At 32.2% G+C, this 144179-nt stretch overlaps 12 protein-coding genes and 1 non-coding gene across 17 annotated transcripts; 10 read left to right on the top strand and 3 right to left on the bottom strand.

Annotated features, from left to right (window-relative positions):
- Positions 1 to 6301: 6301 nt before the first annotated feature.
- Positions 6302 to 14342, top strand: APG5 (autophagy protein Apg5 family). The gene is made up of 8 exons (XM_020378536.3): positions 6302 to 6466; positions 6551 to 6675; positions 6745 to 6811; positions 6982 to 7071; positions 9539 to 9626; positions 12518 to 12661; positions 13246 to 13377; positions 13844 to 14342. The coding sequence occupies exons 1-8, from the start codon at positions 6365 to 6367 to the stop codon at positions 14149 to 14151; spliced, it is 1056 nt and encodes a 351-aa protein (XP_020234125.1). The 5' UTR covers positions 6302 to 6364; the 3' UTR covers positions 14152 to 14342.
- Positions 14343 to 15906: 1564 nt separating this feature from the next.
- LOC109814156 (glutathione S-transferase U25) lies at positions 15907 to 27857 on the top strand. 2 transcript variants are annotated; one of them, XM_083064430.1, is made up of 3 exons: positions 15907 to 16293; positions 17200 to 18448; positions 27588 to 27857. In XM_083064430.1, the coding sequence occupies exons 1-2, from the start codon at positions 15973 to 15975 to the stop codon at positions 17542 to 17544; spliced, it is 666 nt and encodes a 221-aa protein (XP_082920556.1). In that variant the 5' UTR covers positions 15907 to 15972; the 3' UTR covers positions 17545 to 18448; positions 27588 to 27857. The 2 variants fall into 2 exon arrangements, with proteins under 2 accessions (XP_082920556.1, XP_020234107.1); XM_020378518.3 differs by having other exon boundaries at positions 27581 to 27857.
- An 816-nt stretch (positions 27858 to 28673) lies between these two features.
- LOC109814169 (Pmr5/Cas1p GDSL/SGNH-like acyl-esterase family protein) lies at positions 28674 to 30687 on the top strand. Its single transcript, XM_020378535.3, has one exon. The coding sequence runs from the start codon at positions 29136 to 29138 to the stop codon at positions 30261 to 30263; it is 1128 nt and encodes a 375-aa protein (XP_020234124.1). The 5' UTR covers positions 28674 to 29135; the 3' UTR covers positions 30264 to 30687.
- A 764-nt stretch (positions 30688 to 31451) lies between these two features.
- Positions 31452 to 33830, bottom strand: EXPA13 (expansin A13). The gene is made up of 2 exons (XM_020378533.3): positions 33257 to 33830; positions 31452 to 32085 (listed from the first exon to the last, which is right to left on the bottom strand). Exons 1-2 carry the CDS (start codon positions 33733 to 33735, stop codon positions 31776 to 31778), a joined length of 789 nt encoding a protein of 262 aa, XP_020234122.1. The 5' UTR covers positions 33736 to 33830; the 3' UTR covers positions 31452 to 31775.
- Positions 33831 to 34241: 411 nt separating this feature from the next.
- Positions 34242 to 34315, top strand: TRNAV-CAC (transfer RNA valine (anticodon CAC)). The gene has a single exon. It is a non-coding gene; the product is annotated as a tRNA-Val (tRNA).
- A 3807-nt stretch (positions 34316 to 38122) lies between these two features.
- Positions 38123 to 41638, bottom strand: LOC109814188 (protein REVEILLE 1). The gene is made up of 6 exons (XM_020378561.3): positions 41204 to 41638; positions 40467 to 40601; positions 40242 to 40353; positions 40051 to 40112; positions 39480 to 39872; positions 38123 to 39231 (listed from the first exon to the last, which is right to left on the bottom strand). The coding sequence occupies exons 1-6, from the start codon at positions 41213 to 41215 to the stop codon at positions 38590 to 38592; spliced, it is 1356 nt and encodes a 451-aa protein (XP_020234150.1). The 5' UTR covers positions 41216 to 41638; the 3' UTR covers positions 38123 to 38589.
- Positions 41639 to 66474: 24836 nt separating this feature from the next.
- LOC109814160 (UTP--glucose-1-phosphate uridylyltransferase) lies at positions 66475 to 73702 on the top strand. The gene is made up of 21 exons (XM_020378524.3): positions 66475 to 66735; positions 66817 to 66864; positions 66975 to 67066; positions 67155 to 67245; positions 67638 to 67698; positions 67786 to 67863; positions 67950 to 68000; positions 68104 to 68177; positions 69597 to 69669; positions 69770 to 69827; positions 69964 to 70010; positions 70100 to 70165; positions 70416 to 70448; positions 71196 to 71248; positions 71324 to 71399; positions 71525 to 71581; positions 71664 to 71747; positions 71835 to 71933; positions 72004 to 72108; positions 73224 to 73295; positions 73384 to 73702. Exons 1-21 carry the CDS (start codon positions 66671 to 66673, stop codon positions 73408 to 73410), a joined length of 1410 nt encoding a protein of 469 aa, XP_020234113.1. The 5' UTR covers positions 66475 to 66670; the 3' UTR covers positions 73411 to 73702.
- Positions 73703 to 75400: 1698 nt separating this feature from the next.
- Positions 75401 to 77909, top strand: LOC109814180 (ARM repeat superfamily protein). Of its 2 annotated transcripts, none has more exons than XM_020378551.3 (7): positions 75401 to 75641; positions 76200 to 76281; positions 76437 to 76473; positions 76542 to 76615; positions 76690 to 76783; positions 76867 to 76949; positions 77390 to 77909. In XM_020378551.3, exons 2-7 carry the CDS (start codon positions 76210 to 76212, stop codon positions 77561 to 77563), a joined length of 534 nt encoding a protein of 177 aa, XP_020234140.1. In that variant the 5' UTR covers positions 75401 to 75641; positions 76200 to 76209; the 3' UTR covers positions 77564 to 77909. The 2 variants fall into 2 exon arrangements, with proteins under 2 accessions (XP_020234140.1, XP_020234139.1); XM_020378550.3 differs by having other exon boundaries at positions 75406 to 75641; positions 76197 to 76281.
- Positions 77910 to 93117: 15208 nt separating this feature from the next.
- On the top strand, positions 93118 to 98130 carry CICDH (cytosolic NADP+-dependent isocitrate dehydrogenase). Its single transcript, XM_020378534.2, has 16 exons — positions 93118 to 93275; positions 94726 to 94769; positions 94874 to 94983; positions 95292 to 95329; positions 95516 to 95593; positions 95704 to 95757; positions 95831 to 95932; positions 96079 to 96170; positions 96268 to 96371; positions 96462 to 96530; positions 96611 to 96726; positions 96827 to 96861; positions 97031 to 97173; positions 97283 to 97405; positions 97505 to 97600; positions 97898 to 98130. Exons 1-15 carry the CDS (start codon positions 93227 to 93229, stop codon positions 97584 to 97586), a joined length of 1239 nt encoding a protein of 412 aa, XP_020234123.1. The 5' UTR covers positions 93118 to 93226; the 3' UTR covers positions 97587 to 97600; positions 97898 to 98130.
- A 790-nt stretch (positions 98131 to 98920) lies between these two features.
- On the top strand, positions 98921 to 109441 carry LOC109814182 (Protein kinase superfamily protein). Of its 3 annotated transcripts, none has more exons than XM_083063232.1 (17): positions 98921 to 99301; positions 99553 to 99842; positions 99929 to 100012; positions 100098 to 100238; positions 100315 to 100385; positions 100713 to 100806; positions 101807 to 101884; positions 101968 to 102034; positions 102371 to 102456; positions 102551 to 102601; positions 103584 to 103631; positions 103858 to 103978; positions 104092 to 104272; positions 106574 to 106705; positions 106795 to 106940; positions 109002 to 109051; positions 109130 to 109218. In XM_083063232.1, the coding sequence occupies exons 2-16, from the start codon at positions 99651 to 99653 to the stop codon at positions 109016 to 109018; spliced, it is 1509 nt and encodes a 502-aa protein (XP_082919358.1). In that variant the 5' UTR covers positions 98921 to 99301; positions 99553 to 99650; the 3' UTR covers positions 109019 to 109051; positions 109130 to 109218. The 3 variants fall into 3 exon arrangements, with proteins under 3 accessions (XP_082919358.1, XP_082919357.1, XP_020234142.1); XM_020378553.3 differs by having other exon boundaries at positions 98941 to 99301; positions 108974 to 109051; positions 109130 to 109441; XM_083063231.1 differs by lacking the exon at positions 100315 to 100385 and having other exon boundaries at positions 98933 to 99301; positions 100735 to 100806; positions 108974 to 109051; positions 109130 to 109441.
- A 571-nt stretch (positions 109442 to 110012) lies between these two features.
- LOC109814176 (glutamate decarboxylase 1) lies at positions 110013 to 116363 on the top strand. The gene is made up of 7 exons (XM_020378544.3): positions 110013 to 110513; positions 110622 to 110826; positions 114403 to 114603; positions 114754 to 114968; positions 115070 to 115323; positions 115462 to 115514; positions 115739 to 116363. Exons 1-7 carry the CDS (start codon positions 110428 to 110430, stop codon positions 116228 to 116230), a joined length of 1506 nt encoding a protein of 501 aa, XP_020234133.1. The 5' UTR covers positions 110013 to 110427; the 3' UTR covers positions 116231 to 116363.
- Positions 116364 to 116501: 138 nt separating this feature from the next.
- On the top strand, positions 116502 to 120360 carry LOC145951645 (uncharacterized). The gene is made up of 2 exons (XM_083063233.1): positions 116502 to 119701; positions 120174 to 120360. The coding sequence occupies exons 1-2, from the start codon at positions 118156 to 118158 to the stop codon at positions 120314 to 120316; spliced, it is 1689 nt and encodes a 562-aa protein (XP_082919359.1). The 5' UTR covers positions 116502 to 118155; the 3' UTR covers positions 120317 to 120360.
- Positions 120361 to 136218: 15858 nt separating this feature from the next.
- LOC109814190 (Concanavalin A-like lectin protein kinase family protein) lies at positions 136219 to 139188 on the bottom strand. Its single transcript, XM_020378563.3, has one exon. It carries the CDS (start codon positions 138889 to 138891, stop codon positions 136771 to 136773), a length of 2121 nt encoding a protein of 706 aa, XP_020234152.1. The 5' UTR covers positions 138892 to 139188; the 3' UTR covers positions 136219 to 136770.
- Positions 139189 to 144179: the final 4991 nt, after the last annotated feature.

Genomic DNA, 144179 nt, shown 5'->3' with positions numbered 1-144179 from the left:
CGTGAGGAATCTCTAACATACCAACTATGGCGGTTGTTCATAACTGAACAAACGGCCCTTAGTTTCACATTTGTTTCCAATCATTCTCTAAGCTTTATTTAATGGCTCATCATTTTTTTTTTGGGTTCATGTGGATGATTGGCTATTAGAGATCAACCTTGATTTGAAGGTTTCAAACATATGATTAGTGTTTACAGTAATATGATAATGTATTTCCGAAGAAAAGCTTACTCTTATTAACTTCAAGAACGCTCGATGTTGTTATACGTATGTAAACGTTCATAATTAATGGCTGTGTATCAGGGAATTAGATTTTGTGATCAGTTTTTTTTTTTTTTTAGACTATATATCAATTAGATAATATTATTTGAATTGAGTGAAGCTATTATACGTGTTCCAGATATTTAGTTACACAGTTAAGTGAGAAAAGCTCAGACTCAAATCTATTTATTTGAAAATAACAAATTTTGAATGATCATGTACAACAAATTACTCAAATCTTTTACTGTTGGGCGGATGGTGGATTAACCATGACAATTAATTTAGACGGTGAGTAGTAATCATCTATTATTATGCAAAGAAATTAATATTGGTGTAGTGTGTGGTAATATTTTGGATGCATGGAAGATTTTCCCTGTTTGCAGCTTTGTAAATGAGTTGAAGGTTAAGTATTTAATTATCATTAGTAATAAATTAAGCATCCAAGTATCACAACAGTAATTAGAATAGGATATAATAGTTGTGTCATATTATTTGAATTATGTTGATGTTGGTACTTTTTTGTTTCAACAACTTAATTAGGTCGATTCGTGAAATAAGCATATTTATATCTAAAATACAGAACTATCAAATGAACTAGTTTAATTTAATCTAATAGATCAAATATTAAAAATAGGTTAATTTGACCTAATTTGATTTTTAGATAAAATCATTTTTTTCATTATGTCTAATTAAATCAAGTCATTTTATTTTTTTAATATTTTACATTTAATTTTAAAAATAAAAAATATTTTACTAAATAAGCTTAATATCTTTTGAACTTATTTTGTATTAGTATGACTTAGGTCAATTGGTCCGTCTAACAAATAATAAATTGACTTAATTCAAGTCTAAAAATAAAGAGTTTAACTTAACTTGACATAATAGGTCAATAGACTTGTTGTCCAGCAAATTGAGTCGATTTTGATAATTCTATTAAAAAAACACATTTAACCATACTAAAAAAATAAAACATACTAAAATTAAGAGTTTGTTGCTTTAGACAAATTACAAGTTAATTAGGGCAACAACGGGTCTTAAATCTTATATCTAACTCTAACATAATGATTAAGAAACTAATAAAGAAAATATTTCCATAAGAAATCATAGCAATATGTTAAAAATTATGATAGGTTATATTAATTTTTTTAATTAATCACCCATATAAATCTTATGAAATTGTAAATTTTGATTAAATTATTCTTTAAAATTAATAAAAACGACTTCAATTTGTAAATCATCAATCAATTAGTCTATTTGGTAAGAAATGAATTTTTTATGCATAAAAATTATGATTTCAAAGAATTACAAATTTTGACAATGATGATTTATAGAAATAGTTAAAATATATTTGGTTACTCATAATTTTTTTTTTGAAAATATTCATAAAGATTCTTGAAAATGAAAGATTTTTATATTTTATTGCAATAATATATTTTTAGATGTATAAATATTTTTATAAAAATATTATTTATTAAAATAAACTCATTAACACATTTATTTACTCAAATTTTATGAAAAAATATAACAATAAATTATTTTTAAAAGTTAAAAATTTATTAAAATTATTTAAGTACATAATTCAATCAAAACAATAATAAAAGAAAATATTACATTATTAAGAGAAATAAAAATATATTATTTATTTTATTTAAAATAATAATAAAGATTAACAAATATTATATTAAAATATTAAAAAAATAGACTTTAATAATATTATTAAAATTAATAAAATTAAATATATAAAAATATATGAGTGGGAGAGAGAAAAAGAGGAAGAGAGTTAAGAAAAGGCAGAGAGTGACCAATGAGAATAAGAAAGAGCGAACAAGAGAAATAAAAAGTGGAAGAAAAAAAAAAGAAAAAAGGAAGTAAGAGTTTGAGAAGAAAGAAAAAAATATATTTTTAGAAAATGATATTGTAATTTTTATATAAAATAATTTCTAATTCAAAAAAAATAAATTTTCACTCATGAAAATAATTTTGTGAGAAAATAAAATAAGAAATAATTTTAAAAAATTATATTCGTGAAAATCACTTTCTTTGTTTTAAACTATCATGAGAACCAAAAAAAGAATTCCGTATACGAAACATGTTAAGACTTGAAGTTGCAGTTCCGTATACTGCTCCCCAGCCAATTGAGTCTAAAGTGGGACCCATGTGGGCCCAACTTTTGCCACGTCAACCAATTACGTTATCCACGTGGCATGGCAGGATCTCCTGCTTTTCTCCTTTGCTTTTTCTTCCTAGTCTCCTCGCATAGTTTTAAAAATCGGACCGGTCATTGAACCGGTTAAGGTACTGGGTCAGTGGGTTAAAGATTGAACCGGTGGGTCACTAGTTGAACCGCATGACTCGGTTTTTATTTATTTTTATTAAAAAAATATTCATATTAAATATATTTTATACTTATAAATTTTAATAAATTCATATCTTATTTTAAATTTCAATTTTTCTATCTTATTTAAAATTATTTTTATTTTATTTTGTAAAAAATATATAAAAAATTACATGTTAAACTGTATATTAATACAAATTAAAAATATAAATAATATGTACATATATAGTATGTTTGCAATTGATATCACAAAATAATATATGTAATATCTACATATATATTATATTATTAAATATATAATAAAATTAATAATATACTATAAAAGTTATTTAAGTTGTATATTATATAAACAAATACATTAGAACAAGTAGTCATTGTTATATTTAATAAGAATCTTTGTTCTTCCATTAAAAGATTCAATTTTCATTATTATTTTTGTGGTTTATGGTCCCTTAAAAAAATTTATAAAAAAAAAGAAAAAAGTGGTTGAACCGGTTTGACCCACTGGTTCACCGGTTGAACCGGAAAATTGACCGGTTCAATCCGGTTTGAAACGGGTCGACTACATAACCGATCCAACTTAAGGTTCGGACCGGCTGGACCACCGGTTCCCGGTCTAACCGGTCCGACCGTCCGGTTTTTTAAACACTGCTAATATGTACACCATCTTTCCCTTTAATTCATTTTCCCTTCATTGCATATAAAAAAAAAATATACATAAATGAAAATTTAAATTTATTTAAAGTATTGATAATGTTAAAGAGAACGGTTTTCTCTTGCATTAATTTTTAATTATTTTGTATTGGTTGGTGTCTTTTATTTATTGCAATATCTCTTCATTTAGGTATGTTTATATATATTTCTTTTACCTGTTTCCATCAAATTTAAACATCTCCTTTATTTCAGAATCTAAGTCGGAAAGGCACCGATCGATAACAAGCAATGTTAACAGCATTCTAAAGTAATGAGTTGCCTTGAATTGTGCAGAAGTGACGCCAGACGATATATATTGTGTGAGTTGTGTCATAGCAGGAATATTGTAACATCTAATTAAACAAGAGAGTGCAGGTTGCTCAGACATTTTCTTTCTTTCTTTTTTTCTTTCAAGAAACTGATTAAGACGAGAGAGTGCAACTGTGCAAGTACGAGTGCATGTAATGTAATTGAATTTTTTCCTTTTAATATATGATTTTCTTTTATAATATTTGATGATGAAATTTCTTATTATTAACTCTTAAAACTCTTGATCAAGTCATCTTACATTACATATATTAAGAGAGGCCAACTCAATTGATTGTTTAGTATGTGGGTTATTGTGTTTCCTTTATTCACACACTTTAAACAGATTAAAAAAAAAAAATGCGTTGTGTTGCCTTATATGCTTTAAAGGCAATTTTTTTTAATCTTTCAAAACATGTATATAAAATGATTATTGCTCGATAGGAGAGCTTTGTTTTATAACATATATAACAAATTATGTAACAAAATTGAATTTATATATGAACAATGAGGATTAACCTAATCTTGAACTTAAGATATAGTACACATAAAGTCTGTCTTAGATTCAAATTTTAGTGTGATTATTGTACACAAAAAAAATGAATTTATTTATGAATGTAACCAAAAGTATAAGTAAAAATAATTAGAATAATAATAATAGGTAAAAATAAATTCTAAAATTCAAATTCAACTAAATAATGAATGAATTAAAAATATAATAGATTATTTAACAAATTATATCAACATCTTATTCCTCAATTAAAAGAGAAAAATTAGTTATTTGTTTCAAATTTAATATGTAGACAGAATTCATTTATATTGTAATAATAGCAATCAACAAGTTTTTCTTATCTCAAATTGTTCTGAAATCATAAGAAAATGAATGAAAATCAAATGTTTTTGAGATCATCATACCACTTTCTCCACTTGAGATTCTCAACCTCTAAGTCTTGAATCTCCAATCTCTCAACTTTACTAAGATATTAAGAAGGAGATAAAGGTTCCAAGGAATTAAGAAGAAGAAAGAAATCTTCCTAATTCCATGTCTTCTCACTCTAATTTTTCTCCAAGTTTTCTTAAGATATGAACTTATAAAGTTCAAATCCTAAAAAAAAAAATTTAGATATCCTTTCTTAAACTTATTCAACTTAACCTTAGTTAAAACTACCTTAACAACAACTTATAACTTTTATGAATCCCTTGACTATTAATACTCTAAAATAACAATAAATACAACAATTAATCAATACATATCATAGAATGATTAAATAAAGCATATAAAACATACCATGTTAAATTTATCCTTATTTATATTTGAGCTCTATTTAGTGGTGATCAAAATGAAATAAATTGCACTAAATTTATAAAAATTGTACTAAACTTAAAAAATAGTTTGTTTCAATTAAATTGAATTACACATTGATTTAAATAAATAAATTTTTTTATTTCATTAAACTAAATTAAACTTTAAAATTTTGAACTAAAGTGTAATTTAAACTACATTAAATTGTTGTTATGTTAAGATATATCAAATTTGTCCACTTTATTATATTTTTTATTTTATTTAACTTTTTTAAACAAAATATATATATATATATATATATATATATATATATATATATAATATTGAGCCAAATATAGTTAGTAAATTTTAAGCCTAAAAGTTAATGGTGTAATTTAATCTAATTGATTCATCATGTCTAACCAAATTTAACCAAATTGACACAATTATTTGTCATTTTTTTTTAAGTTTGGGTTGTTGGACTATTAGGCTAACTTATCAAAGAGATCATTTTTGACATCTTTAATTTTTACTATTTTTTAAAAGTAGTTTAGTTTGTGTAGTTCAATTTAGTTTTCAAATAGTTTAGTTTAGTTATTATTTTTTTAAAATAATTTAGTCCAATTTTTTTTACAAATAATTCAATTTTTATTGTGTAGTTTAGTTTAATTTTTTTGTCCATCCTTAATTACACTTAAGCATGTATCAAATGCACACTTAGAGTATAAATAGTGTATTATAGTTGGTAAAAATGTTATGATTAATTGGAAAGTTGGTTATAATTACACATAAAAAATTAAATTTAAATTTGTGTTTATCCATTTGAGGTAACTTGATTTTGACGCCAAAACTTAACTTTTATTAGGTGATGTTTGAGTTTTAGGGTTTAGGAAATCTCAATCGTTTAAATTTATTATCATTGTTTCTCATAAAGTTATTCTTAAACTCCCATCTTCTTTAATAAGAACAAACATAAAGTATTATATCTTACATTAACTTTGTCTTGCTATCTAGTTTGAGAAACATATGATTGAGTTTATAAATATACTTCACCACATGGTACTCAAACAAAATTTCAAATTAATAAAAAAAAATTATATTCATATTCAATATTAAAGCCTTATTTTAAAAAAATACAATATTTAATTTTTCATTTTTCTTTTGAGAAAATAGGCACATTACCAAAATAAATAAATAAAGGCTATGTATACATTTTTATCTTATAAGTTATCTTAAAAATAATTTTTGATTAATCTTAACTTTTTAATGACAATAAATGATCATTAAACCCTTATTTAAATTATATAGAGTTTTACACTTGGCTATGTATGGATATACACTTAAAAGGATTTTTTAGTTAATAGAATTCCTTTGCAAATTTATAATAACTGGCTAGTTATATTCTTGTGAGAATATTAAAGTTATAAAAAGAGAAATGCGCAAGTAAGAGTGAATAGAGAGAGAGAGAGAGAGATCTGGAAGAAGAGATGAGTGAGGCGCAGAAGCAGGTGTGGGAAGGGGCCATTCCTCTGCAGATTCATCTCCACCAATCTGAAGTCACCACTCTCCCTCCTCCTCCACCTGCTCTCGTATTCCTCTTACGTTAGGGTTTTCATCTCACTTCAATCGCACGCTCTTTCTTCGCTTAACTCAACGCTTCTTTTCGCTTTCAGCTGTTGGCCCCCAGGATAGGCTACTTGCCTTTGTTGATTTCGCTTTTGAAGCCTCACTTCAGCACCGCGCTTCCCCCTGGAGTTGACACCATTTGGTTTGAATACAAGGGCCTTCCTCTTAAGTGGTGCGTCTACAATGCTTTTTTCACTCTCGCATCGCGTTGCACTCACCAATTTGTTCATGATTCGTGCAGGTATATACCCACTGGTGTTCTTTTTGATCTTCTATGCGTGGAGCCCGAGAGGCCGTGGAATTTGACGGTAAAGATTTTTATTTTGTTTTCATCTGCTGCTTATCAAATGAATATAGCTCCATGTGCTATGAGCTATTTTTTGATTTTGGGAGGGGAAGGGGAGCACCGCTTAAAATTAAATAGAAATTAGGAGGGATTTATGCTAGCTACAATCAATCTGTATCTTATGGTTTGTAGGTACACTTTAGAGGATATCCAAGTAATTTGTTGCTTCCCTGTGAAGGTGAAGACAGCGTGAAGTGGAGCTTTATAAACTCATTGAAAGAGGTCAGTTGTGTGATTTCTTCTGTGTGTGCATCGAGTTTCTGACGGTACTTGTTTGATTAATAACAAGATACTTTATGCCTGTTCCACCCTTCAAATAACATGCTTATGCACTAAAACATATGCGTTTAGTTATTTACTGAAATTTGCGTATACTAATGTTTAAGTAGATATCACTTGAGTCCTTTACATGGTTTATTGGTATAGAATATAGGATATTAAGGAAAGTACAATGTCAAGGGCTAGGGTTATGGTTTTGGATGGATAACAGTAGTGGAACTTGGTTGTTTAAAGGTTTATTGAGAATGTATTAAGGTAATGATGGTTTTCTGGAAAGAATGGAATGATGCTAATGGACCAAAATATCTGTGATGTTTGGCTGCTATAAAATGTGTTTTATTTATAAAGGTTAATGGATATATGGGTTTTGTGGAAGGACACAACTTAGATGTAGTTCCATAGGTACTTTTGGTTCTGTTGTCTAATAAGAATTGGACTTTTACCTTGATAATTTGCATGATAAAGGTTTCCATTATATGTCAACATGGATTACTCTGGTGAAATTTCAATTCTTATTAGAGAACAAAATCAATAGGACCTATGGAATTGCATCCAAGTTTTTTCCTTTGTGTACTACCCAAGGAAGAACCTATTACTGCTTTCAAATAAGGAGTTCTCTATGGAATCTATGATGATTTCTAGTCTCCAGATCTTGGAATAATTCTGAATTCTGATATTATTTACTACTAAATATGCATCTATGATAAAATTAATAATAATATGATGAGGGAAGACATCTTTGAACTCAGTAGTAGGTAAAATTAGTAATAGCATGGTAAGGTGAGGACGGAAACCAGAAAACAAAATATTGAATAAAATGAGTTTTATTGAATTGAAGAGAGCTTGAGCTATTATAGAACTGAAAGAAAGAAACCGGAGCTTAACCTCCCCAGAGAAAATACTCTCTGCCCAGCAAAAGGCCTAACAAACTGTGATTTCCAATAACAGATCCCCTATTCTCCAATCAGCTTATTAAATAATCCTTTTCCCACATGATCTCTCTTCCCTCTAGTTTCCACCTAAGATAATTAACTCTCCACTAGGCCCTTATTCCATCTAGAATAAACTCTCCATATTGTAGGCCTTTTCTGACCCTGGCCCAGTATTGGGACCTCTACTTCCTTATCAGCTTTTGTACTGCAGGTTCTATAATAAGGAATGACATCTTTGAAAATCAGTAGTAGGTATATTACCTTCATAAGCTTCCCAAAATGTTTTGTTCCACTTTTCTATATACTTTTTGTACATCTCTCTCGAATAATGATATTGCTTCCATGGTAATTAGTATGCCACTAGACCAAATGATTCTCCGAAAAACTTTCTTGCTTGTCTAAAATGATGACTCCCTGCCAAAGTCTGCATGTGTCTAACTACCTAATTCTTGGAAAATTTATAAACAAGCATATCCTAATCCCTATTAATACAAATTGTTATTGGATTCTTTGACATCTAAACAATTTTGAATGTAACTCTGCTTCTCATAAATTAGTATAGTACTCCCTCTAATCCTTTATTTAAGAAACAAATGACTAATTAATCAAGACCAATAAAAGTAGTTAAGGTATTACATGAATAATGTCATAAATTTAATTTTATTCTAAAAAAATCCTTTGAATTGAATGGTTTAAATAGTGGTTACATTTAATGACACTACTAATTCAAGAGATAACTTTTTTCTACCAATGACTGTAAATGGTATTGTTAATAGATTAATAAACACATCTACTTGCATTGCATGAGAGGCAAGTAGGTGTCTTATTAATAAATTTCACAGTAAATAAAGGGTATAAAAGGAAATTAGCAATGAAGGAAATTAACAATTAATACATCTTAAAGGGGGTCTCTATTTCTTATAATTAGGACCAAAAAATATCATAAGTAATGTTTCAGTGAAATAGCCATTATTTTGAAATTTTTAACCTAGTTTATAATGTATTGTATATTATATAAATATAAATGCTCAAAAATGATAATAAAAAAAAAAAAAAAAAAAAAAAAAAAAAAAACTCAACATCAATGACATTCATAATTAACCATAAAAGGTCATAGGTGTCTTGAACAAAAGATACTAGTAAATACCAACAAAAGTCAAATATAAATTTCTTAGATAGGAATCATCATTCATCAATCATCATCATCATCATCTTCTAAATCCAAGTCTTCTTAATCGTTTTCACTATGATTACATCTATAGATCCCATTTTTGGAAATTAACATCCCAAAAGTAGCCCACTAAAAAACCCTAATTTCTCTATTCAAAGAGACTTTGTTGGAATCAACATAGCGCCACTATGGCAGCCCCTGTAGTGGGCAGGGGCTGTTCTGCACCGATAGACTTCTATAGTGCACTATTTAAAGCCTTGATCTTAAGTTAACCATTCTTAACTGAATTTTGATTTTACTGCTGCAGGCTGCATATGTAATAAATGGTAATTGCAAGAATGTCATGAACATGTCGCATCCTGATCAGGTGGAGCTTTGGGGCTCTGTTTTAAATGGTACAGTTGCTAATTACTTGATATTAAATCTGATACTTTGTAATTCTTTTATTCTGTTTCTTTCCAGGATGCCTTTAAGTGATTTTGTATTATACCTGTTTGACATCCTTGTCCATGTGTTGGAGGAGGATAGGATTTTTACTTATTTCAATCAAATAGATTGTTAGCAAACCCTTAGTTACTAAAAATAACAATAAGAAGTGTAGGGATTATGGAGAGGAATTCCTGGGTATGGTCAGTTGTAGGGAGTGGGACCAAGATTCTCTAGAGACAGACTTCCTCTGTATTTCTCATTGAAACCTTGCAATAGAGACTCTAGAGAGAGAGTGAGACTTTGTAATTCTCGTTGAAGCCTTAAATATAGCTCTACTGCCTCTACAATCACTTTGATTCAGACCCAGGGTAATCCTGTTCCTATTTCTAGTTCTTTACATGTTTCTTTAGGTAGTGTTTGGTAGGAGAGAAGTTTTTTCATACTCAAGAATCATAATTTCTGAGAATTATAAATATTGAAAATCGTAATTCCTAGGAATAACTAAAATATTAATACATTATTCCTAGAGATTAAAGATTTTCATATTTTGTTAAAATAGTATATTCTTGGGTTTATAAATATTTTTTAGAAAAAAACCCTTTATTAAAATAAATTCATTATATATATTTATTTACTTAAATCTTATTACAAATATGATATTAAACTATTTTAAAAAGTTGAAAACTTATTAAAGTTATTTAATTACAGAATTCAACAAAAAAAATAATAAAGAAAAGTGCTACATTATAGTAAAGATTAAGAAGAATAAAAATATATTATTTTATTTCATTCAAATAAAAAACTAAATAAATAAGTGTTAACAAATATTATTAAAATGTAGAAACAAAATAGATTTTAATAATATTATTAAAATTGACAAGATCAAGAAATAATAAAATATAAGAAAGAGAGAGAAAGAGAAATAGAGATATGGGAGGGAGAGAGAGAGGGAGAGTGAGAGTGAGAGTGAGAGAGACAGAGAGGGAGAAAGAGAAATAGGAGAGAAATAATTTTTGTTTTAAAAGGGGATACTGTGGTCTTTTTATATACATAAAATTTCCCCCTAATTTGGGAAAGTTGGATTCCCATTCTCATTTGAGAATGTTTTTGTGGAAAAGTGAGATACAAATGATTCCTGTGAATCTTTTTTTTTTTTTTTTTAAATAGCTATTAAACATGGGAAACTAAGATTCCCACCTTAAGATTCCCATGAATGTAAAAATATTCTGTGTGCCAAACGCCTCCTTAACCTTTTAAGGTGCTCGAACCTTGAAGTCAATAACTCTCTTGTTTGCTTGCTGGTTGTGCTGATTAAAAGGTCTCGTACTTTATTATGGTGGGGAGTTGATATGATGCTAGCAAGGTTGTTGATAAATTTCTATTGTGAAGAAAGCTTCATATTCTTTCCATAAGTAGTTAATATGATTGAATATTGATTATTTTTTATAGCTTTACCCTATCAATGGATGGTTGCATGCATACTTGTTACCTTCATTTTCTTTGGGTGGCAAATGAGGCAGGGCAACCCAAGCTATGTAATCTTCAGGAATCAGGATAGGGTCATTAATTAACCTGGGTTATATTAGAATTGAACCCAACGTTACCATTTTGTCAAGCTTGAGATTGGTTTCTTTGAGGATAGCCAAGGGTTGTTCAGTCAAGCTTGACTTGTGAACGGCCAAACTCAAGTTTCTCATCTCAAACTTTATGGGCGTCCTTGATTCACATTGAGGGACAGCATAAATAAAACAACACAAAAGTAGCTGAGTTAAAGTATAAGTTTTCATTTGTTCTATTGTTTGGTGATTGATGTGCAGCACAGGGAATTGGTGCTATGTTGTTTGATACATATAAATAGTAGAAAGAACAATGTGAAATTTACTATGATGTCGTTTGTGCTATATAATGTTGATTTTGCATTATGAAAATGATAGATTCCAACTGATACGATAGAAAGATTGACCATTGGTCTCCTATCAATAAAGATGCAAGATAAGTTTTTAGTATTTTGATTATTTTAATAGTTATCATTTAATTATCTATGTTCTAATATTTTATTATATAATAATTTTTATTATATTATAAATAAAATATTACACATTATAATTTAATATATTATGGTTTGATATATTCTTAATATTATAATGAATGCTGATATAATTATAACATTATTCTGATAATAACCACACAAAAAATGAGTAAGGGAGTGTCATTAACTTTTTGAATGTTGATATATCATTTATGCAGTTGCACTTGTGTTATATTGATGTATCATTTAGTGTTGTACCATGAGAAAAAAATTGTCCCATGGTTTAGTTAGTGACAAAAATTTTACATTCTGTCCAGTACTTCATCCTTTCTTTTGCGCCATTCCTTGACTGTTTTCAAATCAAATACGGGACAAGTGATTTTGTGCTGTTCTGTCCTTCACATTTTAGCAAATTATACATACCCCATCCTTATTATCTGACACAGTCATAAAGATTGAAATGTAATTTTTTTTTTTTTTAATATTTTTTTTCATAGGTCTTGTGGAGAGACATACGGGATCTTTCCCATACTAGAAACTATTGTTTGCCTTTACCAAATAATTTATCCATCAGTATTTATTTAGGCAACAAAATGATTTAAAACATACAGTTGCACATACACATCCAAACATAAGTTGCATAATATATAACCAATCTCAAATTGGAATGAATACTATTCAACCCTAAGATTCCTAAAAGATAAGTGTAAAAATATAAAGCAACAATAAAATCCGGAAAGAAACAAGGTTACATCTGCCATGGGTACTTTATGGAGAATTTGTTTTGTTGTTTTCTTGGCCTTGTTTCAACGCTCAATTGAATTGCAGGGAACCTGGAATCTTATCAACGGGTGGCATCTAAGCTTAAGCTTGGAACTTTTGAAGACGAATATGCTGAAAATATCAGTTCAGGCTCGATCAAATCTCCACAAAGTACAGGGGATATGGATGCTGCGGGACAAGTGAAGACCGGTGAGCAATATGAACTAGTTTGAGTGCTAATCAAGGTTATCAATAATCGACAATGGCTATTGGCTATGAGCCGAAAATTTGCCATAAATGATGGTGGATGGTGTGGTGGCCAATGGTTTGAAAAAAAAGTACAAAACTAAAAAAATTGCAAAAATAAATTAGAAACATGTATATATTAAAAACAGCAGAATCATAGACTAAAATTTCAAAAAAAAAAAAGTGTCAATTCATCAAAGTCTCATAATCTCATCATGTAAAGTCATAAACATAACAACTCATTAAATGTTTGGTGCTTAACACAGTTCTAAAAGTGAAAAAGAATTGGGAATAAAACTTAAACTTAACCTGCCTAGTTGGTGGACTTTAAATGCTAGTCAGTTTTTTTTTTTCTTTGTTAACATTCACCAACAAAACCGGGAAATTTGTAAATTATTCAAATTTGGTTTTAATACTTTTAATGCATTGCTCACCATACAATCATTTCCCCCTCCCCCTTGCAAAGAACTTCAATTTGGTGTACTTTTGACATTGGTGACCATTCATACTAAGCTTATTTTTTGTGGTTAACAACTATCTTTTGTTAGGTAGGATTCCTGTTCGTTTATATCTGTGGACTGTGAATGAGGAGTTTGATGATTTTGAAGATGCTCCTCAAATTGATAATTGGGACAAAGTCTCGTATATCAATCGACCTGTTGAGATTCACAGGGAAGATGGTAAGTCACGGCTTGCAGAGAATCCTCAAATTTTAAATTAATTATCTTTAATGACTGTCTTTTTTCCTTCCTTTTTGGGAAGTTGCATGCCAAAAATCAGCCATAGTTTTATGAAGAATAGATTGGTGGGCAATGGGAAAAGAGTCGGTCATATTAGAGAAAAAAAAAAAACTAAATAAAGTTGCAAACTGTTTTATGTCTAGAGCCATACATACACATAATTAGTTTCTCTTTTTAATAAGTAATACCATTTTTAGTTTTCAATAAATTTTAAAAATTAGATTTTTAGTGGTGTCAAAAAAAGAGTAAATTTTTAAAAAGTCTTGTCAATTTTTTTTTTTAAAGTGTGTTTTTCCTCTATAAATTGCTTTGCAATTAATAGATATTATTGTGTTATTGTTAACATTATCTTTACTTTCCTATAATTTAACTGATATATTCTCTCTTTTATATATGTTGCGTGCAGGTAAATTCTTTAGCTTAAATGAGGCAGTTAAAAGAATATTGCCCGAGTTTTTTCCGGAAAATTCCTTCGTAAGTGAAGGAGATGCTAACATCAACCAAAGTGCAGGAGAAGAGGGAGAAAGTTCATCCGATCCGTGGTCATCTTGCCACCCACTTGAGCTTGCTGAAATCAAATTTATACGCATTCAAGGGATAGAACCAATTTTAGACATACCTTTTTCTTGGGTGGTTAACAACTTGATGAATCCCGAGTATTTTCTTCATATTTGTGTTTGCTTGAAAGTTTCGAAGGTCAATGCTATGCTATAGGGATAAATTTAATTATGTTGGGCATACATTTAATGGAAAAATCAGAAGGTGCAATTCTTTTGTACATAAATGTACAGACAGTTTCATATCATATTCTTTTCATAATTCGATTGCTATTTTCCACTGCAAGGTGTAATAAATGTTTACAGATTATTTTTTAAATCCAATTATGTGTACTGTTTCCCTGCAAATAGTGGCTACGTTTCAATCCTGAATTTTCTTTTCTAGAACGATGTTTGCACAAAATTTTTGGTTTTGTGCAATTGTTTTGTAATTAAGCATAAGATGTCTTGATTTCTGTAGTGCTGACCAATTACACCAAACCAAATACACCTAGTTTTGATACTATCATGTATCATTTTAAACTATAATTACAATTTTAGATATCTTTTTCTTTGGGAAAATTATACCCTTTAGCTTCTTTTTTTTTTTTTTTTTCTCTCATGTTAGTCCTTCATGTATTTATGTTGTTGCAAAGTTTTTTTTTCTTTCTTTTTTGTATTAGACGTTTTCTTATATCAATATATTTGATAGTTTTCTTATATCAATATATTTGATAGTAAAATTATAAATATTTAATATGTGAATCCATTTGCGACATCTTTGTAGATGGATTCTACCGTCGGAGACTTGTATCTTTTTTCTAAATCCTATGGTCTCAATGTCAAATGACACTTAAAACATTACACTGAACATTATAGTGAAAATTTTAACGAATGTTATTTTGAGTAACTATAATATTGTTATGGATTATCTATGGTTAGAAGTAGTACTAAACTTAGTTGAAAACTGCGAATGTATAAAAACACATATTTTCCTTTTAACATAATTTAATTTCTAAACAAACTGGTTAAGAGACACGAGACACAAGATGATGTTAAACATCATTGACAAAACTTGTATATTCGTATAACTATATGAAATAACTCTTATAATAATAATAATAATTATTATTATTATTATTAATAAATAAATTAAAAAAAAAGCTCTCGACCAACTAATTGAGGCACATAATTATCTTCTGCAGGAGATATTAACAATAATAAATTTATAATGATATCAGTAGTGATTTTTCTTTGTCCTATATCTCATTTACTTTTTTATTAACCTCATTATCTTAATGCTTCCACAAAATAATACTAAATAACTTTCCAGTTCTAAAAAGATTATATGAAATCTATATTTTTATGACACTTCTACATCATATGAGTGGATATATCTAGTTAAGATTAATGATAAACATTTTCTTATGTGAGTTGCCCTTCTATGCTTATAAAAATATTCGTCCTTTTCCATAAAATAATCACTCCTCATTTTTTCTGATTTGATCATTTGAATTTGCTGTGGCACGATTGAAGCGTTAATGTTGTTTGGTTTGACAGCACGGTTTGATTGTGGTTTAACAGAAAGGCTGGAATTTAATGGTGTAACAGCACAGGCACATCCATTGTTATTTTTGAAGCTACTGCACAAAAGCACTTAACCAGCTAATGGTACAAAATTTAACTAATTTCTATTTCCCTTAAAAATCTTAAAGAATGAAGAAAGTTGTAGGTTAAGAATAAACCAGTTTGGGTTCATCGTCAATAATAAAAAATAGATGACTACTTACCCTTAGGGCGGCCATATGATACCACAGAAATTGACACTTACAAGATGTAGCAACATCGTGTGGTACAAACCTAAGAACATTGTAGGCATAGTAAATTCCGAATTAGATTTCATCTAATTAAAATGTGCACTATAAATTTGAACTTGTCTCACATTTTGTAGTCACCCCAGAACCGATAAGAAGCAAAAGAAAGGAAAGACATAGATAACATGTCAAAGGGAGACAAGCTTGAGGTTTTGGACTTTTGGGCCAGCCCATATTGTGGGAGAGTGAAAATTGCTTTGGAGGAGAAAGGGGTGAAGTATGTGGCTAGTGAGGAGGATGTGTTTGGGTGCAAGAGTGATCTTCTGCTCAAGTCAAATCCAATTCATCAAAAAGTTCCCGTGCTCTTGCACAATGATAAACCTATCGTTGAGTCTGCTATCATTGTTACCTACATTGATGAAGTCTGGCCTTCCAACTCACTGCTTCCAACTAGTGCTTATGATCGTGCCCAAGCTCGATTCTGGGTTGATTACATTGATAAAAAGGTTAGTTGACTCTTTCTTAATGTCTAGAAGGTCGTGTGCCAAAATTCTTTTCTTGTATTTTAACATTGAGTGCTATTCTTTCAGATCTAACAAGTTCTGTGACCCCATGCATGTCTATACATTTTAAGTTTATGCTCAATATCTTTAATTTAAGATGTCTAAACATTTTAATACCAAAGTCATACTATGTAAGTGTAGATTAGTTTTTAATTATTAACTTTAAAATATTGTACAAATTATGTCTATAGATAACAAAAAATGATGTACTTTGTGAAAATCCAATATACTACTATACACCAAGAAAAAAAATAAAATAGAAAAGTGATAGATGTAACAAGTATATAACATGATAGAAGGAAAATTGGAGAAAAATGCGAGATGCCATTAGATTGTTTGAAATATTTGAGTGTACAAATATCACTACTTATTAAAAAGAAATCCGAATACCATGGTGAGTGTCACAAAATTGTACTCATAAGTTGTTTTGGTTTACAAGAGATTGAAACAGCACAAAAGCTAGCATGGAAACACCCTTACTTATATAAACCAAAAAAAAAACATCTAATATCAAAATCTCTACATTAGAGAGATTGTTAGATAGTTTCAAATTACTATGCGTTTATGATTCCATTTAATTTTTGTGTGATATATAGTCAAAAAATTTAATTTACAATAAATAATTAATAACATTTGATTACTTGGTTAGGTAGAGATAATTTCTTTTTAACCCATTATCAATAATTATTCTTTGTAAAATAATTTCTTTCAAATATTTAACAAATACTAAAAGTTGAGACAACGTGATCCAAAATCATATAATAATTTCCCCTAAGAAGCTAAAATTAATGATATATGTGTTTACATATATGATTATGGATTTTCTTTTTATTTATATATACTTGGAAGGTATTCGAGACCGGAAGGAGTGTATGGGGGAGCAATGGAGAAGAGCGAGAAGTGGGCACTAGGGACTTCATTGAAGTTATAAAGCATCTTGAGGAAGCTCTTGGGGAGAAGAACTATTTTGGTGGTGAAGCCTTTGGGTATGTGGACATCATAGCCATTTCTCATTCACCTTGGTTTTTGGCTTATGAGAAGCTTGGAGGCTTCAAAATTCAAGACCATACACCAAAACTCTCAGCTTGGATTAAAAGGTGTTTGAAGAGGGAGTCTGTTGCCAAAGTTCTTCCAGACCCAGAAAAGGTCTATCAATTTGTCCTTCATTTTAGGAAGATGTCAGGACTTGATTAATGAATGAAAGAGAAATGTTAAAAACACTAATTAACACACTTTTTTTAATATATTCTTTTTTATCGATCGAAATTTATTAAAAATCACAAAAATTAGTGGGTTTTATACCTTATCTAATGACTATCTTCATATTTTGTGAATTTTAATAAATTTTAATCAATAAAAAAGAATGTATTAAGATTAGTATGTTAAAAAATTGTGTTCAAATGAAATTAAGCATTCCCAATCAATATGCATGCCTCATGCAGGTGGATAATGCATGGTGCTTGTTGCTCTTTTTCTTTTTCCCTACTTTGTATTAAAATTTTCTGTTTTAATTGTCACATAATAATGGCTTGTATTAAATAAGGGAAATAATGAAGAAGTAATAATAACTTCTCGGTTTGGTTTGTATTACTTTCTATTTGTTTATAAATTATATTATTAACCCAAAATATTTATTAATTTTATTAATAATAAATTTTTATAAGAAAGATTTATTGATTATTTTTAATAAAAAATAAAAATTAACCACATTTTTTTCATTTACAATACTAACACTCGGACCATTAGGGTTAGCCTAGTGGTTAGGTAGGGAAGGATTGAGATAGTTAGAAACATGAGAATTTAGGTTCAATCCTCATTGGGATCATCTTTGTAATTTTTCCAATCTTTAAAAAAACAAATACTAACACTCGAGATCTTGTTTAAAAGGAAAATTTTGTATATTAAGCGATGTAGTATATCAAATTAAAAGCTTGCAACGACAAGTTGATTCCTTGCGTGTTCACTTCCCCTGAAAGCATACATCGTCCGACAATTTTTTGTTCTTATTTTCGGTGTCGGCATGGTGGTGATTTGCTTCTCTCCGGTTGCACAATTCTCTCCATTTGTTCTCTCCAGTTGCGTGCGCGATTCTATTCAGGTATTGCGTGTTCTCTTATCGGTGTTTGATTAAATTAATGTTGATTGTGTTCTAATTTGTTTGTCTTGTTTTGGTAAATTTTGTGATGAAAATTGGTTATATTTTCGTTTTTTTATGCACCAAAGGTGTTCGGGTAAATGGTTCTATAAGATTTGTGTAGTTAACTTTTGGTTATACCGTTGCCACTACCATATATAAGGCACAAGATAGGTACCACCACATGCACCAAGATAGATATCATAAGCCCCAAGATAGAAACTACCCTAAACACAAACATACACACATAGATATCATAATAATAAATATATGTGCAATTTTAATTTCTATTCAAGATTTCAATCTATATATATTAAATGAATTTATTTATTAAGTATAATTTTGAGGAAAAAAAATGTGAAATTCAACTATTATCTTTACAATTTTGATAATTTTTTAATCTTATTTTCATATGAAACATCTTGAAAACTAAAATTATTAACAATTTTGATGCTTATGTGCAGATCTTAATTTTGTTTAATTATAATTTGAGGATTAAAATTGCATAGTTATTTTGAAAAACAAAAAGGCATTTTAAACTTTTGATATAAATTTAGATACGATAAATAGAAATAAAAATTTAGATATTTTTGTTCATATATGTGACGTGAGAGCCATGTGTGCACTTATTAGTTGGCTATCTATTATTCATATTATATATCGATTCAATTTTTTAATGTTAAAATAGTAGATTAATTGATCGATGATCTACAAGTTGAAGTTTTCGTTTTATTAATTTTAAAGAATAATTTAATTGACATTTAATTTTATAAGAATTTAAATGGGTGATTCACGAGAAAATTTAATATAACCTATCATAATTTTTAATATATTACAATGATTTTATAAAAATATTTTCGTTATTAATTTCTTTTGGTAAGTTTGACTACAAACGCAAGTTTTTGGATCTTTCAATTAATATTTGATTCATATATTCAGTTACACCATTGTGCTTAAGTGTACCTGATACAACCCTTTCCATTTTGATACTGTCCTTGTAGCAAAAATTCTTAAAGATGACACCTTTATATTACCATCATTGTTGGTTTTAAGTTTTTGATCTTTAAACATGTCACATTTTCTACCATGTTTTTTCCAAATCTTGAAAGCCTCAAATACTTCAAACTTATGTTTTAAAAAGTATACATATACCTTCCTAGAGTGATCAACAATAAAAGTCACAAAGTATTACTTCCCACCAATGGATGGAACAATTGTTGGACCCCAAACATCGGAGTTAACAAGCTCAAGTCTCTCCTTCTTTGGGGTTTTTCCATTTGTCTAAAAGCTAACTTGTTTTTACTTTCCAAGTATATAGTCTTCACACATGCCAATTTCTACTAACTGAAGACTTAGTAGTTTATCATTTGAGGGCATGATCTTCATCTCCTCACTCATATGGCCTAACCTTTGGTGTCATAGATTGGGATTTTCATTTGTTGCAACTAAAATCAAACAACATGCTCCCACTTTCTTGTAAAGAGTACCATTTTTTACAACGAGCAATTATCGTTGCACCCTATGAAGTCTTTCAATGATCGCCATGTGCAATTGTTGTGTAGTCATCATTAGCCATCTAACCCACTAAGATTAAGTTCTTTGTCAGGTTAGGAATATGTCTAACATTTTTTAACTCCCATATAGACCCATTCAACTTAATCTTCACTACACCTTTTATCCACAATCTCACAAGGTTTCTCAATACCAAGGTAAACTTTATTGAGGTTTTAGGGGACATAATTCTCAATGAATTTTTTTTGTTAAGTGGCATGAAAGGATGTTCTAGAGTCTTACACCCAAGACTCTTCCTTGTTCTCTAAAAAACATATCAACGCATCATCTCCTCCTAAAGTAGAAATAACATTTGCCTCTACTTTCACCTCTTAATTCTTTGGTGCACTTTTGCATTGATTTTTGTAATGTCCACTCTTACCAAAATTCCAACACTCAAATTTCTTTGAGTTGTGGAAACTACGATGATTCTTGGACCTAAACCTCTTGTCATTGGATTTACCACATCCATTTCTTCTAGTTAAACTTCTTCATCTTGATTTTGTATGCAAAACTGAAGAGGTTGAAGATTCACTTGACTCTCTCTATTGAATCTCTTCACTGAGAACTAGATCATGAACATCATTGAATTTTAACTTATTTCTTCCCGAAGAGCTATTCATAGTTGTGACAATAGCATTCCAACTTTCTGGTAAAGAAGACAAAATTATCAACGCTCATATTTCTTCATTAAATTCAATTCCAACTGAACTCAATTGGGTTGTAGCTATATTGAGGTCATTAAGATGTTGCCCTGCCAAATACACCTGCTTTCATCCGCAAATTAAATAACCGTTTCATCAAATGAACTTTATTTGAGGTTGATGACTTTTCATACATATGAGAAAAAGCCACTATAATACTTGTTATGATCTTTTCTTTTGCAATGTTGAATGCAACGTTGTGGGATAACGTTAATCGGATAACTCCAAAGGCTTGTCTTTCGAGAATAGTCCAATATTCATCCCCCATGCCCTCTGGTTTGTTTCTTGAGAGAGGTTGAACAACTTTTTCTAATACAAATAATCTTTGATCTACATCTTCCAAAAGTCAATGTTTGCACCATCAAACTTCTTAATTTTCACTTTTCCTTCATCTGTAGCCACTTCTCCCACTCAAATTTGATTCCTTGTGAATCAATTAAATTCTTTTGAGAATTGATAGAAATTAATACCAAAGCTCTAGATACCCATTGTTGAGAAATTACACAAAATTTCTCATAATCAAATTTGCAAGAAACAAAATAAATGTAGAATAATAATACACAAAACATGATAACTGAGTTCAACTAATTGTTCATACGTCTTTGGGTTGTTGCAAATATATTATTGAATAGGGAGAAAATATAAATAGTGTTTTTTTTTTTTTTTGGTGCACTGGAAAATTAAAAGAAACTACAAACGAAGGAAGGAACGTCCTCTAGCATCATCACGTAGAGCTTCACATAACGAATGAGGAGGAGAGCCAAAGACAACAAAAGGCCTATCAAGAGACCCCCCCATCTTTGCCAAGATATCTGCACAAGCATTCCCCTGACGCAGAATATGAGAAAGTGCTACCCTCCAATCATGCCTTAGCAATTCACGTATCTGCTGAATAACCACCCCAAAGTTGTGAAATTTGGGAACATGTGCCATAGACACCAGCCTAAAGGCTTCCAAAGAATCTGTTTCACATTGCACCTCTCTAAAACCAGCATCCCACGCAAGCAACAATCCATGTTTCAATCCCAATAACTCGGCCAGCAGCACTGATGTGGTTTGATGCCGCCCAGAAAACCCCGTCTTCCAAGTCCCTTCGTGGTCCCGAATAACTCCTCCAAAGCCCACGCAGAGATCCCCACTCTTATAACTACCATCTACGTTGACTTTCACCATTGGGGGAGTTGGCTTACACCATGTGACTTCCTGCACCTCATGAGAATGCACTTGCTCGCCTGCGAAAGCATTGTTCCAATCACACAGTGTGGAGTTAATCTTATAACGGACCTGCTCCATATTCCACTCTTCTCCTCCTAACACGTCCATATTACGCCACCGCCATGTCCACCACATAACAGCCAAGAACTTGCTACATTGAGCGCTATTCACCCCCCTTTGAATCCAAGTTCTCACTTCATGATTGAAGAAGTTTATATTTGAGAAGCCAAACTGTAGCCAAAGCGCTTTACTGTACTTGCAGTCCCGCATGCAATGTAAAACCGATTCAGTATCCTCGCCACATCTAACACAAAGGGGGGATAGAGCCAAGCCACGGTTGAACCTGAACAAATTAGTAGGCACTGCCACATGAAGCATCAACCAAATTATGACTTTCACCTTCTCAGGGCACTTAATCTTCCAAATCCACAGCCACTCACCTTCAGCAGGCAAAGGACGGTTTTTGTTACACAACCACTTATAACCACTCGCTGCGGAGTATTCCCCATCCGTTCTAGCTGTCCAACTCCAAACATCTGGAACATTGCCAAAGCCCATTATATCAACCTGGTTTAGCATGTCCTTGATGTTATCTGGTACCAAGGTGTACAGGCTATTCCAATCCCACGACCCATCTTTCCACACGTCATTGATCTTCCTTTCAGTATCAGAAATATGCACATAAGGCACATGGTTACAAAGACGATCCATAGCGGACCATGAGTCAAACCAAAAGGACGAGTTACCATCTCCAAACCGAATCTTAAACCCATCCCTAATTTCATGTGTAGCCCGAACAATCCCTCTCATAATATTAGACATAGAGCCCGTGCTGGTTAAAGACAAAATACATCTCCCCCTTAGATACTTGTGCTCCAATATTTCCCGCCAAAGAGAAGGTTTACCAACAAGTAGCCCCCAAACAAGCTTCCCAAGTAGAGAGATATTGGCCATCCTGGTATCACGAATTCCAAGCCCCCCATACCTCCTTGGCGCTATTACTTTCTTCCAACTCACAAGGTTCAAGCTTCTAGTAGCACCCTCCTTCCCCCAAATGAAATTCCTGGACACCTTGTCAATGTCATTACAAATGGTTTGCGGTAACCACAAAGTTTGCATAGTATAAGTAGGCAAAGATGTCAGTACCGATTGAGCCAAACAGATTCTACCCGCCCTATTTAGCATATTCCTTTTCCACGATGCAAGTCTAGAATGAAGCTTTTCAACCATCGGCAGAAAATGACTTCGACCCATCCTTCCAGGTACAAGAGGGAACCCCAAATACTTCCCCAGGTCATTACAAAACTGCATATTAGTGGTAGCACTGAAGTCACGAATCACTGAAGCAGGGGTCTTGGCGGAGGCATAGGCTTTCGATTTCTCATAATTCACCTTCATGCCTGACGCGACACAGAACTCCTCTAGAACCTCAACAATCAGATGGCGTTGACTACTCTTAGCTTTACAGAAAAGCAAGACATCATCCGCAAAAAGAAGGTGAGATATGCGCGGTCCTCCCCGAGCGACACTGACTGGGCACCACCTCCCTTCTTCAACTCTAAGAGAAATAAGAGCTGACAATTTCTCCATGCAAAGGACAAATAAGTAAGGTGACATAGGGTCTCCCTGACGAAGGCCTCTAGATGGACTAAACCCCTCTAGCCTCTCCCCATTCCACAAAACCGACAGCTTGGAGGAGCAAACACACTGCATAACAAGGGAGATAAATATAGTAGGAAAACCAAAGTCATTCAAAGTGTTTCGAAGGAATTCCCATCCAACCCTATCATACGCCTTCTCCATGTCAATTTTAAGAGCCACTGTCCCAACTCTATCTCTAGACTTCTTCATATAACTCAAGATTTCCTGCGCTACAACTGCATTATCTACTGTGCCTCTCCCAGGGACAAAGCTGCTTTGAAGCGGTCCAATAAGCTTATGCATTAGCGGTCGCAAGCGATTGACAATGACCTTGGTAACTATTTTAAAAATCACATTGCACAAACCAATCGGCCGAAATTGTTTAAGATCAGTTGGGTCATTCACCTTTGGAATAAGCACCAGTAACGTCTCGCACAAACGGGAGTCAAGCGAGCCGGTTGTGAAAGCCTCAGCCACTAGTTTCCAAACATCCTGACCCACCACCCCCCAGTATTTCTTGAAAAATATTGCTTGAAATCCATCTGGACCCGGCGCTTTAAAGGATTTCATCGACATTACCGCATTCTTAACCTCCTCGACAGTAACATCTCTCATTAAAGCGTCCCTTTCCTCGTTGTTTAGACAAGGAAGTGGAACATGAGCAAGAGCTTCCGGGGTAGATCCAATTGGAGAAGTAAACAAGTTCCTGTAGAATCTATTGGCTTCTGCTTTCAAAGTAGCTTCATCCGTACACCATGAACCATCTTCTAAGAATAGACCTTGAATCTTATTACGTCTCCTCCGGATTATTGTTTGAGTATGGAAGAATTTCGTATTCTTATCACCATATTTCACCCACTTCTCTCTAGACTTCTGGTACCACAACATCTCCTCTTGAGCAAGGATCTTAGCATGTTCTCTTTGTAAACTTTTCTCTAAAATCAGCATATCACTAGAGCGACAAGATTCTAGCGCCCTCTGGACACCTGTCAATCTCGCTTCCACCCTCCTTTTATTTCTGAATATATTACCAAATTTCTCCTCATTAAACCGCAATGCCTCATCTTTCACTTGAGCAAGAGAGTCCAGAACAAGTCCCTGACCAACACCCCAAGCATCATTAACCACCGAATCAAATTCCTCATGGAGAGTCCACGCTGCTTGGAAACGAAACGGTCTCGTGTCACGAGATGGCACGAAGCCACTGCATCTCACAAGAAGAGGGGAATGATCCGAGTGAATACGGCAAAGATTCTCAACATACGCCTCCGGGAAAGCATGTCGCCATTCATAGTCAACCAAAACTCTGTCAAGTCTCTTCATAATTAACCGAGAGAACCTTTCCCTACGTAACCAAGTGAATCTCGAACCAGTGGCACCAACATCCATCAAACTACAGTAGTCAAGTACCCTTTGAAACTTATCTGCTCCATTTCTACTAAAACGACCCCCACTGACTTCTGACGGGAGAAGGATCTCATTAAAATCTCCAATCAACAGCCACGGTCGATCCATAGTTTGACGCAGAGTAATCAGATGAGACCAAAGATTTTCACGAATGGAAGGAATAGGACTTCCATACACTGCACTGCATAACCATGTAGAGTCCTGCCTAGTGATACTAACAGTAACACATTGATGGAAATGGTCTATCAGGTCCACAACAACACCCGCATGCACACTACACAAGACCCAAATACCACCTGAGTGCCCTTGAGCTTCCACCACCGCCCCTGGATAGTATCCCATGGAATTCCAAAAGCGACTCGCACTAGCAAACTGGATATGAGTCTCAACTACAATAAACATCGAAGGTTTGAACTGGCTCACCAAGTTCCTTACGTGGCGCTTACCCTCAGTATTGGCTGCCCCGCGAACATTCCACGAAATGATTTTAAAATCTCTGAATACCATCATAAACAACAGCATAAAGGTGAAGAAAGAAAACACTGTCTTCTACTGACCAGGATCCCAGTGCATTCCTACATCAGCTACTTTCGTACTCACGGTGCCTTCCCCCTTTGATAAATTCACTTGGGAAGATGCTTGTGGCCCACTATTTCCTTTCTTCAATTTTGACTCAAGAGCTTTCCCACCCTTGGAAGTCTGCTTCGGTCCTTGCGACATGGTGCCACGAAGAAGATCCGGAGATATCACTATCCCAGTTCCTAAGTCGAAGCCTGGCATCACATCCTTCTTGTTAGCCTTGTCATTTATGTTTTCATTTAACATAACAGTGTCACCTTTTATAGCGAGTTGACTCACTGAGTTCGCCATCACCGTGGATAACTCAGGACTGAGTCGCACGTCACTCTCCTTGGTCACATGCATGGGTGGTCTCTTTTCTTTAATAGTTACGTGCCTCTCCTTCTCTTTATTTTTTGTCACATGTAAATTCTCCCTGCGGGCCCGCTTCTTTCCTTTGACCATCCTTGTTCCATCTTGTGCACTACTAAAGGGGGAGTTAATGTTAGTAACAGCCAAAAATGGTTTAGTTCCCATATTGTCATGCTGCTGCAATATCTTATGTTGACTGGAATCTTTAATGTTAAATGATTGTGGAGATACCCCCTTATTTTTCTCCGCAATCCCGTCCTTAGTTCTCTCAGCAGCCACACCCTTAATTTTCTCCTTTCCCCCTTTATTCCTTCTTCGAACTACCAACCACTCTCCATGAAGAGCGTCCTCCGGATCTCCCGTTGTGATATCCGTCCCTTCCTTACTAATCTCAGAATCATTCCCTTGATTTCCGTCCTGATTAAGCCCCGTCACCGTAACTTCCTGAACTGGAGCGCCTCCCTCTACCACCGGAGACTGGACATTGGAAGGATTAGGCGGCAGTGTAGCACAGTCTCTACTCAGATGTCCATAACAGCCACATTTAGCACAAATCAAGTGTAATCCCTCATATTCCACCTTGTACCAATGGTCACGGAACCACACCTTTCCAACCACTGGCACAGTCAAATCAATTTCAACACAAACTCTAGCGAATTTCCCTCTGGCCACATTGACTGTAGGCATATCCACCCTACTCGGAACACCAACTGCTGATGCTAAACCGAGAAGAAAGCTTTTGTCAAAGAACATTAGATTTAAGCCAGGGAAGCGGATCCAAACAAGTGTTTTGTTAACTTGTGTGGATGGAGAGACAAAGTCTGGCTCCCATCGTTGCACCGAGAGATAATGATCAAAAATCATCCAAGGTCCCCCGGTCATAACCTTCTCTCGTGCTGACTCCTCTTCAAACTTGACCACAAAGAAGCCATTTCCCACGTCCATTAGATCAAAACCACTATGGAGTTTCCATACTTGTTTCAGCCTCTCCCTCATTGTCATAAACCCAATAGTCTTTCCAAGCAACTTTACTATGAGAGCGTCCTGCCAAGGGAGGCACAACTTCTCAAAGACCGCATCGTCGAGATATACCTTGGGTTTAAGTCTGTTGCCTTCTTCATACACTATCTTCATAAGATTTTGTCCCACAAGATCAACCTCCTCCATCATTGGTGGGGGGGATCTCCCTCCCATCATTTTGTCCCTGAAGGACACACCAGCTTGAATCATGTTACGGTTGACTCCCCCACCTCCATCAGGTGGTTCACCCATCTCCTGGTCAGAACGAGCAGTGGTCGCAGAGAACACAAAGTTTTCCTCCATTTTTACCCTAATTATTATATAGAGCTCCAGTGTTTCTAAACACTCAACTCATAACCGAAATACATCAAAAAAAATGAAATATTATTTTCTAAACTTATTTCTCTCTTTCTTTTTCTTTCTCGTAGTTGGAATGCATTTTGTAATTATAACATGGTGTTGTTTATACATGTATGCGGAGTTTATTTTCCTCTCATTTTGTTTTTCTATTTTCATACATTATTTTATTTGTATTGGTTTCCCTATTTTCCCTCATCAAATGAATACATTCTTCCATGAATTCTTCCTTTGCATGACCAAGTCCAACATTTTTTTTTTAAATTTTGAGATACAAGGAGGAAGAGCTAATGAAAAAGGAGCTAATATTGGGAACACTTACTCACAATAAGAGGGAGGTGCGCTCTTAGCAACTTCATGCTCGTTCAAAGTAAGTCATTTGGGAGCTCCAAGCAAGCTAACTCGGAAGATACCCTAAAGCACCATGAAGGACTCACTCATATTTCTTTTAGACTACATATATATTTACAACTAAACTTTCATATAGATGTGTATATATCTATACAATAATCCATATAACAGAAAATGTAGCTTCAGGTATCGGTTAAGCACATCTACTATCAACTAGCTACTCCAAGGTAGCTCAAAATATCAACATTATTAACATCAACATGGCCTCCTAAAATAACTCGAACAATAAATTATCTTTACTCTACTCTCATGCCAAATATAATTATTAAAATTCAATCACGTAAAAATATGTAAAAATAAACTAAAATTTAAATAATCAACATAATCAATATATGAATAAAACAATTATATAACTAATGCAAGCAACTGAGTCTATTACAATACAATACCATATTTTCAACTAATCCATCAAACCTTCAACACTACAATATCAACATAACAACACAATTTATCACCAATTCACATTTCATATAAACAACACAATATTAACAATTGAGATTTCAACTCAACAATAAAATATATACAAATCAACTACACACGTCATTACTTATTTCAAGTTATTATAAATTAGTTTTAAAAATCCAATTAAAAAGGTGTTCACAAAGATCCAATTAAAAAGCACCTAAAGTAGTCAGAAAAGCAATCTAAATAAAGATATATATATATATATATATATATATATATATATATATATATATATATATATATATATATATAAGTTAAGAACTCAAATATAAAAAAGTACGGAATTATTTTTTAAAATTGAAGATTATAACCAAATACTCTAGAAATATCAGGAAAAAAAGAATTTAAAATTTTAATTATATTGTTTAACATCCCGACATGATATAGTAAAAAACGTTAACATGAAAAAATATATAGTTAATACAAAACTTAAATGATTGAAAAATGGTTTTTATCCTTATTATGTAGTGGCGGTGGCAAGTGGCAAGGTACCTTCAATTCAAGACCTTCGTAACACAAAAACAAACCCACACACCGCAAAAACATCCACAAGGCAAGTTAACACTCGTGGACAAAATTTCCGGATGCAAGCAAAATGACACACAACACTCGCAATCATTGCCACCGGTTTCTGAATCCTTGGTGTTCTTCTCTGTAAGCAATTCCAATTCCCGCACCCTTGTTCCCATTTCACTCCTTTCGACCTGAATCTCGCTCCTCTTGTTACCACGTTCCCATCACACACAAAAAAAAAAAAAAAAAACCTCCTTCAAATTCTTCAATCCCAAGCCACCCACCAACTTTCACTCTGACCCTTTTCCCAGGTCGGAGAAAAGTTTCAATTTTTCCTCAGATCTCGGGTACCCTCTTTCGTTTCCCTTCACGGGTCGCGTCGAGAACCGAAACCCCACATGTGAGTTTCGGAGGGATCTGGGAAGAAGAAGTGGGCAATGTTGGGTGCGGTGCAGTTGGGGCTTTTGGCGGCGTGTGTGGTTCTGTTTGTGCCTATGGGCATGGCGGGGTGGCACCTGAGTCGCAACAAGGTTCTCTTCTTCAGTGGCGCGCTTTTCATCACTCTCGCTGTTGGTGTTCACCTCACACCCTATTTCCCCTCGGTTTCTGATTTCGTCACGTCGGTTTCTTCTTCTTCTGTTGACGTTGTCGTGGACGATCGCGATTCGTGTGTTTCGTTGCTTCACGAAATTGTCTGGGAGGTGAGGCCCGGAAGGGTGTTTGACTTTAGTGATAGTAATAATAATAACAACTCTGTGAATTACGACAAGTTTTGGTCTTGGAAGGAGTCGGGTTCTGTTGAATCGTGTGAGTTTCAGAAGCTGAAACGACACGACGTTTCGGTTTTGCTTAATGGGTCTTGGGTTGTGGTAGCGGGGGATTCGCAAGCTCGAATCTTTGTGCTGTCGTTGCTGGGTTTGGTTCTGGACTCGGAGGGGATGGAATCTGTTAGAGGGTCTTTGTTTAAACGGCACAGTGATTACCACACTGTGGTGGATGAGATTGGGATGAAGTTGGATTTCATTTGGGCACCTTATGTTAACAATTTGACAAATTTGGTTGTGGGGTTCAAGAGGAATCGTGTTTATCCTGATCTTTTGGTGATGGGTTCTGGTTTGTGGCACATGCTGCATTTCACCAATGCTTCGGATTATGGTGTGGATTTGGGGGTTTTGAGGAGTTCTGTGATGTCACTGTTGCCTGTGTCTTCAGAATTTGGCAATGATGAGGCTGTGGCTGTGGCGGTGGCTTCGGTGGCGGTTAGGTCATCGCCGCACTTGTTTTGGCTTGGGATGCCGAGTTTGGTAAACTCCATGTTGAATACGGCGGCAAAGAGGGAGAGGATGACTGATATAGTGTGGGGAGAGTATGAGAGGGAGGTTCAGGGAAGTGGCATGTTGAGGCAGTTTGGGGGGCCATTTCAACTGCTGGATATTGGGTCATTGAGTTGGAATTGTGGGATCAGGTGTACAGATGATGGGATGCATTATGATGGGGTTGTTTATGAGGCTGGGGTTCATGTTATGTTGAATGCATTGCTTATTGAATCTCATCAGAAGCTATGAAGTTTGTAGCATTGGTATGTTTCGTTCCCTCTTAGATCTGCTCCGCTTAAGCTCCATGTGTGGGGGATATACACGGTAGGACACTCCAACGATTTTGATTAATAGTTGAGTTCTTCCATCATAGCTTGCAAATTTTTGCCTGGATTTTTCCGAGGCATTAGATTCAATTAGTTTTAGAGTGATTATTGTTATAGTAAACCACATTTGAAATTCTTTTTTGTTTCTCTTTCTTTTTCCTGTTCCATTGTATGCTAACAGCTCATGTATTATTCACAAAAATTGGAAACTCAAATTTCTGTACAAACAGTTCACACGTGCTTTTAACCACAATTTAACTGGGATTCATTTCTGATTTCCTTTGGGCCAACAAGATTGTAGCAATGGCATGTTGATGGATAATAATAATATTCCGTTTGTTACTTTCTCTTTCTGCTCATTTTTGCGTGTGAGATGTTATTGTGGAGCAGAATTGTTGAGACAAACCATTTGTTTGCTTTCTTTCATGGATCAATACAACAACCAATAGGTGGCCGTTTATTGTTTTTCTTTTTGAGGAATAAAATTTTGTTGACATAAGTAGATCACCTCAGGTCTTAACAGATACATGTCTCATTTGGCTCTAGGTTGATGGTAATCACTAATCAACCATTATTCTAATAGTACGATGTCATTAGTTCGAAGTGCTTTACACCTTTTGCTGCCTGAGTGTATACTTATTAATGGACGATATTACTTGTTAAAACTCTAATGATCGTTCATTTGTTTATTAACTTAACCTATCTTGCAACAGAAGTTTTAATTATGCATTTTAAAGCTAGTCAATATGAATAGGACTTCTAGATGACCTAGGCCTATCAATAGAGCACAAAACAGTCCACTCGTTTTTTGTTGAGGGAAAGGAAAACTTGAGCATCTGTTGAGTTTGACGACCCCAGTTCTTGCATTCTTCTGTAGTGAGGCTAATAGGGGTAAAAAAGTGACACACTAGCGGCTAACTGGTAGTGAAAACCAGAAGCATTGAGAACGTGGAAAAAACAAATACAAAAAAAAAATCAAAACTTGAACAAAATATTTCACCAAAAATTAGCATTATGAGTACTGCTACAGTAAATCAATCTATTGTGATGGATTATCTAATAATCATTAACGGGGGTTGAATGACTAGTAATATTGAAGACAACTTGCAAGTGAAATCAGTAGGATGATACGTCTTATGAGAGCCTTAAAACATTTACATTGCAAGTTTTCTTTGTTGCTGGTTGACCAACAAGGTATATATATTTTTTTATCCAAAATTTTCTAATATAATAAATGGAAAGGTACATCGTTACATTGACAACCCTGCAAACCACCAAATCATTTGCTATCTACACAGTCTTCTACAAAACCAAAAGAATCAAAAAGTAGAAAGAAAACCACCGGCAAGTAGACCTTTTATCAGTATTGGGCTGAAATTCTTTTTGGGAAGGAGAACGGTCCCTTGAAATAAGACCACTTCAATTCATTAAGCTTTCAAGTCTCAAATTGCTTGCCTTCAAAGGTTTGTCCAAAGGTCCAATCCTTGGGAGCAACATTGTAAGACGTAACCGTTTTGCCATCACTAGCAGTAACCTCGAACGAAAGAGGTTGATTTTGCAGCAACGCATTTACATGCCAATTTTGCCCCCAATTGCGACCCATTGGAAGCCAACCAGTTCTTGAACCTTTAACCTTCACCGCCACTATGTCTCCGTGGCCAGCAACATTGCTAATCAGCACTGAAATGAAGATTCCAGAACCAGTAACCGTAAATCGAATCCCTCCTTCCTTCCTACACTTTATCCTGCTCCAAACACATCACACAACATTCAAAATAGAATTTAATTCAAATATAATTAAAGTGCAAAACATATTTATATTGCTATCAATTGGAAGTGACAAAACAGATCAGACTACCTTAGCCTGCTTGAATCAGTCCAATAGCATGTAAGTTTTAAAATTCAAAATTGTTAAGTCAAATTAAATTCGAGCATATTTATCTCAATCCGATCATGATCCAAAATGATCTTATATATATATATATATATATATATATATATATATATTAAATAAATAAATAAATAAATAAAGAACTATGAAAGCTTCATTTTAAAAGTCCTAATTGAATTTTGACTTGTTTAATCTGACCCGTTCGGTAGGGCATGGTCACCCTTGTCATCTACTCAAATTCTTAGGCTTTCTAATTAGTTGAGAAATGCTAGTCGCACTCTCTTCTCTCTTATTCACCGCATGTCTATTTTGATCAATCTCTCTACCTTTCATATAACTAAATTTCATAAAATTTTTGATTATGTCCCGTCAAGATTAATCAAGATAGACATGATAATCGTAGAACATCTAATAAATTCTCTTTTGAAATTTGAACAAACAATCAGTTGAGTCCTCTAGGCCTCTCTCCAGCTCTCCTAAATAGTCCGTAAACAATTAAACGGTATAGTAAAAAACTGTTCGGAAAGGGAGACCTAACGAATAGTGAAGAGTTAAACTCTCTAATGAAAATTAGTTATTAACGGCTAATGGATATTTCATATCAATAATATAATTAAAAAATAATCATTAAATTAACGAAATTACATAAGTAATCCCTAAAGAATAGAATATCCATCAATCTAGTCAACGAGTTGATATATTTTACTAATACTGAAGTAGTAATTTGAAGAAATTTTCAATATTTGAAGGGCTATGCAGCATGATCTCTAATCCTTTAGGACTAGTTATATAGTTATTGTAGTTGAATGACTATTTAGGAAAGTGAGCCATGAACCAAATTGATGGCTTATTCCTTAAAATTTAGTGGCCCCACATTTTATTTAAGAATCCAAATCGTGATTTCAAAGTTTTCAGTAACAAAATTCAACATAACATGGCATAACAAATAAAGATGAGCAGTGAGCAGTAATTGATCTGTGCAGTATATAGTAACTTGTGAAAGACGAGTGAGTAATTGAGGGAACCTGCGATACTGCACAGGCATGTTTCCGGCTTTCCAAATGGCGATCTTCTCGAAGGCCTCGATGGGGAGAACGAAGTGCTTATTGGGAGGGTTGCAGTGTCCGCCGCCGTCGTTGGTGAAGCCGTAGTTGGGGGCGCAGAAGTTGGTGGCGGTGACGATGATGGAGGTGCCGGGGATGCACCACCGCATGTCCTCCACGCAGCGGAGCTCGAAGCAGGCGCCGCAGATCTGGCCCCGCTCGAACAGCGTCTCGCTGAGGCCGACCGTGGCCATCCCGTAGCCGCCCTTGACGAGGTCGCCGTAGCCGCAGGCGCCGCCCACCTTGTCGCGGGGATCGGCGGCGGCGTAGTAGGTGGCGTGCGCGGATCGCCACTCGGAGAAGGAGGGCGCAGCAGAAGATTCTAGAGAGGGAGGAGAGGAGAAGTGTGAAGTGACTGAGGAAGAGAGTGTGAATAGTGTGAACAATGTGAGTGGCAACATTTCCGTGTGAAGCTCAGAGAGCAATGAAGTGAAAGGAAGGGTTATGATTATGGCTTTCTTTATTTGCAACCCACACTCTACTTTCCCTTTCCTTCTTCTTCTTTTTACTTATTTATGTTTTTTGATACACAAAATTAATAGAAAGAAATATACTTTTAATTATCTTCATATTATAATTTAATTATAAAAACTTTTACAATATGTGTATTTAATGGAAAAGATGCTTTTAGTTTTTGTTTTCTACGAGGGTCGTTCTTCAGACAGGAATATCATCTTAGTTATTACGTTATATTGCATAAATAAAAAAAAGTTACTACTTTATGAAAAATAGTCCTCTATCAATTATCAAATATATTTGGGTTGAGTAAACGAGGAGGGTAATGTAATGTTTTTCGTGTTTGATCAGTTCTGTTCATTAATGATTAGAGTTAGTGATTGGATTATAACGTGAAACACAAGCATCATTATTCATAAATAATATTCAAACTAGGAGAAGTATCGTAGCAGTCTGGGTGGTGTAGTTGGTTATCACGCTAGTCTCACACACTAGAGGTCCCCGGTTCGAACCCGGGCTCAGACAGACATTCTTTTTACTTACAAAAAGTAGAAAGTATGGCCATTTTGTTAAATATGAATGTGAAAGAAAAAATAAATTATTATAACACCTACATTGAAATATTTCGGTTTATTAATGACATCCACTTATAATTATAGTTAGTGCAGAAGAAGTCTTGAAATAAAAACAAAATAATTCTCTCAAAATATTTAGATTATTAAAATGAGTTTTATCCTATTTAATAAAGACTTTTTTGGAAAAAAAAATTTGTTAAATACATGAAAAGTAAATTTAACTTATAAAAAAGTTTTTTTTCTTAATGAGAATCAAACATGGATGCTAAAAAGATTTACAAGTTACAACACTCACACTTTACTCAATTAACTAAACTAAACTCATTAATATTATCAATTATAAAACTTGACATTATTTATGAACTTGTCATTATTTATGAAGATATATTAAAATCTTTAAACCAAATATAGGAAACAAGGTAGAGGATGAAAAAAAATCACATATACAAACATAAATATTTGATATTGATTCATCTTAAATTTAATACAACATTCAATCATTATATCTAATAAAAAAATTTATTAATAAATAATTTAGACTCAAATCGAGTATTATTTGACTTGATTTAAAATAAATATTTGAATATATTTTTATAGTAGACTTTTGAACGTGTGTAATTATAAATTATGAGAATGTTACTTTTATGTAAGAATAAAAATGTTCGATCTTAACATTTAAATTAAAATAAATGACTTACATTATAAAAAATGTACAAATAAAGTTATAACACAATTATCATCAAGTAAGTTTATTGGAGTAAGTGAACTCATCTTATATATATATAATTTGTTTGGATACAAGTTAAAAGTGTTTTTGAAAGCTTTTTTTTAATAAAAATAAATAGCATTTTCTAGCAGAGAAACTCTCAAAAGTATTTTTAAACTTGTATGCAAATAAACTCATAGACACACATAATTTGTTAACTTATACCCGCTTTTTTTTAGTTAAAATAAATTAACAATACATACTTCGACGCATTTAAAAAAAATTATAGTTATCACTTACACTCACATACTTTTTTAGTTAGAGTAAGACGTCAAAATATAATTATTAAGAAGTTTGCTTGTATAAAACTGTACCATGCATTTATTTCCTCAATATTAGTAAGATATAGTTTTATAAATAAATAAAAAATGCTCTTTTGGGTCTGAAAAGCTCCGTTATTTTACAAGTTTTAATAATTTCGTCATATTAATCATCTAAAAAGATCATCATATTAAGAAATATATTATAAACATGTTCATCTCTTTGGATCTAACTTTGCTCATTACTTTTATAATTTTTTTGGTGAATGAACTTGCATCATTACTTGTAAGTCTATAACCTGTGTAATTCACTTAAAAGGGTCAAGGCCCATACTAGTTTTAGTTTCAAATAATGAAAAGTAGGCCCCAAAAGTATAAACTTAAGGATAAAAGGCCCAACTATGGGGCCTATTAAAGAAAAAGCTACCAACAAAGAAGTTATCGTCTGTTCTTAAATAAGTTTATGTTAAGGTACACAAGTTTAATCATGACTCATTGTAAGTGTAAAAAAAAAATGAATTACATTATGTCATTATCACCCAACATGCATAAATATTTTGTTCAATATTTTTAGTCTTACTAAATAATAAGTCTATATATATTCATAACAAAATTTCAATAATAATAACAAAATTTAAATTTAAAATTTTGTGTATACTCTTTTGATCTTAATCATTAGACCTATCTTATTATATTAATAATATAATATCCTTTTATTGAATACGGGTGTAATCTTTTTAAATGAATTCCTATGATTTAAAATCAAATTGGATATGATTGTCCTTTGAGATAAATTTGGATGCAATCATTTCAATTTTCTCCTCTGAAGCCCTACATAATCTAGATCTCCGTTTGCTTCATGATTCATTGTGGTTGTGGTATGTGATAAGCAGTGACACGTATTTGACAAACATAGCTGAGTTGTAAGGCAGTAATAATGAAAAGGATGATTGTATGAATGATGTGAGTTGTAATAATGTTTGAGAATCTGATTTAACAATCCACTGAGTGAAGCAAATATCATCTGCGTTTTGAAGGCTACAATTCTTTGCCACCCAAAGATCATGTCCCCTTATGCTCCTATCTTCGCACTGTAATTGCGCTTTTCCATTCATTTCCAACTATGTAACATTACATTAGTACGAGGCTCTCATTAATGGACCAGCTTTTGAAAATGACATGAAAAGGAATAGGGATAATTTAAAAAAAAAAATGGAGGAACTGGGAATTAATAAGTCAAGATCTTCAAAACAAAACATTTTAAGAAGACTTGTTTTTATTTTTTTTTATCAGTAAAAAAACTTGATGAAAGAAAATTCACAAATAGAACATTTAGACACTAAATATGGTACATTGATATGTCAATTATTTATTGATGCTTATTTTTAAAAATGTTCTAACATTTTGTCAGACAGAAAACATAAACAAAGTGGGTAATGTCTAATTGTAATTACACCTATGCTTCGGATACCATAGACATAGAGGAGGAAATATGAGGTGGGCAAACGTTTCAAATGAAGAAATTAGAGTCATCAGAAGCAGTGCAAGAATTTTTTTCTCGTAGGATATGTTAGAAGGAAACATTGGGGATCTAATTTGTTGAATCAGAGCCACATACTGGTGAATATTTCTATGCTATTATATGTTCATATTCATTCATTTCTCATGGTGAATACTTTGAAGAAAATGTAAAACCACTAGTTATTTTTTTTTTGGTAACGTAAAAAAAATACTAGTTATTAATAAGCCCTTGATACATTAATATTCAATGATTTTGATTTAAATAGGTAAAAATACAAATAACTTTAATTGAATAAAAAACAGTAATTTAAAAATATAAAATAATGACTCAATTTTATATTATGAAAAATTAATGGTTGATAAATCATATTTCCAAAAAAAAAAAAGACACTAAATGCAAATATATATAATTTAATTATCATAATATTCTTATGAGTTGAACAAGAATTATCTTTTATATAAAACATATGATCTAACAAGATTTAACTCAAATCAATTTAATTTCATTGATAATAATATTACAATTACAATTTAAACAAATAACCAATCCTTTTTAGAATATCTTTAATTATCAAAAATCATTAACACAAATAATTTGACATATATATTCTTTAATCAAAGTCAAGAATCATATTTGATATCTATGTTAAATATAAAATCATAACTAAAATTACTATACTCCTATTGATAACAATATGATAAAAAATATAAAAAAAGTTATTTACATTGTGCATGTTTGTATTAATCTGTCACTTATTTAATAAGTTTCTTCAATTTTCAACAACTTTTATCTTTTTTTCTCTTGGTCAACAATATCTTGCCATCTGGTGAACCACACCAAACCCGTGGATCTCTGCTCTGCTCTCCGTGTTTCTGACAAAAAGAAAAGGTAACCTTTTCAACTTTTGATTGATTGGCCGTTCTTGCCCATAACATCCACAACATACGCCATATAGGAAATTTATTAGGCATTTTCAATGAATAATTCCTTTTTAAAAAAAAAGTTATTCCATTTTAAGGGAGATAAATTATACTCACATTTTAATGTTCAACAAAATTTTATTCGATATCCTTTCATTTTAGACCCTACACAAACTTTAATTTTTATGGCAACCTAACATCCTAAATCATGTTCATTAATACAGAGGTCCCATGATTTCTTATACAATTATATTGATAGCCCGAAATCAAAATAATGTCATAAATGGAATGAGCATTAAGTACATTTTTATTCAGCTTCAGGTGATGCAACTTGCATGTATAATTTACCCCCATTAAATATGATAAATATGAACAATTACACTAGTAACTGATACATATATGCAACTTACACTTGAAAGACAATTAGCATTAAAAAGGGGACACTGGATGGTTGAGAGTGGAAGGTGGGAGGAAAAAAATTGAAGAAATACAAAAGGCCTACTAACTGGCTTGAAGAAATATAAAAAAATAAAGAAAAAGTGGGATAATTCACTGGATAGTATAGTACTCCCCAAGTCTTGAAGTTGATATAGGCAAATACAAGCTTGTGGAGGATTAACAATGCAGTAGAAATATCAAAAATTTCAGCTCCCGTTTCTTTCTTCTCAATCTCATACGAGATCATCCAGCAACAGAAACAGTTACATTATACCTGTGAAAGGGAAACTGCTTTGAAGAAAAGCCAATTAGAGGGTACTACAAGGAAAGCTTGATACGTTTCTCTTCCCTCTCCTCATCACTTATTAGGGAGTACGGCTTTTCTCTCTCTGCCATGCACCTTTTGTATGGCACAAACCCTTTTCCATAGGTTTTAGGTCTCACCCTTAGCTCAGATATAGATGATGTTACACTAAGTGGAGTGTGACCAAGAAGGTCCAATTGTCCATCCCTTTTGCTAAAGCAATGCACAACACTTTTAGCTTGATCATCTGATTTTTCATTGTTGTCTCCGTCATTAAATGAACTACTAGTGTTGGAATCAGTCCAAGACCCTTCCTTTTGAACTTCTTTAAGTTCATACTCTCCAAGATTGGAATATAGATGCTTCCCTTTTGGCTCCTTGTGCAGTGACATGAATGGTGCATTGTGGGGAAGAGTCCACCTAGGAGGAACAATACTTGCAGGACCTTGTGCAATATTTGAACATCCATTCTGAAGTTGCACAAGATACATTGCAGCCGTAGGTATTGGTTTGCATGGCTCCGGTGTTAGAGAAGAAGGTTTACATGGATCTGTTACCAAAAGAGTGGTCCCAAAAAGTTTGAGAGTACGACCAGATGATTCTTCTGCTGCATCGTCTTTGGTAGAATCGCGTTCTTTGTGAAAAAGCTCCAATTTCTGAATATTAAAATCAAGAGTTTAATTTTTATACATTTTCGAGTAAAGGTTTTTGAACTATCAACTAGTTAGAAGTCTTGAAACATCGTCGATAGTAACTTTAGTATGTTTATGATTGAATGACAGTGTTCGGTGTATTTTTTTAAAAAAATTTAAGAATCAAACATAAGAACATAAATCAGTTATCTTTTCTTAAAACTATTCTCATGATGATATGAAAATGAAATAGATTGGGATTTAAGAAGTACCACAAGAGGTTGGTCATCATGAGCTGAACTTGGTGGAGACCCTTCTTCCTCAAATGATGTTTTGGGGTCAGCCAGTGGAAAATTGTTTAAGGGGTCACCACTAGTGGATGAGACTGGTGACAAACTTCTAGTAGGGGTATCTGAATCAGAGGAACCAAGGGTTTCTGAAACAATTGCAGATAACACTGACTTGGGAGAATTGTTTTCTTGACCAAAATCTGATGACTTGAGAGAATTAGACCTCAGAGGGTGTTCGGAGTTGGAAATTTCTTTCTTTGGAATCTCAACTAGTTTACGAGGATAAGGATGAATTGGCTTCCGCTTAGGTCGTGGAGGTGGAATTTCAATTGATTCCTCCAAGGCTGTGCTGTTCCCACTAGACTCTCGAACAACCTGCATTAAGTTAAAACAAAGGAATTAGATTGAATTTAAGATGAACCCTTCAACTTCACCCCAAGGAAATTTGCACTTTTGCATATCTTAAGTTCATCTCATCACAACTTTAACTTAAGGCATGGCTCATGATATATTTAAAATATGTTAGATGATGTGTATTGGAATAGCAATAAACCTTAGAAAAAAACTTCTGAGCATGACTTCGAATCTGAACAGCAGTCTTTGTGCCAACATGTTCTGTGGTGAAAATAAAAGGATCCAAAAACTTAGACCATACTTATTGATTCACTAGTTTATATATATTCTTCTGCTACAATCTCTATGGCATACTTTGCGAAAGATATGAAAATTCTAAATTAATTATACCTTCAATCCGTCGCCAGGCCCGGCCATATAGCTTTAAGGCTTCAAGGAACTTCTTATGTTCTTCATCTGTCCACCTCTCTCTCTGCTTTGTGATAGTATATGGTTTTCTTACCTGTTGATGCAGATATAAAATTGATTAAAAGTTTAAAACAAAGGTGACACTGTCACAGATGTGAAAATCAAATTTAAAATTCTACAAACACATAAGAATCTAGAGAGGAGAACCTTCAAGGCATAGTCATTTCCACAAGAAAATTGATCATGTAGTGAAATATCAGCAACAGAATGCACACCAGAATTCAAAGATATTCCATCTCCAACTGGAAGACCACCCCGTGATCTAGTAAATGCATTTTGGCCCTGCATCCAGTCCAAATAGCAAATAAATAAGAATCAAGAATAAAACAAAAATTTTCTTGCAATAGAAATTTCAAGTAGAATTAAATGAAAATCACAACCAAAGAGTATTCATCCACCAAAGAATCATTCATCTCTTGGTAAATATCAACCAACAATCAAGATTTCTTCATTAAATGACCCTGAAGTTTTTATTCTTTAGTGAACAGAAAAATTGCGCCATTGATGAAGATTATAAGATCTCACGTAGGCAAAGTGTTCTTACTTCTTAGCAAACTATTAACTAAACCAGAAACATTTTTCAACAGTTACTTTTCCAAAATTTATAAAAAATTATTACCCCGTTTATAAAACTAAAATCTGCATATTTGAAAAAGGTAAACAAATCATAACTCATAAAGTTTTTCATTATTGTATTTAGCTTTTTTTTTTTTTTTTTATCTTTAAAACAGAACCAAACATATACTACCAAAACGGATGACTTTTAGCTGGCAAATCCAGAACAAACCACAAAACATACAAGTACAATAAAAAAACCAGATTGCTCACAAAAATTCCTTATAGCATATATGAAAGAAAAAACAAAGAAACTCATGGTTACTTACTTGTATCGCCATGTGGTGAATACCAATATCTTCTCCTCCGAGGTTGTCTCAAAGAACACCAACACAGTAAAACTTATCTTTCTTTGTACACAACTTCCTCAACAGTACATAACAAAAACAACCAAATCACAAAACTCCACACTTGCCCTTCTCCCGCTACTATTAAATTCTGTACAGAAACACTGTCTCGTCTCTTGTCTTTTTCCAACACTACTCTTTGAGCTCAGACTTCAAAGAAACGCTTTTGAGATCCCGTGATCATTCAAACTGATCCACTGCATGAATTTGCAAGCTCTTGCCACGATGATCACCCCATAAGCGTTTCCAAATCTCAAGTTGTAGAGAGAGAGAGAGAGAGAGAGAGAAAAAAAAAAAAAGTTGAAGGCTTTTGAGTCGAGGTTATAGAACAAGGAGAAGAAGAAGAATGGGGTGAAGGAGTTGAGAAGATAGATATAAAAGCCAAGTGGGAAAGTGAGAAAAAATAAAAGGAGCAACGAGAGAGTGCCACGTCGGATGTTGAATTTTGTTTCGAAGTAGGAAAAGAAGTTTTCTTTTTCATTTTTATTTTTCGCCTCCTCGAAATCTCGAGAACTCGATGCAATCTTGTGGCTCACGTCGAAAGAGGTCCTCCACACGTGGCGTTCCGCTGTCGCGTCTGTTTCTCGCTTTTCTGTTTTTTCTTCTTTTTCTTTTTTACTTATTTATTTTTTTAATTTTGTTTCGCTTTCTAATTGGGTGGGCGAAAACTAATACAGAGCGCGTTGTGGATAATTTCAGACACAGTGATACTCGCGAGTGCCATTGCTACAGTGCTACTCGCACTCTCACTGGTTCCACGCCTCTTTATCATTATTAATGCGTGGCTATTATTTTTTTTTTTTTAGGTTCGTTCCTGGAGTATCCACCGCCGACAGCAGTGACTAATCTCCTCGCTACGTTGGAGGCACCTCAAAGGGTAGGATAGCTGGCCCCAAAATTTAACGCGGCTGCATACACAAGGCAGGATTCGAACCCTGACCTTGCTTAAGCGTGGATCAACCCCTACCGCTGACACGCTTGGGGTTTGCGTGGCTATTATTTTCCCACCTCCATACAGATAAATGATAATTCTGCCTTTCTATAAATATTATAATCAGTGCTTTTATTTTTTTGGTATATACTATTACTAACTAATAACTATATATATTCTATAGTTTTTTATACACTTATTTAATTGTAAATTAGCGTATGTGATAAATAAACACGGGTAGTATTTCCCCTCGGTAACAGCCCAACAGATTTTGACCTACCGTATAGTTATAGACTATAGTGCACCTTACATTGAATACACGAGTGTTGTATTTTAAACAACATTCTCTGTTTGACTAGATAAAAACGGTGCGTTTCTCATCTCAAATTAGCACTCAATGGGTCGTGTTTGAAACTTTATTTCTACATGTGCAGCATTTGACTAATTTACGCGGAATAAAGAGTTTTATGTGAAGTTAATGTACACAACCTGATTGGTCAATACATTGTTGTTTCATACGAAAATAAATGAGAGATGTCAAATTTAACCATAACATATTAATTTATTAAATTAATAAGTTAAATGAGGGGCGGTGTATTATTTTTAATTTGACTTGAAAAATTAAAATACACTACTGGTTTTAAAAAATATTTATCAACAAAAAAAAAAACCTGGCTCCAAGTCTCCAACCAACTAAAGTGAAGGATCTGAACAAATAAAGTGATAGGTGTCAGCCACAGTGAGCGAGTAGAAATGAGACCACGTAGCGTTACAACACGAGTATACAAGTGGGCAATATTCAAGTAAAATAAATAAATAACATGAAAATGATATTTGATTATTTATTAAAAAATTAAAAATTAAAACAAAATATTTTATATGGTGTACGTAGTATGCATTAAATTTATAGTAGAGGTTGTGTGTATTATTTTTTTTTCTTGTTATTTATGAACAAAAATAAATAATAATAATAATAATAATAATAATAATTAATGAATGAGTGTAGGAGTGTAGGTGTGGAATGAAAAGAAGAGGATATTTGTGAGAGAGAAAAAAGGGTTAAATATCTGAAAAATTAGGGAAGGTGAGAGAGAGAGGAGAGGAAAGGACGAAAGGTTGGGCAAGAGTTGTGGATGAAAAAGAGCGAGGATGAGGCATAGAGGCTGTCGCTTTCACCTTTGCGCTTTTCGCCACGTCAGCGCCACTTGCCGCCCCACTAAAAGAACCCCGCCACGTGTACACCCAAGAGAGAGATAGAGATCATTCCACACCACTCGTTTTTTCCCTCCATTATTGCATTTTTCTTTTTTGCAAATCCTCCGAATTTTCCAGCCACAACATTTTGTTCCCCTTCGCATCCATCACTTGACAGGCGCAAACCTGATGTTACCTTACATTAACAAAAATTACTACCTTTCTTTTTCTTTATTCACGTCAACAATTTCCCAATTAATTTTCAAACAAAAAATAAAATACAAGATATTTGTCAATTATTGTTTTGGTTGTTGCTATGCAGTATGTGGATGTTTAAAGAGGATTTAAAAATGTTGAGAAAGAGATAATGATGCAAAAGTGAAAAAGTTAATAGAGACATTGGATGAGTTTAATGGAGAATTGGACAGAGGCAGCAGGTGTGGGATTGTAGCAGAACGTGGAAGGTTGCAGTCTTGATTGAAAATGGATGTGTGGGGGACCAGTGTGTCTGGCCAGATATTCAGTTTCCGGGTCTAACCTTGGATGTTGGATCCACTGTTTGGTGGGGAGACAACACAAACTATATGTACCTGCATGCTTTAGCTACCTCTTCATTTCATGCCTGTCGCCTCCATTATTCAAACTACGTTTATCTTGGATTTTCTTTTCACAACCTTTGCATATGTTCCTGATTACTACACATATGTTGAGATAAGATATTATTTATTTTGGACATAAGTATTTAAATTTTGAATAATATTAAATTTATTTATATTCCAACAATATATAATTAATTAACATATACACATGTTATATTAGTAGATACACCTATTATGTTAGACAAGGACGTACCCCTTATTGGAAATTGGAAAAAAAAAAAAAAAAATTGAAACAATAGTCCACGAGAGTATCCTTTTTTTTATATATTTATTAATTTCTTTATCAAGACGTGAGTTTATATTTTACTATTAATTACATTGGTTACTTATATTTAGTTAGTCATATTTTAAGTGATTTAATTAAGTTTGATGGGTTCATAAAGGACGACGATGTGTTCAATGAAGACTTGAGAAGATTTATTTAGAAATCAAGAGGCTTTTTAGTTGAGAAAGTACCGGGAGAACAACTCTTTTCTTTGTGCTTTACAATAAGTGCATAATTGGACTTTAATTTAGAGAGTTCAATAGTATTTCTATTTTGGAAGTAATTATACATCTTCATTTGTTGATTAGAATTAACAACTATACATTAGAATTTGCCCCAACAAAAAAAAATACCGTTGCAACAATTATCCAAATAGTCAAATACAGTGAACAGCCCGATTATGGATGAAGTTATTAGTAATTTATTTTTTACTTAAAATATTTATGTAAAAAATTAAGTAGTTTATAATTTATGGAAAAAGTAGCCTTGGAAAAGTTAAAGAATTTAAACGGAGCCCTTTTAATAGTATCTTATCTCGAGTGTCATCGGTTATTGTTTGTATGCATTTTGTTGTATTTTATTTTATTTAGTTGTGGATTTCAAAACTTTTATTCTATATTCATTTTGTTGAAATTCTTGATCTCTATATGTAATAAAGATTTTTCAATAATTGGATTCTCAAGGCACCATAATGTCATATTCTCACAATAGGATATTCATCTTTTTAAAACAACACCTTTCTTCTAATTCTAAGTCAATTAACACAACACAACACGATAAAATGCTTCAAGCACTCACAACACAACTACTTTCAACATTATTCTTCATACAACTATATACAATTCAATTTTCATTCTTAATCAACTTATAACTTAAACATCATTATACATTATCCCAAATCATTGCATAATGAATTAGAGTCATATAACAACATAGATCATGTGAATAATTCAATCTACTAATCACATGTTTAACACTTAGTTAGATAAATAAGTTTTCATTCAACAACACATACTCAATATCATTTAGGTAGAGAGCTTTTGACTCACTCATGCCCGACTCTAATTTGCCTACGTTTGGCTTGGATGAGATAGAGAATCCCTATGTTAATCACGCTTAGCGTAACTAAACCTATGTCTGACCTCATTTAAACAAAGTCTCTACTTGACTTATATCCAACACCATTCAACATGCACCTGACGCTATCTAGGCAGAGAGCCACTACCTTAATCACGCCTTATGTCACTCAATCAAGGTCTGTATCACCAAGTCAGAGAAATCTTGAGGCAACCACGTTGGTGTCCATCAACCCATGTTGTCCAACGTGACTAAGTCAAAGAGTCATTCTCTAACTCACACCCAATGTTACCAATCTCGTGCACGACATTAGCAAGTCAGACAACCTCTAACCTGCATCATGCCTAGAGCTGTGAAGTTGTGTTTGACATGATAATGATTTATGCATTTGACAAAATCATGCTTTTGGCTCTTGTTACGTAAAATCCAATCCAAAACAACATGCAATACAAGAAAGCATAATTATACATCATAAGCAACTCATATATACCACAAATTTCAACATGCAACCAATATTTATTCATATACATCACATTCTTCTCATTTCACCAATCAATTTACAACATCACAACCACAATTAATGAAATAAGGTAGTACACAACTCATACATTCATCAAGAATCAAAGTTATAAGCTCTCCTTATCTCCGATCTCTTAAAATAAAGGAAGAAGGGGAAGAATGAGACTCTTTGAAAAATTTTGCACTACCACTCTATGGTCTCTGATTCTCAACTCCAGAGGCTTTGAATCTCTACATAGGTACTCAACTATCTCAAAGAAGGATCTTAGAACACTTTAGTCGACTAAGAAAAAGAAGGAAGAGATTCCAGTAACAAAGCTCCTTTCTTTAATTTTCTTAAGAAATGAACTTATAAAGTTTATGTATTAACGAAAATCTCATATACATTTTCCTCAATTTGGTCAACTTTGACCTTGACTAAAAACAACTCATAATTAACCATACTTGTAAGAATTCCTTAATTCTTAGAATTTTACAACTATTAAACAACTAATCACAATCATTTTAAATCAATAAAATTAGCATACACAAATAATATTCACAATGTTACATAAACTTTTTTTCAATTCTTTTTTATTAGCAAATATATTTTTTGAGAGAAAAAAATCATATACGTTATATATAATCACATTAAGTGTTTAAATATCTATAATATTTTTTAATGTAATTTAATATTATTGAATTTTACCTACATTAATTTTTTATTTTAAAATATTATTGAATAATATACAATGAATTCATAATTTAAATTTTTAATTGATACTATATATTGTTTACAAATCACCAATAAAATAACAATTTGATTAGTTAAGTAATTTTTTATATTTTAAAAATTAAAGTTTCAGTATTTTCTCTTCAATGTTTTTATTACTATTAAAATAATGTTACATAATATTTTATTTTATAAATATACTTTTTCATTGATAATTAATTTTATATAAATTTTATATTTTAAGAAAATACCAAATAACTTATAGCTCAAATAGAATTAATTAACAAACAACTTACACTTTAGTTTAAGTTCTTATTTATAGCTTTAATTTAAACGTTATTTTTAAGTGAAAAAAATTGGATCAAACATACCTTAATTAAGTTTTATGTATCGATAAAATAATTAATAATTATTTTTATACCGACAACTAATTACAAGCAATCAAAATCACTAGAATTAGCCTAGTAGTTGGGGGGAAGAAGTTTGGGTACTTAGAAACATGGGGCTTAGGTTCAATCATCATTGTGACCATATTTGTAATTTTTCCTATCTTTAAAAAAAAATTTAATTACATGCAATCTATTGTTAGTATGAAATTTTAAATATTGATTATAAAATTCAACAAAGTTACAAGGTATGAATTGTTCACAAACTTTAGGGTTAGTTTTTCTTAAGTTTTGATATTTTGCTTTTGACTCCAAAATAGTTAGAAGATCCTAAAAATGGATTACTTTTGGACTAATTCCTTTGATATTATCCATATTGTCTAAAAAATTTATACAAACATTTTTAAGCGCAAGTTTGGATCCTCCATATATAATCTAGAAAACTTGTTGGCCTGGACAACCTGTATTTCTAAGTGTAATTGTGGCTATCAATAAGGGGGTATCATAGTGCTCCCTAAACACCCATCTATTTTGGCATATGAAATAGTTTTGAAACCTCTTATTTTTATTGTTATCATCCGTATATCGATAGAGAAAGAAGCCAAAGGCATCGATTAATGAACAAAGGTAGAAAATATTGTTTTAAAACTTGTTTTTGTATTAATTAACATCATGAAGGTAGAAGGTAGAGGATGTCACATATTCATCTATAAAAAAAGCACCCTTTACTAGACTAATTTTACTTCTTCTGTTTCTAAATATTTAACCTAGCACAAAGACTATACAGTATTACACACCTAATATAATTCCTTTTATGAAATAAACCAACTTTCTAAGAGAATAAAACGTATTTTATTGAATAAAGTTATGATTTGAATATTGAAAATAATTTTATTGAAGAATATTATGAGTCTTAATGGTTCAGCCTTTGTAAAATAAAATGAAATAAGCTTACTCAACATTACTAATAATTTTCACAAAATCAGAAACTTTGTTGGTTCATTTCATGTCCGTACACATACTTCAAATTAATTTTATCTTAATGCAAAGAATATTAAAACAATTATCTTCCTGAAAAAATTATATAAAAAATGTAATCATATGGATAATAAACTTTAATATAGGTTCCAACTTCCAAGTTTTACAGAGTGAAAGGAGCCCAAGTTGGTATCACCAGTTGTCTTGCTATAAATAGCATATTAGATTAGGACGCCAAACGTCAGGTATGGTATCCGGCACATCAACTTTTTTCTTGGGCCTTTTAAGACCAACTCTTTAGTCTTTATTCATGTGTTCATCAATGCCTCAACCAACAAATCACGATTACGATGCTGCAACTATTATTAACAAATACTTATATGTGTATAACTAGATTTTGGATTCAAACTTGGGTGATGAAAAAAAAAAATTTGATTTCAAATATTTATACTCTACAATTTTACTTTTATAAGATACACTCATTTTAAGAAAATAAATATAAGTTTCAAATATTTATTAATTTATGCATCAAAATCTCTTTTACAGATACAATTATCATTCCAAAGATTAATTATCTAAGAAGAGGATAAGTACTTTTCTGACAAATATAATGAAGATATAAAAAGGTCTTTAATATTTTTATAAAATAAAAACAAAATACATCAAAGATACATATTTAGAAAAAACATACAAAAATATATACATTTATTATTAAATAGAGATGATCCCAATCAAATTTCTCAATAAAAATTAATTATCAAAAAATTAATGAATACTTAACAATAATAACATAGTTAAAAAATAACCGTGCATACCTACATCTTAAGAAAATTTAACATGAAAACATGATAAATTTCCTTATCCACGCAGACAACAGAATATATGCTACAAGTTATAACCAATTTTTTTATATATATTTATAATTATAATTTTACCTCAAAAAAGATTAAAATACTGGTATTATCCCACGTATAAATAAATTATTGCAGTTATTTGCTAATATGTTAATTAATATCACTACTAGAAAAGTGTCATTTTCCTGTGAGTTTTTCTGCAAAAAAATATTTGCAGAAATTTTTTGCGAATTTTCCTACAAAAAAATATTTACAGAAATTTTTTGCAAAAAATAATTTACAGATATTTCTTACAAATTTTGCTACAATTTTAATGATCATAGAAATTTTTTTCCATGGTAAAAATTTGCAGAAAATATTGTAAGAATTTTATTTTGTTTCTTACAGATTTTCTTACAAAAATAAATACGCAAGTAATGTTTACTAAATGGTAGAAAAATTTTGCAGGTAACTTTTCCTGCGGATTTTCCTACAAATTTTAATCCGCAGGAAAAATAAAAAAATAAATATTTAAATTTATAATTTTAATATTTTAAAAAAACTTCAAGTCCCACATCAATTGAAAATAAAACAATTAAAGAGTATATAAGTTGGGGCAACACTTACCTTACAAGTTGATTTGTATGGTTGAGTATTAGGCTTATAATCTACAATCTTAGAATTTAAAAGATTATGTATCACATGTTGAAGGCATGAAAACAAAATGCTTTAAATGAATTCATTGTGAGCAAGAATTATTGATAGAATTTATAGTAATTTCTTTAATTTTTTTCGTAAAAAATATTCCTGCAGAATTTCTTGCGAAAAAATTCGCAGGAAACTTTCCAGCGATTTTTTTTTGCAAGAAACTTTCCTGCAAATTTTTTCGCAAGAAATTTCGCAGGAAAATTTCCTGCAAATTTTAAAATTCGCAAAAATATATTATCCACGAAAATATTACCTGTAGATAAAATTTTGCATAAAAATTTATAGGAACAACATTTCCTGCGAATTTTTCATAAAAATTTGCAGAAAAAGTCGCATGTAATAAGAAAAATTCTAGTAGTGTATATATGTTACGAGTTAGTAGATTTTAACCATTGGACTAGAAAATGTATCATAGCATCTTGTTTATCAATTTATAATTAAACTAATATTTTAGTATTTCACATGCTAAATATTAATTATATATAATTAAAAATTATAATGAGTTATATATATAATGTTTAAAATAAAGTATATTTAAACTCTATATATTTATATATTTATATATTTTTAAACATATAAAGTATATTTTAGATTTATGATAAATATTTTATATTATGACACAATATTATTTTTAAATATAGATCATTTATTTTATAAATAAAAATAAAAACCACATTAAAAACACTTTTGTAACATTATAAGTTTTGTTAATTATTGTCTTTTAATAATAGTTGTATGTTTTGGTGTTTTGAGATGTGTCTTTCTAGACTCCTCAAAGGTGTAGACAATCCTTGTTGATTAGTCGAGTAAAGAGTTTTTGCGGTGAGAGTTTGAAGTTTTCCTTCTTCCTCTTCTTCTCAGATTTTGAGATTTTTAGAGGTAAAGGAAGCTATAACTCAAATATTTGTTAGATTAATGAGTATATGTGCTTTGAATTCGTTAAATACATGATTGTGTGGATGATCTTGAGGTGTGGATTCTTATTTGGTTGAACATTGGGATTTTGAGTTCATGGTAGTGAATTTTAAGTGAACGATCAAAATTGTTGTTGTGTGTTGGATTTATGATGCAAAATGAGTTATGGATGATGTATATAAGTTGTTTGGTGCTTTGCATGTTTAGGACTTTTTGATTTTAGTTGGCTTGAGTCAAATCCATGATCTACAAAATGCAAAACTCACAGTCGTGTCGGACATGATTTGAATGACATTGGGCATGAGGTGAAAGAATTGACTTCACTTAGATTAGCCTCGGGCATGAGGATAGAGAATCATTTTAGGTTAGAGTGAAGTTGAGCATGGGATTTTGCCATGTCAAGTGTGGGGATCCTAGGGTTTCTTACCTCAACTATGTCGAGTGTGAGTTGAGTGGTGCTAAGTATAAACGAGGCAAAGAGTTCCCTGTCTCAATGGTGTCAGGCGTAAGGTATGCAGTGCCAAACGCGAATTGCTTTTAATGTACTTATTATTTTTGTAATTAAATGGTGAACATGAATAGACTAGGTGAATCTATTTCATGTTTTATGTTGATTGGATATGTTGTTTTATGTATATCAATCTAGGATGATATATATAGATGATGGTATGATTGAAATGGTTGAGATGCTTTGGTATGCTATAATTTGATGTTGTTAAATCTCTACATTTATTGACCTAGGTTATACATATAGATGATGATTGTTGAGGTATTGATGTTGAGAATGATGAGGCATTAAAACGTGTTGATTAACTTAAGACTGGAGGATAAGGTGTTTTGAAAATTAAATGTCTCATAGGAGATATTGGTATTATGCTCTAGAAGGCCATTTGTTGATACCCTCCTTGAATAAGTGATAACTCTTGGAGTGAATTGTTGAGTCTCCTTTAGACCTTTAGTCAATGTTTGAGTAAGGTATGAAGTTACGGATTACAACCTTTAACTCATTGCTGGAGAGGTGCGTGGTATCGTAGTGATATAGTTAGCAGGTTAATCTTAGAAGTGACTTGATTAATACATGTTAAGATCGCGGTAAACTCACACCCAAATTATATTATACTTGATTGTAGTATTAGGCTTTTTTAGTTTAAGTAGCAATATCTGAGAAATAAAATGATACAAATTAATATCCAAATTTAGTTATCAAAATAGTGGGCACATAAGGTGTGAAAATGATCGAGTTAGTTTGGTAGGATCAAGCCACTTAAATTGTTTAGGTGTTGTACGAGATTTTCATAAATGCATGTGTGACGATGAGTTAGTTGAGGTATAGATATATGGTGTGGTATTGTTTGGTGTTGGATTAATAATGTTGTTGATTGGCATTAGGTGCTAATATATGGATGTTTATATGTGTGGATTTGCTTATTCATGCAAGGTGTTGATTGTCATGTTGCGGTGATTTTGTCGCATGGTGTACAGGTTGAGGTGGTGGATATTATAGATGTTTTAATTTCTATATTTATTAAATGTTGTTTTCTTAAAACCTAACTTATCCAATACATATTTTTTTGTGGTTGTACTGCGATAATCATGATTCTTTATGAGAGTAAGGCATGGTTAGCTGAAATGGAGGGTGGCCTTGGTGAGGCAATGCTGGTGGCTTTTTTTACTGCTTTTGTTTGAGTTACATTGATATAATTGATTATATAGACGTTACTTGATCAACAACTATAATCTTTATTTCACAGTTGTTAGATCACTTTACACACACACACACACACACACACACACACACATATATATATATATATATTGGTACATATATTCAAGTGATGTGATTACAATAATCCTAGGTAGTTGCGGTTATTTTAGCTGTTAGTCGTTAGTTCTATAAAATGTAGAGATCATGGTGAGTCATTACAACTATTGTGTAAAACATTCGTTTGTGTTTAATATATAGAGGTGAATTGAAATAAGTATAGTATTGGATAAGAAAAGATATAAACAACCTAAATATTTTTAATTCAAACTAGGTTTTAATTTTTACTTATGCCTAATTACAAGATCTTGAATTATAACTAAAAGATAACAGATAAATAATAGAAACATATAATTGACATTAATAACACTATTATTGGCCAACATTAGTTGATACAAGTGAAAATAATTTGTGTTTCTTAACTAAGTTATCCAAGATTTAACATTCGACTTTGGATATAAAATGGATCACATTAGAAGAAAAATACTTAACTTTTTATACGTTCATTATCTTTGACAAAAATTAATCACTATTTCTTATGATGAATACTTTATACAAATATCATAATCACACACAATTTTTTTTATTATCATGTTAACTAAAATCTACAAATTTAGTTAAAATTCAAACATTGTTTTCTAGTTAAAATTAAGTATCAATTAAAAATTGGCAGATAATCATTTTTTTAAAATATATAACTAGATTTTAAAAATATATGTATGGAATAACATTCATGTATTAAATAAATACGAAAAATCAAATTACAATAATAAACAAGTGAAGAAAATGAAAATAAAAATTAAGTAATAAGTTTTATCTTTAGAAGATATTGATTTTTATAATTATAATTTATATGATTATTTTATTTATTATGCAATTAGAAATCTTCAATGTTATAAAAGTACCCAAGATTGACATCAAATTCAGCCTGTAAAAAAACAGCGCCCTGGCCTTTTTATTTAATATTATCCTGATTTAAAATATTTTAATACAAAATAATTGTTCTTAAATAGAATAAATTTGCATCATGACTATAGTTTTAAAAAATTAATCCGATCTTTAAATTGGTTAGAATATTATTGAGTTAATGGGACACAGATTGAATTAATAGGTCATTAATGAAATTTTATGACTCAATTTTTATTAATTTTTTTAAAAAATATTTATATTGTATATATTTTATATAAATTATATTATTTAAAATTATCTTTATTTTTATTTAATATAAATAAATACATGAAAGTGTTATATCAAAAATTATAAATTAGTTAAAATTAAAAACATAAATAATAATATAATATACTTATAATTGATATCATAAAATAATATTTATACTAACTACATGCATATTATATTATTAAATATATAATTTAAAATTAATAATATATTATAAAATTTATTTAAGTTGTACATATTTATACTTCTATACTTATATAAAGGGAATATTTTTTTTTGTAATTATTTTAATATCCACATTTGGTAGACTATTATACTCTTTTATTATTAAAAAAATAAAAATTAATATTTTTATCAAATCCAAGACGTTGTACCAATTAAATCAACATATTTTTGTTACTTATTTTTTTTCTATTATTTTATTTTTAATAAAGACACAAAGTGTCACAATTATACTAGTTACAAATAAATACATTAGAACACGTGGTTATTGTCGTGCCTTCTCATATATTGTACTTTTCTTTGAAATTCTTTTTAAAAATAGTAAATAACATCTTCGTGGTTGAACTGGTTCGATCCATCAATTTATTAATTAAACTAAAAAGATTTATCAATTTGTTTTAGTTTACAATGAGTTGAATATATGAATGATTCAACTTATAATTTGGACCAGTTAAATTGTTGATTCTAACCGATGAATTTGACTCGATTTTTAAAACACCAATCATAATTGCATATTATAAAACATTTTCAATATTATGATGTACGGATAATATAATATTATATTAATATTTTGGCTAGAATTATAAACTGTGTCGAAAGTAAACCCTAGTAAATAAATATGAAAACTTCGTTAATCCGATCGACGACAAGTTATCTATACTCTTTAAGCCATGGATTTGTTATGAGAGTAAAAGATAATGTATTATGGTATAAAATAATTTTATATTATTATTTATGATAAATTGTTAGTTTTATAATAAATAAATATATCAAGAATAATAATCGATTGATTGATAAGCGTAAAATTATTTTATAGATAGTGTATTACCTTCAAACCCTTACCATAATCGTATATCCATCGCTCTGAAAGCATCACTCCCAACCCCATCGATGGAGACAACTTCTTTTGTCTTCATCCTATGATGAACCTCGTATTAGCATATGAACGCGTCAGAAAATGCTGTACCCCTTACTGAAAAAAAAAAAGAGAAAAAAGTGCAAGATTTATTTATCTACCCATTGAAAAAAAAAAGGTAAAAGATAATGTTAGCACAATGGAAAAGACAATTCATACATGAACTAAAAGAAGAAACATATCTAAATCACATCTTTTACGACCAATAACCATTTGCCAAACATTTGTATCCTTGATTTTGATTTTTGAATAACAACACAAGTTGCAAGCCATCCACTCTCTTTAATGTCCTTCGAGGACTTTATGCATTTCTAATTCCACGAAAGTGAACATACAATTTTAAATGTCCCCAAACAGTATAAAGAGCTAAAGAGATTAAAAGATGAAATTGACATGATAAGGATTCGTATTCAAGTTAGGTAACATGATTGTTTATTCTAAATCCATGAGCTAAAGTTCACTTACCGACCATTGTGTCATGGTGACTAAACATTATTGTTGTCTTTTTAATTTAATTAAAAGTGGCTCATTTGTTAAATACACGAATATAGTAATTAATAAGGATTGTATAGAAAAAGAAAAGTTAATCTTTGGGCCAAAATTTTAAATAATGCAAAATTATGCTACAAATACTTTCTCAACTTATTTCTCGTATTTTTTATCTTTGAGTGTTCATTCTTTTTACCGCTAAACAATTTTAGTAATTTTGTACCGCAATTTTTTATTTTTATTTATGAAACCATATATATCACTCCAAAAAGACAATTAAACCTGAGTTAAGTATGATAAAAAATGATAAATTTTTATTTAATTAAGTATTGTAATATGATTGTATATTTAAGATTCAGTTTACATCACTTTTTAAGAAATATAAAGTTTTTTATTTTAAATCTCAAGGACTAAAATATATGTACTTTTTAATTAAATTATTTAGAGTTTTGACTTGCTAATTGCTACGTAGCCAAGATTAAGATTCTGGAGTATATTAGGTGGTGTTTGATCCGTTTTATTTTGAATTTATTTAAAAATAAATAATTTTTTAATATAATTTCACATGTTTCAAAATTATTCAACTTGATTATATTTGCTTCTTTATTTTATAGTTTTTAAATATAAGAATACAATATTTAAGAATTTTTATCTTTAAAGTAATTATAAGATTATTGTAAATTGTCAAATATTAGTTTTAATTTTAATTTTTGAAACTCTTATTTTAATTTAAATTTAAAAAAATTAAGGTAAAAAACTAAGTCAATCACTACCTAAATACATTATATTTTTATGTAAAAAAAATCCATGTCTTTTATAGAAAATTATTTTGAATAATGTACGCCGCAATACTTTGTAATTTTTATGCTAATAGTTTAATAATTTTATACTATTAACATTATTATAAAATCTTATCATTAAATATAAGTATAATTAAGATTTCACGACCGAGCTTTTCTGCACCCTTAACGTACTTTCTCAAGTCCTGTTACTCTCTTAATTATAATTATATTAATAACAAGAATTTTAATGCTAATATTAATAACAATAAGGATTGTTCAAAACTTTATGATAATAGTTTAATATTTACCTACCTTGCATTCTTTAAAATTTGCAACCAAAACTTTATGATATTATTCTTCTCCTGTATTTCGCCTAGTCTTTTGTTTCCCTTCACACCAGACTCTTAACGTCATAAGAAAAAACTAAAGTATATGTCACAATGACATAAAACCTGAAAATTAACAAAAGCTAGTTCAAGTGAAGGAGATCAAATCCTTAACTTTTGATTGAATTTTTAAATTTGAGTATGAAAATATATTAGTTTTAATTAGTGTAATTGCTATGTATTATTGTTGGTATTTTTTACATGTTTATTAATTAAAAAATGTGATAGGTTCATAAGGATGATTTTTTATTTTAAATTTAACAATGTATCATTGTGCATTTTCATTAATTTTTGTTGATTTTATTAATTTATGTGTGTGTGGTGATATTATGGTTTTATTATTGAGAATTTAAGAATCCTTATGAGTTTTAGTTATTTAAGAGTTTTTTTAAGTATGCGTCAAGTTTGACTTGTAGAGGAATGTATATAAAGTTTTCTTTGAAATTTGAGTTTTTTAAGTTCATTTTTTTAAGAAAACATAGAGAGGTAGTCTGGAGAGAAGGGTTTTGGAGTTTGAGAGAATCTCTTCTTCCCTTAACTTTCTTTAGAGTAAGTGATCTTCCTCAAATATTTGTTATAAGAGTGGTGCTCGAATTCAAAGCTCAGAAGGCTGAGAATCAAAAAATGGTGGTTTCGTGTGGAGTTCCTAGAGCTTAGTTTCTCCTTCTTCTTCTTCTTCTTCTTCTTATGCACTTAGAGGTAAGGGGAGCTAGAACTCGAAGTCTTGTTGAATGTTGAAGTTGTATGATGATTGATTTCCTTAAATCAATAGTTGCGTTAATGGATTATATGATGATTTTCATATTAAGTGTTTTGATGGTTTCTTATGAATGTTGAAAGAAGATGAATGATCCTTGACATTATTGGATAACATAACAAATAGATTATGTTGCCCCATCTTATCATTGATTCAAATGTTTAAATTATTGTTATTATTATCTTTCTGTTTTCATTCAGTTGTACAAAACCTTTATATATAGGGTTGCTTCTCATTCAATAAAAGAATAATCAAAATTATTTATTCCAAACACTTATATGGTATCAGCAGCTTTTGCTTCACAGCAATCAAATCAATCCTCAATCATGTCTTCCTCCAACAACACCATTCCAATATCAGATTCCCAATCTGTTGTAGTTCTCAATAGCCATGCAACTATCAAGCTTAATGGCATGAATTATCCTGCATGGAAAGTACAACTCAATGCCCTTCTTGTAGGGTATGATCTTATTGGCTTCGTTGATGGCCAACTTACGTGCCCAACACCCAATCATCGTGATTTCACCTATTGGAGGCGCCAGGATCAATTGATTCTTCATGCAATCATCTCCTCAGTTGATCAGAATGTGATCACATTGATTGGAAACGTCAAGACATCCAAACAGGCATGGGATATCCTTAACAAGAGATATGCCAGCAAGACCTGTGCTCGAATCATGCACTTGAAGGAACGTTTAACTCGATACACGAAGGGCTCTCGGTCCATGACCAAGTATCTTATGGAATTAAATCCTTGGCTGATGAATTAGCCATCATCAACTCTCCTTTGGATGATGTTGATCTTGTCATCCATACCATCAATGGTTTGGGTGATGAATATAAAGAGATTTTTGCTGCCATTCGCACAAGGGAAAATCCTATTGGATTTGAGGAACTACATGATCTTCTCTCTGATGCTGAAATAAGGGGTTGCATGTTGATAATTTGGTTGGATTCAAGTTGTTTATGGTGCTTATGAACGTTTTAGTACATTGCATGCTTGGATTCTTTTGAGTTTCAAGTAGTTTGGGCCACTTTGTCCAATGCAGCTTCAAGGTGTCGAACGCAACTTTAAGGTGTTAGACATGATTTAGGTTAAAGGTTCTCTACCTCATTAATGTCGAGTGTGAGATTGGTAGCGTTGGACATGAATTATAAGAGAACTTTTTGACTTGATCATGTCGATCATGGGTTGAATGGCATCGAATGTGGATGTCTTTGGAACTCTCTAACTTGGTGACATTAGACCATAGTTGAATGGTTCCAGGCATGATTAAGATATAGGCTATATGCCTAGACAACAATGGATGTCAACGACGTGATGTCGAGCATGAGACATGCAAAGACTCTCTAATTGAAATGAGGTAAGGCGTGGTTTTAGCCACACCAGACGTGATTGTCACAAGGACTCTCTGTCTCGTTCACATCAAGCGTGGATAGATTAGCATTGAGTGTGAGTGAGCTAAAGGCTTTCTACCTTGATAATGTAAGATGCGGGGAAAATGGCATCAAGTGTGGGTTGCCTAATTAATATGTGTTGAATTGTTGACTAAGTGTTGAAGATGTATGTGTTGTTGAACCTTTACATGTTGTAAACGTTGGATGTTGTTATATGATACTATCTCTTTATACATTGATCTGGAATAATGTATATTGATGATTTAACTGTTAAAAAATAGTTAGTTGGGTTGTATGTTGAAATGTTGAGGCAATTATGCTGAGAATGCTTAAGGCATTAAATTGTGTTGTGTTGATTGACTAAAGATTAGGTGAGAGGTTATTTAAAAACCTTGAATATAAAGTTGTGAGAATATTGTGTTAAGGTGCTCTACGAGCCAGTTGTTGAAAACCCTTTTTGAGAAGTTAACTCTTGAAGTGGATTCTTGAGTCTCTTCTAGAATTTTGGTTAATGCGATATGGGAGTCAGATCGAGTCATATTGTCTATAAAGTGATCACAATATAAGGGTTAGGTGGAACTATACTAATTATAAAGTGACGAATGTTGATCCATATAGGGTAAAGTTGAGTCATACATGTACAAAGTGACAAAATAGAGTAAGGTACAAGGTTGAGGGCCAAAATCTATAATTGAGTAATGGAAGGGGCATAATATTTGGTGGGTAGTCGATGGGTTAATCCCATAAGAAACTTAATTATGTATGCTAAGATCGTGGTAGCCTCACACCTAAGCCACACTTAAGTTATCCTACCCTGATCGAAATATTAGATTTTTTTAGTTTAAGTGACGAAATTCAAGAAACCATGTTATTATGAATTTTTATCCAAATTATCTATTGATCTTGTTGGTGTAAAAATATCACATTGTTAGTTGGTTCGGTGGGATCAAGTCACTTAGACTGCTCATCTGTGTTATGTTATAAAAGATTTCTTAGTTGAATGTGTGACGACACATATAGCTGTTATGAAGTGTGTATGATGAGTGACACCCTCTACCCCACATACATAATACACAATAAACATAAAGTACATTCCTAAGTAAATAAAACGTTCTTAATCGAAACAAGGTTCCAAAACACATAGATAGAGAGTTCACATTCATATTTCGCAAATCGTAGTCCAATGCGGAAATGATGACAAAATAAAACATTAATCTTTCCAAAACACAATAACAGTAATGAAACTCCAATACTAATCTTAACTAAGCCCCAATGTCACATGTCCTATCAGAGCACACTCCACAATAAAACTTAAACCTCATCACCAATATCCTCATGTTAATGATCATATGCAACACAATAAAAATACACATAGAGCAACAAGGAAGTGAGAAATATCTCACTCTAATTCAGATGTAGAAATAAATGTTAGGTAACACACACACAATCATAACAAATACCACACAAGTTACACATAACTAAGCATAACTCTCAAGTTATAGATACATTAGAATACATATACATTCACTTATCATGCAATAATGTCATGGACTCGACTCATAAATGCATGTATGTGGCGCCATACGGAAGTTGCACATTTCTCATCACTGGTATGCTGCTACAACAATATACCTGGGGGCACGTTCATTCATGAATACATCATTGGTGATCAAAGGTACACCTAGAATAGCTCAATACATCTCTAGCATGCGACTTAAGCGACACACCTGAAATAGCTCAATACATCACTAGCATGCGGCTTAAGCGACACACCTGAAATAGCTCAATACATCACTAGTGACCCAAGGTACACCTGGAATAGCTCAATACATCACTGACATGTGTTGAGATTTTTCGTTGAAATACTTTTGTTATAATTGTAAAGCAGTTTAATTCTATCAACGGTCTCAAACACGACAAGTGTACCGGCCGTTCAAGTAGTAAAATTATCGTATCCACAGGGATTAGTAGGTAACATAAGCATTTATTGATTATTCGTGACTAAAGAATAATTCCAATTTTAGTCGTTTGTCATGCAAATGTGAATTTAAGATCATGACTACTGGAAGGTTAAATTATAAAAATAGTTGTTTGTGAGTGAAAAAAGGTAGAAATGGTATTATAATTTTTGTGAAATTGTGGGGTCAGATTTCACCGAACGTACACTAATGAATCCTTAATCTCTAGTTACATCCATTGCTTAGTCAACCCATAAGTTTACTCAAACTTAATCCCTTAGAGCAAGAGCCTAGGTGCGGATAATGAATATCAATCCCTTGAGTATTCAATACCTACACCCGCATTACGGGTTAGGGTTTAAGACTACTAATGGGCTAAGCTCCATTCCTATATATATTTCCCACTAGACATTTGTTTCAGAGCTAGTTTCAAAGGTTATTTTCCAATACCCAATGGAACCTATATCATGCAAGGAGAATCAATCCAAAGCAAGCATTAAGAATAGAAACATACACAAAAATGAATGAAACAACATATATATATATCATTAAAACGTAAGGATTACAATATAATACGTTGGTTACATCTAACCCCACAAAACAATGGGTAAAACCACTCAAAACAATGAAGGTAAACAAAAAATAGAGATGAAGAGAGAATGAAGAACCGAAGGAAAGACCCACACACGAACGGCCCCAAGCTCTAGGAATCCCTTCCTCAGCTCCTAAAACGCGTCCAATGTGTGAATAAGGAGAAAACCCTCAAAAGTTTCTTCAAATACGAGCTTGGGGAGTCAGATTAGGATTACACGCCCGAAGCATAAGTCTTTGCGCCCGGCGCAGGGCCTTCCAGGAAGGTAAAGTACTCTCTGCCTCAAAATACGCCCGGCGCAATTCCTTTTACGCCCGACGCAATGCCTTCCAGAAAGTTTGAGGTACTCTCTGTCTCGATCACGCTCGGCGAGGGTAGTCTCGCGCCCGGCACAACTATGACTTGCAGAGGTGAGACACTCTGTTTTGCTCAAGCCCGGTGCGGGTAATCTTGCGCCCGGCGCAGTCACTCTTGTTTGCTCCTTAGCTCCTTAGATTTCCAATCCTATGGATCTTCTATCCTCAATTCTCTAGCTCAATACCTGCACAAAAATGAGGTGTATTAGGGTATTGTTAGCTAAATTCTGGGTTAGCTATATCTGCACAAAAAATGAATCAAAAAGAGAACAATTATCTTGCAATGGTGCAAAGGATGAGTGGAATTGTTCAATAAGTCTTGTCCAAAAAGAAGTGTAATTGAGACTTAACAGCATGCGGCTCACCTAGAGTCATATATGCACATGATATATGTTACACATTCACTATTTCATTAACTCAACATTTCACTTCATAGGGTTTCCCACAAGAACCCACAAAACACTATAATTCATATCAAAATTTGTCTATTTTTGAAATTAAACACATATTCACACTCAACAAACATTAAGGAACACAATAAAAAACAGAAGCCAAAACAAAAAACATTCAAAATTTGTCTGTTTCTCATAGAGTGAATCCATAAGGCACTCTAATCCATATCAAAACATATCCAAACTCGAAATTAAACATACATTCGTGCTCAATAATCATCAGAGAACACAACATAAAACTTAGAAGCCAAAACAGAAAACATTCAAAATTTATTTGTTTCTCACAGAGTTTTCTGCAAGAACCCATAGAACACTCTAATCCATATCAAAACTTATCTATTATTGAAACTGAATACATATTCACTCTCAGTATCACACAAGGAACACAATAGAACAATCAAAAAGCAAAACATAAAAGTTTCATAAAGTGCTTGTTCCTATAGGCATACATCAGATAAGGGATTGTGGGCCAATCTTGCTATCCAACAGTTATTCCCACACATCCGAGTGAGGTTTTTCACTCCCCCCTTACCTTGATGAGTAGAAGACAAAGCGCGTACGATTCTCCAGTGACCTCCTTCTCATGCTTCTCTTGAGTCTTCAGAGCACACGCGTAGAAAAGAAGGATAAAGTGAGAAGCGTGAAAATAACTCCTGACAACCTTCTTTCTTAAATAATAATAATAATAATTTTTAGCAAAAGACCACTACGTCCCTCCTGACCATCTCATGAAATAATTAAAATAATTAAACATATTTCCTCCTTTTAAAAAAATAACATGAATATAATTCTTGATAAAAATATATTTTCATAAAAATAGTCTTAAAGCAAATAATCCAAATATTAATTAAAAGTCATGTCTTATATTAAAATAGAGGTCACATAAAATAAATAAATAATATAAAATATACTTCTCCTTTTTAGTAAAAATAACACATCTTTTATATAAAAAATAAAGTTCATATCAAATAGCTAAATAATATTGAAAATTCTTCTAATGAACACATTAAAACATTAAAATAAATACTACGTAATATTAATATAATTTTATAAAATTAGGGTGTTACAATGAGTTGATTGAGTTGTGTTGCATTATTGTGATGTAAGTTGATGTGTTGTTGTTGTGTTGCCAAAGTTGAAAACCATGATTAAATTGTGTTATGTGGTTTATATGTTAATGTTGGAAGTATAAATGTATTTTACTTCTATACATGATATGTTGGTTATCTTTTGAATATTAACTTACCCTTACATACTTTCTTGTGGTTAAACTATAATGATTATACTTAGTATGAGAGCATGATAGAGATATATGCTAGAGGAAGAGGTTGAGTTTAAAGTCATACTGGATGATGATGTAGTTTGGTACTACTTTTGATAATTATATCGTAGTGTTACTTGACCAATAACTTATGTTTACATTTCAATGCTAGATTATTATGAGTCTTTATATATATATATATATATATATACATATATATATATATATTGTATATATATTGTATAGTTATAGTTGTAGTCCTATGGATGAATTTCTTTTATTAATATAGTTATTGATGAGATTTTTACACACAAAAATATATTATCAGATGTATATTTAAATATTACTTGTATGTTAACCTTAAATAATGATATGCATGTTTTTTACTACAAGTAATTGAACTATAAATCATAATAAATTATCGGATCATTACAAACAAATTTATCATATATAATAATTTATTATCGTATATATATATATATATATATATATATATATATATATATATATATATATATATATATATATACTTTTACTTTTGCATCTAATTATCTTAAAATAAATTAATCTCTTAAATGCAATAGTAGAAGAGACAAAATTAGTTATCTCATTAGTTTAATTGTTAGGTATTGTAAGTATAAAAAAGATTTATACCATTAACTAATTATAAATTATTAAAAATATAAATTTTTAAAAGTCAACTAATTTAGATACATAATAGTTCATTGGTAGATTATAATATAAAAAACTTTTACACCGTTAATATATAGATTATTTTATCTTTCTTCGTTTACTTTTGCATCTAATTCTTTCTTTAATTATTTTCTAATCCATCTAATTATCTCAAGGAATTAATCTTTTGTTTATTATGGGAAAAGCCAGACAAAATTAATACAAACATAATAAAAATTTGAAATTTAAAATTTGAAAATTGAAAACACTTCCACACATAACATGATTAATTCGTTAGTCTATTTTATTAGTGTGACAATTAGTTTGAATCTCATTTCTAATGTGTCCTTTTGAAAATTCCACATACCTGATCACACACACACACAAGAATTGGAAGTTGTATTAAAGATGAAAATGTTAACTTCATCCGGATAGTGATTGAAGTAGAGTTAGATGAGCTTCCACATGCACTGAATTAAATTTAATATCTTCGTATGGTGGTACAATAATATTTTAGCATGGTCCAGATACCGTAAGAGCTAACTATTAAAACATTTTGATGCCAAGTTAGTAATGATTTATTACCGTGATGACATGTAATGAATACTTTTTTTTAATATAATGACTTTATATTTATAAGAATACTAGTAGAAAAGACACTCTATGTCTCTTTTAGTATTTTAATAAATAAATAAAATAAAGAAATAAATAATTATTCGAATAAGTGTGTCTCTCCTTTAATTTTTTTTTTTATAAAATAAATGAGTGAGATAGTCATTGAAATGTGCAGATTGTGAGTGAGATAATATTTTTATTTAAAAGAAGTTATTTATAAAGGAATAGTTTTAACCTTTTAGGCATAAAATTAAAACTAAAATGTATATAAAAATGTTTATTATCTTATAATTATAATTTGTAGGTGAAATAAGGTAATTAAATTATACACTTATATGAAATTCATGACCTATCATAAAATAATATTACTTTCTCTTGATACAATAACATGTTAATTTTATTTTGACTAAATATATAATTTGTTAGTAATTATAATACATATATTGAGCATCATGTATTTTTTTTAATATAGGCTGCATATTATCTCAAAATTAATAAATAATTGATTTATGTTAGCTAAACATAATTTTTATTTGCCAAATATTATATTAAAAATACGAAAATGGTTATAGAAAGATCAGATCAAACCTATGTCTCGAAGCAAGTCTTATGATACAAATACAATACTTAGGATGAGACAATACCTTATGTTGAGATAACTCATTGTACGAATTAGATCACAACCTCAATTTGAAACAGGAGAATTTTAAATTTCATGTCTATTATTACATAACAGGAGAATTAACTTCTATATTTAGAAATTTAAGAAGAGAGACCAGTGACATTTGAAACTAATTTTTAAAAATTGTTAATAAATCTCTAAAACTTAAGTATGATATTAATAAATGAAAATTATTAAATAATGTGATATATAAACTCGGATTATATTAATTATTTTTTTATAAAAACATTCTTAAGTAACATATTTTTTTTAATTCAATAATTAGTTAATAAAATAAGATTTTTATTAATATCAGAGGTACAGAGACACTAAGTGTCTCTATATATTTTGTTTATATATTATCTAAAAAATAAAAATGATGAAGTCTGTATAAAAAAAAACAGTGAAATAATCTTATATGTAAAAGAGAGTTGAGTATTTTTCTTTTGTCGCTTGTGGTGTGAAATTTATATGAAAGAATAAAAAATAATGATTTCTGAAAAAATAGGGAAGGGATAAAATTGGATATAAATTGCGTACATAAAAAAAATTATCTATTCTTTTTGTTATAAATTATAGATTATACATTAAGAATAGTTTAAAAAGTTAAGAAAAATATAACATTTTAATTATAAGTATCATAAGATAAATTATCGAGATTAAAAAAAATAATTAATATAATTATTTTCAATCAATTTTAGTATAAATTCAATATTTATTTCAAATATAACATTTATTTTAAGTGATTAAGAGATTATTATATTTAATATTAGTTATAAGTTAATGCATAAAAAATAAAGTTAATAATAAATGAAGAGTATAAAAAAAATTTAACTTTAAATAATTTTTAAAATAATGATTATTATTTTAATTAAAAAAAGGTTTAATTTATTACTTATAATTAAGACTATAGGTAATATTATAAAAAAAAAAGACTATAGGTAATATTATTAATTAAATTAGCTCATTTTCTCAATAACATAAAATTAAATAATTAAATATCACTTCTTCTGTCTTACGATAAGTGTAATTTTAATATTTAAAAAAATATTATAAAATATATTTTTTTACTTTTTAATGTAATAGTAATTAATTTTTTTAATTTACATTATCATAAATTATTTAATTATTATAATTAAAAATAATATATTTATTGAGACAACGTCTTATTTTTGTAAAATCCTATTAAAAAAAATCACATATTTATGGTTATTACGAAAAGAAGGTAGGATAAAAGTAAGAGAAATTAAATAATAAATAAAAGGGCATTGAAAGATATTTATTAGATGTTGATTAGACTAATAAATAATGGAATTACTAAACTAAACGAAAATGTGTTATCTAACACGAATAGAGGGCAGAGGGCATTAAAGAAAGTAAAATGTGTCGTCAACGGTGAGAACTGAGAAGTGGAGTAAAAATAGAAAGCAAGGGGCTGAAAGCAGGAATTTTCTTACCTTGAGGTTGCGTGAGAAACGCGCGAGTCTTTTTCTCGGATTGGACGAGAGGCATGAGCATGAGTGATGAGGTCCCCTGATATCTACATATTCGGGTGCAATGCAAGCATATTCTGTTCTGCATTGGCGTTTTGTTAGCGTGTCAATTTCTCAAAGCACCACCACACCCTCTCCTCTCTTCTATTCTTTTATCCCCACCACCTTCACACACTCTCTCTATCTTCCCTCTCTTCTCTCTTCTCTCTTCTCTCTTCTCTCCGCACACGTGTCACGTGACCCTCGCTTCCTCCTTCCTCCGCCATGGCCACCGCCGCCGACAAACTCCCCGCTCTCAAATCCGCCGTTGCCGGATTGAACGAAATCAGGTCCACATTCCCTTCGATCTTTTTTTTTTCGTTGCCACAGGATCTTGCGAATCGGAGTCTGATTCGTCTTATTCGTTGCAGTGAGAATGAGAAGAGCGGATTCATCAACCTCGTCTCTCGCTATCTCAGGTGAATCACTCTGACTCAACCTTACCTCTTCCGCATTATTGTTGATCTCGCCGAATCTTTATTATTATTATCGTTTTCTGATTTGCTTTGTCGGTTCGAATGTGTTGCAGTGGCGAAGCGCAGCATGTTGAATGGAGCAAGATCCAGACGCCTACTGATGAAGTGGTTGTGCCTTACGATACTTTGGCGCCAACTCCTGATGGTAATGAATCATCGCGTTCTGTTTGCTTTGGTCGATTTTATGCTTTGAATAGGGTTCGCTGTTGTTGACCGAAACGAGATCGGTGCAGGTTCTGCAGAGGTGAAGAATCTATTGGACAAGCTTGTGGTGTTGAAGCTAAATGGAGGCTTGGGAACAACTATGGGTTGCACTGGTCCAAAGTATGCCTATGCCTAATTGGACATATTATTCTTTGTTATAGATGGCACAAAATTTAAATCGAGATTTAGGATTGAGAATTGAGATCTTACGTATGATTTTTATTGATTGTTGATCTATAGTTTTTCTTACTTTATTATGATCGGAAAGATATATTTGGTCAATGCACGTAGATGTAGGTGTGTACTGTGAATGTCATTTTGTTTGAAAGCAAATATGTGTGCCACCTTTTAGAAAAGAAAAAAAAATGTAAACTACTTTTCAACTTATTGAAAAGTAATTTGACGGCCTGTGCTGGGATAAAAAATTTCCTGAAGGATTATTTTCTTAAATCATCATTTTTCACGAGCTGTATCTGTATTCAAGTCTTAATTGGCGTGTAAACGAAATGCAGATCTGTCATTGAAGTTCGTGATGGGTTGACATTTCTAGATCTAATTGTCATCCAAATTGAGGTTATTTTCTGGTCCTTCATTTGCTTGGTTTTTATATTTTTCCCCCATGTTCATATGGACTTTCCGCTGATAGCTTACATTTTGTAGAATCTCAATTCCAAATATGGAAGCAATGTTCCTTTGCTTTTGATGAATTCATTCAACACTCATGATGACACTCAAAAGGTACTTGTCTTTTATTTTTTATCCTCTCTGCTGAGTTGAATCATAATCTGAATTTGCGTGTAAACTAACATTTTCACTGCTTGTAGATTATTGAAAAGTACCAAAACTCGAATATTGAGATTCATACTTTTAACCAGGTTTGTAACTCTGATTTCTTGTTCTACTGTATATGGATTTTCTGGACTTCCATTCCATGTATTTTTTGTTTTGATATTTTGTTGTACTACTCTAATTATGCAGAGCCAGTATCCTCGATTGGTTGTTGAGGACTTTTTGCCACTGCCTTCCAAAGGGCACACTGGCAAGGACGGATGGTATGACTCATCTTTGTATTTTATATTCGACTATTTTATTGCACTGATTTCACAACTTCCATTAGATTTGTGTCTTCCTTCTATCTTTTTTGAACTAGCACTCCCACTGATAAAATAGTACACGCCTACATGGATAATTTAGTTGTAAATCTAAGTTATAAAAATATTCAAGCAAATAAGTTTTATCTGTAGAGTGCCTAACATCATTTAGATTAGTTGGACTACATGCATTAGAGTGCCATTTTTGACATGCAAATTACTTTGGTGCTGAATGTTTTTTCATATTTCTTGACCTATCACGTGTCCTATTTAATGGATTTGTACTTAATGTTTGCACAGTGCTCTGGTTGTCACTGCAACTATATTCTTTTTTCAAGTATGTGGCTTAACACAGGATTTTTCACTGTTCATATTTTGATGGGATTGCTTGCTTATGTTCTGTTCTCCCCACCCTTGTGATTTTTGTCTCCAAGTGTTAAAGGAGTTGATTTATTATGAAAACAGCAAACTATTGTAAAACCTCTCTTTCTGGAGAGGCATCACTGCTAGAAGGAACCTTGGGATAAATTCATATAACTCTGGTACAAACAAGAAGAAAAAGGCTTAATATTATTTATTGAAAATTATTATTCAAAGGTTTATGCCCATAAATCAAAGCTTTTTTAAGTAACTTAAATATCTCCTTTAAATTTTTATCTTGTTGGCTAAATTCTTAGGAGCAATTTAATCTTCATTCCAATCTCAACAATTAATGATAGGAACTGAGAGTTAGGGGCAGTTATATGTAGAAAATAAACTGCTTAGGAAATCAGTTATGTATTAGAAACTCCAAGATGACAGTTATGTGTAGAAAACTAACTTGTTAGATCCTCTTTATTTCTCTGCCTTTTAAATAATTAACACATTATTGCCGCTGACTGAACTCCTCTCATTAGCAATTATGCACCTTTTGAGGTTCATCCAACTGAGTTTATTGTTTCTGGTATGCATCACTTGTATCCAGCACATAAACCCCATATATCAGCCATCTGGAAGATAATTGGTCTGGATGTAATTGAATTTTCTTGCTTGGAGGAATATCGGTACTTTGTAAAGGCTTTATTTGGTATTCCTCTAACTTTTTGATGCCAGCATAATGCATATTCATGTTTGCCATGAAGCGAGGTATGCTAGGGTAACCCTGATTACATACAGTAGGATACAATTAGTCGTGTAGTTTAACAAATGTTGTATGTCATTTAAAAGTAATCATGTTAATATGCCTTAGACCTAATTAATATCATATTTGGTTGTATAGGAAGTGATACCTATGTGTTATGTTTTTTTTTTAAAATGGAAAATGTTCAAGATAGGAAGCTAACGTTGAGCTTATCTGCTAATAAAGTTGAGAGTTTGGCTTATAGTAATTCTTATGCATAGGTACCCTCCTGGCCATGGTGATGTCTTCCCATCATTATCAAACAGTGGCAAACTTGATGCACTATTGTCACAGGTTGATCCTAGAGCTCAACTTGTTTCTAGTTCGACTGTGTTTATTATTTTTCGTAATCATTGTCATCACTATATTTTTCATTTTCCTTTTGTTCTTACAGGGTAAAGAGTATGTATTTGTTGCCAATTCAGATAACTTGGGAGCTATAGTTGACTTGAGTATCCTTATTTAACTTTCATTGGTTCTTTATCTTCTTTTTTTTTTAATAATCATTTTTGGCTGCAATGCTCATTATTATATATACATTAAAAGTATGTCTTTAGTGCCATCTGTGTACTTGACTCATTGATGTAGAAATCTTAAATCATTTGATCGAGAACAAGAATGAATACTGTATGGAGGTAAGGAAAGATGGTCGTTATCATGTAACTTTTATTTTCAGACTTCACAAATCATTTCAATGTATTTTTTGTGTGTGTTTGCTATGCAGGTGACTCCCAAAACATTGGCTGATGTTAAGGGTGGCACTTTGATTTCTTACGAAGGAAGGGTTCAGGCATGTAATTTTGCCATTTTTATTTCTTTACAAACAAGGTCTTATCTGATTAATTCAGACTCTAGTTATACAAAAATTTTGCAGTCTCTCTCTAAACTTGCTTATGCAGTTCCGTGTAATATATTATTTCTGTGATTTTAATTTCCCTCTTTGGTTTCTGCCCCTTGAAAGAAATAAGAAAATTAAAAATGAATTGAAATCATAAGAATATTGCTATTGAGTGACGCTTATCTTTGATTCACTAATGCAGCTCCTGGAAATTGCCCAAGTCCCAGATGAACATGTAAGCCACTAAATCTGTCTCTTATTCTTGGACTGTAGCCCTCTCCCCGGCATAGGCAGTTGTTTTAAATAAATTATTTAGTTATTATATGTAAATATAATGCTATGAAGAATAAGGGTAGTGATTAAGCATCAATACATTCACTGAGATGGGATTGGCTTCTTTGATTTAATTATTTTGTGGTCTAATCAAGGATTACTAAGCTGAACTGATGCTAAATAAGAAAGTGAATATATATATATATATATATATATATTAATTTTTCTCAATCATGATTCTTTTTCTCATTTTCATTGAAGTCTCACAAGATTGCCTTTCTGGAAAGTGTTTGATGAAGGCTAAAAATGATACACCAGTTATTTTATGGAAATATACACTGGCAGCTGTTACTTTGGTAACTTGTGTTATGTAAAGTATGGTAAATTGATAGATATAAGGAGTTCATATATCAACGCAATTGCACATCCTTTTACTTTACAAGCACTTACTTTTGATTATCTGAAGTTGTGAACTGCAATTATGAACTGTTAAACAAACATTTTATCAAAATTTATCCCATATTCACATTGATGATATGATAATGTATATAAAGGTAAGTGACAAATACATGATTTTGCAATTCTTTTGACACAATTTATGGTAGCTGAAACATGTTGTAAATAATGATGTCAAGCTTATTTTTGTTGGTGACTAGAGAAGAGATTTGGCAAATATCCCCCATTCAATGTAATGCTGTTTTTAATGCAGGTCAATGAATTCAAGTCAATAGAGAAGTTCAAAATTTTCAACACAAACAATTTGTAAGTTTTTCTGGTTAGTGACCTTATTGTTTTAGATTATATATTCATGCAGAAGTGTTTGACAATAATCTACAGGTGGGTGAACTTAAAAGCAGTTAAAAGGCTTGTTGAAGCTGATGCCCTTAAGATGGAGATTATTCCCAATCCAAAGGTTCAAATTGGTTATTTTTCAATTGATAGCATAACTTTCCTTTTATAGGATGCTTTATTGTAGGCTAGTTGTTTGACAATTGATATTCGGTTGGAAAATTGCTGACAGAATTTTTGGATTTGTAGGAAGTTGATGGAGTAAAAGTTCTTCAGCTGGAAACTGCAGCTGGTGCAGCAATAAGGGTATTCAATGTCTATTGACATATTAATGTTCTTTCAATGCAACTTTATTTTTTTGCTAATATATTCACATGCTTTTTAACAGTTCTTTGACAATGCTATTGGGATTAATGTTCCTCGATCACGATTCCTTCCAGTGAAGGCAACTTCAGATTTACTTCTTGTCCAGGTTATAAACTTTTCGGAGACAAAACACTCAATCTTGCTTGAAAATTTGAGTCTTCTATTTGACATAATTTGTTGTCTTGTTTTTCAGTCTGATCTCTACACTTTGGAAGATGGATTTGTCATTCGAAACAAAGCTAGGGCAAATCCTGAAAACCCTTCTATTGAATTGGGGCCAGAATTTAAGAAGGTTAAGATCTATATTATTACATTGTGTTAAAGGGTAACCATAATACTAATTTTCTTAGTCTCCTTCACAGGTTAGCAACTTCTTGGGCCGCTTCAAGTCAATTCCTAGTATTGTTGAGCTTGACAGTCTAAAAGTGGCTGGCGATGTATGGTTTGGAGCTGGTGTTGTCCTCAAGGTATTGGATTTAATCCTTAGTTTCTTTTCTTTAACATTGTGTTTCATTCTAAGTGTGAGACTGACATTAATGATTCAAAATTCTAATATAAAACTTCTTTAGTCTTTTAGAACTGAACATTTCTAAAATCATTATCCTAAATTTCTTCCCCCAATATAATTTGGTTACTTTATGGATAGAATTGCTTACTGTTTCCACTATGATTCATGCAAGGAACCTCTGTAAAAGTTCCCCTGCCTATGATTAATGTTAAAGTATTTTATTAATACAAAACTTAGATGCAGTAATTTAGGCTCCTTTTTGATATTGTTCTTCAATCAAAAGAATTTTGTCTTGGGGAACCTATGTTGACTTTTAATGCTAACATTTGTTATGCAAATTAACAAAGTGAAATTTCAATATTGATCGGAAACTGCACCAAAAGCACTTAAAAGAACCACATCTAAATTTTGTCCATTTTTTTACAACTCAAGCTCAATTGTTTTCCTAATGTTCAATTGCATGAATTTAAAATCTTCGAACCGCAGAAAATTGAAATGTTATTAAAAGATTCTTTGATCTAATTCTAGAAATTTTCAAATTTTTTTAAGTAAAATGGAATATCACCAAGAAAATAAGGTAATTATTTTATGGTTTAAAAAGTTAATTTTTGTCCCCATAGTTTCCACTGTTTTAGTTGTTGGTTTTGGTCCTATAACATTTTGAGTTTTAGTCCCTATGATCTTCCTTATCAGGTTTTGGTTACTAAAGCTTATATTTTTCAATTATTTGTGTTTTAGTCCCTATATATAGAAAGGGATCCTGAATTCCTGATCCTCTTTTTAATGGCTATAGTCTAACATTTTGAGATAAAAGCTTAATTGTATGAAACTATAGGAGCTTATATTCAAGAAAGGAAAAAAACTAGAGACACCAAAACCTAAATGAACCACAACTTTAAGGAGCTAAATTTATCCAAACTGACCCAGGCCATAACTAAACCCTAAAGTTTTATATTCTGACTAACAGTAACTTATTTTGCCTTCATCTTTTTAAAATTCTATCAACAAATGGAAAGAGTTCTAAAAATAAATATTATTTTGCTCTCTGATGTCTGTTGTTTTAAAAAATAACAGGGGAAAGTCAGTATCGTAGCAAAGTCTGATGTAAAGTTGGAAGTTCCGGATGCTGCTGTCATTGCAGACAAGGTATTTAACTATATTTGGATATTATTTGTCACCGTGGGTTTGTCATTCTAATTTCTAGGGTTAAGGATTGAAATGTCGTCATATGCAGGAAATTAACGGCCCAGAGGACCTGTAAGAAAGCTAAATGAGTTTAGAAGTGTGAGACTGTATATTCCCTTTACAGTCGCGGGTTATTTCAATTATTACTACTCCCCAAGTGTGATAGGAAAAGATAAATAAGTCACTTTTTGTTGAGAGGATGTCTCGGTATGGAGATTTGCTTGCTGTCTTGTGTTTCTGCTTAGAACAAAAGAAATTGGCAGGGTTATTCTTCCCCTGTTATGTTAGCGTTCATGCCATTTTGTATAATAACGTTTTTCATTGCCATGAGTATTGAGAAGCGATATAATTGAGGCTTAAAAGCAAAATATCACCAGTTTTGTCCTCTCCTTTACCTAGAAGGGGCCACCGTAACATACTAGATCGAGGGTAAGGCGGAAAAATCGGCATTATGTAGTACTGTATTACCGGGAGCAGCAGCGGTGCACGAGTAATTGATCAAATCAAAGCCAAACCACTTTCGAAATACTCGAGTGTTTGTGATTGGGGGAGTGCTTGAAAAAATGATTTTGAAAAATAACGGTTTATGTTTGGGCTTTTTTATTCTAAAAGTAATTAATTTCATTACTATAAAACTTTTTCATCTAATGGAGAAATTAATGATAAATTTGAATCATAACCCCTTAAATAAAAGGTCATTATAGTTTTCTTTTCAATTTTGACCATTAATATATGATATAAAAGTCTAAATTTAAAATTCTCATTTATAATATTGACCAATTATTCTTTTATGACCCTTTCTCTATCTGTTTATATGGATGCTATAACATTAAGTACCATTGTATATTAGACTTTTGCTTTTTTACATTACTTAATAATTTTATGTAGAATAGGAAATTAATAAATTTAACCAAATAATTTTATTTTTCTCGAGTGGGACATTGGACTAAAGTTGGCTACTGGTTGGTCAGGCTTAATTTTTGGACTCACGTATTTGCTTTGCCTAATTGTGTTAGTCATGATATTAAGGTGGATCTAGTAGTGTCCCATAACAAAAGTATATATTAAATGCTAAATTAATAAAAAAAATATTGAAAGAATGATAAAGAGAATATCAATCTATTCATAAATAAACTGAACGAGACCCAAATATCATACAATTTTTTCTTTTAGAAAAGAATAATCAGCTATCTTAAATTTATCTTTTTTTTACGATAATCAATTCTTAAATTTTATTTAATTTATAAATAGATATCATGAACTTTAATTTTGTTTCAATTAATTTTTAAACTTTACTTCTTTTACAAAACACTTTCAACTTTATTAAGTTAACTGTATATGGGTTGGAGTACCCCTTGTACTCACTTTTAATATATTTCATTTTGCCTAGCAAAAAAAATAAACACTTTTAACTTTAATTTTATTTTAATTGATTTTGACATTTAATAATTTATTATTTTTATAAAAAGTTTATATTATCAATTTAGAATTAAATTATTTGTCTTGAATATCAATCATTCACTAATCTTTTTTTTTTGTTATAAATTTTTTTTAAAATATAATAAAAATACGAGTTTAGAAGAAATACAAAAAGAGAATGATAAAAAATATAAAAAAAAGTTTATTTTTATTTTTTCTTCTTCTAAATTATATGGTGTTTTAATATATATGAAAATAAAACTAAAATATATATGTACCAAAAAATTAATAAATAAGTGTGATTTAAAATAAATAAATGATTGATATTTTTTATTTTAGTAATTTAATCTCAATGTAATATAAGAGGTTTACCAAAAAAATTAAGATAAAATTATAATCAAGATATTTATTTGTAAAAATGAGAAAATTTAAAGATAAATTATAATAAAATTAAAATTTATGGTGTTTATTAATTAATAAAAAAATTTAATTGTGAGAATTAATTGAAATACACTTAAAGTTGTTTGTGATGTATATTTATAAAGAGAATTAAGTTTAAGAGATTAAATACTTTTTTCTTTTTTAAAAAAAATAAACTAAACGAGATAGACCCAAATTTATCTTTTCTCTTTATTTTTTTTAATATTTTTTTCTTTGTCTTTCCGAATCTATCCCTACCCTTTTTCTCTTCCATCCGGATTGTAGATTCGTAGGATCTCCATCCACGGCGGCGCCGAAGCCGAGCCGCTACGCTTGGCCACTGTCCGGGTTCACGCTACGTTTTATAACTCACTTCCAACTATATAACGCAAATTTTGTTACCGTTTCACCATCTTCCCTTTCTGTGGCTTCGTGTTTTCTTAATCGCCGATCCTCTCCGTGCTTCAGGTGCGCCTCGTCCGGTTTTCCTTCCTCCTTACACAACTTTGCTTCTTAATGTTTGGAATTCAAATTCTATGATATAACAACATCCCATCATCAACTCTCTCATCTTATAAAGAATCAAAGAAATAAATAAATCCTGGATAAATATCTGTTACACTCGTCAACTTGATGTTTCTTATTCAAATTGGTTGAAGAACAATTCACATTTTCCTTCCAAAATTTGCAGTCAATTGGTGAGAGGTGGTATAAAGATAATATTACAAACTCCTTACTCCGCATTTACTGTTTGTAGAAACTAGTGATTCAACTATGAGTTGTAGAATTGGTAATTGATACACAATTTTGCATATGTAAAATCAATTTGAGCCTCATTGGGTTTATAACCCAACACACATCCCAACTCAGACACAATTTAATAAACTGTTAGTAAGTCCAAATCATTTTGGATTTGGGGTCCATATTGATAACATCCGGTCCTCTTTATCTAAAACTGCCATATAAATAAAAATTTCTCTGATGAACTTCTCCTCACTTTTATAATTTTACTTGATATACTAGAAGATCAGCATACATGTTCACTAATGACCAGAGGCAACTAGAACGAACAGGGAGATATGGAACCCACAGGTTACAATTCCTTCAGGTTCTTCTTCTTCTTCTTCTCTCTCTTTCCGTCTAATTTTCAACTATAATATAATAATGAAAACGTTTTATTTGCAATTCGATAATGTACCATTTTATTGTATGCATTGTGATGATTTTTTTATGAGGACCTGAGATGGCTAATGTTTCATTCAGGATTTGGTGACTGAGTTTCAGAACACATCTGAGGATGGTAACCTTTTTCAGTTGGTTAATAATATTCATGTCTGTCTAGGTTGCTGATGTTTCTTCTATTTGCAGAAACTAGAGAGAAGAATTTGGCAAATTTGGCAAACTTTGCCTATGATCCTTACAACTACAACTTCTTGCGTCAGGTATAACCTCATCAGTGTTCTTTCGAGTATAGACTGCACAAGATTAACTAAAATGCTTTTGCATAATGTTGCAGCTTAACGTTTTGGAGCTTTTCATTGACTGCTTAACTGAACCCAATGAAAAGCTTGTAGAATTTGGTATAGGAGGGATCTGCAATTCGTGTGTTGGTAATTCTAGTGACTTTATCTTTTTTGATATTATTTTTGCTTGCTTAATTGTCTGTCTTATTGACAAATCAATTTTTGTGCAGATCCAGCCAATGCTGCAATTGTAACTAGTGTTGGTGGGATACCTCTTATAATTCAATGTTTATCAAGCCCAGTTAGGAACACTGTAAGAGCTTGTTTGGTGACATTGTTTCACTTTGTTGCTTCATGATTTTGATTAGTTCTTAAATTGCTGACCATGTAGCTTGTAGGCCAAAGGGATTGCCAAACCATGAATACCCAGATTTTCAAAATACCTGCTGACAGCATTTTCCCCCCTTAAGTTTATGTAACCATGACTTTGTTTGCTACTTCATCACCATTTCTTTTTATATGTGAAAAATAATTGTGCAATTCTTCATACAAAGTTTAATTATTTGAAACACGTGTTTTCATATACTCTTATAATTACCTAACTCGCATTACTAATAACTCATTTTCTAAACTGCTTCTGGCAGTTGCAGAGTTACATTTCTTACGTTGACCTGTACATTTTAAAGTTAATTTATTTCCATGAAAGTTTCAAGTACAATTTGGTTAATTAACAATGCATTTATCTGATAATAGGTTAATTATGCAATCGGGGCACTCTATTATATCTGTAACGAATCTAACAAGGAAGAAATTTTAAAGCCTGAAGTTATTGATGTCATCTGGAGGTATGCAGCTAGTGAAGAAGTTAGTGTGAGCTTCAGTAATCTGGCTAAAGCTTTTTTGAATAAACATCTATCAGTGAACTAGCAAGAGAGACAGATTACCATTCCATACTCATTTACAAGAGGGAACCATTTTTCTCAAAATTTAAATATTTCTTCACGCTCCAATTCAGTTTTTTAGTTGTTTACTCAAACTAAGAGTCTTGTCTTGCACAAAAGTTAGAACGTCCGCATATAAGGATGGAACAAGTATTTGATCATACATTAGCGGGAAATAAATTTTTAGGGCCCTTCTCTCTCTCTGTAAACACACAACTATTCCCCTTGATTTGGGTTCATTTTGTGTAATAGTATTACTGTATATTCTGATGGTGCAAAAATTTGTGTAGACATTACACATTAAAATTTAAGAAATGAACACGATGCTGACATAGGAGTCTTCCCTGAAAATTCTATACATAAATGCACCTTATAATGTGTTGAAGCTAATTGCATCAATGTATCTATATTCATGATTGCATGTGTTTGGCAGTGGTTTTTGCTGTCTTGTTTCCAATAAGAATGGGGCTACTGAGGTAGAGCGTTGGAATCTTTTCAACATTTGTTCATTTTTCGTTTCTTTCATACACGATTATCAAGGGTGAAGCATATTTCTTGTTGGTTTAAGCGTTAATAATAGCAACTGATGCTTTTGATGTTCGGAAACCTACTGCAAATGATGTTGCTTGCACCTGTCTATTTTGAACACATCATATAAAATGGTAGGGAAAAGGGCGCAAAATGCGATAGTTAGATATTAATTGCTGTTTGCAGCAATGAGAAACAAAACTATCACAATTTCTTATCACTTTAGAGGTGTCAAATATTTTGAAATGAAGTCGAAGGAGTTCGATGTGCATTGAGTAAATAGTTAATGAATCTCATCGACATGTGTATAATTTTGATGAATATAGTACTTTTGGCAACCCATGTTTATCCATGGTCTTGTTTTACTTCAAAATATATGTCCCCTGTTGATAAAATCAACAGAGCAATTAAAACCACTTCAATATTAGGAGAATTTGAAAGTGAGAAAAGGAGATTTAAAATATTGAGTATAATGAGCGGTCTGTTTAATAATAATATTGAAGTAGCTGTAATTAAGAACAATGATTATCTTTCATTTTCAGCCAGAGGTGGTTCTGGGTCATCTGTATTTATCCCTTCAGCGGTCCATGTCTTCTGAATACTATTATATTTTGGGATTAATTATATTAAAGTTTTGACGAAAAGGTGATAGTGGACCATTAGGATTAGTTGGGTGGTTGAAAGAGAAAGTATTGATGAAAACAAGAAGGTAAAAGGATTAAATTCGATCTTCGTCGCATTTTTATAATTTTTCTATGGGTTTAAAAAAAGATGACAGTAAAACTAAGTTTAGAGTGCATAGAAGGAAGACAAAAAAGAGAGAAAAAATAACATACTATAGAAAATAGAAAAAGATAATAAATATACACTAATAATAATTCAAATTAAAAATAAAAAAAACTTTGGATGTTATTGTTATAGAACCTGGGAAAAGGCCAAATTTTGGCGTTTTTTCTTTACGTTTTATATCATTATATATATTAGTATGGTTGGGACACATTTTATTCAAAAATAATATAAAATAAAAACAAAAATAATAAAAATTATAGAATGTAAATCAAGTGATAATATATAATTATAAAAGAGTAAATAATTTTAAATAAAATTGGAGATTGATTGCAAAATAAGAAGGTAGTGATTATTATTAGAGTGGATAATTATATATATATATATATATATTTATTTATTTATTTATTTATTTATTTATTTATTTTTACGTTAAGAGATATGATGGTTGAAAAAAAAATCTAATAAAAGTGTATTGAATTGGGATTTCATAAGACTTTTTTAACATAAAAAAATCTTGTAAAATTTAAAAGTTTGTAAAAATTTAATAACTCTTAAAAAACTATGTAAAAATGTAATGACACTTAAGATTTTTTTAAAAGACTTTTTTAATCAAGATTTTGTAAAATGAATTTTAATGAATTTGTATATTAAGAATATATAAGATTTAAAAGGATTTTTTTTTAGATTTCAAAGAACAATGTGATTTTTTTTAAGAAAAAAAATACAATTATTAGAAAAATAAATTAAATGACAAGATTTGAATAAAGAAAATAAAATTAATAAATTTTTTAATTTTTTGATAAACAGTTGACTTATGGTTTCATTTTTTTTAAGTAGCATTTTTCTACATACAATCCTTTGTACATATAGGGAGGTGCATTGGATTGAGAATTTGAGATTTCATAAGAATTTTTTAGCATAAAAAAAGTCTTGTAAATTTAAAAAGATTTTGTAAGAATTTAAAGATTTTTAAGATTCTTTTTAAATAACTTTTTTTAGAAATGTAATGACTTTCAAGATTTCTTTAATCAAGAAATTGTGGTATGAGTTTTAATGGATTTCTATCTTAAGAATTTACAAGATTCAAAAGAGCTTTTTAAGATTTTAAAGAACAATGTAAATTTTTAAAAACAAATAAAATTAATAAAAATAAAATAAATGACAAGGTTCGAATAAAATAAAATCAACAAATTTTTCAATCTTTTGATAAAAGTTGATTTTTGATGAATTTATTGATGAATAAATTATATGTAAATTCAACTAAAAAGTCTTGTAAAATTCATTAATCAAAATAATTAATTGAAATCTCTGTATTTTTTAATACCAATATTTTTTTTAAGTAAAAAAATCTTATATATTAAATCTTTAAAAATCTCAATTTAATACATTCCTTAAATGTCTAAGAAATATTAAACTAAAAAGAGGTATCTTTATATATATATATATATATATATGTCAAATAAACTTTAAAATTTTACTTTCATAATATATATTAAGCTTTAATACACTTATTTACTACACGAATTATTGAAACAAGACTCTATTTTAATTGATAACGGCATTAAAAAAATCTTATACTAAATCCGTATAAAGGGTAGCATGTGGAAGAAGGTATTATGATGGCCTTAAAGTGTGAAGATGGGGATGATGGTTGTACAGCCTCATCCTACAAGTCTAAGGATTAATATATTCTCCTTCCTACCACTCTCCAATCTCTATTTTTTAACTTTCCAAAACACCTAACATCATCAACCATGTCCCACCTTAATAAATATTATTTCTCTCTCTCAATATTCAATAAAGACAGCATTAGGAAAACCCCAAAACAGCTTAGGTTGCTAATTATGTCATTTGTTCTACAACTTATGTAAACAAATTAAATTAGAAGGGTAACATTTTACCATTTAACCACATTACACTAAATGACTCTTTAATTTATTGAATCAGGTTCTATGCCTAATAGATTTTTTGTAAGTATTACTTATAATTAGCAGAATATTTACGAATTCAATAAAGTTTTTCTTTTAATTACCATGTTGGAGTGAAATATTCATAGGTAATGATAAAAAAGAAGTATTCATAATTAAAAATTAATCTTATAATAAGAATTTTTATTTTATATGAGAGTGTTTTTAAAGATTTTTTTTATGAAAATATTTTTAAATTATTTTTTATTTAATTCAGTTTTATTTTTTTATAGTTATTTATGAATTAAAATTTAATTTTAAAATAATTTGTTAATAAATAAAAAATAATATTATACTATGATATAAATTATTTATCATAAATTTAAAATATAATTTATATACTTTAAATATCTGTTTATATAAATTATATAATATTTATTTATATTTAAATTATTATAAATTTTAGTTATACATTACACATGCTAAAATAAACTTCCTTAACCGAATTCAACGAGTTTAAGTTTATATAATTAACTCCACACGTATAGTTGTAATTTTTTTATATTGTATATAAAAAGAAAATAAATAAATAAATAAAACCGTTGTTGTTTTGCAAGCAGAAAGATTCTTTTTTTTTAATTAAGTTTAGATGTTTCATTTTTTAATTTATGTTCTTTATTCTATTATTTTTTCAATTAGTTTTTAATTTAATGCATGCATTTTTATTTTACTAACTAGTCAAAAAAACTCATTTAATAAAAAAATAATTTATTTAATAGAAACTCTGACAATGTGTCTAAATCTAGATGTATAGGTGTATATTAAATACAGATATGAATATTATAGATTTTATGTGTATATACATGAAACTAGTTAATATTTTCTTAAATGCAAATATAAATATGCATATTCTGATAATGTGTCTAAACCCTAATTATTTTCATTTATAAAAAACTAAACTAAACTTTTGAATTGGATATATAAAAATTTGTTGAACATTTATTATGTATAAAAAATGGATTTTACTTCTCTAAAGTTAAAAGAATGTATTTTAGAAAATATAATATAATAATAATCATTAATTAAAAATTAAAAATTAATATTATAAATAATTTTAAAACTTTATTTTATATAAATTTAATTTTATCACAATTCTTAATCATTGACTTTTTAGTTAACATATTTTATTTTTTAAAATACACTCCCTCATTTTATATCAACTAAATCCATAAACAAATTATGTCTAACACTTTATAAATAATAGTATTTTCAATAAATTAATTAAGTTTATTGAATGTAAAATGATATAGTTAATAATTTACGTATTTCATTCATCCCGTGAGCATCCATTTAATTTAATTTATACTGTAAATAAATATATATATATATATATATATATATATATATATCAATTTATATAAAATATGAGTATGGTAGTTATTAAGCGGACGAATTTTTGTTAGAATGATTAACCTTTATTATTATTTTTCTTTCGCTTTCCTCTTAACATTTATCATCATTATTATATTATTATTATTTTATTTTATTTTTTGTACAGTGTGTATTATTATTTTTATCACCTTATCGGCATCTAGAAAGAATTAGACGCAATATTATTTGACAATTGACATTTTGAATGAGATCGTATTGACCACATCAATACACCATAATTATTTTTCAAGATACGACTTACATTTAGTAAAAATATGAATTATTTTTAAATTTTAATAAATTCATGTAATTGAAATATATTTTAACATAAAAAACTCAATTTTAACCAAGTTAATTTACGCTGAAGAAAATATATACCAATATTACACAAATTTGAAAAAAAAATATAATTAAATTTAATTTGATTAATTTTAAGTAATATAAATTTAGTTTTGCGAACTTATAGTTTAATTAATAGTATTGAGTTGAAATGTTAAATACGTAACTGCCTTTGAAAACTATAAGGTCAACGAGTCTTGATTAGAAGTGAGAAATTGTTGCACGGTACTTATTAATATTTTGCATTTTTTTTTCCAATTGAGATTTGAAAGTTTTGCAATTTTAATATTTTTAAATTTAACGAAACAGATTTAGTCGCTTAAATATACTAGTTACATATATAATTAATTTTAGTAAAACTAAATATATATTATTTAGTATATGAATGAAAATTATAATATTTGAAGAATAAAAGTGTAATTAAATATAATATTTTAGAATTTAAGTGTAGAGAAAAATAAAACATTAGTAATTTTATTTACAAAAATTAATAACGACATTTTCCTTTAAAAAAAAAAAGAAAAAGGAGAGAGATTGAGCGTAAGCTGAGACTGGAAATTAGGTGGGGAGCAGCTGAATCGTGACTGTGCTAGCCAATACTGTCATCAGATCAGAGTGTGCCAGATCCAACCTTCTCTATTTGCCACTCTTCATCCTTTTATTTACACTTTTGCCCTTCCTTTCGTTTTTTTCTCTGTACGGCACTTTTTTAAAATAAAATAATTATTCGGTTCTTGTGATCCTTTTTTAATTCATGACTTTAAAAAGAGAATTATACTTTTTATTAAATAAAAATAAAATAAAAAACTCTATTGTGACATATTATTTAGTTTTAGAAAATGGAGAAGAAAAAATAATAAATTTTGTAACGTAGTAAGTTAGTTTAGAGTTTAGTTGACTTTAGAGAAAATAGTATATAAAGGTTTCTCTGATAAGGGAGCCTCATAAGTTCATTCTCAAAGAAACTTAAAGAGAGGTTTTAGAGAGAAGGAATCTGGGACTGTGAGCTCCTTTCTTTCCCAAATTTCTCTGTTTGATTCCTTTTCTCTTTTAGATTACTAATCTCTTTTGTCTTTTCTTGAAATTTGAGCTAAAAAGCTTGTTTTTGGAGGATTGAAATCCGCAAGGTCATGCTTCGAGAGAAATTCTTCTTCTTCTCAGTTCTTGGCTATTTTGAGCCAATCTTCAGGTGATGGAAGCTAAAATGTAGGTTGTTTAGTTGCATGTGAGTTTAGGAACTCAATTAGTGCATGAATTTGAGAACCAAGGGTTGAATTGAAAGATTCCTCATTTTCGGGGTTTTTGGGAAAATTGGGGTTTTGATGATTTTGATGCATCGGGTGGGTGCATGTTGGATCTGAGAGTGATTTCAGATAGTATGGAGTTTATGTATTATGTTGTATGGATTGCGTGTGGCTAGATTTTCTTATTTTCAGGAGGTGTTGGAGGAAATTTCGAAGTTTTGGGGGTTGTTGTTTGAATCTGCGCTGGGCACATGTTCTTGGCCTCGGACTTGCATTCATCATAGACAACCATTTCCTAATTACGCCAGGCGCGATTTTAAATGGGAGTCTCTAGATGAACCATGCCGAACGCGATATCAAATAGAAACTTTATTTGGTAATTTACTGATATGGTGTCGGGCATAGGGTAATTGCGCCAAGTGTGGAGACCTCTAGAGGTATCTGCCTGGATGGTGCCGAGCACGGGGTGATTACGCTGGGCGTGAAGACTTCTAGGAGCCTCTGTCTTAAGGACGTCGGACGCGAGTTGATTGCGCCGGGCGCAGATGAGCCTTAGAGCTCTTGGGTTGGATGTCATGCCGGGCACGAGATGGCTGCGCCGGGCGTGATTATGCTTGATGATTTGGTTAAGTTGTTTAGTTGCCTGATGACAATGAGTTGAGTAGTTGTTGACTTGAGTTATTTATATGTTGTGTATTTGATGAAACTAAGTTGTTTATTGTTGAATTATGAATAAGTCGAGTTGTATAAGTTGAAGTAGTCTATTGTTGTAAAGTTGATATTGTGTTGACTATAGTTGCTCAAGTTGTTTATTCAAGTTGATGTTATGATGCCTATTGTTGTAAAGTTGCAAAGTTTGGGGACGTATGGTGAAGATATATGTCCTATGTTGAGATACATAGTACTAAGGTGATAAGTTGAAAGTTGTTTAAAAGTTGAATCCCTTAGTACTGTGTGGGCGACATGGAAGTAGTCGATCCATGTCATGGTTGAATGACCAATTTGAGTAAGGTATCTAATTAGAGATGTAGTCTTTGACTAGGTACTGGAGGGTGCGTGGTACTTGGAGGATAGTGGGTGGGCTAACCTCATATGTGGATTGGTTATGCAAACCAAGGTCGTGGTAGGCCCATGCCCAAACCCTTCTGTCCTAATAGTAGTACTGGACCTCCGAGTCTAAGTGGCACACCTGAGCAATCGCCTATTGTTGTCTATACCTGGTTCTCTTCGTAGTTCCTAACGATGCTCTATGCCTGACCTGGTTAAGATAGGCCAAACGTTGGATTCGGTAGGGTTTATGCCACATAGACTGTTCAACCTCAGTTGTTGGAGATTTCCTAATTGTACATGCGTGATGACGCATTAGTTGATGTTGCATTCAAATTACATATAAAGTTGTATGAATTAGCTGATAGTTGAGCTATTATGATAATCTATGTGGTTGTGTTGTGATGTTGATTGGACGAATGAGTAGTATAGTTATTACCCTATACTTGTATGGTTGTTTATTGAACTCTAGCTTACCCTTCTGTTTCCATGTGAATGGACTGTGATGATCATATTGTGTATGAGAGCATATCAAGACTAGGCTAGAGCTAGTTGTTGCGACCGCTACTAGAAGAGGAAATTTTGTTCCTGGTGTCAAAGTTACCATCTTGGGTAACTTTCTGTTAGTGTTTGACCGACACTAGGATAATATTATTTTGGATGACTGTATATGTATAGTATGATATTTTGTACATAAATGTTTATTATTCTTATCTCTTCTTATACATGTATATTATGTTATCCAGCTTAATATTTTATTTTAATTCACTAATATATTAGTGCGATTCCACTTAGTGTAAGAATCACAGCGAATCGTTACAAATTTATATTATTGGGTTAGAAGAGAAAGAAAAAAATAATAGAGATAAATAAATGCAAATCACTTGCAAATAAAAAAAAGTCTCACATGCAATAAACACATGAAGTGCATTTAGTAAAATTAATTTATGTATTAGTTAAAAAGTTTGTACGATAGTTGAAAATTTGTAAGATATACATTAATTGACTTAATTAAAAGTATTTAACAAAATTAACATGATAAATATAAAATGTAAAATGACATAAAAATATTTCTTTATTTAATAACGAGGATTAAAAAAAACAAGTAAATTAGTAAGAGAGAAAAAAGAGCTTATAATTATAAGTTATTAATACTATAAATATATTTGGGATATTTTATATAATTATTACGATATTATTTTATTTTTACTAAGAGATACTTTTTTTCTATTGTGGATAATTTTATACAAAAAAAAATTGATGTATTTTGATTTAAATTATTTATTCTATATTTTTCTTAATAATTCAAAAACAATTATTTAAAAAACAGTTTTAAATTTTTCATTTTCATAATATTTCTTTTAAGTTTTTTATATTATAATTACAAATTACTATTATGCATGATTTTATTATTATTTTATTAAAATTTTAGATTTTATAATATTACATTGTTACTGTATATATTTTTATTATTTATATTTTAATAGTATTTTTATTATTTATATTTTTATTGAAAATTTAAAAAATCTTATTTGTTAAAGTAGTACTTTTTAAAATTTTCATACTTATAATCCTATTTTTTTGTTATTTTATTATGTTTATATATTATTTTAATTCTATAATTTCATGAATCTTACCTTTTTTTATTGAATTAAAGAGGTTGTAAAAAAATATCCATTAAAGATCAATTAAAAATTACGGGGGTGTGAAATAGAAGCTAGATCAACCTAAGCATACAAAAAAAGAAAGAAAAATAAAAGGTAAGATAACATTAAAATCTTTCAAGTTCTCATTATGAAACATTCAAAAACAAGTTAAACTACAGACTATATAACAACTTGTCATGGTCCTTATAACACTTAACGACTTAACAATTAACAACGGAAAAATAAATACCATCTACTTAAGGATAATATCAAGTAGCTAATGGATACGCAATAATTACTAAAAACATACATATTTACAATTAAAAGAACTTAGAATATATATGTGTGTGTGCAAAATGTACAGAAAAGTAACACCAAAAGACATCAAAGCCATCATCTATTCAGATGATCTCCACCAGGCACCTCCTCATACTTATATTTATTATACTTTCATATAAAGTATGATAATTGTCAACCATATGAAAACATGTAAGAGTGAGCTAGAATTTAAAGAATTGTCATAAACAATATAAAAGTAAAACAACTATACTATCAATCTATAGCTTCTCGTCATAGTGCAACATATTTATCAACTTGAACAATAAAACATCTAAACCTCAAGTTACGACACAACAACACAACAAATAATTCATCACAAGTCAAGATCGCATATGAGCATCACAACTTAATCAACACATCATATGCGCAACATAACAACTACATGGTTTGACCATACTGAATAAATAACCTAGTCTAACTTTGTACTTTACTTGGGTTAGTTTCTTGCAATCAGTATAACTTGACTTGACTATTATATTATTGTCGCTTATAGTCAGTATGTTTCCATCAAACCCACATACTACATCAACTAAGGCCCTAGATGAGACTCAACTATCTTCTTTGAGAGTTGACTTCCTAAGAAAGGTTTTCAACAAATTGGACTATTGGAACACCACAACACAATATGCACACAATGAGAAATGTAACTTTAAAACAATATCTCTTCTAGTCCTAAGTTAATCAACATAATTTTCAACATTATGCCTTGAGCATTCTCAACTTCGACCCCACAACAACATACAACATAATGCATCAAGCAATATCTAGCACAACTACTCAACTAACAATATACAACGGAACTCGATTCGTAACTAGTTATCATCTATAAACATCATCCTATATCAATGTATATGACATGAACAACATTTTTCAACTTAAAAATATGCAATAGATTAATCTACTCTATTCATGGTCATCAATCAACATACAATAAATTGCATTCAATATATATCATATAGACCATAAACTTTTAAAATATAAGATGAGAAAGGAACAAGCGCCTTAAAAGAAATTTATTTTGAGTGAGCTTAGATAAAGAGCACCCCTGGAGTCTCAATCTAGTCACTTAAGCGATAGTACCCTAGCTTTGAGTGACAAAAATTTACTCAGAGCACTCAAGAAATTGCTCTAAGTGAGCGAAGTCAAGGATCACTCGTGATCCACCAAAAACCTTGCTCTAAGTTATGGAATTTGCTTTGAGCAAGTCAAGTCAGTGAGTTCTCAAGGTATTTCAAGTGAGAAAACTTAGAAAACATGCACAACTTCAAGAAAGATTCATCAACTTGAGAAAACCCCCCTTATAATTCAAAATCCTCTCAACTAAACTTAAACCCTCTATGCAACTCATCATATATCATCTACAAATCAACATGCAACTTGAAATTTAAAGAAAAGGAGGTAGGCAATGATAAAACATCAATTGGATCGTCAAATCTTTCTTCCTTCACTAAGAACACAAAAAAACAATTTCAACATGCAATCTATTCCAAAATCAACCAATGCAACTATAAATACAGTAAAAACAAGCATCATATGCGAGTTTTGATTTTGGTCCTTATATTTTTTTTTATCCTTCTAAAATTTGTACATATTACCTTTTTTATCATAATAAAATGAGCAAAAATATGTTAATCTCTTTAAATATTTTTCTTTGATTTTTATCTCTTTTTCTTAAGTCAGTATTTTTTTTGTTCTTAATAATTATTTTAAAGTATGTAAATAACATTTGTTTTAAAAGTTGATAAATTTTTTTGGAAGTAACGTACGCAGACAAAATATCACAAATAGTTGTAAATATCACCTAATTTTTCAATAATTAAATAAATAATTAAAGAAGATCATATAACAGTAAAGTCTAAAAACATAGTTTTAAATTTTAGAAAAAAAGTTATAAATTCTAAAATCAAATTTGATTAATTTTATATCACTAAATACACATATAACCTTAAATAAAATAATGTTACTGTAGGTATTGATTTAATGTTAGTTACGGTGAAAAAGAGAATGATACTATGATATATATTATTATATCAACCATTAATTTTCTAATTAATAATAATTATATTTTATTATTCCATCAATTTTTATACCAGAGTCTTTTAGTTTTGTGTACATTAAACAAGGAAATTAATATTTTTTGCGTTCCAAAATGAATTCAGTTCAAGATTTGTATACATAGATTAAAGAAAAAAAATGTATCACTTTTTATATAATTTGAACTAAAAGAATCCACCTTTTCATAAATACATTATTTTGAATTGTGCTGATTGAATAATTTATAAAAGATAAATTAGAAGAAAAAAAATGTACTACTTCCATCCCTATGTATAAGATTTTTTTTTTCACTTTTTTTTTCTTGTTTCTTTTTATAAGGTTAACTTCTAATTGTAAGTTACATTAATTATATTTGTATTTTATAAAAAAATCTTATTTAATTAACAATCTCTTGTTAAAAATGGAGAAAATGTCTTTCTTCCACACATTAATCAATTAGGTGAGAAATGATTAAATGGAAATAAAATAATTTTAAAAAAGTAGTTTAAATTATTGATAATTTTTTTGGTGCATAATTATTAATAAATTTAATGTTCTTAACTAAATTAACTAATTATTTTTTTAAAAAATATAATTAATTAAAAGAGTTTTGTAATTAGGGACAAAAATAATAATTAATACTCTCTTTGGACCTATATATAAGCAAAAATAACTAATTTTATACAAATTAAGAAAGATATTATATTTAAATATATTTAATTTTTAAGATAACCTTTATTATATTTATTATAAATAATGATTTCATTTGTTGCATTATGAGTATTATTTGATTAAAAATATTAAATAAAATTGATTTAATTAAAATTTGTTTATATTTAAATTTTAAAAAATTAAGTACTTTTTTCTACACATAAATCTAAATAGAGTATTGCATTAAAAAGTAAATCATAATTCATTTGGAGATATTTTTCAAGTACTAAAATTGTACTGTCGGAGAATAAAGAAAGTATATTATGCTTTTAATGAAGTTATTAGTTTTTTTCCAATAATACCCTCATCAATTTATCCACCACACCAATTTTATGCTCATTTCTTCATTCTACTGATTTCCCTAGTTCTTTATTAAGTGTATATTAACTCACAAGGTTCACGATGAAAAAAATAAATAAATCCACATTCAATATGTTACTTGTCAATACATAAAGAAAAAGTTTAGAATAATGTGCCATTAGATTGCCAATAATAACGAAATAATATCTTTATATTTAAATTTTTTAAAATATTTATTATCCAAATTCATGAAAATGTGTATTATAATTAGTGGAAACAAGAGTATAATCTACAGAAATAATAACTGATTAATATAACTTTAAACTTTAAAAATAGCACATACAAACCTACACTTAAATGGAGGACTTTTCAAGATAATTTTTTTTTAGAAGAGTAGGGGAGTATTTCAAATATATTTCCCAATTCCCAGCCCAATCCCTATTTTTAAAACTATTCATCTATAACAATATATATAAAAAAGGAAATGCAAAGTTTTAATATAGAAATAAATTAATTTTAATTGATATTAATAAAATTAAATGATATTAATTATTTTTTAATCAGCGCATAAGTTAGTTTATTTTTATTTTTGTACTTAATATTGAGTTCAAAAGGAGCACGTCTTTAAGAAATAAGATTAATTTTTTTAAGTATAGCAATATACAATAGTTTTCCTTTAAACAAAAAGAAAAAATAAATATTAAAATAAACATTTAATTTTATCCGAAAACCTAATATACCATAATATTAATATTCCCTTTTAATTATATTACTCTTTATAAATTTAAAAATATTATAAAAATAACCTTTTTATGTTGTCATCTTAATAGTTTACTATAACAAATTTAGAAAGAGTTAAATTAAAAGAAAATAAATTATGCATCATTAGGAATTTCTTATTTATAAACTATTAAATAAAAAATGACACTCTCATGACTATTAAATAAATAATTAACAGCATGTTGAAATCTTTAAAAATACTGTGTTTTTAGTAAGTAGATAAAACTTAATAATATATTAATGATATAAAATAATTCTATAATATTATCTATAACAACTTACTATATATCTAGGGATGGCAATGGGGCCCCATGGGGGCATGTAATAGTAAATACGTCCCCACCTTGCTAGATGAAAATTATCCCTATACCCACTCCATATTCGCAGGGGTATTCATTGAGCGAGTATCCATGAATTTATTGAATACCCACAGATATCATGGATATTTATAAATTTTTTAAGAAATTAAAAAAATTATATTACAAATAATTTTAAGTCTATATTTAATGTTATTGAAATATTAAAACACAATGTTTAGATAAATAATAATAATAATTCTTCGTAATATCATGTCCTTCTAAATAACATTCACCTATATATCCATATTTATATTGGTCCTCCAAGCATTAACATCTTTTCTCTCTTGCTCCTGAGTTTTAATAATAGACTCAAAATTATGATTTTCATTAACCGGTAATGTTGAAGATGAATGTTTGTCCACCACTCTAATTAAAAATTCATCACAATGACATTCTTTGTGAATAAAGTTATGTAGCGCTAGACATGCTAAAAATTATTCTAAACATTTCAAATTTTTTATAATTTATGATTTAAAATATTTTATTTATAAATTTACAAATGATTAAAAAAAATAGTGGGACAACTACCCTACTCTCTTATATATGTGTCCCTTCATTTTATATTGGAACTAAAGTAGAAATTTACAAACATCAACTAGGAGAAAAAAAAAAAATCTGAAATTTATTACAAGTACAAAATAATTTTTAAATTTTTTCAATTGCTTTCAATTATTCACTCGTGAAAAAATATTCTTAGTATTGAATTCTAAGATACTGCAATGTCTTATGTTAATTTTATTTTTTAAAATATAAAAAATCCTAATTTCATAATATAAAAATTAAAAAATGAAATTCATAGTAAAAAAAGAAATAAAATAATTGTTGAGCCATAAAAGAAAAAGTATAACAATAACAAATTCAAGAGAGGAAGAAAGATCACAGTTTTTGTGCTTAAAGGGTTTTTCCCCCAAGATCCATTCTTATCTCATTCTACTCACAGAAACCCTAACTCAAATTCATCTTATATATATTTATATATTATGTTCTAATAAATCTAAATTGATTATAAGGTCTTAAAGATCTACAGTTGATTATATAGATCATGATATCAATTTTAGCTTCCACCTTTCCCTTTTCTTACGTGTTATAAAAAAATACTACAGTTGAAATTTCAAGCATTTTTTGTGTTATATAACTAAAGAACAATCTCAACTAAATAGAGCAAATTAGAACAAGTTCATTAAAAAGAATAGAGAGATAAATAGAGCAAGTCAATGATACCAAATAGGTGAATGAAATGGTAACAGTAGTACAATATTATATATGAGCAGTAGTGCAATATTATTAACGAGAGAAAAAAATGGAGAAGACATGAGCATATAAAAAAAAAAGAGATGAAAAACTTACTTAGAAATTCTTGAAGCACTTGGAAAGTCACTTCAAACAATCTTCCAAAATCTGATGGGTTTGGATGAGATTGTTTTATGAATTTGGTATATATAGAATCACTAAAAAGTCATTCAAAATCTCTCTAATACACCTATACTTTAAAATCCCTATATTTTCAAATACTAATGAATTATTTTTAAGTTATAAAAAGTCTCAAATAAATACTAATTAATTTTAATAGACTCTTTAAAAAATCTTGAAAATCTAGATTGAATATTACTGGATTATTTTTAAGTGATATAAAATCCTGATCGAATGCTAACAAACTTTTTTACTCAATTTTTTTTTTTAAATCTTATGAAATCCTAACCAATACACCCTTTAACTTTGTTACTAATCATATAACTGATATAATAGTATAATTTCTGACATCAAACATATTTATTAAACTCTTAAAATTATTCAGCAAGTCACCACATGACTTGATTTTTTCAAGTAAAATCTTAAATTTAAATATTAGAAATGAAAAAAAATATAATCAAGAAAAATAAAATACTACAATAATTAATTAATAAATATTTCGTATGAATAATATTAAAAAAATAATAATTAACATTAAAATAGGATCGAATATATTAGTACAAGGGATGTGGCAAAAAAAAGTAATTATAAAATAGTAGGAGGGTAAAGAAAAACAGATGATTCGAAATGCATAAAAAAATGAAAAAAGTTGATAATTAGGTGAAGGAGGCAAAGCATTACTTATACGAGTGTTTCACGGTACATAGTGCGGCAACAGCAGAAGCAACTCTCATCTCATTACTCATTACTCACTTCTCACCTAACCTTCTCTTCCTCCGCCCGCCATGACCTTCCACAAGATCACCGTCGCCAACCCCATCGTCGAGATGGACGGTCCGTTTCTTCCCTCTCCGATCTGATCTCTTCTCTTTCCATTTCTTCACTTTCTTATTACTTTTTTTCACATTTCATCTCTTTCTTATCATTTCTCTAATTTTTATCTTTCTGTCTGTTGTGTCTTGTCTCTTGATTTCCTCCAATCAGATATTTTTCTCATCATATTATTATTTGGTGGACCACTCTCTTTCCTTCATTATTCCAAACGTTACGCCGTAATAGATCTTTTTTTTTTTTTTTTTTCTTCCACTCATTTATTTCTATTTTCCTTCGTGTGCGTTTGTTGAGGTCTCAGTCTCGGGACTTCGAATTATTTTTAGTTGTTATTATTGCATGCACTTGATCTGTTTTCTTCTTGTGAAAAATAGTGCGTGGTGGAGTTTTGTTCGATTTTTTCTTTTTGAAAACGTTGACATGAATTTTTTGATGAAAGAAACAAAATCAAATTATGGAAAATAAAGAGTAGGCTTTATATTGTGCTGTTCCCAGGAAACGCATTATCATCGGATTCACCGAAGTAGTGAACATTTGTGGGAAATGATTTTTGGAAAAGTAGATGCGATGACAGCTGTAGCTTGTTTGTATCGGAGTAGTGATATTCATCCACTCAAAATTGGGAGTGGAAATAACAGACAGAGAGAAAGGAGAGAGGGTAGAGAGAGAAAGTAATAGAACCTGTGTGATTGATGTGATAGAAAAAGAAGAGAGATTGGACAAAAAGGGTAGAAGTGAGATCGAAGAGAGAAGAAAGTAGGGGTATGATGAGGATCTATTTTCCTTAATTTTCGTCTTTGAAAAATACTCATCGTACATACATTTTCTCTTCTATCTCACTTGTAACCCAATTTCCGTGTATCTCTTCATATCGCATCCCATTATTTATTGCATCTATTACTTTCTCTCTTTACCTTTTCTCTGCTCTCCTTATCTCTTGATTCTATCCCAATTCACCTCAAGATGGGTGGACGAATTCATTACTGCTGGTGTTTTGTGTATGAGCTGGATTTATGAGTTTTTGTGGTTTGTACTCAAATAATTTTAAGGGTTCCTTAATGTATAATTCCTACTTAAAACGTGTTATTTCTTAAAAAAAAATGTTGAGTTGTTAGAATAGTAAATAAAAATTAAAATAGGAAGATGTAATTTTTCAAACAACAAAGGTGTAAGTGTAGCTAGTAATAATCTCTAACACGAGGGGGTGTTCGCGTAGTATTTCATTTAAAATACCCAAATTATGGAATGCTAAAATATACTGAACTTTTTTCGCCTCTAATAAAAAAGTAGAAATTTCAATTTGCGTCATTAATTTCCTTGTTGATTGTGTTTGGAGTTTAATGGATATACGCTTTATACTGTCAGTGCATATGCATTTTTCTCTTGTGTTTATCTGTTGGGACAGTCTTTATCTTGCTTCTTACATTGTTTGTTTGTGGATACTGCTTTGCAGGAGATGAAATGACTCGGGTTATCTGGAAGTCAATCAAGGACAAGGTGATTTATCATCATGTTGCTGTTAATGAGATTATCACATTTTTATTTTCGTCTCTAAAGTGCTTATAATATTAATATTTTTCTTTCATTCTCCTATGGGATAGCTAATTTTGCCCTTCTTGGAGTTGGACATCAAGTATTTTGACCTAGGCCTTCCTTACCGTGATGAGACCGATGATAAAGTTACAGTTGAAAGTGCTGAGGCAACTCTCAAGTATGTTATTTGTATACTTCCCTCTAACACTCGCCTCCCCTCAGAGGGAAATGGTTAAAGTCCTCATAATTTATGTTTTTATAATTATTTATATATAAATAATATTCAAGTATATATATGGGTTTGTGAAGCATACAAAATTTGTGTATTTTGATTATAAACAAGTGATATATAGTACAACTATTTTAAATTTAAATATTTTGTCTATTGTCATATAAATTTGAATTTAGAGGGGTTAAATGTTTTTTTATTCGTGTGCTTTTGTATAGCTGTTTTCTTTGTTATCTGATGGTCGTACTGCAATGTAGGTACAATGTTGCAATCAAGTGTGCAACTATCACTCCAGGTATGGTATACTTTTTTAGTTTTTACCCTAATTTGGTCTTTGTGTGCCTAGATATACATTTGATAAATAAGAAATACGAGACATCCTATGTTTTGCTCGGGCAAGAATACTGAATTAAATTGCTGCATGATAATGTTCCACTTGATAGTAGATGTTGGAGCTTATACTAGTGTTATAATTTGGCAGATGAAGCTCGTGTGAAGGAGTTTGGCTTGAAGAGTATGTGGAAGAGTCCAAATGGGACAATTAGGAACATTTTGAATGGTAACTCAACTTACTTCCGTTGATTGTTGTTTGTTAAATGTTAAATACAAGATAATTTATATATTCTCCTCATTCGTTTTTTATTGTTTGTCTGTTTTCAAATTTTTCAGGGACTGTCTTCAGAGAACCAATTCTCTGCAAAAACATTCCCCGCCTTGTTCCTGGTACTAATATTGAAAATTTCTTTTAAATTACTTCTTGATGAATGGGGGTGTATAAACATTTAAACATTACCAGGTTGGACAAAGCCAATATGTATTGGAAGACATGCATTTGGTGACCAATATCGGGCTACTGACACTGTAATTAAAGGAGCTGGAAAGCTGAAGCTGGTGTTTGGTATACCTCTTTCTTGATTTAAACATTGTAATTAAGTTATCTTGTACTCAACTATGTTGTTCCATCTTAGAGATATAGTTTTCAATTTCATTGTTATATTTTTTGATCACTAAAGATTATTTTTATGAATTCTTCTATTCTTGTAGTTCCAGAAGGCCAAGGTGAGAAGACCGAATTAGAGGTTTTTAACTTTACCGGTGAAGGAGGTGTTTCATTGGCTATGTACAATACTGATGAGGTTGATTATGCAGTTTCTTATATCACTTTGATTGGATATATTATAATGGTTTCTGGTAGTTATTGAACTTTTATCTATTATTTGGCATGTGATTCAGTCGATTCGATCTTTTGCCGATGCTTCTATGGCAACTGCTTATGAGAAGAAGTGGCCACTTTATCTTAGCACCAAAAATACTATACTTAAGAAATATGATGGAAGGTATACAATTCATTATTAGCTTATTAGTAATTTTCCCAAACTTTTACCGTATTGATCCCCTGTTTAATCATATTCATTTATTGGCTGTAGATTCAAGGACATATTTCAAGAAGTTTACGAGGCAAGCTGGAAATCTAAGTATGAGGCTGCTGGTATATGGTGAGTGGATGATCACTCGTTTTGAGGGGGAAAATGTTCACTTTATACTATTGTTTACATTTATCTTATGAATTTGGAAGGTATGAGCATCGGCTCATTGATGATATGGTGGCGTATGCACTTAAGAGTGAAGGAGGTTATGTATGGGCATGCAAAAACTATGATGGAGATGTCCAGAGTGATTTCTTAGCTCAAGGTTTGTCTCATACATGGGTTTTTAATCACCTTCTTTTTGCAACTTGATATGCATAGGTTTATTTTCCTCTTTAACTAATATCTATTCACCCTGTTTTCAGGTTTTGGATCATTAGGCTTGATGACATCTGTATTGGTAGGTTTTATTCCAATTGCTTACACATTCTTAAATTTATTTGGGACCTTTTTTGAATGATTTAATGAATTGAACCATATTTTTTTTATTTATTCGTTAAATCAAGTTTAATAAATTCCTTTGCAATATGAGTTCTTTTGATACTTACTGCATAATGGGATGGATTCAGGTTTGCCCTGATGGAAAGACTATTGAAGCAGAAGCAGCCCATGGCACAGTTACCCGTCATTTTAGGGTACATCAGAAGGGAGGTGAAACCAGCACAAATAGCATAGCATCCATCTTTGCCTGGACAAGAGGGCTAGCCCACAGGTATATTACTATGTAATTTGCATAGTTGAGTGCTATTACTCGTTGTATTAGAAACTCTTGGCTTATAATATTATGTGATAACGTGTAATTTATGTTTCCATGCTGGCAGGGCAAAACTGGATGACAATGCTAAACTCTTGGAGTTCACTGAAAAGCTAGAGGCAGCTTGCATTGAAGCAGTAGAGTCTGGGAAGATGACCAAGGATTTGGCACTTATTCTTCATGGATCCAAGTACGTTAATCGTCGTTGTTGCATTGTTAGCCAAATATATTTATTTGCTTTTGTACTTGACGTGATTAATAAACTCACTTATATAATTCTTGCAAGTAGGCTTTCAAGGGAGCACTATTTGAACACAGAGGAATTCATCGATGCCGTGGCAGCCGGGCTTAGAGCGAAGCTTTCTGCATAGGCTTGATTTATAAGGTACACTTCCTCTTGGTTCCCTTTATTTGTTCTTTCGTCATGGGACACATAATCTTGTCTTTTTTCCAAAAGCTATTATTGTATTTTAGTTTCTCAGAAAAGTACTTCAACAATTTCGAAATTCGTTTGTTTTGTTTGTTTTTCTAACTTACATGATTATCATAGCTTTTAAAATATATCTTCTTATCACAAGTTATATTTTTCTTGCTAAAAATTGTCAACACGCAAGTGCTCATGTAATTAATTGCTAAAGGATTTTGGGTTTTAATTAATTGGTTTATTTTTTGGCATTTTCAGAAAGGCGGAAAAAGACAAGACCAACAAGTGGCATATGTATGCTCTATTCAGAGGAAATAAGAAAGTGAAAAGAAGCATTAAACGGCTCCTTTTCCTTCATTTGTTTGTTGGTTGGGAAAGCAAGGGTTGTTTCATCTCCATATTGTTTGAACCGATTTGTCCTTTGTAATTTGAACCGATTTCTTCCAACTTTTTAGTTATAATGGATTTTGCTACTTTTCTGCTGATTTTAATTCGCGTCTTTGATTTATTACTATTATCATTATGGAAAGGAAAGGTAAAAGATCCTTCCGAATCTTTAGTGGTTCACCAAAATCAATATTGCATGGGAAGCAAAGTATTTAACATCTAAAAGCTAATTACTTTCTCCTTTAATGTTAATTTTAAAACTAAAAGATAAATTTACTTGCGAAAAGTTAAACTTATTACTTATTTATCTGTGGTCATTTTTTTAATTTCAATAAGTTAGCACTTGCAGTCCATGTGATTTTAATTCATGTTTAAATGTGTGGTTGTGGAAATGATTTTGAATCCGTGTGATTTTATAATATTGATTTTAAATAAATGTGAGTTTATATAAATGTAAATTTTTGTTTGAATAAAATATATTACAAAATTCCTCTAATATATATATATATATATGTATATATCATGTAAATCTTGTATTGAAATTAAATCCACGCCTAATTGTAGTCATAATTTGCTACAGTATTCTTTTTAAAAAATAAGTAATATATGTTAAACAATTTCTTTACAATAAATAGCTAGGTTTGTAAGTTTTTTAATAATAAACTAAAATATTTACATAATATATTAGCTTTTTGAAATAAAATGTATATAGTCTTCATAAAATTTTTAAAATTAATTTAGTATAATTATAAAAAATATAGAAGCGGTTTTAGCTGTATTTTTTTTTAAAAATTAATTAGATAATTATTTTTTTAATTTTTTTTCTTTAATTAAACAATAGCAAAGGACAGAAAGAGAAATGAACCATTTTTTTGAATGGAGATGAAAGTGAATGTTAACAAACTGAAAAATAGTTATGATTTGAAAGCAGAGAGAAGACATTGATAAATGGTAATTAATTTGCTACATAAAAAACTTTTTTGGCAGACCTTTTTGGAGACCAATAAGAGTGACTGACTGTGCTGGTGGTGTAAGGACAGTATAAATATCAGGACAATAACATATCAGAAGATTGCGTGGTTGGAAACTCATTTTCATCTGTCTTTTCACAGCACATTTAAGAGAAAATCGCATTCGCTACTTCCTGTAGCTTCTGTCTTGACGCGGATCCAATGTTTACAAAGGGTATTTCCAAATATCAGGATTCACGGAAATAACATCATCAAAAGAGTGTGTGGTTGGAAACTCATTTTCAACTCTGTTTGAGAAAATCACGTAAGATACTTTTTGTAGCTTCTGCGTTTGACGCACATCCGATGTTTACAAATGTGTTTTCATGTAGAGAATCAATTTTTCCTTCATTTAAAATCTTCTAGCTGTAGCTTTGAATCAAACTCACCTTTTGAGGGTGAAATTCATAAATCAAAATCCTAACTCATAAATCATAATTCATAAACATGTGAAAAATCTAAATACTAAAGAGGTCATTTATTTTACCACCTTATTTTTGATATTATGGAAACCAGGTGGAAATATTTATGAGTCTTGCAAGCATAAAATTAAGTTTCAGCCTTAAATCTGCGTTGCTAAAATACAAACACCGATAAACCCTCCAATTAATGAAATGATGCCCAAACCTTTCAATTTTCCCGCCAAACGCACAACCGCACTTTTCCTCCTAACCGCAACCACCGCCGCCGCCGCCGCCGCACAAACCACCAACTCCGCCGTTCCCTCTCCCCTCCCCGCGTTCTCTGCCGACAAACTCGGAGGCGAAATCCACGGCCTCATCCGCACCGCTCGTGCCGTCTCGGCGGTGCCGATTCTTTCCATTTTCTATTCTATTTTTCCTCGCTCAACTCTTCTCACAGTTCAATTTCACTTCTCTCTTCGATCTCTCAGGTTGCTTCCACCGTCGTTGACTACGAATTCTCGTTGCGCGGCCTTCACAAGGACTCCGACCAGTACCGTCGAGCGATTTCCCAGGTTTTCGCTGTTCCAATCGTTTTGGTGATAATAGCTTCGATTTTATGCTGTGTTGAGATGTTGAACTCATCGTTTTGATGCTTAGGTTCATCTACGCTCTGCCGAGAGGTTTCTCAAGTTATGCGAAGCCAACAAAGGGTTTTACGTGAAGGCTGGACAGTTCGTTGCTTCGCAGAAAGTGCTTCCTAAAGAGTATTCGTCCACTTTGTCTTCATTACAGGACCAGGTTTTTCTCAATTAAGTTCCAATTTCCTTTGTTTTTGGTTAGTTATCTTGCTAATTGGAATATTATGATGACCTAGGTTGCTCCTCTTCCTTTTAAAGTTATTAGGGAAGTGTTAAAGGATAATGTCGGACCTGATTTCTCTGAGATGTAAGTTGCCTTTAGTAACTGAACTTTGATTTTACAGAATCATTTATATTTTGTAATGTTGCATTGTTCAATTAATGGTTCTGTATTCTAATTTCTATTAAGCCCTCTCGTGCAAGAGCCATCTGGACTAAAAAGTGTGAAAATGCATAAGCTATTGTTGTAGCTTGAATTGAACCTACCTTTCAGAATTCTGACTGCTGATATAATACTCTCACCCATTAAATCCCCATGTTCTTTTATAATTTTTTATGCAAGTTAAAAACTTGAAACTTTAGTGGTCTTATTTGTAAGCTTTAACATTACTATTTATACTTACGTGAATTACAGGTTTTTGTCAATTGATGAACAGCCTATAGCCGCTGCATCTATTGCTCAAGTTCACCATGCAGTGCTGAAAAGTGGACATGAAGTAGCAATCAAGGTTTGTATATTGGTGTTAGTGGTTTCCTGAATTCTTGATGGATTTCTATGAAGTACAAACTGACATAGATATTAGACATAGATATTCCAACACAGTTGATGTCCAAAATATTGGAAACTGGGATACTGCATGCATGTACACACACAAATATAAAAGAGAAATTCAAATGAATTTGAATATAATATGACAAATGACCTAACTTGATAATCAGGATTTCTATATTCACTTTCTTTCTATAGCAATGAGCCTCACAAAAATACAAACAGACATCATTTTACAATGAAAACACTGTCTCTTAAAAAAAAAAAAAAAATTCACAAAACAGGATGAATTATAGCTCCAATGAAAGATTGAACATATTTCATGCCTTCTTGGGAGCTATAATTCATATTCTTGAGATTGAGAAAATTGAAGTATTGTGCTTGACTTGACTCCAATGAGTTGGATATTGTGCTTTATTAACAATGAAACGCCTGGCAGTTTTTTTATATCTTGTAATCCCTAAAATGCTTCTTCTGTAAACAGTAAACCCATTAGGTTGAAAATAACATTATCATTACAAAATTTCCTTGGTCAGTTGATTCAGTTCTAATTTGTTGAGTTAATTATATGGTTTGTTGATTCTACATCTCCACTTGAATGATGTTATGCTCAGGCACTATATCAAAACAAGATTTAGATTTAGCTACTTGAGTCCAAACCTGACTATAAGTATCACTATAAAATTTCATGGATTGCATTTGAGTTAATAGAAATAATTATTATGTATAATAATGCTATTTAGAAGATATTGTTATTTCCCTGATTATATCATATATGGTAGCATATAATATCACACATTGCTGGAAAATTTTAAAAGATTTATACTTCTATCATTATTTGGTAAACACTTATGTCATTTGCTTGTATGCTTCTTGCTAATACATATTTTGTATTGAGGTAAGCTACATTTTGAAAACTCTATTTGAATTGTAAAGTCATTTTCTTCACCGGAAACTAGGTACAATATCCTTGGATAGAGCAGCAGATGAATTTTGATACAAGGACAATGTATTTCCTATCAAAAACTATTGCATGGGTATGCTCTGGCTCTTGACAGCTGTAATTATTATTCTAGTTGATGTTGCTTCTTTGCTTTAATATTGCTTCCTTTGATTGCAGTTATACCCTCAATACAGGTTTGATTGGCTACCATTAACGTTTGCCAAGTCTGTGTCCTCAGAACTTGGTCAGTAAGAATGCCTAGTTACTCTATGAAAAATGCATTCTCTCACATAAGGGTGTATCATATATCAACTGTGGCCATATTGTCTAGCTTTAGAACCACCATAAATTTTCCCTACATATCAGCCACTGATTTATGTTAAGTATTTCAACTACTGATGCAAGTAGGGTAGTTAGTCTAGAATTTATTTTACCTGCTAAACATGATCAGTTTTTTTTTTTAATTATACTTTATCATTTATAAGTTATCCTTTTCTGGGACAAGGAATTCTGAGAGAGCAGCAAAGGAATTTGAGGTGACTGAATGAATGAGATATTTTCTCTTACTACTTTCTTGCAGATTTTGTTCAGGAGGCAAGGAATTCTGAGATAGCAGCCAAAAATTTCAAAAATAACAAAATGGTCAGAATTCCTCATGTATTCTGGGTATGATAATTGAGATAATTTTTGCTCCTTCTGTGAACTTCTTATTTAGTATTTTTGTACTACTTACCAATTTACCATCAAATTATGCATGCAGGACTTGACAACAAGGCAAGTCCTAACCATGCAGTTTTATACAGGACACAAGGTATGATTTATCAGTCATGTCAGTAAATGATTATGTTGGAAAAAAATTGTTGTCGCATTAGTTCTAAAGATAGCACTTATTGATAAATCATTTATAAACTCCTTGAACCTTGTAAATTTATAAACTTAACAGTTTTTGTTGCTTGTTTTTGATCTGGGGCTTTGGTTGTTACATTGTCTCCCTCTTGAATGCTTGACATTCACTTCATCATTAAGCCCACTTGATTGTTAGGATTCTCCTCAGGTGATTTTGGTTTTCAAAGGAAAACCAAAACCTCCCAACCCTATCTTCGATACTATTGCCACCTTGTCTGTCTTCCTTTAACGAATGTCTTTGAGGATGCTTAAATGAGGTCTAACAACAGGAGAGGGTTGCATTATATACCATTAGTATTTCTTAGCTATCCAATTTGTGATTTTCTAAGATATATTTACTTTTAGTAGGTCCTTAAGCAGTTTCTTAGCCCTTGTGTGGGAGGAGAAGCATAACATTCACAATATATAAAGAAGAAAGGGCATCATGTACTAAGGAGAATACCTTAACAATCAAAGAAAATGACAGAAAGGAAAAAGAAATGGAAATTTGAACAGTGAAATTTGGAATTATTATATTTTTAAATGTAAAGTTGTCTGCTTATTAAAACAGATGTGCTTATATTCTTCAATATATGCTTTGTTGCTTCTTTTGCAGTGGACACTTTTCATTCCTTTGAGAAAAAACAAAACTGTATTATTGAAGTTTTATGCTATTCTGCTCAGATAACACGAACTGGTGCATACCCTAGTGAAGTATTCTTGTGGTTATAAAATTAAGCCAAAACCCATTAATTTATATAATTATTAAATGACAAAGTCAGTCTCGCATGGGCATTTTTATATTATGTTACTGCAGTGTGCTTGTAGTAATATTGATATTCAAGCTGTGCTATGCTTTAGATTTCTGTATATCACATTCTATTAATAGTTGGATTACTCAATTTCAGATTGATGACTTGGATTTTCTGAATCAGATTGGGGTTGATCCAGAAAAGGTTGACTTGTCACAGCTATGGTGAACTCGTGTAAATTGTGTTTTATGTTCTTTATGGTGGGATTATTTCTCTTATTGTGGTGCAGCCATGCAGCATTGGTAATTAGTTGATGAATGTTATCACCAATCAGATGAATATCAACTCAAAGTCACATTCATTTCTTCCTATTGTTATAGTGCTAAGTGCTCACTTGCTTATCTGATTCATTCTAAACATGTTACTGAAGGTAGCAAAATCACTGACTGAGCTGTTTGCTGAAATGATATTTGTACATGGTTACATACATGGTGATCCACACCCTGGTAATATATTAGTTTCTCCCGAAGGTTGTAATGGTTTCTCTTTGGGTACGTACTAATGTATTTGAAATCATTTTTTCTCTAATTGGATACTAACTGAAACTTAGAACATGGAAAAATTTAATCTTGACCTTTTCCACCCTATTGGAATTATTTTGCAGTTCTTCTAGATCATGCAGTCTACACGACATTGGATGATGAATTCAGAAAAGATTTTTGTCAATTATGGGAAGCTTTAATTCTCAAGGATTCAATGAAAACAATGCAGCTTGGTGAGCGATTTGGTGCCAGGAAGTATTCCAGATACTTACCCATCATTTTCACTGGAACAACCATTGAAAGGTTCCTTCCTGACTTTCTGTTTATTGATACATATAAATGATATTGGATTGATATTTGAAATTTATCCAATTTGATAATTGTAGTTATTTATTATGGTTTCACTTAGTGGTGGATTACAAATTACAACAGTAATGCACAACTCATTGCAATTGGTATGATCTATCTGTTTATTCATTTTATTGTTTGGATTGTGCATACAATTCTCACGTTTAACAAATTATATTGGTAAATAGTCGAGGGCTATTGTAGATACGAGTAATCAAGGAGTACTGTAGTGTGGTCATTAAAAGGTTACTATCATTGTATAAACTAAGTCTGTCTACGGCCTGGTGCAATGGTTTGCTCATTGCATTACCATTGTTAGGTCCCAGGTCCGAGAAATGACATGCCCTCATCCAGACCAAAAAATTCATTGTATAAATTAAGGATCAGAAATTTCTTAAAATAACCATGTGATGATTCCTTTGTTTTTAAAATTGTTTATATCGGAGGATATCAAATAGCTGAAGCCTAAAGTGGAGAATGCTTTCAAATTAAGCTCCATATCTTAATGTGCCTTTTGGAGGAAGCTTTGTATTAAGTGCTAATAATGTCGGGCACAAAATGATGATCTCTTGAATTGCCTGATGTATCGGAGAAAAATAAAACCTTGTATGTCATGATTACCAATTTATTACAAACATCTCCTTAGTTGCTTCCAAAAGGAATGAACTAATGATCATCCAAAAAAACCATGATTGGATATTTGGCCTTCCTTTGGTTCTTAGCCTAGGATTTATTAGGAGTTAGTAGTTATAATTGTAATGGTAAATTAGTTATAATGGTTAAGTGCAATGCTTTAAAAATCGGACGAGTCGAGATATTGAGGTTGAATTGGTGAGTCACTAATTAAATTGTATGATCCTGTCTTTATGAAATTTTTTTACAAAAAATGTATGTCATATATATTTCATACCAATAAATTTTAATAAAATTCATGCCACCTTGAAGAAGTCCTCAAAAAAATTGTAGCCAATATATAATACAGACAAAACATCCAAATTATAGATCGGTTGAATCACATAAATTAATATATTATTAAATATATAATTTTTAATTAAAATATACTATATAAATCATATAAGTCAATTGTATAACAATAGTGTATGTTGGTTTAGTGGTCGGGTCACTAAGGTGTTAAATAATCACATTCACCAAGATTCAAGTCCCATCTTATCTAAAGTTATTTTTGTTTTTGCTTTGTATAAAGAAATACATGAGAAAACAAAGGTTGAACTATATGAATTGGTATGTAAAACATAATTTAATATAGTATATATATTAATATTATATTTGTTAAGTATAATAACATGAAATTGCTTGGTTCAGTGGTAAGGCATTTGCTCTCAAATGTCTTGATCAGTGCATGTGTCAAACTTGAGAACAGAGGTTGAACTACATGAATTGGTATGTAAAACATAATTTAATATAGTATATATATATATATATATATATATATATTATATTTGTCAAGTATAATAACATGAAATTGCTTGGTTCAGTGGTAAGGCATTTGCTCTCAAATGTCTTGATCAATGCATGTGGCAAACTTTGAGATGTGAGACTCAGACCGGTGATCCAGTCAGTTCGAGTCGATTTTTAAAACTATGGTTAAGTGTTGGTTGCTGAAATTAATTATCTTTTGTTGATAGTTTAGATCTTGTTGGTTACATCTTATTCTAATTTAAACTTTTCTTTACAAAAAAAAAAAGCACACACATATATATATATATATATATATATATATATTTGCTGAAATCCACTATTTCAGCAGTTACACCAGTTTTAAGTGGGTTAGTGGCATACCCGATTGGTTGTCGGCCTGTGATCCAGTCAATCTGAGCCAATTTTTAAAACTATGATTAAGTGTTAGTTGCTGAAATTAATTATCTTCTGTTGATAGTAGTTTAGATCTTGTTGGTTACGTGTTTTTATCTTAATTTAAACTTTTTCTCTACAAAAAAAAAAGCATTTATATATATATATATATGCTATATCAATAATAACAAATTCATTTTCATTTCTTCATTCCCTATTTCAAGTTTCAACTCTCCTTTGTTAATATGATTTATTGCAGGGGGCTCCTTGACGGATTAATGCAGAAAGATGAAAGACCTGTTGTGTTAATGAGCTTGTTTTCTGTTGCCTTTTGCTTTTGTTCTGCTTTGTTTTTATTTTTTTTGGAAGGCAATGTAATCTGTGACTAATAATTTGTTTCTTGCATAAAAAAGTTATCAATGGGGCATTTTATGTAATTTGCAGCAAAAATGTTGTTGGCATATCAATCAAAGAAAAAGAGACCTTGAAACACGAATTGAAAAGTCTGTTGTTTGAGGACGTATCTTCATTCATGGAGTCTCTGCCCCCAGATTTTATTGCTATACTGCGTGTAGAGTAAGAAACAGAGTTCAAGCTTGCTTTATTGGACGCTGAAAATTTGTGTTACTTGATGAGCTTAACATATCTTACTTTTTTCATTCTAGTGCACTGTTGAGGTCTATCATTAGAAAGATGGATGTCTCACGGGTCACGAGGTTGCTAACTTACACTAAATATGCGGTGTATGGTCGTCTCTGTCTAAAGTCGAATGGTGAAGGCGAATCGTGTAAAATACTCGGAACAAACTTGTGTGAGTTCCCTTCTCATTTCTTAAAAGTTTACATGAAAGCTTGTCATAATTCACTGAATGAATTGCCTCTAACTAGATCCTTTAGGAAATTAATTAAAGAAACAAATATAGAAAGTGTTTATTTAAAATAAAAATATTTATTATGTTAAAAATACACAGAGCATTTAATGTTTATTTCTTAAAAAATTTTACAACACTTAAATCTATGTTGAGTATTTTTTTTAATGAAATGTACAAAAACATTCCTTTGCAGAACCTTGTGTCAATAGTGTTATGTCTGTTCCCAAACCCGTACATGATACATCTACCCCTTTACACCGATTACTCATGCTTTTCTTACCCAAAAGTGGTAAGTGTAAAGAGGGAGAAATACTAGTGAAAACCTACGATACCTGTTTCGTCTGTAAGTCCAAGGATATTTTGAGTCATCGTGTGATGGAACTACTTGGAGAAGATTGTTGTTCTTCCAAGTTCTCCATGCAAGGACCTTTAAACTCTTGAGGTTGACCACGAATTTGGATGAGGAACTCCTTTGAAGAAGTTTCAATGGAAAAGAATCACCAAGGAGGTTCGGTTACTCCATGAAAGAGTGATGAAGCTTGTTGAACAAGCTAAAAGGTTGGAAACCTTTGAGAGAAACTTAGAGAGAAAGTTTCTCCACGAAATTTAGGACTTTAAGAGGAGAGAATTTGAGTCAAATTCTGATTTCATATCTCAAAAAGTGAAGTACAATGAGCAATTTAGAAATATATAGAGAGAGGTAGCTTGTAGAGGAAGCTAACCTTAACCATGGTTCACTAGGAACCATGGTAAGGTGTAGCTAACCATCCATGGTTTCTAAAACTTGTAGGAGAAGCTAACCTTGACCATGGTTTACTTAAGAACCATGGTAAGATCAACCAAACCTACTAAGGTTTAGAAGCTTGGAAGGAAAGCTTCAAAGCTTGTCAGAGAAGCTAGAAATTTTGGCCAATAATAAAAGGAATGAGTTAGGCGGGCAAGGCTAAAAAATGCTCCATGATTTATTTCAAAAATATTTGATTTGGTTTAGTTAGGTTCATCATATGATGATGAGACCTAGCTAAATCAAATCTATGAAAAATTAGGAGCAAAATGAGTTTAATATGCAAAATTTTGCCTAGGCCCAGTTATGGCCTAATTACTAGTCACACCCTCAAGCATTGCTAAATGCCACCCCTTTTTCCCTACTGAAAAAATATAAAATGAATGTATCAACAAAGGAGGTTAAATGGAGTTAAACTCTCCAAGTAACCCACCCTAAAATCAATATACAATCACTAGTTAAAAGCAAGTAAAGTGCCTCACAAATACAAAGACAAAAATAAGCCTATACAAAGAGACTACTATATGTACAAACATATGAAAGGTCTTTAATATCATCCCATTCCTCTTGGTTCTTTTAAGATATCACCTCTTGGATTCCTTGGCCTTGGCCATAGTCTATCATCGTGTCTGAAGTATTTTTCGCTCTGTTGGTCGATGGGTTATCACGGTTTTGTCATTTAAAAGACGTTTCGATAGGTTAAGGAAGGAGAGTGTTTTATAAACTATTCATAGTCTTGATTCTTAAGCAATGTAGAACTTTTAGACATGTTAGAACAAACCTTTCACTCAAGACTAAGGGATAAGAGTGACCTAAATACTCTTTCTAGCACCAATATTCCAACCGTTAATTCGTAAATATTATTAGAGTTGCCGTATTTAAGGTATTGTCCATTTTGACATTCGTTGGGTCATCATGATTTTGTTTTTGAAAAGGTGTTTTGGTGGGTTAAGGAAGAATGGTATTTATAAATTATTATTAGTCTCAATTTTTAAGCAATGTGAGCCTTTTAAGTATATCATTTCGGTACTTAATTTGGATGCACAAAAGTTGGGAGGATGAGATTTATGCAAGTATTTATCGTAAATACAAGATTTCTGGTGTTGATATTTTTCATATAGGCCAGAGAAAAGAATATAAGAGCTTGCAGAATTAATTTTCACTATGATTTTGCTTTTTGTGCTTCCAGATTTTAATGCGAAAGCTGGTTTTTTCAGTTTCATATCAACGATAAAATATCTCCACATCCTAATTACGGTCTTTATAGGTGAGATTGCTTTTACCTATGATTTGATTTAAATATCACCTTGAGTTTGAACTATTTCCCTTTGCCCCCTTCCATCAGGGACCATTGATGTTATCCCTTGGAAGCAGAAGTTGAAAAGTGTACAGAAATACTTGTACAGCAAGATCAGTTGCGACTCTTTTGGCTGCCTGGTGCATTCCGTTTTTCTCCTTTTATGTATCAGTCGTAATACATTGTTTTAGATATTGAATTCTGTCTCGACCAAAGGCTTATTTGACGGTATACTATCCCTGAATAAGAGTTGGGAGTGTACCAAATGACAGATCAAAGTATGAAAGAAGCGAATCTCAATTGTATAAACAGAATGAATGATTATAGTTAAAATAAATTAAAACAATCTTAACCATTGTGTATACTGTATAGGTTATATGGTTAAAATTCTCTTTTCACCTCTTATGCACGCATTACATGTCTATGAGGATGTGTAAATTTACATCATGCAACCAATTCTCCTTGAGAACTAGAAATCTAGGTTTTTTTTTTTTTTGAAAAAATACAAATTTTATGCGAAACATTACGGATTAAGTAATATAATCTGTATAATATCCTCTTACAACCAATAGAAGTTGCTTTTCTAACAAATTTTTTTACCTAAATAATAAATATCCATCTCTCCAACCATTAAAATCAAAATTCTAAACATGTTTGTTGGAAAAAAAAATGAGTAAAGTGTCATTTAGTTCCTAATATTGAAAGAGGTTGTTAGTTATTTACTAGTTTAAATTGAGGTGAATTACATACAAAAAAGGTTTTTCTAAATAAAAAATCTCCTTTATCTTTTTTCATAAAAAGAAAAATATCTTTTCAAATTTAAAACTTGTAATAATAGAATAAAATAAAAAAAAAATAGATTCTTTTTATTGGAGGTGTAACGAATACTTTGTAATTTAAGGGGCTGCAGCTGCACTCACCTGATTCGTTCTAAAGGTTTCGACGGTAAAGAGGTCATTGTCCTTTACCTCTTACCTCTTCATTCTCTTCCCTTGATTTGTTTCATTCTCTTATTGGTGATTCAGCCTCAAGGTTTTAGTGAGGCGCGTAGACTGCGGCGTTGTCCTCGTCAATTTTCTATAAGTGGGCTCTCAATGTGTCTTTTCCTTTGCGAGTCTCTGATTCTGGTGTTACATAAGCTTATTTATTAATTATATCATCTGTTTTATTTCACTAATTAGCTTATTATTGAATTAATGTGGCAACTCCTTGGCTAAAGTGGAGTTAAATTTATTACGTAACACATGGCTTCCTTGATGGAGCTATTTAAGGCCCCGTAACTCCTCTCCTTACCTTCATTCTAATTAATCAGTTTTACACATTCTCTCTCTCTCTGAAGACTCGAAATGGTTCTTTCGAAAACTGCCTCTCAGACAGATGTCTCTGTCCATTCAACCTTCGCCTCTCGCTATGTCCGCGCCTCCCTCCCCAGGTGGATCTCTCTCTCTTTAATGGATCCTTAATTATTATATATGTGAATGTGATGATGATTGATGATGCATGCATCATGCATGTATGCATGCATGGAATGGTGTTGCAGGTTCAAGATGCCGGAACAATCGATTCCGAAGGAAGCGGCGTACCAGATCATAAACGACGAGCTGATGCTTGACGGGAACCCTCGGCTGAACCTGGCCTCCTTTGTGACGACGTGGATGGAGCCTGAATGCGACAAACTCATCATGGCTGCCATCAACAAAAACTACGTCGACATGGATGAGTACCCTGTCACCACTGAGCTCCAGGTAACATCCCACTTCTTCCATGCTTCTCTACCTTCAATATCTATTCCATCAATACATAACATCCTCTTATTGCCAATCAACGCCCTCAATTTCCACTCTCAACAAAATTACTCTTTTATCTCACCATTTCAATACAAAATCATTCTTTTTTTTATTTATATATATATTTGTATAAGAGCCTTAAGAGGACCATTTTCTTAAATTGCTTTTTCTTGCACCAAAAGTGATAAAAACTTTCATGCATCATAATTAATGTTAAAACAAAACTCATTTTTGAAAGAGCTACAATTTTATGAATGGTGACAGCTCCTTTCATTCAATTTAAGATATCATCTGACTTATTTAACGTGAATAAAAGTAAATTAAGTAATTCTAATTATTGAGAAGCAAATTAATAACTTTTATTTTCATATATTTACAATATATTATGTATGTATTTTAATATAAATTACTGGTTTTTCATTAATGAGAAAAATTACTTAGTTACTTATAAAGATAATTATTCATTCTAAAAGAATCAAATTCAGTCGAATTGTGTTAATTTGATATGCCTTTAAATTTATAAAATTTCTCGAAATCACCCATAAATTTTAGCATAATGGTGGCATTTTTATTTTTATTTTTTTATTTTTTATTTTTTAAATCCCAGGATTGTGTTAACGAGGGACTTGAATAAATACTCCCCAGAGTCATAAATTCGAATATCATTACCACCGCGTACATTCAAAAACACATTATACAAAATTCTTGAGGCAGTATGTTTTACATCTTAAAAGATTATTAAAAATATATTATTTTCATGACTAAAACCCAGTACCATTTATTTTCAATTTTTATTTTTTAAAGTGAAAATTTATTGTTCACTATTTTAAACTTCAGAATTTCTTTTTATATATTTTTAATTTTTATCTGCGGGCTCTGCTTTTGTTTCTGTTACACCCATGTTTCATAATTGTGAGACATTTAAATTGGGGGCCCATATCGAAAACATGGAGAGCCCTCAATCAATGGCAGGCAATTACGAAGTCCATTGGCCCAATCAAAATACATTGGGCCAGTCTTTTGTTTTGATAACTGGAACCAATTTAAGACATATAGTAATGGAAATTTAAGACTAATGGTTGGTTATATATATAAAAAAAAGTACTAGATCTAGAAATTTAAACATGTGTGTGTCGAAACATTTAATTGAAAATTTTTTCCATCCAACATTTTTCAATCTTAAGACTCGTAAGAACTCAGTTAAATATAGATAAACTTCAACATACGAAATTAAGGGGAGGTGTATTAACTTATGAATTATATTAAGGGGCGGTTTATTAAATTGTGTCTATAAATACATGGTATAAAATTATTGAATACATTTTTAAATCAGTCTAAAAAGTCAAGCATTTGATGATTGTTTTTTATATAACAAATGTTTTATTTTTAATGGCTTATCATATATTTATAAACACAATAAAAAATAATAAACATTTTATAATATAAAATTGATGACTTTTGGCTCAGACACTAATCATAATCCCTAACATTTTAGAGCTTAGACCATTGTAAAAGCTACCCAACGGAGCTTCCTTTATCGGCTTGGCAATATGGCAATATGTCAATATCCCACTTTTATTTGTGGAATTTAATATACTCTCTTTGTATGTGCCCAAACCCTTAACATAGGGTGAAAAAGATACAGCAATTTCATCCATTTATATAGTCTTAATATGAAACAAATCTTCATTCATACTAAATAAATGTTTATTAATATCTAGTAGATTAGTGATATCCTTTTGTAAAACCTAATTTCTCTTCTCTAGTTTAACTTTATCATGAAATGGTTTATGATGAATTGATTTTAAGATTGTGAATATATATATATATATATATATATATATATATATATATTTTCATGCGTGTTGGTTTCAATTTTCCTGCAAGGCAAGTTTAGGTTTTCATCTTTTTAAGTGGTAGAATGAATAACGACAAATTAAGTTTAATTTTTAAGGGTGAAACTAAAATCTGAATTAGGTAAAAATCAACCTTATTCACTACATTGTCAACTTACTCTCCAAGTCCCACGTGATACCTAGCATAAAAAAATAAAAATGTGTATCATCAATGTAGTGATCAAATTCATCTTAACCATAGAAAAAAGATAAGTCATATTTTTCTTTATCTATACCATCAAATTAATTAGGTCAATATAATCACATGTGCTGATAAGGTGGAAGGGACCAAGTTGGCAAGCATGTGGGGTCTAAGTAATAACTGTATCCACATAAGAAAAAGTTAACATTACACTAGTTTGGGAACATGTCAATATTTGGGTGATTTAGATCTACCAGAATTAAAATGAGTAATGTTATATAAAAATTCATGTAAAGTCGGGTGGTTGATCTTTCAAATAAATGTTATTCAATGTAGACAGATTTTTTTTTTTAAATTGCTTTTAGGTTGATTTAATGACTAACGTGAAGAAGAATTATGTGAATAATCGATATCTAAAAGAATTTAATGTCACTCAAGCTATAACTCTCTAACATTATATTATATTTAGTTGTGATTGTATAATTATTCAGTAATTTCATTTTCGTTACAAACTGTCATAGAAGTTATCTTGTAAAATAGATTTACATGATACTATGTTCTTTAAACGACATTAACAAATGGAGATATAAATCATTTTTTTAAAATTGAAAATAATGAGAAACAAAAAAAACTATTGAAGAATTAAAACCAAATTTAATTATTTTTAGAAGACTAAAAACATATTTTTATCTTTAATTTAAATGACACAAACTCTTTTAGGGATTGCTTGATCTAGAGATCGTATTCTAGCAAACCTAACTTAGCAAGCATTATTCTCTGATTCTCCTATACTAATTATAAATTTGTAATAAAAAGTTAAAAAGAAATATTTACATCATACTTGCTCTATAAAGTAAAAGAGAATGGTTGAAACTTGAAAGTTACACTACTTCCTAAAGAATACATACAGGGCAAAAATGATTTCATATTTCTAAGGAGTACTGTATATACTTGTGGGAGAAAAGAGAACTAAGAAGATAGAAAAAGGAACGTGATAGATATAACATATTTAATAATAAGAAGAAAAACAGCATGGAGATAGCTTAATATAAGTCATTAGTCAAATATGTACATATGTTATAATCTAACTTTGTTATTAATCTACTATGTGCATGTGTTCTATCCACGTTCTCTAAAAATAGCATAATATAAGTTAAATATGTACATATGTTCTACTCATTGAGTGTATAATATATGTACATAGATTCTATTTATAGAGTGTAAATATAAATTAAAAGGTGTGACATAGTTGATAAATAATCTTATCTTTTAAATGTGATCGGAAATTTAATTTTAAGCCAATACATATGAAAAAATATTTGTTGAAAGAGATCAATCATTAATATTTTAGAGGACAAATCCTTAACTTTCGGTTAAGAGATATATTGATTTGCCAAAAAAAAGAATGCATAAAGATTGCTAATGAAATTTTGAGTATATAGTTGATTTGTGCATATGTTTTGATCGACTTTACCATTAAACTTTGTATGCATGCAGAACCGGTGTGTTAACATGATAGCTCATCTTTTCAATGCACCACTTGAAGAGTCAGAAACTGCAGTTGGTGTTGGCACCGTTGGCTCATCAGAGGCCATAATGTTGGCTGGATTAGCATTCAAAAGGAGGTGGCAAAACAGAAGGAAACAAGAAGGGAAGCCAATTGACAGTCCTAACATTGTCACTGGTGCCAATGTTCAGGTACACAAACCACTTCTTAATGTTCTACACTGTACAAGAGCATAGTATAACTGAAATTTTAGTGTAACTGAAAATTGATTTTGAAAATTCTAGCATATTGATGTCAATAATAAATAAGTCATTGGGTTTGGTTGATTCTACCATGTGAAGGTTTGCTGGGAGAAATTTGCAAGGTACTTTGAGGTGGAGTTGAAAGAGGTGAAGCTGCGTGATGGATACTATGTAATGGACCCTGAAAAGGCTGTGGAAATGGTGGATGAGAACACCATTTGTGTTGCGGCCATCCTTGGTTCCACTCTGAATGGAGAGTTTGAAGATGTTAAGAGCTTAAACGATCTCCTCCTGGCAAAGAATGAGGAAACTGGGTGAGTTTTGCACATATTAATTGAGTCCTTCCTATTTTTTGTGAACTGAGTCTAAAGTACTTAATAATTGGAATTGATATATGAAATTAAATTTTGGGTAGATGGAACACTCCAATTCATGTGGATGCAGCCAGTGGTGGATTCATTGCACCCTTTCTTTATCCAGAGCTAGAGTGGGATTTTCGGTTACCACTAGTGAAGAGCATCAATGTTAGTGGACACAAATATGGTCTAGTCTATGCTGGAATTGGTTGGGTCATTTGGAGAAGCAAGGAAGACCTTCCTGACGAACTCATTTTCCACATTAACTATCTTGGAGCTGATCAACCCACCTTCACCCTCAACTTCTCCAAAGGTAATTCACACACTCAATTGGTTTAGTAACTACCAACTAGATTAATGGACCTGAATCATGCTTTCCCTTTCTACCATTAATTAGTTTATGCCTAATGGTCAATACTAATTCCTTTCATTAAATATGCAACGAATGCAGGTTCTAGCCAAGTTATTGCTCAGTACTACCAACTCATTCGATTGGGTTATGAGGTATTAATTAAGACACCCATTTAGGCAAAACATAGATTAAATTTCTTATATCCTTAGCATCCAATTCTTAAACCAAGCAATGACAAGTGACTGTATTTTGTTAACATGAATTTGTGAGTCCTACTTATGTTAGTAACATGAAGTTTATAAGCTTCTCAAATTATGTAAACTTTATTCTTTTTTTCCTTTTGTGAAAGTGTTATATATATTAATTGGGATGGCAGGGCTATAAAATGGTGATGGAAAACTGCACAGACAACATGGTAGTGCTGAAGGAAGGACTAGAGAAAACAGGGCGGTTTGCAATTGTATCGAAAGACGTTGGTGTGCCATTGGTTGCGTTCACATTGAAGGATCGTAACCACTTTGATGAATTCCAAATCTCTGATATGCTGAGGCGTTATGGATGGATAGTGCCAGCATACACGATGCCCCCAGATGCACAGCATGTGACAGTGCTACGTGTTGTGATCAGGGAGGACTTTTCTCGCACCCTCGCCGAGCGTCTTGTGAGTGATGTCACCAAAGTGTTGCACGAGCTCGATTCGCTTCCTGCTCGGGTCATCAGCAACACCGTCACTGCTGCCGGAGAAGATGTCGATAATGGGGCCAAGGTGCTCGTTGCCAAGAAGAGTGAAATTGAGACACAAAGGGAAATCACTTCAGCTTGGAAGAAGTTTGTCATGGAGAGGAAGAAGATGAACTGTGTTTGTTAAGACTTCAGACCACTCCCTATGTCTCTACCACCTTTCTTTTACTACAAACTACATTATTATTTATATGAGTTTTTGATAAATGGGAGAACCTACCATGTAAGTTTTGATATTTGAAATTAATGAGTTTTTGATATGAGCTTTGTAAGTATGATTTATTTTATTTTGTCAAGTCCAGTTGTGTTCTTTTAATCCCAGAAGTTTGTTTAAATTTTCTCATTCTCAAATTGTTCTTGAATTTTTGTAAAGCTATACTCATTTTGTCCTAGTTTAAGGTTTCAATTATCGTAGCCCATGAGACTGGAAAGATATGTGCGAGCCCAACATTACAGGAAATATGTTTCAGAATTATGTTCAAGAGATAACAGTTAATCATTTAAATTTGAACACTTTGGAAACTGATCAATCAATCAATGTTCAATACCACTTATTGTTGAAGATGAGTCCTGTTTACGGAGGAATTAACCATCAAATCCTGGGTTCTTTTTATTTAGACTAGCATACGAACGTATTTCAATTTAGGTGCTTTACTGTGTTATCGTGTTACCGCGAATGGAGAGTAGGATGAAAAAGTCTTAGCAACTACTTGTTTCAAAATGTTCTTCGATTAAAACAAACAAGCAATGTTCCCGCATGCAAATAACAATATGAATAGAATGAACAATGTATACATTCGCAATACAAATCATGTTCAGATTACATAATGTTCAAGCATTACAAGATTAAAGTCTATGACTACGTAATTAAAAGAAGAGAAGAGAAAAGAAAGACTGCACTAATCCTACTCCTGAAAAGAGAAAAGACAAGTGGCCGAGAAGTGATCATACCCAAAGATGATTCCTCGCATGGAAGCCATATGTGCAGGCAGAGAATGCTTCAGAATTTGGTTAGAGTATGAGTTTTCCGACCTTCGTAAAGGTCCGTACTCCTTGTATTTATAGAGCAATCAAGGGCGGTTAATTCTGTACATGTACGCTTTTGACTCATAACCGCTATCCACTATATTTGCTACGTGGTCTTGACTCACAACTTCCTTTAACCGTTCTTCCCACGTTCCTTGTTTCCTCGATTGATTTTTTGGTAACTGTTTTGGCTTAACCTCCATGTTCTAAGAGTCTCAACTTTCCAACTATTCTCGAGCAACACTTGTTTTTTCGAGTCCCATAATTTCGAGTGCTCTCACGCCCCACATGAGATTAGTCACAAGTATTCAGCATGTGTTGATTTTACTTCTCAGGCAGCGCTATCAATCTTTTCGAGTCACATGATTTTCGAGTACGCCTAACAAATGCCCCCCCTAGGAATTTGGTTTCGATGAGCATCTTAGGAGAAAACTAAATTCCTATCAAGGTTGTTCTTCGATACTTCCTCGATTTGTTTCTTGATGTTCACTTTTCTTGACGTTAACTTAATCTTTCTTTCGATGAAAACCTATTCTTGTAAGGTACTGACCATTTGGATGTGACATTGATAGCTCTGACGGCGCATACTTCTATTTTTCCATAAATTTGTCTTCTGATATGAAACGTTTTGGCGGTTGTTTTGGAAATTCAATTTAATATTTCAAATAATCTTGCCTAACCTAACCCGTTTCAACCTAGGCCCATTTACCTCGTTAAAAACCCCTTTTTCACCCTAGGGTTAAATTGTTTTCACCATTCTCTTCCTTCGTGCCCAAGTTTTCTTGCTCACTGTTTCTTTTTTTGCTCTGGTTCTTGATCTTCTTCTCAGACCGTTCTCTCTGTTCTTGCTTTTGTTCGTTATGGCTTCTTCTGCTGCGTCCACTTCCGCTGCCGTAGCTTCTTCAATGTCTCCTACTGCCACCACTTCTTCCCCTATTTTGACTGCTACTACTTCTGCTGCTATGACCACCACTCTGGTAACCACTATGGCCAACCGCAACTACTACCCAGGACACTCCTCTGCTAATGACTGGTGCTCAAGTTCAAAAGGTCAAAGAAGGTGATGACACTTTCATTCCAATCCCAGGCATGGAGGAGGCTAGTTTGAAAATATACCAATCTCAGGTACTTCTTCCTTTTTCTCTAGCAGATGGTTCTGTTCATGCTTTCCTTGGTCCTTTTGCTGGTCAAAATACCAAGAGATATGGTAATACCCTTTTGCCTGAGGACTCCACCACCCTACCTTTCATTTATTCCCCAGAAATAGACCTAAACCTTTTTGGGGATACTACCAAAATTTTTAGAGCGTTTCCCCCCGTTAAAGAAAGGCACCTCTCTTGGTTAGCTCGTGTAGAGGCTTCTATGTCCTCAGAATGGAAAGAAACAGGTATTTTTGAATTTATCCAACTAGCTAAGTTCGACCTCCATCTTTTCGACCCTCAAATGCTCCTTTCTGCTATCTTCTTCTGGAATAGAGAGACTCGGGCTTTCGAGTTTCCTTGTGGCTTCATTTGCCCGACGTTACTTGATGTTGCTGCTATAACAGGGTTAAAGCCTATTGGAGATAGGTTTTATCCTGACGCCTTTGAAGAGGAAATTTCGATCAAGGATACTTCAATTTCTTGGGATAAGAAGACCTATTTGGCCTTTATTAACGCGCATATGGGACAACCGGACACGCTTGTCTCACCTTCAGAGCATATTGCCTTTCCTATGTACTGGTTGTCCGCCTGTGTCTTTTGCACCCCTTCGCTTCAAGTCCCAAAATATTATTACAATTTAGCTCAGGCTCTTCATTTGCAAAGGAAAATTTGCTTAAGCAAACTACTTCTGGCCTCTCTTTATACTTGTCTTGATGAAGCTTCCGAAAGTCTTGCTCGAGAATCTGGGCCTCGAAATCTCTCTAGCTCGTTATGGCTACTTCAACTTTGGCTCAACGCGCTATTGGAGAAGAAACTTCATTTGCCCTCAAAACCCATTCCCATATGTGAACTCGAAGGAGCTCGTTTAACAACCCTTACCCCTCGAAAGCGTCTGGTAGACAATTTCGAGAAATATATTAGAGCCATCCTTAGCTTCACTGACTTCACTGAAGACTTAGCCCCTTTCATTCGACCGAATTTGATAGGTCCTACATGGTTGCGTCAAAATAATCAAGTTGGTAGCATAAGTCCAGCTTCAACTGACCTGTGGTTTAGATTCTTGTCTTGGGATGTGATCATGTCGGGTATGAGGCAAAAAGATGTCAGACTTTATCCTTATCAGCCCCAACTTTTTGCTCGACAGTTTGGGCTTTGCCAAATGAAACCTCTTCCCCTTCGACGTAAAGAAGGCATTGATGCGGATATTTGTGTCGAAAAAGGGAATTATGAAGAAGTCCTTGACTTCATCCTTCGCCCTGATAAAGAACTTAGGCTTACACCGACCACCTTTTCTCCTTCCTTCTTAGTCTCAAAATGCTACCTTCGATGGTGGTGTTACTATATTGTAGATAAACTCACCGATTTTGATGGCTTTCTGAAAAAGCTGATTAGTTCTCCTCTTTCTTGTTCGCAGGGGCCTAAACAACCAGGTACTTTCAAGAATCAACTTATCATTTATCAATTCGAACAATTTTTTAAGGTTTGTTATCGACCTGACAATGCGCACCGAACCATTTTTGACGCTTCGGTCTCATTATCGAAAATGGTACAACGGAACATTCGCTCAAAAAAGGTAATAAATCCTCAAGGTAAAACTGATTTCGAAAAATTTTGTCCAAAGCATATACCTCCTCTTCCAAATGCCCTTTTTGGTCTAGTTAAACATGTATCTCATCCTCCTTGGGTGAAAACACTCGACCCGTTTTACCTTGAGCGCAAAGAAGTTCCTGTAAAGAATAAAGTTACCTACGCGAGATGTTCCGTGTACGATTTTCCTCGAAACAAATGGTGGCCATTATGTTGGGTCAATAACATTAACCCTCCTCCTGGTAAATATTTTTCACCTCCTTCTTCTTCGAGTATACCTTACACTTGTCTCACTTCTTTGCTCGAACCTTGTAGCTGCCATCCCTCAGCGTGTTCCTCGACATGTTGATCCAACTCCTGATTGGGAGAGTGACGATGACGAGGATAAAGAGACATCTAAAAAAGGTCGAAAGAGAAAGACCGCTGCTGACAAGGTTTCTTTACGTTCTATGGTATAGCTTGTTTGGATTTGCAGTTTTTCTCGAAACCAATATTTTATCTTACCTTCTCGAAATTCTACTCTACAGAGTATTGAAAACTCGAAGAAACAAAGAATAGGTTCAGACAGTACCAAAACTGTAAGTAAATTAACTCAAATATCAAGGTTATTTTCTTGCTCGTGTTTCATACCTAATCAATTATTCTCCAATTCAGGTCTCGACCACAAAAAAGCAAGACAAGGGGAAAGGTAAGATGGTCTTGCCTCTTCCCAAGAAACCTCAACAATCCTCTGGCGAGAAGTTGCTCAAAGACGCCATGAAGTCCGCTCCTAAGGTATCTCAATTTCGACGTCTTTCTTCATTTATATTTCTCTTATGCCTTTAACCGTTCTAAAATCCTATTAATAGGATATTGAGATTATCCCACTGGATTCTTCTCAAGGGGTGTCTCAAGAGGTGCAGAAAAACGTACCTCTTGTCACTGAAGTAACTCAACAGGTTCATGTTCTCATACCTTTCGACTTCAAATTTTCTGGTGTTTTAAGTTAATCTTTTAACTTACCCTTTCATTTCATCAGTTGCCTACCTCCCCAGTGGATGTTGCAACATTGGCCTCAGTTATGGCTTCGATAGAGGTTCCTCTTCAAGCTGAAGAGGATAGGGTTTCCCAGCCAGAGCCTTTGACTCATGCGGAGACGCAACCAGACTCTGCTCAAGGTGAACCCTCTTTTGAATTACGACCTCCCCTGAGTCCACACAAGGGTATATTTCTTTCGACTTTACTTTTTGATATGATAACTTGTTAATGAAGATCTCTTATGTATTTCTCCTTGTGTAGGTTCTACTGAGTCTCCAAGACCTTTTACCACTTCTCCTTCGACCCAAGGAGGTGCTACTTCTTCTGTCCAGGGCTTCTCTTCCATTCCTTCTCCAGATTTGGATTTGATGAGTTTCTTCAACGACGAGGATGAAGATATCAATAGTATCTTCGAGGTCTTGGACAACTGGACTAGTGGCCCTTCTGGGTCAGAAAAAGAAAAATTGCCCACTGTTGAACCAGCTTCTGAAGTACCTTCTTACCAACCCTTGCTCGAATCGTTTCGATTGAAGGCATATGTCGAGGATCTCGATCAAGCCTTCCTTATCCCTGAATTTAAAACAGAAGTTCAACAAATGCTTGATGACCTGCTGAGCTATTCTGACCTTCCTTCTGACATTTCTTTGGAGCTTCAATCTTTTATCAAGCCTTTTAGCCGTGCATGGGAACTTCGAACTCAATGGTCTACTGCATATCAAGAAGTGACCCAAATTGAGGTCGAAACTGAAGGAGACCGTGCTAAGCTCGAGAAACTCCGAGATGAGTTGGTTTCTATCAAGAAATCAACGGAAGAAATGATTTCTGCTTTACAAGCATTGCAAAAGGAGGAGGCTAATATCGAACATGCTATCGAAGCCTTAAAACATGAGCTTGACAGAACTCGCTCGAAGAAGGATGGAGTGAAAATTAAGAGTCAAGAGATCAAGCAACATCAAACAGGGCTTAAGGAAGAGGGCAAAGCCATTTCTTCTCGATTAGCAAAGACTTTGGAGCAGAAGAGGCATTTAGAAGCTCAATGTACGTCTCGCAAGAAAAATTTGGACGAAGCTTACAAAGCTTTCGAGGACTTCAAAAAACAATTTTGTAATAATTAGCGTTTAGATTTTTCTTTTCTTTCACTCTTATTAATTTATGTTCGTCCTGTATTGAACAATTCTCATTCTACCCTCTTGTGAAAATGTTTTAAGTATTTCCCATTCATGACTTTGCTTGTACTTGAATCATTTATCCCTTTAATCACGTATGCATTCTTTGAATATACTTGCTTGACTACAAAGGGACCTTCCCAATTATATGACCATTTCCCCAAGTATCGAGATTTTTGATCTATAGGAAGGATGACTTTTAATACCAGATCTCCAACTTGGAAACGTTGGGTTTTGACCTTCTTATTATATGTTTTCTCGATTTTTTCTTTTTGTTGCACAAGATTTTGCAACGCAATTAACCTCTCTTCCTCTAAAGAAATCAACTCGTCATACATTAAACTCCAATAATCTGCAACAGGTAATTCATTTTGTTTTTGTATATGAATTGATTGTAAATTAATATCAATAGGAAGAATAGCTTCATGACCATATACTAATTTATATGGAGTAGTTTTCGTGGCATCTCGAGGTGAATTCCTATAAGCCCATAGTACTTGAACAAGAGTCTCATGCCAACTTCGTGGTCTGTTTGATATATGTCTTTTGATTAAATTAATCACTACTTTATTAGCAGCCTCGACTTGATCGTTTGCTTGAGCATAATACGGTGTTGAAGTTATTAATTTAATCCCCCTCGACTCCGCATATCGAGCAATGTTTCGACCCGTAAAAACTGTTCTTTGATCAGTAGTGATTGTTTGAGGAATCCCAAATCTTGTGATAATATGATCCTCGATAAAATCAATTATGTCTTTTTGCTCGACTTCTTTTAAAGGAATATCTTCAACCCATTTTGTAAAGTAATCTATGGCGACTAGTATATACTTGTGGTTCTTCGAGGAAGGTGGGTGTATTTGGCCAATCAAATCCATTGCCCACCCTCGAAATGGCCAAGGCTTGATAATCGAGTGCAACTCACTGGCCGACACTCTTTGTATCGGTCCATGTTTCTGACACTCTTCACAACTTCTTGCGAATTCGATACAGTCCTTGATCATAGTTGGCCAATACAAACCTTTTCTTGATAATGCCCACTTCATTTTCTTTCCAGCTTGATGTGCTCCACAAATACCTTCATGCATCTCCGCCATTGCTATGTAGCTCTCATCTTTCCCCAAACATTTGAATAAAACTCCGTCGAAACCCTTTTTATACAATTCATTGTTCAGTAAAAGATAACTAAGGGCTTGGAGTTTAATCTTCCTTTCTACCTTTAGGTTGGGATTTCGCAAGTATTCGATCAATTCGCTTCTCCAATCTTGCTGACTCACTGAACTAACATTTATAATTTCTCGGTGCTCCACCAATTCATTTTCTGTGTGGATTAAATACTCAAGACATTCTTCACTTACTTTATACCCTGAGGCTGTTTGAGCCAACCTATTTGCAATGATATTTGAGCCTCGAGGAATATGTTGTAATTCGACTTCATCAAAAGTGTTAAGTAATTGCACGACTCGATCCTTTAATTCAATTAACCTCTCATTTAAGCACTTATATTCTTGTGTTAATTGTTTGACAACTAATTGTGAATCCCCTCGAATCAATACATTTCGAGCACCCAACTCCATTAATATTTCGAGTCCAGCTATCAACGCTTGATACTCAGTTTCGTTGTTCGAATACTTTTTGTTCATTTTAAGTGACACTTTTGTCGGCAATCCCTGAGGGTTTAGGATTAAAAGACCTATTCCAGCGCCTGACTCATGTTTCGATCCATCAAAATATAATTGCCATGGTTTCGTGGTTAAGTATAAAATCTCTTTTGACTCATTCGAGTGATCAGCGAGAAAATCTGCGAGTACTTGACCTTTAACTGCTTTTAGTGGTTCAAAAGTAAGTGAATATTCAGTTAATGCAAGTGCCCATTTACCAACTCGAGAATGTAAAACAGGTTTACACAACATATACTTAATCACATTACTTCGACAAAATATTACAACATCACGAGTCCTAATGTAATACTTCAACTTTGTACAAGCAACATATAAACTTAAACACAATTTCTCTAAAGGGGAATATCTAATTTCTGCTCCTACTAACATTCGACTTAGATAATAGATGACTCTCTCGATGCCATTTTCATCTTCTTGCGCAAGCATGCCCGCAATAGTCGAATCACTAGTTGAAATGTACAACTTCAGTTGCTTCCCTTTAGAGATTGGTGCGAGTACTGGAGGATGAGCCAAGTACTCTTTGATGTTATCGAATGCTTTCTGGTGATCTTTATCCCATCGAAATTCTTGTTCCTTTTTTAAACGTAAAAGAGGAGAAAAGATTTTAGTTTTACCAGACAAGTTCGATATGAATCTTCTGTTAAGTCTCAATTTTACCTCTTTTTGATGAGACTTATTGAACAAATTCCACTCATCCTTTGAACCATTGCAATATAATTGTTCTCTTTTTGGTTCATTTTGTATGCAGATATAACTAACCCAAATTCATCTAACAATACCTTAATCCACCTCATTTTTTGTACAGGTATTGAGCTAGAGATTTGAGGATTGAAGATCTTTTGGATTGGAAACATAAGGAGCCAAGGAGCAGAGCAGAGTGTCTGCGTCGGGCGTAAGATGACGCTGCGCCGGGCTTGAGAAGAACAGAGCAGTGGACTTTTGGAAGTTGTACATGCGCCGGGCGCGAGACTCCACCACGCCGGGCGTGATCGAGGCAGAGAGTACCTCAATACTCTCTGGAACGAATTGCGCCGGGCTTAATAGAGAATTGCGCCGGGCTCGCTCTAAGGCAGAGAATGCTTGAAAGTCTCTGGAAGACACTGCGCCGGGCTTAAAAAGTAATTGCGCCGGGCTTATAACGAGGCAGAAAGTGCTCAGAAGACTATGCGCCGGGCGCGACAACTTATGCGCCGGGCGCAGAACCCTAATCTGACCTCCCAGGCTCGTATTTGAAGCCATTTTCGAGGGTTTCTCCCTCATTCACACATTGGGCGCGTTTTGGGAGCTGTGGAAGGGATTCTCGGAGCTTGAAGCCGTTCGTGTGTGGGTCTTTCCTTCGGTTCTTCATTTCTCCCTTCATCTCTATTTTGTATTTACCCTCTTTGTTGAGTGGTTTCACCCATTTTTTGTGGGGTTAGATGTAACCAACGAATACTATTGTAATCCTTCTGGTTTTTATGATATATATACATGTTGTTTCATTCATTGTTGTTTATGTTTCTATTCTTAATGCTTGCTTTGGATTGATCACCATTTGCACGATTTAAGGTTCCATGGGTATTGGAAAATAACCTTTGAAACTAGTTCTGAAACATATGCCTAGTGGTGATTGTATCTAGGGATAGAGCTTGACCCATTAGTAGTCTTAAACCCTAGCCCGTAATGCGGGTGTAGATATTGGGTACTCAAGGGATTGATATTCAATATCCGCATCTAGGCTCTTTTTCTAAGGGATTAGGTTTGAGTAACTCTTGGGTTGACTAAGCAATGAATTTAACAAGAGATTAAGGACTCATTAGTGTAACGTTTGGTGAAATCTGACCCCACAACCTCACAAAACCATTACCATTTCTACCCTTTTCCACTCACAAACCATTATTTATTTATAGCTTTCATTCCAGTAGTCATGCTCTTCGATTCATATACATGACGAACTACAATTTGGAATCATTCTTTAGTCACGAATAGTCATTAAATGCTTATTTTACCTTCTAATCCCTGTGGATACGATATTTTTACTACTTGAACGGCCGGTATACTTGCCGTGTTTGAGACCGTTGATGGAATTAAACTAAATTTCAATTATAACAAAAGTACTTCAACGAAAATTTCAACAAGTTTTTGGCGCCGTTGCCGGGGATTAGAATGGCGATTTAGTATTTGTAGCTATTTGTGACTTATTCTTTGTTTTTATTGTTATTTTTATTTGTGTGTTGGTAATGAATTGTTGAAGCTAACCTGTGCGCTCTAGTCCTCTACTTTCTCTTGTATGCAAGGAACTGTGAACTAGATTGACCAATTCTTCTGAGCAGTTGCTGAGCAATCCTCAGATTGAGCACAAAGCAAGGAGGAACAAGAGCAACAGGAGGAGAAGGAAAGTAGAGCACTTCAAGTTGGCCACCGTCAGGCTCGGGACAGTAAACAAGCGCTTCCTGGGAGGCAACCCAGAGATCTGAACTGTGTTTTAGATTTTTGTTGCATGTTGTTCTGTGTTATAAGTGTTGTTTTGTATTATGTGTTGTGTTTTGTGTTATATGTTTTGTGGTATATGTTGTTTGTGTTATGTGTTAGTTGTTAGAATCATGTTTGAATGGGTAAATATAGGGTACATTTTGTTTGGAATGTGAGGAATGAGGCAATTCTGTGTCTAGGTGGAAATAAGGCCTGATCCTAATTTAAAACCTGGGCAAATTGACCTTTTAAAGTGACTACGCGCCGGGCGTGACTCTTTTGCGCCCGGCCTAATACTCAATTTTTGGTCTCTGGAACCACCACGCCGGGCGCGTTTAACGCACGCCCGGCGCGATATCAGATTTTGAAACCTCGTTGATTTTTACTGATATTAAGCCCGGCGCATCTGTGTTAAGCCCGGCGCACCACATTCCTGACAGCCCATATTTATCTATTTTCAATCATGTTTCTTTGTGTTCTGTTTGTGTTGCATTGTCTTAGTCCATTTCCGTGTACATGCATTTTGTGCTTAATTTTGGTCTAAGGATATTCTCCATTGTGTTATAGTTGCTTGGTCATCACTATGTATACATTTTTGTGCTCACCATTCTTTTTCATGCTTATACTCCGCGACCACTCTTGGTTTCTAGGACTTTCAGGCATATACTGGTTGGCCTGGGGACCAGGCTCTTAAGTTTGGGGGAGTGGAGCTGCTGATGCAGACGGAGCCGTTGATGGTGGAGCAGCCCCTAAAGATGATGATGACCAGACCCCATAGCGGGAAGTATAGGGAGCCTACCTTAGTTTACCTTTGTCTATTGCAAATTATTTTTTGTCTTTTAATTTCAGTATTTTAACTGTTTTAGACTTAGTTCTTTTTTGGTGATTACTTTGTTGGTTTTTTTGTGAATATTCTGCTTTAGCATGGTTTTTGATCTTGTTGATACTTGCTTTGCTTGTGGTTGATTCTGGATTGTAGTTTGCTTGATGTTTATAGTGTTTGTACCCTGGACATTTTCAAGTCACATTAGATCTTTAGTTCATGACTAGTTGCATACGGGTTTCAATGTTGATCATAGAACTGAGCTGAGCTTGATAGTTTGTGGATGCATAGCCGGGTGAGGTTTGAGCCTAAACACTGATGAGTGAACTACGCTTAGGTTGCATGATAGACTTTGCTTGAGTTTCCCTGGTGGTTTGCTTATGTTATGCACTTATATGATCAAGGCATTCACACTTCCATATTTTGTTAACCATCTAAGCCAAAAAGCCATATCCATTTTCCACTTGACCCATACCTTCCTAAGCCTAAACACCATACCTTCCACTTGTCCCAAACCATGAAAAATTAACCATAACCCTTGCTTTGGTTAAGAGAGCAAACTGAAGACATCAAATAAGTTGGGGGAGTTGAAGAATGGGGAATTTTGGGAAGAAGAAGTATATGGTCAGCCATTACAAAAAAAAAAAAAAAAAAAAAAAGAAAGAAAGAGAAAAACAAAGCAAAACAAAAACAAAAATATTAAGATGCAAAAATGTAAATATGCATCTCATAAAGGCTAATGGCTTGGATCAGGTAAAGGGCATGTGCCAAATTGTTATAATGGGGGTATGGAGAGGGACATCATTGAAAAATCTTATTTGCTCTCTTAAGCTATAGCACCTTCAATCCTTGAAAAACCATAAAACTGCTACCGCTTGACCCTGCTTGACCCAGATTGCCCTCGCAAAAAGTTCACTTTACCTAGGAGAGATTGAAGTTCCTTTTTGTTCGATGGAGGTTTAGTCTCCATAATAGCCTTCGTTTTGTTTCGATCCACTTCAATTCCTTTCTGGTGTATGACAAACCCCAGAAACTCTCCTGCTGTAACACTAAAAGCACATTTTAGTGGATTCATTTTCAAACCATGTTTTCTCATTCTCTCGAACGATAATTTTAAATGGCTTAGATGATCCTCTTTTCGTTTCGACCCAACAATTATGTCATTAATATATACTTGTACAAACTTACCAATTAGATCATGAAATATTAAATTCATTGCCCTCTGATAAGTAGCACCAGCATTTTTCAATCCAAATGGCATCATCACCCATTCATAGACGCCTAAGGCACCTGGACATCGAAAAGCAGTTTTCGACACATCGTTAGCTGCAATATAAATTTGGTTATACCCAGAATAACCATCAAGCAAACTCATAATTTCATTACCTGCAGCGGCGTGTATCATGTTTTCAGCAATAGGCATAGGATATTCATCCTTGGGCGTTGCTTTGTTGAGATCTCGAAAATCAATGCAGACTCTGAGTTTTCCATTCTTTTTGGTCACAGGCACAATATTCGAGACCCACTCAACATATCTTGAAGTTCTAATAAACTTCGCTTTTAGCAGTCTTTCAATTTCTTCTTTAATTTTCTCGACTACTTCAGGGGAAAATCTTCGAGGGTTTTGCTTAACAGGTCTCTTTCCAGGAACTGTGGGTAACCTATGTTCCACCAATTCTCGATCTAATCCTGACATTTCCTCGTAATCCCATGCGAAGCAATCTTTATACTCATGTAAAACTCGAAGCAATTCCTCCTTTAGATTTCCTTGCAAGAACTTGCTCACGTAGGTTACTCTTCTAGCCTCACCCGTTCCTAAGTTTACCTCTTCAAGTGGATCCTGAGATTCTAACTTATATTCCTCTTTCTCCGTTCTTTCGAATCCCAACGGTGAGTCGTCGAAGATACAATCCAACTTGGGATCTAGCTCTTGCTCTTGGTTTTCTGTTGTTTTTTCGACCGCGTGGCCTTTTCCGTTCCCTCGATCTTCTTCTTTGCTCGAGACATCTTGGTCTCCTTGATTTCCTTTTTTTTTTCGTTTTCTTTTTTGTTGGAAACTCCCTGGTCTCCTTGATTTTCTATTTTTTGTTTTTCATCGGCCCATGTGGCCGTACTGTTTTTATCAACTTCCTTAAAAAATGCTTTTTCACTTTGCACTTCTTCGGCCATATTGGCCGTTCGATCGGCTACGTAAGCCGATATTCGAGCTAAAAAGCTCGAGTAAGGATCTTTATCCTTCATTCTTCAAGTGGAGCTGAATCCTTCTCGGCTCGAATCACAAAACCTCTCCTTACATCCCAGCAAAACATCTTCTTAATGCCTTCTTCTTCATCCATCATTCTAGAATTGTAAGCATCGAAAGGTTTAGTTTTCGCAAACGCTGTCAGTTGTTGGTCCGCGAAATACATCCCAACTTCATAAGTTTTCTGATCAGCTTCAAGCATCTCTAACCCTTCATCATCATTCCAAAAAAAAAATCTTTTGGTGTACAGTGGATGGAACAGCTCCTACTCCATGAATCCATTCTCGACCTAGCAGGACGTTAAAGTTTGCCTTAGATGGCGTTACTATGAACATTGTAGTCCTCCTTACACTTCCAATTTGTACGTCGAGCAGAATCATACCTTCAGGCTGAGAAGACTTTCCGGCATAATCCGAAATCATTATGTTGTGAGGTTTTAAATCCGCTAAGGACTTTCCAAACCTCTTCAGCATTGTCTTGGGTAGGATGTTCACAGCAGCCCCTCCATCAACAAGAACCTTATTTACCTCTTGCCCCTCAATCAACAATGTCAGCAATAAAGGCTTGAGGTGTCCTTTCATCTCCTCAGTAGGAGAATCGAACACAGCAGTGTTAAACTTGGGAATAACCCTTGATATTTGGTTAACCCATACGATTTTCGACTCATAATTGGGGTCCTCGAAGAAGTCCTCTCGATGGATATCTTCTTGTTCATTCACAGCTTCCATGGCTCCAGCATACTCAGTTGGTAAGATCGAAACTACCCCACAAATGTCCTCTAAAGAGTCCTCGAAGCCACTCTCGAAGCAATCAGTGATCATGTCCTCATCATCGTCAACGAACTTTTGAGATGACTCTCCTCTCTGGGGAACAGGGATCGAAAAATGATTTCCTTTTACTCCTTCAAAAGTAGCTTTCCGCATCCTTTGCTATCTTCTCCACTGAGTTTTACTCAAATTGTTGAAAGGTTGTCGAAAGTCACGACCATAACTTCCCGTTGGGAATTTCCCTAGATTTCCTTGCACTGGGTTCCGTGGATAAGCCACCACTTGTTTCCCTCGACCTATTCCTCCGACCATAGGTCTTGGCGGTGCATTCCATTTGCCAATAGGCACATTAGCATTTGGAACAAAAGTGTTACCAAACCTCGATGAATTATACATCTCCATCTTTCCTACTGGAGCGTTATATTGAGGCATGTGAACCTGCCTCATAGTTAACCCAGCATTCAACCCGACGTTGGGCTTAGACTTTTGTCGAAGGTTTTCAGCCTTATAATTCCTCATCATATCTGACTCCTCAAAAGCCTTAGCAGCAGCCCTATCAAATACAGCACTACATCGAGGGCATAACATCACTTCTCTATCAGCTTCTTTCTTTTTTGACAAGAAATCAACTAAGCTATCCCCCTCTTTAGGATAAATGGGCTCCTGCTCCTTAGCAAAATCTTCCATTAGTTCCTCGAGCTTCTCATCAGAAATGGGCTCAATATTGTCATCCTCTTCGATAGTGACATCCACCATATTGATCCCTCCTATCGAGACTGGCTCGACATATCCAGTATGAGCAGCAAATGGGTCTGTGTCCACTTTCATATCTTTCTCCTCAAAAGCAAGGCGACCATCAGTAATCGCCTTTTCGATAAAATCCCTGAAACGCACACAATTGTTAGTCCAATGACCATACATATTATGATATTTACAAAATTTATTTCCTTTTCTTTGCTCGAATGGGGGAATTTTATGATTTTCTGGGAGTACGATTTATTTATCTCTTAATAAAATATCAAATATTTTTTCCGCTTTCGTTACATCAAAACTATACTTCTTACTCGAATTACCTTCTACAGTATCTCCTGGTTTTAACATTTGACACTGATACGTAGGGCCAGGGCATAGTTCGGCTAAGTTGATCTCAAACTCCTCACTCGAGACTTCACAATTAGAATCTTCCCCAAGATCTGAATTGTCTAAATACGCTACCTTCTCCTTTCGAACAAATTTGTCAAATTTTCTCAACCTTTCTTTTTCTAGTTTAATTTGTTCGATCCTTCTCACTTTTTCAGCCAGTTGGGCCATATCCCTCAACTGTTCATTTACTAACTTCTTGCGTATCGAGAAATCTAACCCTGTCGCCGCAATCCTAACTAGTTCATGTTCAGGTATATTGGTGTAACATCGAGATTTTAATTGCCTAAATCTATTCAAATAGTCATCCAAAGTTTCATTATCTTGTCTTTTGATATTCATCAGATCGACTATACTAACTTTTGTTTCCTCTCTAAAGAAGTGTTCATGGAAACTACCCTCTAACTGTACCCATGTGTGTATCGAATTAGGAGGTAAGGTAGTAAACCATGTAAAAGCATGTTTAGGTAATAAACTAGGGAAATATTTCATTTTTAAATATTCGTTATTTGCTAAATCCCCACATTCGACTCCATACCTAGCTATGTGTTCAACTGTTGACTCAGTCAATTCTCCTGCAAATTTCGAGAACTTGGGTACTTTTACTCCTCGGGGTAGTTCTGCTTGGGTAATATAATCAGGAAAAGCTGACACGAAATATGGGCGTTCGTTTCGACCTACATCGAATCCATGCCTATTTAATATTCTTTCTACCATCTGGTCTAAATGATCATTGGGATTCCCATTAGGTCGAATTACATTCTGAAAATTTCCATGCCCCCCAAGGTTTTCTCTGTCATTCAAGTTCGCACTCATGGCTCTCGAAGGTGCTCACCTAGTTTATCCCCTATTTTGTTTATCAATTCATACAAGGGAGTCATAATGTTATGCATTTGAGTTGACAACAAATTGACCATGTCATGATTACTATGGTCCATTTGCTGTCTAAGAGCCATCATAGCCTGGTTACTAATTCCAGTGGGTACGTAACTGCCTTGTCGAATTAACGAACCTTCCTGACTCGTTCCTATATGTTGATAGGGGTCTTGCATAACAAACCCCATGTCGTTTGGTCCAGGATTATATCCCTGTGGGGATATATGCATTTGGGGATTAGGCCCTATCAAGGGTACTGGCATATCAGCATGTATAGGTTGGGTATTTCGCCAATTAGGTGGCATACCCCAAGGATACTCCCTCGTGACATCTACCAGTTCCTGAGTTACATTATTTGGCCTTGCTGTGTTTTCGAGTAACACAGGAGGAGACCTTGCCCCCCCGGTCACATTAGTAGCACTATCAGGATTGGGGTTAGGTTGTTCTACATTTGCATTATTATGGCTTGCATTCGGATTATTAGACGTAGACATAGTTCTCCCACTCCTTAATCTCATGCAATTCACACACCTAAACTAGTCCAATTATGTTCTGAATTAAACGAGTCCCACTGGGCGTGCCAATTTGTTTACGGTGGAATTAACCATCAAATCCTGGGTTCTTTTTATTTAGACTAGCATACGAACGTATTTCAATTTAGGTGCTTTACTGTGTTATCGTGTTACCGCGAATGGAGAGTAGGATGAAAAAGTCTTAGCAACTACTTGTTTCAAAATGTTCTTCGATTAAAACAAACAAGCAATGTTCCCGCATGCAAATAACAATATGAATAGAATGAACAATGTATACATTCGCAATACAAATCATGTTCAGATTACATAATGTTCAAGCATTACAAGATTAAAGTCTATGACTACGTAATTAAAAGAAGAGAAGAGAAAAGAAAGACTGCACTAATCCTACTCCTAAAAAGAGAAAAGACAAGTGGCCGAGAAGTGATCATACCCAAAGATGATTCCTCGCATGGAAGCCATATGTGCAGGCAGAGAATGCTTCAGAATTTGGTTAGAGTATGAGTTTTCCGACCTTCGTAAAGGTCCGTACTCCTTGTATTTATAGAGCAATCAAGGGCGGTTAATTCTGTACATGTACGCTTTTGACTCATAACCGCTATCCACTATATTTGCTACGTGGTCTTGACTCACAACTTCCTTTAACCGCTCTTCCCACGTTCCTTGTTTCCTCGATTGATTTTTTGGTAACCGTTTTGGCTTAACCTCCATGTTCTAAGAGTCTCAACTTTCCAACTATTCTCGAGCAACACTTGTTTTTTCGAGTCCCATAATTTCAAGTGCTCTCACGCCCCACATGAGATTAGTCACAAGTATTCAGCATGTGTTGATTTTACTTCTCAGGCAGCGCTATCAATCTTTTCGAGTCACATGATTTTCGAGTACGCCTAACAAGTTCACAAAGCTATTTAAATTTCTTCGCCTTTTGACTATGTTCCTTTCTAACTTGAGTTTCGAAAGAAAAAAGATAGAAAGAAAATTGAAAGCATCCTCCAAGAAGAACTTGAACCCACCAAGCATCCTTGTGGTACTCCAAACTCATCAAGCAACAAAACAGATTGGGAGTTATAATTCTTGACGAACAGTTTAACGAAGAAATAAATTTTTGGAAGAAATGAGTTATTTAATATACCAGATGGGATAGGATTTTAAAACATGTAATTTTTCTTGAAATGCACTTTAAGAGTATTTCTTTTATTCTCAATTAATTATGAAATTTTATGTATTTTAAGTTCATTAGCTTTTATAATAATTTTAAAAGTCATATTCAAAAGGTATTTAATTAGTTGATGATGGAAATTTTATACTGACAATTTATCAAAATTAAAATCATTATATTGTATCATTTTTATTATGTTTAAATATATTTTCAACTATTATAAATATATCAAGTTTTTGTTTTGAATTATATTAAAATATTTATTTATAGTCTTTATATTTAAAAAAACAATGCAATTTTAGTCTCATCTAGATTAAAAACATTATTTGTGTAATTATTAAAGACAATACACGTTGTAAAATTAATATTACGACATCTGAGACGTTTGAAATTACTTTTAAAAAAAAGTTGAACATTGAATGACTTTAGTAATTTTTATATAATAAATACTTTTATTTTTATTTTTCTTGATTTTTTTTATTCGTCCCTGGAGTATCCAGGGCCGATAGCAATGATTAATTTTCTCACTCCTAGAAAGGTGAGATAGCTGGTCCCAAGATTTAACGTGACTGCATATACAAGGTAGAATTCGAACTCCTGACCTTGCTTAAGCGTAGATCAACCCTACTGCTAAACCACACATTTGAGGTTATTTCTTAATTTGCTATCATGTGTCAATGAACATTCAATAAAAAATCATTTTCTATTTTATTCAAGTTTTTCAATTGTATATAAAGTATGTCCCATATTAAGCGGAAATGGGAAAAATAAACTGGAAATTTTAGACGACAAAAGAATGCCCTTGTTTATTAGTATATTTTAGAACAAATAGTTCTACTTTACTTGTTTGAATAAAATAAATAAATAAATATTATGTGGTCCTCTATCGATATGTTATCTAATAATTTTTTTAGACAGTTATTATTTGTTTTCTCAAATAATTGTATAAATGTAAATGTCTTATGAAAATATCGGTTAAAACGATGATATTAGTATTTAATATTTTTCTGTTAAACAGGCTCGTGAATTAATTAGTGTAAACTTTATGTCGAATTCAATTATGATAGATAAGAAAATAGCATGTGTTACTTTATCAAAATTAAATACTTTTGGTCCCTTCTTATTGTGTAATTAAAAATATAGTACTCCTTTTAATCTATATATAAATAAAATGTTTTTAAATTTTTTGGGTTAAAATATAAATAAATTTTAACCAAGTTAACCTTATTAATTACTTTTTTTTTCCTTAATTTATCTTTTATTGTTCATTAATTATTCAACTACCATTATAAAAAGTAATGCATTTATCGAGGGTCTCTCTAGACTTATATATAAGAAGAAAAAAAAAATTAAATTCACACATACTAAAAAAAATTAATTTAATGTATTTAATTTTACAATTTCATATAAAATATACATTACATTTACTAAAATATTCTTTACTATACCTATAGTAGATAGTATTTCCATTTATTGCATTAGGAATTTTTTTTAATTTAAAAATATTAAATAATATTAACTTGAATAAAATTTACTTATATTTTAGTCCAAAAAATTTTAGTACTTTTTTTTCTTATATATATATATATATTTATTTATTTATAAGAGCATTTTTTTATTATTTAGATATATAAGAACAAATTAGTCATTGATTCTCAACTTTAAAATATTATATAATTCATTTTCATAAAAAAAAATTCAAAGGAAGTATTATTTTAGTAAAATTGTATTAAAAAGTTATATATCTTTTATTATTCTTAATATGTATATATAAACTTTAAATTGTAATCGATATAAGATGGGATGAGTACAAAGTAAGAATGAAATGGAACCTAAATTTAATTTGGCCAATTATAAATTATGGTGCTGATTTTAGTGGTGTGAGCCACCTATTTATTTTGGGAAAATAATCTAGAACAGCGACTGAAGTGTGGTAGTGGTCAAGTAATGATGAGAACTTTGAATTGTACTAGAACTTCCACTTGTACCAGAAATTCATAATTTTACAATCCCAGAGACATCTACAGTATCATTTCAACAATCACTTGTCTTGCCCCCAAAACCACTTGTATTTGTCTCTCAATATATAACGGAAAGGAAAATGAGATGTTATGTGTCATTCAATATCTTCATGATCTTTCAATAGTCAATACCATCTGTCATTAACCAGCTAATTGAACATCAAGATGATGTGTTTAATGAGACAAAAGAACAACATTCACAGACCATTTAAAATGTCTACAACAATGTTCTAATGACTTCAAGGTCTGACAACAAAACTGTTAGTAGCAGGTGCTACTAAAAATGAAATGCTATGCTGAGTGCCCTTCATTCATCAACAAAATTGTGAAACAACACCATTTATATCCGGTACCACTATCCTTATCACAAAATTCTAAAATAAGTACCAACTAGAATGTTGGAAAGGCAAGAAACAATACCATCTTCCAACTCAGTTAATATAATTTGTCACCAGAGAATCAAGAATTACATCAAGAAAGGAGGAATGACAAGAAAATAGAAAATCCCATTACCCCGGTTTCAATAACAGAAAACCATATATAAAGCTGAGGCATTATTTCTTTATATGTATATAGTGTATATTTCTGTAAGTGGAAGATACAAAACCTGCATTGCCATGAAGAAGGCAAAGGGAAAAACTTTCAGAGAAATTTCTATCTTATTATACCATGATAACTCAATTCAAATTGTCTAAAGAAAGCTTGTTTAGCATCAATTGCTCAATGCAAACTCATATAATTAGAAGTAGAAAAATGGTCTGTCTAAAGTTACATAACCTTCCCTACATTGTCTTCAGCATTTCACACCAACATCTTGCACTGCTCCGCAGCATGAGATGAACCCCTCCAATTAATATGTGCCAAAATCAGCACTCTGCCATGAATTATGAGCACTAGAGGCAGAATTGTGTGCACCCCAAAATTTCTTTTCTCAAGGCCCTTAACCGCATGTTATTGTCATTTACATGAACAAACAAATGAATACATATCTCTCTATTTACACTACATGAGTCAATTATAATTAAAACTGGCCTTCCATCATACTAAATCTCCAAGATTGAAGCTGTCCTCTGATGTGGAGGTAGAGATGGTGATTATACCATCACAATCAGATACACTATCTTGCAAGCTGAGTAACAAGTGGGAGTGTGAAGTACTAAAACCTGCGGATGGCTTTGTTCTTGGGACAATAGGCACTTCAGCCTCACCAACCAGCATCTGAACCACACCTCTCATTGTAGGTCTAGCCAATGGATCAGGGTGAGAGCAAGCTAGCCCAACCAAGAGCAACCTCCTCATCTCCCCCTCATCAAACTCACCCTCAAGCCTCCGATCAGCCGCCATTAGCAACCGGCCTTCGCGGTGCAAACTCCACACCCATTCCACCAAATTGCAGCTAATCCCACCTTTACCACCCCCATTTGCATCCTTCTCTATTGGCCTTCTCCCACTAGCCACCTCAAGAACCACTGCACCATAACTAAACACATCAGTTTTCTCTGTAGCCTTCCCCGTGAGAAGATACTCAGGTGCCAAATACCCCATTGTCCCTGCAGCCACTGTTGCATCAGGCGACTTATCATGCTCAGTTTGCCTTGCCAAACCAAAATCTCCCAACCGTGCATTGAACCCTTCATCCAACATTATGTTACTAGTCTTAATGTCCCTATGAATCACCTGATTCTCACACTCCTGATGCAAGTAGGCCAACGCCGACGCCACACCTAAGAGAATCTTGCGCCGGTGAGGCCACGGTAGCGGCGTCCTAGCCTCAAACAAAGCCTTGTCCAAACTCCCATTAGGCATCAAGTCATACACCAGCAAAATCTCACCTTTCTCATGGCACCAACCTTGAAGCCTAACAAGATTCCGGTGCCTCAAACTCCCTATTATAGACAACTCAGACAAAAACTCATTCTTCCCCTGACTACTATGGCTGCACCTCTTCACCGCAACAATATCCCCATTCTCAGCCAAAACCCCCTTGTAAACAGTCCCAAACGCCCCATGACCAATGATCCTATTCGCATTGAAGCACTTGGTGGCTGACTTCAGCTCCTTGTAGCTAAACTGCTTCGGCATTTTTATGATCTCCGATCCAACCGAATCAAACTTGTCATTAACACGCTTAACCTTCTTAGAGTAAAACCAAATCAACGCACCAGCAAAGAGAGCCAAAACAAATGCACTCGCAGTGACAACACCAGCAACCGCTCCCAAATTCTGCTTACACAACCCATTATGGCAAGATTTGCTTTTGCTCTCTTTCTCTTCACTATTAGAAGGAGCCAAGGAAGGAGGCGCCGACCTCACCGAATTCGCCGTCGGGTTCATCAAACTCACCGTCGGCGGCGGCGGCGGAGCCGCTCCCTTCCCCGGCCCCGCCGCCGCGGACTCAAAAGACGAACCAAAACTCCACCACTCTATTCTGTGAACCTCTGTGCTACCCTGCGTGGAACCAGAGAACCCCACGTACATAAAATCATTCAAATACTTATCCACGTCGAGATTCATCGTCAAAAAGGGATCTTTCGGTTTGAGATTGGAGTACGAAACCCACACGCTTAACCCTTTACTCGATCCATCAAACTCGATCCACGCGTTAATCAAGTCACCACTTTTCAGATCGATCCCAATGCTAGCCAAATCACCAACCTCGCTCGAAACCACGCTGTTTAAGTCCACCCCAACATGATTACCGTTAATGTCATTAAATTCCACGTCCATCAGTGTATCAAACTCCACGGCGAGGAACGCGCCACCACCGCCGCCACCGCCGGAAAGTCCGAGGAATCCACCCGCGTCGCCGATAGTCTCGTCGTCCGGCGAGAGGAGGAAGGCGAGGCCGCCGCCGATGGAGGAAGGGTTGAGGTTGGCGACGGAGAAGGAGAAGAAAGTGGTGAAGCTCGCCGGAAAACGGTTTCCCGGTTGCCGGAATCTCACCGGACGGGAGTAAAGAGCTCTGCCGGCGCCGGAGGTGGGAACGGCGAGGTCGCGCGTGAGGCTGACGGTGCCGTTGTTCAAGTGCGCGTCGCCGAGGAGCTTAAGGCTTCCCAAGGTTAAGGTTCCGAAGTCGAACTCGGTGGCGGCGGTTACAACGTTAATGAAACAAAACATGAAGAGCGTTGAGTGGAGGCTGTTCAATGAAAGAAGCGACATTGGCGAGCGTTTGTGTTTGAATGAATTGGCGAATTTGTCTTTGTTGTTGGTTTGTTCCCGAAACAGCAGTGAGAGTGAAAGTGAAAGAGTGAGAAGTCACGGGTAGAGAGAGAAAGAGTGAGTGTTGTTGCAGAAAGAGAAGAAGAAGAAGAAGAAGACAAGTTGTGAAGAAGAGAGGTGCGTTGGCCACGTGTCCACTCTCTCACAACGGTTATTTCCAATTATTTATCTCTCTCTCTCCTCCTCTCTTCATCCCATTTTTTTCTGTTTTATTATTTCTTTTAGAGTCATGTGCATTAAGTTTTTTTGTGTTATACATATAATGTTTTGTATTTTCATCATTGTACAATTATTATTCCTCTTCAACGGTGCACTCGTATGGTGTTTGTGATTAGGATGGGTTTAAGTGGCATTTAATTATGATAAATGATTGAGATAAAATTGGTGTTTAAGGAAGCTATGAATGAAGTGGGAGTTTGCGTATGAATGCGTTCAACCTCTCACGGGCATGTGCACTCGCCCATCAATCTACTCTTTTTCCTGCTTTCTTATTACAACAAAATATATTCATATAACATGCAGACCTATGACCATAGCATTAACAAAAATATTATTTTATCACTTTAATTCTAAATTATTAACTTTGGTTGTACTTATTTTAAAAATTAATTATGTTAAGTGTTGTCAAAAGAGGAAATCTAATAAGTCTGTGTAATGCTTATACCATGATTTATTTAGAAAAAAATTTTGAGTTCAATTTTTGATATTTGCAAAAACTTTTCAAATCAACATCGCTTATTTAATCCTTTACTCAATTAGTCAACTATATTGATTGATGATAAGACAAAAAAATAAATAAATACAATGCACCATTGTTTTTAATTGTTGGACTATGATAACATGGTACAACTTTAGCACTGGATTTTTTCCCTTCTCCATACTTTTTGTCTTCTGTATATGTTAACCAATATGGTTGTTGCGACTTTTCCTCCCTCCTCTTGTGCCATCAACATACTCCCTTTTATCTTAAAAAAATAAAATCGTTTTCTGCTTTCATTCTCAATTTCTCTCTAATCCCCCTAAGTGAAACTAGAATCTCTTGTTTCCTTCCCAGACAAAAAAAATGTTAATTGGTCAATTTCACTTGAAAGTCATCACCATGAATCATCTTTGGTTACCCCCAAACTCACCAGCGTATGAATTTCACGCGAGTCGTGTTGCATCTCTTAATTAGTTCCTTCCAATGGCATAATTAAGTTCAAGATAGAAACAACGTACTCACCATCACATATCACCAAAAGATCTTGGAAGTGAACAACCATGACAATTGTCATCACAATTTGCTTTTGCTCATGGTGAATCCAGAGCAACGACAACAGGAGGAGGAGGAATTGGAACTAAGTTTAATTTATATAATGTGAATTTGCTTTTGCTTTTGAATTATCGTTGCTATCATGGTCACAATATTCACAATTATTAATACTATTTTTACACCGACAAAAACACGCACAAACATAGACGTATGTGTGAATTCACAAATTCATATAATCTTAAAAGAAATTTCCTAATAATACAATGGCTTACTATTTTATTTTATTTTTAACAAAAGGTATAAAGTATTATGGTAAAAATTTTGCATACCTGAAAACAAGATGGGGCTATAGGGAAAGTCGAAAATTGCATTTCTAAAAAGTATTTTCAGTCTAGTATATTTACTGCGCAGCAATAGGGTTGGCAATAGAAAATTAGGGTAAGGAGGAGAAAAAAGTTATCTTTTAATGTTCAACATACCTTTAATACAAAAAACTAAAGAAAAAGTATTAATAAACATTAAAAAGGGTTTAACTTTATCATCAATGTGGAGAACAAATTAAAGTGCAAATTAATGACGGCTTGTATTATCCAACAGCATGAACCAAAAATGTATTACGTTTTTATTTTTAAAATTCTGAATCTTAACCATATGCAAGTCGGGTTTATACATTATTACTGTTAGAGGCTTAAAGCTTTTAAGTCGTGTTTTATGTCTGGGAATTTTTGTTTGTTAATATATCTTTTTCTCAATATATATAGCTTTTAGTATACTTGCATTTGAATGCTGCCAGATTCTTGTTATCAAATACCATCGGATCAGAAAGGAATAAAGGAAGAAAAAAGGTTTCATCTTTTATGCCTTTAAATATACAAGGATGCAACCGTGGAAACGGTGATGAAGTTGCTTACTTGCTCTCTTTTTTTCTTTTTTTGTGTGTGTTACTTTTTCTTTCTTTAGTTATTCCCTTTCCTTGGATATCAGAAAATGATGTCTTCATTTTAGTTTGACAAGGATATGTTATTTTACAGCATGAGAAAGTTAAGGAAAGCATCATCACTAAAAATATGATAATAGAAACAAGTTTAGAACAAAAGGGCCAACCCAAAAATGTTGCTCAATAGAAGCCAGTTTGGTGGAGGACAATGGAAACATATATAAATGTTGCATTGAGAATTGATGTACACGCAACGTTGTTTCAAACAATTGCATAATAACATGAGACAAACGAACCGTTACAATAAAAAGTCTTGTTAGAAGAGTCGAGAGGCTAATTTTCAATGTTGATATCATTGTTTATTAAAGATAAGATGCTGTTTCCACCCCAACTACTCATAAAGGTATGCGTATGGAGGAAACCTTTTAGTCCTCATACTTTACCAAACTTCTACTCAAACTCTATGCCTTTTTTGACAATTAGGTTACTTCTTCTCAAAGCCCACCTTTCATGTACCAATCTCAAACACACGACTGAGACCTGATTTTAATTTGCACCAACCACTTTGAAATGTCTCTACAGTTGTCACGTACTGCTCCATGGATTTTGATTTAATCACATGACACATTTTTATAATATATCCCTTGGGCCTATTAATTGCATACATCAACAAATGTATATGTACATATATGTTAGTTATTGTTAGCATGTTGGGTATCACATGGTCAAGTCACTCAATTCATGTTCACTTCCATGTTAGCATTAAAGTTCCCCTTATCCTCTCTATAATTAATCTTCGTTGTTGTGAAGGTTGAGGTTTGGGTTGATTATACATGCATACGTACATGATAGTACTATTTTGTAAAGTCGTAAATTAAGAGGTGGAAGGTGTACTAAAACCCAAAAGGATTAATGATTACTACAGGTTCGCACCCCATGATACATAAACCCTTTATTTTATCTCAATCAATCAAGTACCTATCCTCCTCCATGTTTTAGAAACTTAAGATTTTAACATAATTTTACAAATTCGTCATTTAGGTATTTTATTTTAGCCACATTACTAAGTATTAATGTGGAATTTCATGCGCATAAGATAAGAAACCTTAATCAACTAGGTATTAATTGTCATTTTTATACCTGTGTGAACTGTAAACACATGACTACAAAATTGTTGTAGATTCAAACACTATATGTGGCAACAACCACTGAACCACATAATTAAATACGACTCGTCGGTTTTCTCTGTCACACATTATGCCTTAACATTAATCTTGAATGCATGATTTTCACATTCATAATGCAGCAAGTAGGCCAGAGCTAGCTTTCTTTATTCTATATATTATGACGATTGAAGAAAAAATGAATTACATTTAAAGACTCTTGATGTACTTAAATTAATTTGTAATATGTTGTGAAATGGAAATTTATCCAACTTAATTAGTATTTCTGCCTGAACTTATCATGGATATTTATTATGAACATTGCCATTTAAGCAGGGAAAGCATTCCCAAATGTTTTATACGATCATACGTGGAACTGACACATGCAACGAAGCTAGGATTTACCATTTATTATTCACAAATCACAATGAATAGACAAATTAGATGTCTCTGTCTTAAGGCTCAAGGGAATTTTACATTATGGAAGCACGTGATTCGGGTCAATACAATGTAATCATAAGAAAAATGTTTGTTTTTTTATTGAATGGTTTTGGGAGAGGTTGTTATCCTGGTGGAAACGTGTGGTGTATAGTAGTTATATATGGTATGGTATGAGTTACAACAGCGTGGATGATTATGAGGAATTTGTTATGATTGCCATGGCAGCCTCAGTTCAGATTCTTCAGAAGAGAAGGGTCCCATAGTTTGGTGAGCATCGCTGGAAACTAGGAACTGTTAAATCATATATTGCCTCTAAATTATGTATGGATATAGTTCAAGTGGCCACACACATGCATGTCACATTGTTTCACTGAATTTCAATTACCAACAGCATTTCAATTTTGCTTATTATTTTTAAGGAAAAAACTGAACAATGTATAGATTCTGTGCAATCTCTTTTCTGTGAATTCTTTTTCAAGCTTTCCTCGGGTACTATATTAGTGGTGGGTCTTTCCTTGAAACTTTTTTTGTTTTTAAATTAAAAATCATTGTATAAAAACCTGTTCTATATTAATGATTTCTCTCTATCATTATCTTCATTATTTTGTCGTTACATGGCTACCTGCACACTACTATATACTAATCCTCCTCTCTCAATATATACTCGAGTTTCCTCTTTAAGTTTTATAAGATCAAATTAAAAGTTAATACGATAAAATAAAATGAAATATTTTTTCGATGGAATTATTAAATCGGTACTAAGATTACTTAAAATTTCAATTCATCATATAAAGTTTTATAATAATTAATAAGGTATTTAATTTTTTTTTACCGGTAATACTAAAAAAAGGAGAAATGTTACTGAAATATTTGTTCACAATTCATCATCATTATTAGAAGATATTAAAATGAATTAAAGTGTAATGTATTTATTATTAATTGTTTAAGCATATAAAAAGTAATTATGTCTTTTTTATAAATAAAAAAATATTTGTGAGAAATTTTTTAATAAAAAAAAGTTTTAAAGTTTTTTTTTATAGAAAAAACTTATACAATCATTATAATTTTTTAGATACACCTTTAATTAAAAAAAAATATTCTAGAGAAACTAAAACAAAGGGAACTTAATAAATAATAAGAAAATACTTATTTAATCTATAAAAATTTGAAGGTGTCATACTAATTTTTACCTGTATATTGCTAAATTTTTCAATGAATAAGAAATTAAAACTAGGTTAATATGTGGGGATAGAGTGTCATAATCATATACAATAATAAACAATTTCTATCATATCATTCATTTTTTCAGATATATATTATTCAGAAAGGACAATTGCATCTGTCTGTTCTTAATCAGAGTTAGACATTTTATGTTTAACTTTAGTTCTAACTTAGTTCTATAAGTCGTGACAAATACGAGAACGCCATGTATTGA

This window comes from Cajanus cajan, chromosome 9 (genome assembly GCF_000230855.2).
Source record: "Cajanus cajan strain Asha chromosome 9, NIPB_CcT2T_4, whole genome shotgun sequence".
NCBI lineage: Eukaryota > Viridiplantae > Streptophyta > Magnoliopsida > Fabales > Fabaceae > Cajanus > Cajanus cajan.
Note: the sequence above shows the minus strand (reverse complement) of the source record. Positions and strands in the feature narration are given on the sequence as shown.

What these genes read in the sequence shown, in the direction of transcription:
- LOC109814176 (XM_020378544.3), top strand. Translation starts at nt 110,428, where the DNA reads ATGGTTCTTTCGAAAACTGCCTCTCAGACAGATGTCTCTGTCCATTCA. An exon ending in GTCCGCGCCTCCCTCCCCAG is followed by an intron (nt 110,514 to 110,621) that starts GTGGATCTCTCT and finishes ATGGTGTTGCAG; the next exon opens with GTTCAAGATGCCGGAACAAT. An exon ending in GCAAAGAATGAGGAAACTGG is followed by an intron (nt 114,969 to 115,069) that starts GTGAGTTTTGCA and finishes AATTTTGGGTAG; the next exon opens with ATGGAACACTCCAATTCATG.
- LOC109814182 (XM_020378553.3), top strand. Translation starts at nt 99,651, where the DNA reads ATGATGCCCAAACCTTTCAATTTTCCCGCCAAACGCACAACCGCACTT. An exon ending in GACATGAAGTAGCAATCAAG is followed by an intron (nt 100,807 to 101,806) that starts GTTTGTATATTG and finishes ACCGGAAACTAG; the next exon opens with GTACAATATCCTTGGATAGA. An exon ending in ACTGGAACAACCATTGAAAG is followed by an intron (nt 104,273 to 106,573) that starts GTTCCTTCCTGA and finishes TGTAATTTGCAG; the next exon opens with CAAAAATGTTGTTGGCATAT.
- LOC109814180 (XM_020378551.3), top strand. Translation starts at nt 76,210, where the DNA reads ATGTTCACTAATGACCAGAGGCAACTAGAACGAACAGGGAGATATGGA. An exon ending in ACAGGTTACAATTCCTTCAG is followed by an intron (nt 76,282 to 76,436) that starts GTTCTTCTTCTT and finishes TGTTTCATTCAG; the next exon opens with GATTTGGTGACTGAGTTTCA. An exon ending in ACTACAACTTCTTGCGTCAG is followed by an intron (nt 76,616 to 76,689) that starts GTATAACCTCAT and finishes ATAATGTTGCAG; the next exon opens with CTTAACGTTTTGGAGCTTTT.
- APG5 (XM_020378536.3), top strand. Translation starts at nt 6,365, where the DNA reads ATGAGTGAGGCGCAGAAGCAGGTGTGGGAAGGGGCCATTCCTCTGCAG. An exon ending in AGAGGCCGTGGAATTTGACG is followed by an intron (nt 6,812 to 6,981) that starts GTAAAGATTTTT and finishes TATGGTTTGTAG; the next exon opens with GTACACTTTAGAGGATATCC. An exon ending in TGAGATTCACAGGGAAGATG is followed by an intron (nt 13,378 to 13,843) that starts GTAAGTCACGGC and finishes TGTTGCGTGCAG; the next exon opens with GTAAATTCTTTAGCTTAAAT.
- LOC109814160 (XM_020378524.3), top strand. Translation starts at nt 66,671, where the DNA reads ATGGCCACCGCCGCCGACAAACTCCCCGCTCTCAAATCCGCCGTTGCC. An exon ending in CTCGTCTCTCGCTATCTCAG is followed by an intron (nt 66,865 to 66,974) that starts GTGAATCACTCT and finishes AATGTGTTGCAG; the next exon opens with TGGCGAAGCGCAGCATGTTG. An exon ending in TTGATGCACTATTGTCACAG is followed by an intron (nt 69,670 to 69,769) that starts GTTGATCCTAGA and finishes TTGTTCTTACAG; the next exon opens with GGTAAAGAGTATGTATTTGT.
- EXPA13 (XM_020378533.3), bottom strand. Translation starts at nt 33,735, where the DNA reads ATGTTGCCACTCACATTGTTCACACTATTCACACTCTCTTCCTCAGTC. An exon ending in ATGCCTGTGCAGTATCGCAG is followed by an intron (nt 32,086 to 33,256) that starts GTTCCCTCAATT and finishes TGTTTGGAGCAG; the next exon opens with GATAAAGTGTAGGAAGGAAG.
- LOC109814169 (XM_020378535.3), top strand. Translation starts at nt 29,136, where the DNA reads ATGTTGGGTGCGGTGCAGTTGGGGCTTTTGGCGGCGTGTGTGGTTCTG.
- LOC109814188 (XM_020378561.3), bottom strand. An exon ending in GAAATGACTATGCCTTGAAG is followed by an intron (nt 40,354 to 40,466) that starts GTTCTCCTCTCT and finishes CTGCATCAACAG; the next exon opens with GTAAGAAAACCATATACTAT. An exon ending in ATGATGACCAACCTCTTGTG is followed by an intron (nt 39,232 to 39,479) that starts GTACTTCTTAAA and finishes TTTAATATTCAG; the next exon opens with AAATTGGAGCTTTTTCACAA.
- LOC145951645 (XM_083063233.1), top strand. Translation starts at nt 118,156, where the DNA reads ATGACTGGTGCTCAAGTTCAAAAGGTCAAAGAAGGTGATGACACTTTC. An exon ending in GCAGGGGCCTAAACAACCAG is followed by an intron (nt 119,702 to 120,173) that starts GTACTTTCAAGA and finishes CGAACCTTGTAG; the next exon opens with CTGCCATCCCTCAGCGTGTT.
- CICDH (XM_020378534.2), top strand. Translation starts at nt 93,227, where the DNA reads ATGACCTTCCACAAGATCACCGTCGCCAACCCCATCGTCGAGATGGAC. An exon ending in AAAGCTGAAGCTGGTGTTTG is followed by an intron (nt 95,933 to 96,078) that starts GTATACCTCTTT and finishes CTATTCTTGTAG; the next exon opens with TTCCAGAAGGCCAAGGTGAG. An exon ending in TATGAGGCTGCTGGTATATG is followed by an intron (nt 96,531 to 96,610) that starts GTGAGTGGATGA and finishes TGAATTTGGAAG; the next exon opens with GTATGAGCATCGGCTCATTG.
- LOC109814156 (XM_083064430.1), top strand. Translation starts at nt 15,973, where the DNA reads ATGTCAAAGGGAGACAAGCTTGAGGTTTTGGACTTTTGGGCCAGCCCA. An exon ending in TTGATTACATTGATAAAAAG is followed by an intron (nt 16,294 to 17,199) that starts GTTAGTTGACTC and finishes TATACTTGGAAG; the next exon opens with GTATTCGAGACCGGAAGGAG.
- LOC109814190 (XM_020378563.3), bottom strand. Translation starts at nt 138,891, where the DNA reads ATGTCGCTTCTTTCATTGAACAGCCTCCACTCAACGCTCTTCATGTTT.